The sequence below is a fragment of the Dipteris shenzhenensis genome, chromosome 31 (genome assembly GCF_047967505.1).
Source record: "Dipteris shenzhenensis isolate YYH24624 ecotype China chromosome 31, Dip_SZ_1.0, whole genome shotgun sequence".
NCBI classification, from domain to species: Eukaryota; Viridiplantae; Streptophyta; class Polypodiopsida; order Gleicheniales; family Dipteridaceae; genus Dipteris; species Dipteris shenzhenensis.
Window position 1 is genome coordinate 45,041,651 of NC_141626.1, and position 106,249 is coordinate 45,147,899.

At 42.7% G+C, this 106,249-nt stretch overlaps 2 protein-coding genes and 1 long non-coding RNA gene across 4 annotated transcripts; all 3 read right to left on the bottom strand.

Annotated features, from left to right (window-relative positions):
* Window positions 1–21,686: 21,686 nt before the first annotated feature.
* LOC147881512 (uncharacterized) lies at window positions 21,687–22,881 on the bottom strand. Its single transcript, XM_087402406.1, has 2 exons — window positions 22,605–22,881; window positions 21,687–22,465 (listed from the first exon to the last, which is right to left on the bottom strand). Exons 1-2 carry the CDS (start codon window positions 22,879–22,881, stop codon window positions 21,687–21,689), a joined length of 1,056 nt encoding a protein of 351 aa, XP_087258532.1.
* Window positions 22,882–35,812: 12,931 nt separating this feature from the next.
* On the bottom strand, window positions 35,813–81,047 carry FIP2 (potassium channel tetramerization domain-containing protein / pentapeptide repeat-containing protein). 2 transcript variants are annotated; one of them, XM_087370219.1, is made up of 11 exons: window positions 80,903–81,047; window positions 77,606–77,712; window positions 66,087–66,221; window positions 65,434–65,586; window positions 64,240–64,323; window positions 63,992–64,038; window positions 53,701–53,774; window positions 46,097–46,155; window positions 37,678–37,737; window positions 36,611–36,691; window positions 35,818–36,392 (listed from the first exon to the last, which is right to left on the bottom strand). In XM_087370219.1, the coding sequence occupies exons 1-11, from the start codon at window positions 80,949–80,951 to the stop codon at window positions 36,339–36,341; spliced, it is 903 nt and encodes a 300-aa protein (XP_087226345.1). In that variant the 5' UTR covers window positions 80,952–81,047; the 3' UTR covers window positions 35,818–36,338. The 2 variants fall into 2 exon arrangements, with proteins under 2 accessions (XP_087226346.1, XP_087226345.1); XM_087370220.1 differs by lacking the exon at window positions 66,087–66,221 and having other exon boundaries at window positions 35,813–36,392.
* A 128-nt stretch (window positions 81,048–81,175) lies between these two features.
* On the bottom strand, window positions 81,176–81,681 carry LOC147881514 (uncharacterized). The gene is made up of 2 exons (XR_015540494.1): window positions 81,513–81,681; window positions 81,176–81,362 (listed from the first exon to the last, which is right to left on the bottom strand). It is a non-coding gene; the product is annotated as an uncharacterized LOC147881514 (long non-coding RNA).
* Window positions 81,682–106,249: the final 24,568 nt, after the last annotated feature.

Genomic DNA, 106,249 nt, shown 5'->3' on the forward strand with positions numbered 1-106,249 from the left:
GGCATTTATATATTCCTTATAGAGATGTTCCTACTCACGTATCATTACATGATGTACAAAGGAAAAATTGTGACACTGAGATAGTATTATGCATACCGTCTTTAGGTAAGGCCTGATACAAGTGCATGCCTTCTACAAGGGGGGAGATTATTGCAACAATATATTGTTGATGCATATAGTCGTATGGAAGAGTCCAGATTGGTGTGGATATGCATCAATCTTCTTTACATGCAGAAGTTTATCAAGGATTGATGGACATGCTAAAGGCAGCTGATGCGGTGCATAATGTACTGGGCAACACTGTCGGGTGTAGAGTTGTGTTGCCATCCTCTTTTACAGGAGGACCGTGATATATGTGCCAGTTATACCACAACCCAAAATGGTCAGAAAGATCTAAAGGATTGTTGCCAAGTCAAAGAGCATAAGATCGCCCGTATTTGACAACCCGTGTATTTTATCAAAAACACAAGGATCTGATGCAGTCGATTATAAAGCATGATTTGTTTGGAAAAGTTGTTGGGTATGTATGTGTGATTGAGTTTCAAAAGAGAGGTCTTCCGCACTCACACATACTATTGATTTTGGAAGGTGCATTCAAACCTACTCAAGTTGGTCACTATGAACAATTGGTATGTGCAAAATTTCCAGATAAAACCCTTTTCCTTGAGTTGCATGAGATTATTGCACAATGCAATGTTCATGGCCCATGTGGTGCACTTAATGTCTCTATTGCTTGCATGTTTGATGGCAAATGTAGTCGTCACTATCCGCATCCCTACTCTCAGTCTACTATGGCGGGTGACCATGGTTACCCTATCTACATGCGTCGAAGTGATGGTAGAAAGATACGGGTGAAAGAGGGTATAGTGGATAATCGTTGGATTGTGCCATTAAATCCTTTCCTCTCTATGAAGTACAAGGCACATGTCAATGTTGAAATTTGTTCCACAATTATTGCAGTCAAGTATTTATATAAATATATATATAAGGGACATGACAGAGCAACCGTTAGGATGCAGATAAATCGTGTGGAAGGACAAGGACAACTACACAACCTAGTCGATTGTGGAATTGATGAGATAAACTAACTATTACCTAGATTCATGTTATGTATCAGCATCAGAAGCATGCTGGCGCATTTATGAGTATGATATGCATGATGAAAATCCAAATGCCAAGAAGATGTGTATTTGCTTTCGCAGAGGAGAGATGCGTGTACTTGGGTTGGTATACAGAGTCAGACTATGTACAAAGGTTGCAGGTCCATCTTCCGATGTTGAATAATGTGATATTCAGAGATGATGATGATTTTAACAATGTCATGGTGGATAGGGAACATAACAGAAAGACCAGCCTCATTGAATGGTTCACTTACAACCGATTGCAACATGATGCAGATAATTTGCTTTACAGTGACTTTCCATGTGAGATGGTTTGGAACGAATCCAATAAAAAGTGGTCTAGAAGAAGGTAGGGCAATAGCATTGGTTGGATGTATAGCATTTCTCCATCTGCTGGTGAATTATATTTCATGCATATGCTACTTAACGTTTGCAAGGGTTGTAAGTGTTTTGATGACTTGCGCACTTTTGATGGGCAAGTTTACCCTACTTTCAAGGCAGCATGTATATCTAGAGGGTTATTGGAAAGTGACGAGGAATGGTTTATCTACATGCAAGAGGCCGTTTTACATCAAAATAGCACACAGTTGAGGCACCTTTTTGTTGCAATTTTGATTTTTTTTGTGCCAACATCTCTAGGAATTTTGTGGGAAAGATTCTCAGATGATCTATCGGATGATTTCTTCCATGCATTCGAATCAAGTATGGTTGACTGTCGTGGATTAGCACGGAAGGAGGCTCTATGGCATGCAAATGTTGGTGCAATGTTTTTTCTTGATGATCCAGGAGGATCTAGAAAGACTTTACTATACAATTGTTTGCTTTCTCAGTTGCGTGGGGAGGGGCATGTCGCTTTGGCATGCACTTCTTTTGGGATTGTAGCGTTGTTACTAAGCAATGGATGCACAACACACTCGCGATTCAAGATACCACTGGGGATTTGGATGCCACCAGCAGTTGCAATATAAAGGTTAACAATCATCTTGCAGATGTTTTGAAGATAGCAAAGTTGATAATATGGGATGAGGCACCTATGACTCATCGATTTGCATTTGAGGCACTCGACAGGACGCTGCATGATATCATGTCAAATGACCAACTGTTTGGTGGAAAGGTGGTGTTGTTAGGGGGGATTTTAGGCAGGTCTTGCTAGTTATTCCCAAGGCAAGACGAGAAGATATTGTCAATTCTACGTTGTGCCACTCAAGGATTTGGAGATGCATCAAGGTATTAAAGCTGGTATAGAATATGCAAGTTATTCAAGAAGGTGATAATTCAATAGAGCAGGAATTCATACAATGGGTGTTAGATATTGGAAATGGAACTAGCAGGTGTATAAGAGAAGACACTATTGCAATCCCATCAAAGATGCTTTTAAGGACAAATTCTATGGAAGGTCTAATTGAGTGGGTGTCTACAAGACTTGCAAGGGTTGTGGATTATGCATAGTATTTTCGAGACCGCGCTATTCTCGCACCTCGAAACCTTGAATTTGATGCAGTCGATGCTACTACACTAAAGGCAATGCCCGACAAGGAAAAGGAGTATCTAAGTGCAGACTCAGTAGAGAGCTCATGTGGAGATTCTTTTTTGTATGCAGTAGAGTATCTTAACATGCTCAATCTTGGTGGTGGATACCCACCTCATCGGCTGGTTTTGAAACAAAATGCTCCCCTCATTTTGTTGCGCAATGTGAATCCTCGACAGGGATTATGCAATGGGACTTGGCTAATATGCAAAGAGTTCCACACGAAGGTATTGGAAGTTGAGATTATCATTGGTACCAATGCTGGAGATAGGATGTTCATTCCAAGAGTAACTTTCATTCCCAATAACTTGAAACTTCCATTCGATATGAGAAGAAGGCAATTTCCTGTTTGGCTAGCATTTGGCATGACGATAAACAAGGCACAAGGCCAAACAATGTCTATCATAGGCTTATACTTAGCGCCACTAGTGTTTAGTCACGATCAATTATATGTGGCTTTCTCGCGTGTCCGATCATCAAATGCAATCAAAGTATTCCTTCCAGAGAGTGTGGACTGGGTTAGTGAGATGAGGATGCTGAAATGAGTTGTACCACAAATGTTGTATACAAAGAGGTTTTACAATTGGCATCAAGAAGAACCTAGCAGTATGCCAATGCTCTTTGAAAGCCTCTTTAGACTTTGTTGGGTGACAAATTTTCACAGTCTTTTTTGTATCATTGTGTTCTTTTAGGCGATCAAAGGTCTATCAATTGTAAGCCTTTAAAGTGTGGATTAAAAATTGGTGATTACTATTTTTGTATAATTTTCATGAGCTCATTCCATATTCCATTCAAACACTGTCGTCTCTGGAATTTTGACAATGTATAATTTTTGTGAGTTTTATGGGTTCACGCATTGTTATTTTTTCTTCAAATTATGGATTATCAAATGTACTATAACTAATGTTCTTTTTAATTTGTCACTTGGTGAAGCCTTTTAATTTCTTCTCTATATATACATTGACACATCTATTGTTACTGTAATATGATATGATAGGATGGCAACGTCATTTACATTCACCATCGAGACAATTGCACGGGTAGCAGGTACATAATTGTGTAATAGTTAGCTGTTAAGTTGACTTATTTAATAGTATAGTCATTTACCTTTAGGAATATACAAATCCCAATGGTTGGAGAGCTGGGGTGCGTGCCCAGCTATTGGTTGACATCTTGGAGTTGGAGAGCTTTATTGGGTATATAACCTATATATTTTTTTGTTTTGTTTTTTTCATATAGGTGAAAGCTACTTAGGTTACATATATAAGTGAATAAACATGATATTATTTTCCTTTAGGGCAGGTCCCGACTCAAGTTTTGCAATGAATCTCCTCGGTCCAACATATGATGGGGTGGAATGTCTCAATCTTGGCTATTTTGCCGTGGGTTCTTAGCGTGTTGCTGGGAATAATAGTCCCCAGACCATCTATGTGCGCTTCATTGGGTACTTGGAGCTGATGGGAACAGATTTATTTTATCAAGGGACGAATGGAGACTTTGTATATGCATTTATGTACCACATACACACTCCTGTGCGGCAGCATAAGCATTCTAATTAATGTGTTGAGTATTATTAAGACATAATTCTAAAATTTCCTTGATTTATTGATTATAATTCTTAAATGATCTTTTTGCCTTGCATAGGTCGATGCCACACGCGTGTGGTGGTGCATGGGGTGGGACATAGACGTAGTCTGTTTTCTTAGGGGAGCTGATATAGACACTCTGTATGTAGATATATGAATTTGTAAGATTTTGTAGTACTCTTTTATAGAGCATATATTTTGGTAGGTATGCTATTTTTAAGTAAATCTTCTTTTGTTGTGTTTATTGAAGCATGCACATATATGTTTATACTCAAACAAATTCATAAATTCTATTTATTTATACTCAAACACATTTAATTCAAAAAAATTAATGAATTCTATTTATTTATACTCAAACTAATATATCCCATAGACCAAGATTAATTGTGTTGCAATCTACCACTACATTGGCATACAATGCATTACGAATGTAATCTTGCAAATTTTCATATATGAAAGCAGAGAGGGGATATGCATACAAACATGTTTAATTCAAACAAATTCATGAATTTTATTTATTTATCTCAAACTAATGTATCCCATAAACCAAGAGTGATTGTGTTGCAATCTAGCACTACATTGGCATACAATGCATTATGCACGTAATCTTGCAAAGTTCCATGTATGAAAGCAGAGAGGGGATATGCATACAAACATGTTTAATTCAAATAAATTCATGAATTTTATTTATTTACACTCAAACTAATGTATCCCATAAACCAAAATTGATTGTGTTACAATCTAGCACTACATTGGCATACAATGCATTATGCATGTAATCTTGCAAAATTCCATGTATGAAAGCAAAGAGGGGATATGCATACAAACATGTTTAAGTCAAACAAATTCATGAATTTTATTTATTTACACTCAAACTAATGTATCCCATAAACTAAGATTGATTGTGTTGCAATCTAGCTTGGCATACAATGCATTATGCACGTAATCTTGCAAAATTTTATGTATGAAAGCAGAGAGGGGTTTTTAGGAAATCTGTTGGACAAAACTACACTAAGTAAGCCAAGCCAAGTGGTTCCAGTGTTGTAAGGGGTCATCAAACTTCAAAATTCCTCTTTTGAAATTAAAGATCCCACCTTGAGACCCAGCAGAGCGGGTCTCCAACCTGTCATAGACGGGTTAAGCTACTCGTCATCACAATTACTCTCTTACAAGAGAGCTATTTCCATCGCTATCACCATAGCCATAGCTTGTCCCATAGCTTTGCCTCCCCCTAAAAGGTGAAGGTCAAGTCATATATCAAATGGGAAATATATTATGGAATGTTTCATATAAGGTTATATTTGGTTATATTAACGTTAACTAAACATAAGGTACAATTTGCCCATTATTCCCCTCTTCCATACAAAAATAAAAAATAGATTAGCAATAGGTTACCATCCAAAAAGTTAATGCAACTGAAGTGAGGTAAAAGGGTCCCCCTCCATAAAAAACTTCTCCCTCTTGCCGCTGTCACCTCCTACTTACCTCTGTCTTGCCCTCCCTCATCATCTCTCACTTAGCCTTGGCTACCACTCCCTCGCTTTCCAACACCCTCCTCACCTTTTTCTCTTAGCCACTCAGCTCCCCCCCTCTCTTCTCTCTCTCTCTCTCTCTCTCTCTCTCTCTCTCTCTCTCTCTCTCTCAATTGCTCGACCACCTCTCCTGACAATAGTCCTTGCTTCCTCTCTTTCCTTCCCTCACTCTTTTCTCCTCTCCCTCCCTACGCCTCGTGCCCTATTCCTTCCTTGCTCTTTCCCTCTCTTTCTCTCCCTCTCCCTCTCTCCCTCCCTACTCCTCCCTCCCTCTCTCCCTCTCTGGTTCTAGCTCCCTTTGCCTCAAGACACACAACACTTGACTAGCATATGCAGACTAGTGTATTGCATTGCACATACTGGGAGCGGTAGCACAAGTAATGCAAGACGCAAAGATAAGGTAAGAACCAAGGACAATATTGGAACATAAGCAGCAATGATAGGGAGGCAAAAGTGGCCATGAAAGTAGGCAATTCGGAGCAATTGATTAGCCTTGGAAAGTGGGCCCTGTTTCTTGATCGTGCAAATTGTGATGATTGGAGGATTTGGAAAGCCCACCTGTTGTTGTTGTTGGGTGACTCCTGTGCAGCTCCCCCTCCCTCTTCTCTTGGCAGCAGGCCTCATTACCCTAGTTTACCTCAGTTTACGTTAGGTAATGTTAATTTAAGTTAGTTGAGTGTATTAAGCTAAATGCCAAGTGCACTAAGCTTAGCATGAATATATGAGACTTAACGTGTAATTTCAAGTTGAGTTAATTGAGCTAAATGCCAAGTGCACTAAGTTTCACATGAATATATGAGAATTAAAGTGTAATTTCAAGTGTAATTGTATTGTTTTTGTGGCATGGGATGATTATATGCTAAAATAAAAAATTGTTGACTTTGACAGTATCATCATCCAAGTTATAGATTGTAAGTTACGAATTTTAGAAGAAATGCTACCCATTATTACGTTATGTAACCTCATTAGTGGGCCAAGTTTTTTTTTATTTAAGTGTTGTATCTTACTATTCTTTAAGGAGAGGTTTCAAATCGAAGAAGCTCAGCTATGCCATGTGGAGGGAATTTGAGGTTCGGGAGCATTGGGGGAGCTTCAGGGGAGGTTCAAGGAAGGTTGTAAGAGGTTTTGGAGCTACGAATTGGCATGAGCATGTGGCTAGCACTGGACAACAGCTCGAGCGGCATGTGGAGAGCACTGGACAGCAACAGGACTGTTCTTCTCCAGTGGTTAGAGACTGGCACGAGGCACAAAGTGCCACATAGGGATGGCGGATGCAAGGCCCCCATGCCATCAGTCTGCAGAGGCACTAGCAGTCTGATGGGATGGGTAGATCATGCCACATCAAGCGCAGCATGGGAGGCTAGACTCTAGAGCAATGGTTGTAGATCAGAGGGGGCCAGGGGGGAGAGCCACTGCACAGTGACACGTGCAACCAGAGGGGCGTTATAAATGTGATGAGGGAAGGTAGTGAGAACTGAGCACTGAGTCGATGGGATGCGGGGCAATAGGACAACGACATCGCAGCTACGTGGCAAAGGGGCAACGCATTGTCATGCCATGTAATCGGTGTTCCACATCAAGCCACAATTCTACCATCCAATCAAATCGAGAGAGAGAGAGAGAGAGAGAGAGAGAGAGAGAGAGAGAGAGAGAGGAGGGGAGGAGAGAGAGGAGAGACAAAGAAATAGAGAGGAGCAAGGGAAAGAGAAAAAGAGAAACATATAATATTATCTAATATAATGTATAATAAATATTAATATATATAGTATTCTAATATATATTATAGATAATATATGATTACACTATAATACACACACACACTTACACTTTAAGGAAGGTTTGCAAACTCCAAAATATTGGATGGAGGGAGAGGAGGGAGAAGGCTGAAGAGTGCCATGTGGCACATCTCCTAGCTGCAAAAATTGCCTTGCCAAAGACACTAAGCTAGGATGGCAACAAGGGACGCTCAAAAGCCACATGGCATAGCGTGGAGGAGCAGATCACTATGAGTCATGACAGATGGAACACGTGGTGCAACTGTGAGTTATCGCAAACTACACTACTGGTAAGAGAGTGCCATGCCACATCATGCCACATGAGGGAGGTGCGGCTTTTCCCACCATTGCATCACATTTCATGCTCACTGTCATGATAAAAAGTAGTTTCACAGTAGGCGCGATATGGGAGATGGGATCGTCCTTATATTAGCTTGAAACACAGTTCACCATAGTCTGCTGACATGCAAAGATAGAAAGAGAGAGAGAGAGAGAGAGTCTCATCCCGTTGTGTGGACTTTGAAATGTAGTGGGTTTGTAAATATAATATGTGGGTCCACCCTAGGTGCTTCAAGCTTCACATTGTGCATGAATGCATTGTTGGGCTTGTCCTCTCGATACGATTTTGGATTCATTGTTATATGCTGGAGTGTGTCACTCCTCGCATGAAAATACAAAGGTCTTGCTTCGGTGTTCAATACCTCGATCAAGGTATTGTGTCCAATGAAATTGGCACACGTGGACAACTGATGCGAGCCTATACCTCGATCGAGGTCTTCCCAGCACAGCTCCATGTATCACGATCATGGTGTCGTGGCACCACCACAATACCTCAATCGAGGTATCATGGCAAGATACCTCGATCGAGGTATGTGGACCTGCCACGATACCATGATGGTGGTACGTCAGCTGCCAGCACACTATGCTCAATACCATGTTGGATGCCACATACCTCGATCGTGGTATTTGCCACGCCTCCATGTCATCATTCTTGCATAGCTCGATCGATGTATCATGGCCACGGGCATGGCAAATACCACGATCGAGGTATGTGGCATCCAACATGGTATTCAACGTAGTGTGCTAGCAGCTGACGTATCACAATCATGGTATCGTGGTAGGTCCACATACCTCGATCGAGGTATGTGGAAGTACTGACATGGTGGCATGGCCAATACCACAATCGTGGTTTTTGGCATGCTATGTGGCCAGCAGCTTGACTTGACGTGGAAGGATTTCCTTACATGGAGAAACATTAAGGACTATACGTGGCACAAATACCACGATCATGGTATTACATGTGGACAGCCACGTATGCATGTTTAGACTTAGTATGCATGGCATGGTATGTTTGTGTGAAATACCACGATCGTGGTATTGTGAAACCCTAAAATTTTCTATATAAGGAGAAGGACCTCAATCAAGCTCCTCATTGTTGAAACCACGATCGAGCTCCTCCTCAATCGAAATCGACGAAATTGCTGCAGCGACGGAGATTGATGGACAGAGATGGACAAAGCGGGAGATTCCATGTAAGGTTTTTTTTTTTTAAGTCTAGCATTTTTTTTGGGAAAATTAAGTTAAATTTTAGTTTAGAGGGAAATATAATTTAATTATAAAATATTTGAAATTTTAAGTTGCATTTTAAAGTTTTTTAATATTATTTTTTTAATTATTGAAGTTCCCACATGTGCACCACCTCCCACATCTACACCGCCTCAACATGAGTTGGATACTCAAGATGCACGGATTACAAACTTGGAGGCATTGTTGGCTAAGTCTACCAGCCAGCGAGGTTAGTTATTCTGATTATTTTTTGGTTGCATGTTTTGAACCGAAGTTTTTTGGTTCATTCTCACCTAGGGTGACATGTTTGCTTGGTAGGCACATCTATTGCAATAGGATATGGAGTCTTGTGTATGATAGTTGGAGGAAGATTTGGAGGACCAGAGGATTCGGACATACATAGCCTACCATTAAGTAGAGCACTATATTTTACGGTTGAGACATATTAGTCATGATCCATCTCGCCATAGGATCCACCCTAGTGTGGCCCTGTACCCTGCCCCTCCTGTAGATGTGGTGACAAGGACACCCATAGATGCATCAGTCATAGCCAGGCTTCCTACAACCACTTGCGTCCTTTGCCCCACAAGGATTTTAACACCGTAGGGTGGTTTGGACTAGGGTGCGACCACATCGCACATCTCCATTGCATGACCCACCACATGGTGGCAAGATCAGTTTGCCTTGTATGCTTTGCTGACATTGATGTGGCCACTTACAGAGGACTAGGCATGGATGATCTGTATCTTGGTCATCGTCAGGCGGACGGTTGTGTAGCGGGTCATGTAGGAGCCACGTTAGAGGACGACTAGAGGATAATGTGTGGAGATATCAGATTTTGATTTAGGATGATTGTTCATGCTTCATGCCATATCTTGTTTAGGGATGCACTTCTGCATGATGATGATGATGATGTACATATTCATTTTGATACTTTCATGATGTTGTTCTTACTTTTATGATGTATGAACATTTTGGTACTTTCATGATGTTCTTCTTACTTGTAGAGGATCATATTTACTCTCTCTCTCTCTCTCTCTCTCTCTCTCTCTCTCTCTCTCTCTCTCTCTCTATGGAGCTCTCTCTCATGCTATGAAATTTGTAATATAGTCAATACTTTGTTTATCTCAATTTATAGTTTGTTCAAATCTCACATAAACATTTAAAATTAGGAGTATCATTTTGAATTTCAAATATCTCAATTCTTAAATCTAATATATAAGGTATTTTAAAAATAATTCCATGTGAAGTAATTCTAAAAATTAAGCATTGAAAAGGTGTTCAAGTATAAGGTCTCTCTCTCTCTCTCTCTCTCTCTCGTGCTATGAACTTTATCATTTTGAATATCATATTGAATTTCGTATATATCAATGCTTGCAATTATTACACTAATATTGTCATAAATTTTTGTAACTTGTAGATTAAGAAAAAAATGTCAATGTTTAGCATGGAATGGTGCTCAATGGTAGTAACATGTGTCTAACATTAATACATGATTATGTACAATTGGTCCAAAATCATATAATACGTAAATAATACTTCTCTCTTGGGGCAACCAAATCTTGCATGGATGTATATCTAGGGTAGCCTAAGAGCCTTGCAAAGTTTCATCCCCAATAGATAAGTCCACATGCGTATTTGGCTAGTACGTGCGCCATTTTTCATACATAGTCACTAGTAGGGATTGCATGCAAAAATGTATGCATTATACCTTTCACACGGCACATACGAAATCAATTGGCAACCAAATCTTGCATGGATGTATATCTAGGGTAGACTAAGAGTCGTGCAAACTTTCATCCCCAACAGATAAGTCCACATGTGTATTTGGTTAGTACGTGCACCATTTTTCATACGTAGTCACTAGTAGTGAGTGCATGCAAAAATGTACACATTATACCTTTCACGTGGAAATATGAAATTGATTGGCAACCAAATCTTGCATGGATGTAGATCTATGGTATATTAAGCGCCATGTAAAGATTCATCCCTAACAGATAAGTCCACACACGTATTTGGTTCGTACGTGCGTCATTTTTTTTCGTACGTAGTCACTAGTAGTGAGTGCTTGCAAAAATGTATGCATTATACCTTCCATGTGACACATACAAAATCTTTAGGCAACCAAATCTTGCATGGATGTAAGTCTAGGGTAGATTAAGGGCCCTGCAAAGTTTCATCCGGAACAGATAAGTCCACATGCATATTTGGTTAGTACATGTACCATTTTTCTCTAGTAGTGAGTGCTTGCAAAAATGTACGCATTATACCTTCCACACGGCACATATGAAATAATCAGGCAACCAAATCTTTCATGAATGTAGGTCTATGGTAGCCTAAGGGCCGTGTAAAGTTTCATCCCCAATAGATAAGTCCACATAAGTGTTTGGTTAGAACGTGCACCATTTTTCACACGTAGTCACTAGTAGTGGGTACATGCAAAAATGTATGCATTATACCTTCCACGTGACACATACCAAATCAGTTGGCAACCAAATATTCAATGGATTTAGGTCTAAGGTAGATTAAGGACCATGCAAAGTGAGAGTGCTCTCAACAGAAGCAGAACGGAAGAGGGAGAGAGAGAAATAGAGAGCCACACAAGTTTTTGATGGGTGTAGAACACCCTAATCTTCTTTTTTTGAAGTGAAATGGACACCAAAGCAGGCAATATTTGCCTTTACAAGTCAATACGGAGTCTCTGTTGTCGAACGAAATAGGGAAAAGCTTTAAAAATGACTTTTTCTTTGAAAACACTTAACAAGCTCTCAAAACCACTTCGCAAAACCAAAGTGACTTTTCCAAAGATTCCTTCAAGGTCTCTACACACTGAATGCAAGTAAAGTCACCCACAAAGCTTCTCCTTTCTCCCACAGAGCTCTTGAGCTTCCAGGCATTCATGCACACTCAGCTAGATCACCCGGGCTCTGATACCAGTTGAGAGTGCTCTCAACGGAAGCAGAACGGAAGAGGGAGAGAGAGAAACAGAGAACCACACAAGATTTTGGTGGGTGTAGAACACCCTAATCTTCTTTTTCATTCATTTATATATGTGTTTGAGTATTATACATGACTGAGGTAAAGGCACAGTGACCTTTAACCCCCACACAAAGTTCCATCCCCAATAGATAAGTCCACATGGGTATTTGGTTAGTACGTGCACCATTTTTCATACGTAGTCACTAGTAGTGAGTGCTTGCAAAAATGTATGCATTATACCTACCACGCAGCACATGTGAAATCATTAGGTAACAAAATCTTGCATGGATGTAGATCTAGGGTAGCCTAAGGTTTGTGCAAAGTTTCAATTTCCAACTAATAAGTCCACATAAGTATTTGGTTAGTATGTGCGCCATTTTTCATACGTAGTCACTAGTAGTGAGTGCATGCAAAAATGTACGCATTACACATTCCATGCGGCACATACGAAATACATTAGCAACCAAATTTTGCATGGATGTAGGTCTAGGGTAGATTAAGCACCATGCAAAGATTCATCCCCAACAAATAAGTCCACATGCGTATTTGGTTCATATGTGCACCATTTTTCATACGTAGTCACTAGTTGTGAGTGCTTGCAAAAATGTATGCATTATACCTTCCCACGAGGCACATACAAAATCATTAAGTAACTAAATATTAGGAATTGAATCCCACATCCTGATCATCATGTACCTCCTCCCAAGGTTGGAAGGGAGAAAGCACTCGCTGTGCCCATGGATCGGCCCATGGTATCATGGAGCACCCTCCCCAATCATCATCAATGCATGCAGAGCAAAAACATGCAAACCGTCGAGAGAAAAGATCACGGGGTCAGACTTACCTATGCTCTTGATGGAATGGAAATCAAGAGTGCTAGACACTGAATGACAATCAAATGGTCTAGATCATCGATCAATACTCCCAATGTCCATGCACCAAAAATACTGGCTCACCACCCTATTATCATGCGACTGAAACGGGGAGATAGCACCAGTGGATAAGTGCTGGCTACACCACCGCACCACATCATGTGCATCCTTGAAGCAATCAGCACTATGATGCAATTGGTATCGATGCAAAGGACGCTTCATGCAAGCACCTGCACCATCGTGCTCTCCCTTACCATGCCCTGTCTCAAACTAGCTCCATGTGATCAGAATGCTTGTCTCACAGTGCCATCTATAGAACTAAGAAAACTGTCTAGCAGATTTGAACTGACCACCACAATCGTCTAACCAGATCCAGTGCCACTACCATGTGACACCATGATCCCTCGAGAAACTATCATGCAAAGTAAGGCAGTGATGCACAAAATGGGCATCATGCGATCGATCATCGTCATCGTGCTGATGTAGAAGTGATACTCTCGCACAATGATGCATGAGTCCATGGTGCTATCAATGCCAACCACATGAGCTTGTGCATGACGATAGCTAATGTGCACAAATATAGCAACCTGCAAAATGGCACAAAAAAAAATGACTATTAAAATAATTCAATATAATGAGGCCATAAAAAAACCAGTAACTCAATCACACATCACCTGTTCGGAGAAATAATACTCCGATTGGATCTCATGCTATGGTGCAAAGGTATAATTCTCCACAAAGTCCACCACTGAGACAACCACCCCTATAGGAAATGCGCTCAAACATGCACAGAACTGACGATCCTCCCACTTTGCAATGTGCGAGTGGCGTATGTAGCGGTACAGCTTCCCTCAAAAATTGTCAATGAATACAACACGTGGAGTCTCCTTCCCCACAAGCTGCAACCTCGTCGACTGTGCACCACCATCTAATGTCAAGGTACTATACTCATACTGCTACCAACAAACCATCTGCACATCACAAGTATCTAGTGTAACTCGTGGCAGTCTAGCAAAGTCACCACACAAAGTACACTGCCTTCCACACAATCAAGGGAGTGGAATAAAGCATTGCCATCTCATGTACACAATATGGAATGAATGAAGTCACAAGGGCTAGTACTAACCACTCCCCTATGACCATCAAGGAAATGGAATACAACATACATCAATCCAAAATCCACATGGTAGTGACAATAGCATGTGTCATGCTCCTGAGAGCATCGCACAAACCATGGCTTGCATCGCTCAAATGACCTTTGCCCAATCCTGAAATCTGGGTGCACCTCTACAAACTGAGTGTACAATTCAGTCTGGGTACACTCCAAAAAACATGCAATGTACACATCGCGTGACACCCTCTTCCACAATGCCTTCTTGAACACTGAGGATGCTCTACAATGCTCCTCCCAAAATTGCTATATGAAGTACCTAGTGGAATCATCCAACAATCGATCGCTGCTGCAAGGTGCACGACCACTCGAAGCCCAAAGAGCATCAGTCTCACTATCCTCTAGACTCTGCCTCCTAATCATGCCTGCTCGCAATGTGCACAGTGCAATCTGAAGAAGACGACGTGAAGTGGCACGCACATGGCCTATCATCTGAGGATAGTAATGGCAGCCACAATACCATGATGTGCTACAAAGGCATCACTGGAGTTCCTATGCTTAATAGAAGCATAAGAATGTCGAACACTACTAAGGACCTCGCTACATACAACCCTATCTCTACATGCAACAAGACCAGCAAGCCTCCTACACTCTACCAAATCAGGGTGATCAACCAGGGATGTGAGAAGAGCAAATTGTGAAGTTGGCATAGGTCACTAAAAAAAGACTGCACAATCTTGCTAGTACGACGATGGATAGTGGACTTCAGCAAGTCGCATCGTGAAGCAACACTACTACTGCAAGGTTCGGCAAGGGGATCAATGGGAGATGGTAGGGTGGAGGGGGGAAGGGAGGCGCCAAGGGGAAGGGGGGGGGAGGGGGAAGAGGTAGAGGTGGAGGGCAAAATGTCAGTGGCTAGGGGAAGGGGGGAGGCTGGAGGCAGGGGAGCAGATGAGGATGTGGAGGGGGGCACAATGGAGGTGGGGATGGGGGTGGGGGTGGGGGTGGAGGTGGAGGTGGGATGTAGAGGTGGAGGTGGTTCAATGGTGGCAGCGCGAGCTCTAACTCTAGAGGCTCTCTTGCACTCGCGAGCCTTTTGCTTACGCCCCTCATCAACGAGATTTGGGAGGGTTTCCTACATCTTTCACATCTACTAGCTCTATGGCTTTGAGAACCCATTCTCAATGAAAGTAGGATGGAAGGTGTGACAAAGTGATAGGGAGGCAAGAATGGCTAAGAATGGGTGAAATGGAACCAAAATGTGGTGTCTTATAGAAAGCATGCACTCATCCACTAGATTGCTCTTGATTATTATTGGTGGAGAAGGTGCTAAGATTGAAAATAAGTGGCTACTAAAATTTAGTTTGACTTTGTTTTGAAACTAATTTTTGTGGTCTACTGAAATAAGTAGATTTTAATCATATTATATATATACATGGAATCCAATGTTAATTTTGAATATTTTCATTGTTTGATTTTATTTCAGTTTAATATTCACATAACATATGTGCCTATCTATCAACTCATTGCAGGACAACTGTACAAGATGGGCAAGGACCAGGGGTGTGTATGTGTGTGTGTGTGATGGGTGACGGAGGATGCATCCCCCCCAAAAAAAACCAAAAAAATCCCTCGAGGGACCCTGGTGCGTGCAAGTGCGAATTTGGGCCAGACCTGGGATTTTTTTTGTTTTTTTTTTCAAGGGCTCACCCTCCTCATGCAAGTCTCTAGTAGAGTGTGACGTAGTGTGTGAGGTCTCTAGAGGAAAATAACATACTACAATAAAGAGTCCCCTTGGGAAGGGAGTTGTATCCAATTCCACAAAAATGTAGTGTATATCTTGCCTCTCGACAAAAGTTGTCTCGATGAGGGATGATTTGTATAGTACTATGACTCCTCTAATCCCCTTATCCTAATATGCTATGTAAGAAGCTATCAAAGATTATTAGCTATGAATTGTTGCTAACATGAAATATTTTTTTTGCTCAAATATGCATTCACATTGCCATTTATGCCTACGGTCTTTTTGAATTTCTTGTGTATGTTTGTTGTTGTGTGATGGGGGATGCATCTGCCCAAAAAAAACAAAAAAAAGGCCCCCGAGGGGCCTTGGTGCATGCTGGCACGACTTTGGGCCAGACGGGGTTCTTGTGTATGTTTGTTGTGTGTGTGATGGGTGTGTGTGTGTGTGTGTGTGTGTGTGTGTGTGTGTGTGTGATGGGCGATGCATCCCTCAAATGGGTATGCATCACTTTAGCACAACATTGGAGGTCCGTTAACCCATGCCTAATGTTCTCATTTAGGTGTGTCCTTGGGTTGAGGAGAAGCTCATGTAGTGTTATTTTGAATGATTACTTGGTTGCATGTATGTATAGAATAAAATTTTAATGATTTTGAATACATTGTTGTATCCTGTAGTCTTCAGGATGGATGCTTCACATGCAACATAGCACTTGTAATGATTTAACGATCTCATTCCAAATCCTTATTCCATTATTTTTTGCTCTTCTGTTCAAGTTTGGAATGTGTATTAAAACTTGAAGACAAAGTTTTTCGAATTCCGTTAAGCAATGCATATCGGTCATGCAAGATAGCTATATATAGAAAAGTCCCCGAACCGTGGGCAAAAATGGCTACACCCAAGCGAACAATGACCCTCCTATTAAAATTTTCCCAAAAGTGGGATTAAAATACCCATCCTTTTAAATGCACGTGGTACACTAAATTTTTTGGAGGCGAGCCCCTCAAGAGTGGATGAGCAGTTGAGCAGATGAGTGATGAGAGTTGGAGGAGGGAGCGTGGAGCAAAGTAGAGCAAGGGTGGAAGAGAGCTAGAGGAGAGTGTGTGGAGCAAAGTAGAAGAGCACGGGCAGAAGAGAGCTAGAGCAAACTAGAAGAGCAGGGTCGGATGAGAGAAACGTAGCAAAATGCCAAATGCCAACTGTAGCAAAATGCCAAATGCCATGAATCTTATATATTATAAAGTTCGAGCCACCATGGTGGTTGGAGACCCAGAGGTCGGTGCTCCATCCATATTAATTGCAGGCCACTGTGGTGGCTGGTAATTAACTGTCAAGTCATTGGAGTCTTAGGCACCACCCCAGACGTGCAATGACAATTAATTACAATGTGGTTGGTAATCATGAAGCAGATGCCCGATGGTGGTAACTAGCAGGTGAGTGATTGTAGGCCACTGCAATGGCTAGTAATTAATTGCCAGTCCAGTGAAACTTATCCAAACAAATGTGGCTAATGAGAGTCACCACCATAGGGCAGTAATTACCACAAACATAAATCATGAAGCCTAATCACTTCTAATCACTCATTACCATGCACTCTCGTACTCTATTGAGCATGCAAGCCTGGTGACAATTCCTTGTAGTCAAGCCAACCACTGTGGTGGCTCTCACCTTGACAGTTCCTTGTAGTCGGGCTACAAACTTAAGCTTCTGCTATTCCATTCCCTTTACTATTTTTTCTTCTATCCCTCTCGACCGTTTCTTTCTCCCTTGCACTCGGGCTGCAAACTTAAGCCTAGACACTATTCCATTTCCTTCACTGTTTTGTCTTCTATCGCTCTCGACCATTTCTTTCCCCCTTACACTCTTCCTACAACTTATATCCCCTCTTGTGATGAATCCCCTTGGACACAACGAGCTCCAAAACGTATCTTCACAGTTTTGAAGCTCCTCATGTGATCTTTCCTCCCCCCCCCTACACAGTCTAGGATCTCCTCACACAATCTTTCCTCCTCCTCTGCAGCACAATGCGAGAGCCTCTCCTCCCCTAATCTTGAAATTGTGACATCTGGGAGCTCCTTACTTTCTCTTCAAAAGCCCAATTTGGATGCTCTCAGCAACTTCACCAGGTTGGTATAGTAGGTTAACATGACGGAGGGACAAATAGTCTGTCAAGGTAAGAAGATTTTCATGATTGAAAATGTGCTAGGCATTCCTAGAGGCAATTTGCAAGCACACTTCTCTGAGAAGCAGTGGAAGAGACAGGATACTCTAGATGTATACCCCAATGCTCAGATTAGTAGAGATGGTGGAGTCAAGCTTTCTAGCTTACCAACAAACCTCCAGGATGTGCTAAAGAAGACAATGCACTTCTTTCCTAATACAAGAGGAACCGTGAAGTTCTGACAAGTAGTAGATCAACTGAAAGGAGATGATATCTCTTTCTCAAGGGCGATCTCCAAGAGCGTGATAACCAACCTGAAGAAAATTGCATCGATGGAAAATCCAAATTATTATCTCAATCCATTAGAGTTGCAATGCATCTGATGACATCTACCCTCAAAGGGATTTTTGAGCAATACGATAAGAAGATGTCTCAAAAGGTGACTTTTCTACAAGAGGAAAGCACTAGTGTAGCAAAGGTAGCACAACTTGAGTAAATTCTTAGGGAGGGTGCAGAAGTCAAGGTATAGGAGGCAAAAGTGAGGGCCTTGCAGGCATGAGCGCTCCATGAGAGCAAGCTGAGACCACTAAAAAAATATTTAACATGGAAAGGCATAGAAGAGAAGAAGTAGAGAAGCACATCAAGGAGCTTCAAGATAGGCTTGAAGAAGTCAAAACTGATGGGGACATCGTGGACAAGGGTCTAGCAATGATGCGAAAGGATCTTGAAGATTAGAGAACAAAAAAGGAAGCTCTTTACAAATGGCTCTGCAACATGCAAAATGCGTTGAACATTGAAAAAGACCAGATAATGGAGGAACTAAAGGGAGAATGCAAAAACCAGAGCGGGGATGCAAAATCTACTAGAGAGCTTCAAGGCTAGGAAGGATGGGATAGAGAGAAGCCAAGGCGGAGAAGACAATAAGGTAGCTCTCTAGGCTAGGAAGGATGCAGAGAGTAGCCACAGTGGAGCAAGTTGCAACAGCCACAGTGGAGGTTGTTATCTAGAAACACTGGTAGAAGTTCGAAGAGTAAGCTACAAGGCTTTGCAGAGAGTAAGCTATAAGGCTCTGCAAAGAGTAAACTACACTGGTAGAAGTTCAAAGAGTAAGCTACAAGGCCCTGCAACAAGATTATGATAGGGTTGTGCACGAAAGCTTGAGTGGCTTTCAAAAGGTTTGAAAAGTAGTCAGTCGTCATGAGAGATTTCCAAACTAGAGTGGGAGTCTTGGAAATGGCTCGTGTTGATGTTTACGAGCAATTTAAGGAGCTTCAAGAGATGCTGAGGGAATCAGATGAAGCTATTACATGGTGAGCAAAGAGTGGAGGAGATGAAGGAGAACATCTGCAGCCTTAGGATAAGGGAGAAATCAATCAAGAAGCAACTCCATCATATACAAAGTAAGACTATTGTATTGAAGATTGCAATAGTTAAATTGGATGCCTATCCTATTATGCAGCAGGGTCCGAAATAAATAGTCTACCATACCCCCATCATAGATGGCTGCATGATCCAATGGCCTACGTGCTACCACCCTATGCATGCTTTTTGCTTTGGGATGTTTGTGGATGCAAGATCGGTATGTAGAGAATGTCATTTACCATTGCCCAGCATGGACAGATCAAATGTGCATGCCTGCTACAGCTATCTACGAAAAGAAAGTAGATGCTATAGCTCAATTTGCCATTTGGGCAAATTTTGCAAAATACAAGGAGCTTGAATTGAAGAAGGCCAATTTGACTATGTGGAAAAGGAGCCTAAAGGGAGGAATCGGACCCCTTCAGAAAAGGAGCAAGAAGGGTTGAGCTTGCAACGAGGAAGCTCAAAGCAAGGAAAGAGGAAGCGACATGAAGGGAGGGGCCGAGCCCCTAAAGGAAGGAACCATCTCCCTTTTGGCTGGGGGGGGTCAATATGTATAAACCCTATATATCACATGCATGCAAGGCTTGTTTTGTAAAACCCCTTATCTAAAATTTATATTAAACAAAACACATGCTTTTTCTATTCAATCTTTGAATACCCCCTTATATGAAACCCTTTTGTATGTGAAAAATGTGTAAAAAGGGGATTTTAAAAATCCCTTTGGTTGAGCCCACGTGCTATGCTTACATATTTATGAATGAACCCCCTAAGCCTTCAGGAAAGGAGTAAGGAGGGCCAAGCTTGCAATCAAGGAGCTCAAAAAGACGACCTGCTTTTGTGGAACCAGCCCCCTGAAGGAAAGGAGTCTTTGAGATGTAATCTATGTAATCTGTATGTAATCTATTAAATTATTAATATTCTCCAAATTCTACTTGGGCAATGTATCTGTTTTAGGATAACACTTTGTAGTAGCAATGTGATTCATTCTAGTATAATAGCTTCTAGTATAATAGCATTGGTTGGTTGCACACTAGGAATATAACTGCCACTAATTATTATTATTACAAGACAAGATGAATGGTATACAATTCATTCGTTTAGGAATTGTGGATTTGTGGATTAGTTATGGGATTTCATATTTCTCAGTGTAAGTGCAGTTGTTAAGATATATATATATATATACATATGATAATATATGTATACATGTATATGTATATATATGCAGTATTATAATATTTCCAAAATGAGTGAAGTGATGTTTTCTCATCTATGTGACTAGATAGTGTCCTCAAATAGGCCAAGGATCATAATGTGAGGCAAAAGATTTAGATTGAATGGAGTTGAAGATTTGAAATAAAGTGGTTAGATAATGCTAATGAGAGAGGAAGAGATGTCGCTATGATGACAATAGCACTTAGTGCGGCACAAGAATGCTCTGAGTCTAGAAAGTGTCAAGACAAGCCAAGGATCGTAATGTCAGACCAAATATCTACATATATCTATATGTCTATATATATCCAATTCTATAGATGAAGTGATGTTGTACAAAGCTCCAACATGATTGAAGTGATCCTTTGACAAGACAAGGACCATAATATCAGATGAAATATTTTTAATATCTATATGTCTATATATTGTAGAAAAATCATTGAAATTTGCATACAAAGTGATAACTAAATGGAAACTAAATGCATCCTTATTTAGTATGCTCTCTATAGCTAAGAACTAAGTTTAGATAGGATAATGAAACAAAATGAAAGAAAGGCCATCAAAGTTCTCTAATTAATGAAAGGTGATAAAAAGCAAGAAATTAAGAACCATGGAAGTCAATAACTAATCATATCCATCCTTTAGGACCCCCCCTCTGCAGCTCCAATTAATGGCATTTATATTTTTAAAGATGGGGAAGGAACTAAAAAGCATTTTAGTCTAAATATATATTTAATGAATGCTCTCTCCTTAAATTTTTTGTGAGGACTATGATAAATGTTAATGTTGATAATATTGATATTTAATGTTAAGGCACACATTGAATGAATTATCTCTCTTAAATCTTTTGTAAGGACTACTATAACCATAAGTTAACACCACTTTGAGTTCATAGAGGACTATACTAAAATCCATAACAGAATTAAAAAATATATGTTATATATAATATAATGGAAACAACACGCAACAAAGAGTTGCGTTTAAGTAATTGCGTTTTAGGAAGGCAAGAGGACCGGTTGGTTGCTTGGGACGAGTACTTATTGAAGTCGTGGCAACCCCGTCATGCGCTCCTTCAACAAAAGCTGTTAAGCTAGCTGCCTCTGCTAGATACACTTGCTTTACGAAAGAATTCTCAACGTGTCCTCAACGACGGCATACAATGCCTCCAGCAATCGACGTGCTTGTACACTTTGCATTGAACGCACCCAGTAAAGAAGGAGAGCTGAGCTTGTCGGTTGCGAACTTGTTAGCCTTGCAGTCCGTCGCAAAGAGAGAGGAGACACGGAAGTTTTTCTCTCCTCCCATAATTGGCATTGGGACTCCTACCTTCACTGGGTTCTGGAAGTCAGGGCGGTAGGTCTGTCCAAGTACCCCATCAACTGCAGAGGATAGCTCGTAGAACTTGAACTGAACGTTCAGGTGAGCGAATGCATCATCGGCTGGAAGCTGGTAGTTGTGTACCTTGTCCTCCTTCTCGGTCATGGGAACTACCTCAGCTGTGAAAGACATAAGTCCGTCGATCACAACCTCCACGCTGTTGGTCTCAGAGAGACGCTCCACTCTAATGTCTTCGTCAGGGGACGTCCAAGTGGAGACTGCTCCTGCTGGTAGAGTGAAGTCCTGGCCGTCGTAAGAGAAGATAAGCTGGTCCACCGAGTCGTCCCAAGTGGCCACTTTCTTTGCAGCGACGCTGAACTTGTGTTCGCCATACAGGATACCAAGACCCTGCACCCATGTGTAGTCCCTCTTCCTGCCGTCGGGCCTCAATCCAATGAAGTGGGCATTGATATGAAGGTTGCGGTCGGAAACCAGGCAGAAGTCCTCGCCAGCCTTTCCGTGGAAGTAAAACATGATGCCATCACCACCAACAAAGCGGGGATCGTAGCAGACAGAGTTGTAACCATAGCAATTTGGCTTACGATCTGCACCACCGTACAACGCAAGTTAGTTGTGTCATTTCATGGATCGTGAATCCAATCATTCTAGGGATTGACCGCCATACTGGAAACGGCCGGCTTAATACACAAATGCAGAACGAAATGAGCAGAGAAGGATTCTTACGCTTGCAAATGCACTCGCACTTGGTCGAGCAATCAATGAAGCAAGCGGACTTTCCGGGGTCTGTGTTGCTCCGCTTGGGGCACTCATGGGGGCATCTGAGAATGTGCTTAAAGCAATTGTTTCTGGCGAGGCAAAGGGCGACTTCAGGCGTTTTGGGACCGGAAGCGCCAGTGGGGATGATTTGGTAATTGGTGGTGGCGGGATCGTCAGCGAAAGAGAAGGAGGGGGAAGCGAGGAGGAGGAGGAGGGGGGCGACGAGGAGGAGGAGGCGAGCCATGGTGTTAGAGGAGGAGGATGGAGCTATGGAGCTTAAGCACTTGAGGATGGCGAAGGGAGTCGAAGGGCATTTTAAGGAGGCTAAAGCCATGCACGTCCAAAACATCGTGAAGAGTGGGCTTTGCTGTCCTTGCTCACGTAAGTAGTGCTCTCCTACTCCCTCGCACGTTTGCCCTTCTCTTTGAATGCTCAAGAACTCATATATACAATTGATCCGTATGCTCTACCAATGACACTATACAATAGCAAGTATGCTCTACCAATGATTAAGAGGGCACTCGAGTACTTTACGCGGAGTCAAGAATCTTTTAGAATTATGGGTCAACTTTAGGATTAGCTCCTCTTTCCTTTGTACATGAAGGCAATCAATTTATCTTTACTTTGTACTTTTTTTCCTTTTTTCCTCTGTAATATAATTTTTTATGACTTTTTAGGTGAGATATATATATATAGAGAGAGAGAGAGACACACACACACACACACAAAATAACGTGAATGCCCTTAGACCTTTTAAGGATATTGTGTTTTGACCACTTCAAGTTAATTCCCTCTCAGAATGTATATGCTCCCTATCCTTGGTCCAAAAAATAGGGACACCAAAAGAGGCATCAACACGAATCTAGCCAAGAGACATCTTCACGAATCTAGCCAAGAGACATCTTTGAATATTTTAGTGAATGGCAATGCAATATTTTAGTGAATAGAAAAAAAGTGCATTTGATAAACTACTCACCAATGCATCGACTGAAAGGTACATCAAAACAAGCATACACAAGATAAGAGATAAGAGAGGCAAGCCTTTGAATATTTCGTTCAGTAGCATATGCCCATATCACCAACAAGATAAGAGAGGCAAGCCTTTGAATAGCAAAGAGCAAAGAAAAAAAAACTACAACTCATACAATCAAAGAAATAAGATTATCAACACAAAAAATTAGAACAATGGATGATGCAATTGAACAAATAGAAGAGGCAATAAGCAAGATAGCGGGAAGATGTATGACAACAATAGATGTATGTTTAAGTCAACACTAACCTAAGATATTGGAGTCGTGTGAGGGAACATTAAGTTCTTGATCAACCTATATCAACCTCAAAATATCAACCCAGATGGGTTAAAGCAAAAGCACTTGTCAACTCCTTGTCAAGGACAACAAGCTAGGAGGTCAAAATTTAGGCTATCTCTTGTCAAATGTCAAAGAATCGGCATCTGTTAAAGAACCAACCAAGTGAGAATATTGGGTTCAAGAAATGGAGGAAAAATATGAGGCATGTTGAAGAGAGTCATGGAAACTTGTGGAACCATCTCAAAGTAAAAATATCATTGCACCATCCAGGATCATGAACTTGTCTGTGCAGTTGAGCAATCCTAGCATGTACTTCAAGCTACATCCAAGGACAACCTAGTTCTTTCCAAGCACCATGCTCCTCGGCAACCTGGTACCATCTATAATCAAATACTAAACATAAATAATGAGACCCTTATAACTAAACATAAATAATGAGACCCTTATAACTAATCCCCACCAGCAAGTAGCTCTCAAAAAATTATGGCCCTTGGACAACCTAGATAACCCACTAGTAGCAATTACTTCCTAGTCTGATCTATTGATGTCCTTGCTGTACCCTAAATCCTTCAACAAGTTCAAGTCCATCTTCTTGTATCCTATGATTAGGCTATGAAGATGCCTCCAAGAGTCTTGTCCATGTCAACAAGTCATGCTCCTTGCAGCAATTGTCATTAAGGATGGTGTAAATTACACCATACCTCTAGGGCATTAGGGGCAAACCCTAACCCTAATCCTAAGGGGTTCACATGTATATCTTCATGTTCATGCTCAATACAACTTAGTGTATAGGTATCTATATTGTGTGCACTCTCTCTCTCTCTCTCTCTCTCTCTCTCTCTCTCTCTCTCTCTCTCTCTCTCTCTCTCTTTCGCTATCATGATATTAAAGCCAATGGTGCTCTAACTCCCTTGAGTGTCAAGCCCGCTTTGTGAGGCATCTTCCATTGAGAGAGTCTTCATGAGAGAGAGCACAAGCTCTTGCTTCTATCAAGGCATCAAGACCTTGTTCCATTAAGGCGAAAGCCTTGCCTTTGGGTCATCTCCTTTCCATCTTCAGCTCATCTTGTAGAGCTCATTCCCCTCTCCGATTTGCATTAGAAAGCTCGTCATTCTGAGCTATGGAGAGTGAGATATGTTCATTTTCCTCTTGAGAGGAACTCCATTCATGTTTGAGAGGGTAATATTCCATGAGGAATTATGTTCTTCTTCAAGAGAAATAGAGAAGAATTATGCTCATTATCTTTGAGAGATTTCGGTTTGTTAGATTTCCATCTTCCCATTTAGAGAGAGAAATGTAGGCTTTGCATGACTTTTTATGCTTATGAGAGAGAGAGAGTGTGTGTGTGTCTTGTCTCTCCAAAGAGACATTTAATTTTCTAAGACCTTCTCCAAGTCCTATTTTTTGACAAGCCTTTCACCTTTCAGCACTATCTAAAAGCCTAGAGCAACGAAATCCACGTTATGTATAGGTGTCAGGATCATAAGTTGTACTCATTATACATGCTTCTACTACGTAGTCACTATGCTCACATATGCACATACTACTCTGATTTCTTTTCATTTTTCTTGGCATTCGGCAGTTCATCATGATCCATGACACTTGGCAAATAGTATCCCTCTCTTGGATTCAGGATTGTTACACATTTGCACACACAGTCACACATTGTTGACTATTTTCTAGCATTGGTTCCTACACGAATACACATCAACCTTATACAGCCTCTTAGCTATGCCCGACACTCAATTTTCATCATTATGTTATAGGCTTGATCATTGGCATACACATGTTCTCATATGACTTGGTTTTGGTATTTCAGCATAAGCCCCCTCATCGATAGCTCGAGCGTAAGCCCTTTAGTGGTAGCTTTCATACAGCATTCTCCTAGGTATACACTCTCACCGGTACATGGGTAAGCCTCTAGGATAGAGCACTAGACTGCCTCCAACATGTACTTATTCACATCACATAGTTGATGATACACCAATCATGACATGCAGCAAACAGACTATTACAACAATTGCAGATAGTTGCCAACTACAACCTGAGCAACTTGACTCTCTGCCGGCTCCAGCAATGAAGGCATCTTTGATAAACTAAACGAGCTCCCCTCAACACCGACGGAATGCTAATGGAATCTCTTTAGATTTCGATAAAATCTTCAAAGATTCCTATGAATATTATCATCTTGACACGTGGTGATGCTACCCACACAAGATTGTGCCACATCAGCAGCTTGGTATACATCCATGTCAGTAGCCTAGTTGCCCTACCACATCATCACGATGCCACATAACACCTTATCTACCACATGGTAGATCCCAGGCAACACATCAATAGACTATTCCTTATTGCCACATCATCATTGCACGTCCTTGTGCCACATCACTGGCACCACGTCAACTCTGCTCCGGGCTCTCCCACATCGACCCTTCACCACATCACTTCGCCACATTGGCAACCACCTCAGCATCCTACCAACTCAGTTACCTTATCATCTAGCACGTCACTTTGCCATGTTGGCAACCACCTCAACATCTTGCCAACTCAGTTGCCTTGTCATAAAGCACACCTCAACAATGCCAAGTGGCACACCCTCCTGCCAAGCACTCCTAGCCTCTCCATGTGAACACAAAGTCCATATTAGCAGTGCCTTCTAAGCACTAAGTGCCACATAGGCACACTCTTTGTATTTTGCATGTGACCTCCCACTGCCATGTCACCACATGTGCCACATCATCATTTTGGCACTTCTCTAGACAAAGATTTGGCACATATTTCAAATGGCCATAACTTTTGATCCAAATGGAATTTCATAGTGCTCCAAAAAGAAAAATTGCTTGCTAGCTCATGCTTTGCACATTGAGCACCTCAGATCTTCCATTTGACTTTTTCATAGGTCAGCATCATTGATTCTCATCATCAGAACCACCTCTTGATCCATTGCAGCACATCCAGTACATAAAATGAACGAACTAAAACTCAATTTGTTGCATTTGACGCTTCGATGTGTAGTCTAGTTGTAAACTAGCACCACCATAGAAGGGATCTAACTCCACCAAGCCAAGTTAGCCATTGCAACATTACTTGATTAGTTCCCAGTGGCATCAGTCCCTTCGATTTTATCATTGGTGTACATACTCACACATATGACACCAGTTCAATTCTCTAGGAATTCAGCAATTCATCACGATCAATGACACTTGGCAAACTTATCCCTCTCTTGGATTCAGGATTGTTACACATCTTGCACACACATGCCACCCATGTAAAGTCACACAATGTTGACTATTTTTTGGCATTGGTTCCTGCACACATACACATCAGCCTTGTATAGCCTCTTGTCCATACCCAACACTCAGTCATCATCATTATGTTATAGTCTTGAGCATACATGTTCTCACATGACTTGGTTTTGACAGCTCAGCATAAGCCCCACAAGTGGTAACTCGAGCGTAAGTCCCTAAGTGGCAACTTTCATACAGTGTTCTCATGGGGTCGACACTCTAGCCGCCAGTACATGAGTAAGCCTATAGAGGATAGAGCACCAAACCATCTCCAGCATGGAGTTATTCACATCACATAGCTTGATGATACATCAATCATGACTCCGGACGAGATCCGTGAGTGGAAAGAGGACCTACTTCAACCATTCATGGCCACAGGATATGTACAAGTTTACGATGATGACTCGAGCCTCATCGGCCTTGAGAGATCAGACACAGATGATTTAGATATTAGCATGGATTAGTCCACATTTTTTTATCGTGCACATTTGATGGTAAGCCCTTAGCATGAGGCACACTTCTCGGTAAGCCCTCAGCATGACGCACATTTGGCAGTAAGCCCTCAACATGAGGCATACTTAACGGTAACCTTAGCACGATGCAGCCCCATCCACATTAGCACAGTTTGATTCTAGTAATGTATAACAATCACATACATGCATGGATCTGACTCCATCTACTGTCACATTAGATGCAGATACTCAGCAAGAGTTCACCAGTGATCATGTAGTTATTCAGCACAGGTAAGTCCTCAGTACGAGGCACTCACATCTTCTATAGCATGCAGAGATATATGCCACATCACATTCAGCTCTTCAGCTGATTTCATTCCAGCATCGATACCTGATGATTTCACCTCTAACATAGAGCATACCTTGGACATATTTTCCACGAGCAGTTCAAACCACCAGATCGGTCTACAGGACATTTTCAACATTGGCTCAATTATGCCGCATTGCACCACCCTTGGATCCAGTTATCACCACCACCTTTTTAATCCGCATATCATTAATCAGCATGAGGATATTTATGCATCAGTGTAGTCCTGGGCCCCAGTGCAATGGGCATCATCAGGTTCAGCCATAGCACAACCTGGGGAGACTCAGTGTTTCATCATGTGCTTATGGCTGTCGTACACAGTCCTCACTTGATACAGATAAGTGGTTGGATCCAGGACTTTAGATCAATCCCTACATCAATATTCAGTAGCGCATATGCCTTATGGACATCTTATACATTCTCAATTGTATTTTCGGCTATAGGCCTTTATATTGTCAAATCCTTCTTAGTGAGCTATGACAGATGCCATAGCCCATGCCAATGGATGTTTAGCTACACACACATCAAATGAGCTTCAGCTCATGATAGTTGATCATACGGCAGGCTGCCATACCTTGTTAGCTTTACATTCCTCTTCATCAATAGAGCAGTGTATCACACTTGCACCTCTAGCCCCAAATTTTTAGCTCTTGGATCACTCTATCCACACTGATTATGTAGTCTTTTATGATCTCGTATCATTTGACAGAGATTACTCTACTGCAGCACACCTTACATATTGCTGTCAGTTCCTTTGGGTTGGTGACACCCTTGTTTGACACAACCTATTGGATCATATCTCCCTAGCTACATTGACTAGCTTCACATCTAGATGCCTCTTCTTCAAAGCAGATGCACAATCCATGGTGACTCATGACATGTTCAGCTTTGACATATTCAACACGTGGCCATTCACACCATTCTACATGCAGTCATCTTTTGATCAACCAGCCTTTGATCCAAGTGGATTATACAGATGTGGATTATCCACATCTCTATCTTCCAAAGATGATTTACTTTAGGTAGCCACTTGGACCACAAATAATAATCTTGGATCAAAATCAAATGGAGGAAAAACCACCTACATTCAACATTAAAATGCCATTATTAAGAAACAGACAATAAATTATTCAAAGCAAGATTATGATCAACTTAGTTCATTTTTATGTACCTACTTATATTGTTCTAGAAGATAAAAATTATCACTTTCATTTGTCTGAAGTAGGTAGTAGGCTTTTTTTTAGTTCGTATCTTATTCAAAAAAAACTTTTAAAATGTATTTAATTCCATAGGTCCAAATTAATTCTTTAAAAAGGTTATTTCTTAATAGGTGATAGAAAACTGGAAACCTACTAAATTCCACAAGGGACTTTACAAAATCCTTGTAGGACATGGGTCTAAATAATGCCATAATAGACCTTTGAAACTCCTATATGGGACTTAAAATCTTGTGGGACATCGATTGAATCTCATAAGAGACCCCTTATTTTTTACGTGGAACCAAGGTTATGATATTCATTACATCTTAAGCCATCTTGCACCAGGAGCGTTCACATTTGATGGGTCACCTGTTGAGATAGTTTCATCATACACGTATCTTGGGGTTGTCTTCTTCGGACCCATCTTCATTATGAGACCCGCAATGCAGGCCCGCCTAGACAAGAGATACGTTTCATTGGCCAGACTAGAGAGGTAGTGCTTCCGCTCACACTTTTAGGATCCATGGACCAAGGGGCTACTTTTTAACTCCTTGGTTTGCCCACCGAGAATGTATGGCAACCCTTGCTGTGGGCCAGACTTTTCGGATATAGAGTGGGCTCGCCCTCTCTGTTCAGAGCCAAAGCCAGGCTGACAGGGGTTACTGGGGTTATTGTGGCCCTTGTTAGGCATAGAGCTATGACCAAGAGACGTCACAGGGCTACACCCGTGAGTAGGCGATAGCACTCTATTATCGATTTAATGCCTCCATTGCCTCATCCACCCTGATGTCCTGATGATGATGATGATGATGTCCTGATGATGATGATAATGATGATGATGATAATGATGAGATTGATATCATTGGCATGCCTATGTTGTGCTTAGTACTATCATTTTGCATTTTTGCATTTTGCATTGGTGTGGATGCTCGTTTACTAGCTCTACCCTCACAGCTCATTTGTACTAGGTTTTTCATTGTCTCATAGACCCATCAGTCTTCCGAAGAATGTAATAAACTCTATCTCTCTCTCTCTCTCTCTCTCTCTCTCTCTCTCTCTCTCTCTCTCTCTCTCTCTCTCTCTCTCTCTCTCTCTCCCCCCTTGCAAACTACTATGTCTCTCTCAACCCTTCTTTTCCATCTATTCTTGCTTCTTAGATTTAGTCCTCCCTCTACTCTCTCCAAAAATTTTGAGCCTATAACTACTCACTCCTACTGCAAATTTTATCTCTCAACTTCTAGGCTCATAGTTTATAGGACTTCACAATTCTCAAATCCTAACTTAGCATAGGGAACTTGTCCTCCAATCTCTACCCAATTTCTCCCTCTCTTACCAAACCTTAAAACCAAAAAACTAGTCGCTAAACCTAACTCCTTTCTAAAAACTTTGCCTCTTCCCCATATAAAATCTCATATGCGACCCTACTTCTTTACATATGCATGCATGATGCTTTAGCCTAGGCTCTCAACAAAATGTTTCTCAAGGCCCTATGCTACATTTGTAACCACCTTACACTATAGGTTACAAAGTCCTTGGCTTAACGATGACGTGAAAGTGGCAACAAATGCCATCCCATAGATTTCATAGGTAGACTTATAATGCACATATTGAAATCGATTGTTGTGAATGTCATTCATTGTCTACAAATGCGCATCTTGAAAAGTGCCAAAACTGAGTCTACTAATCTTGAGTCTACATACATATCAATCCCTAATGAGGAGCTAATAAGTGTGAGGGAGAAGCCATGCTATGCCTTCAAACATAACCTACAGCATTAGCCTCCTCCTATATGGCAATAACACATGATCTAGAGCCTTATTCCCCTCCTATATGGCAATAACACAATGTGCCCAATTAGAATTCATTAACTAACATGCACAAAAATACTAAGAATTGGTTTTTTGCCCTAGAGTGTGTGACATGAGACAAAGCTGACTAATAGAGTGGTGCCTTGTCACACCCATGCCCTTCCTCCATGGTGGATGCATGTGGGGGTATATATCTCATGTGGCGCCTTAAAAAACTTAAGTCACCAAGGACCAAATGTCGCAAAATAGTCTGTTGTCTAGGCCCTTAGCTCTAACTACAAATTTAAGAGACTATCAATAGTCATAATTATTAAAACTCCTCAATTATGAGCCAATGTACATCATTTTCAAAAATCTTTGAAAAATGATGGATTTTGGTTTAGCACCCACGATGCTGAATAACTTTTGCTTAATCGTTCCAAGAGAGAGGGTATGATATTTTCAGTGCTATAGTAAACAAATCTATTTCGCTATTTAAAAATTCACACGTACAAAGTGATGTTGAAATCATGTGTGTGCAATATATGCATGAAATGCTAGGTCTTTGGCTAAATTAGTAGAGCTCTGGTTGTCAATCAATGATGGTTTTAATTCTTTTTGTTCAAGCCCATTTTCTTTCAAGCATCTCCTTTTGATATTTTACATTTGGGTTTGCTCTATATTTATATTGTGTAGATGATAGAATAATCATGCTTAAAGTTGTCTTACCGCTCCTTCATGGCTCATGTTACTAGGGATTGTCTTTGGCTACTTCCTATTTCTCGGGCTTGCATATATCTTTAATGGATTTGTTAATGCATAAATCACATTGAGCCTTCTTACCCTGATAGACCCTTCCAAGTTCATCCTCAATCATCTATAACTTAAGTTTCTTTAAGAGTTTCATAATATCATCTAAGCAGGTTATCTTGCCTCAGGTTTTTCTTTGCCAAGTACTCTCATGTCTTCCTTGAATAGTAATTTGTGAATGTGTAAAAATATATTTTAGTACGTATAGATCTAACATTGATTTGACCACAAATGACAAAGTATCAATTTAGGGATATAACACGTCCTTGAAGATGAAGCCATGTTTTCCCATGATCCATGCTAGGCATATCATAAACTCATGTGTCAAACATGTGGTAGACCACTTTAAAAAATGTCAAGGATTAGGTTTGTGCAAATGTGTATAAACAATGATTTATATTAGCCTCCTTCCTCAACTTGTTAAGCTATCACTTTGTGAATGACTAAGACCTAGAATATACAAGACATGGTATATGCCCTAGACATCTCTATTTGGCATAAGGACTTGATTTTAGCCAACACTTAGTTTGGATTCCATGCTCCTTAGCATTCCTCTTCTCATAATGGGAGAAGCAATCTTTATTAGGTGTGAAATGGCTAGAAGCTTCAAACTTAACTCATCAACACATATTGGGATTTAATATTAGTAAAGCTTTTTCAAGATTAGACATCTAAGTGTTGCTATGTTTCTAGAGTATTTGCCTTTTGGTTTAGACTATTAACCTTTTTGTTTACAAATTCAAAAGCAGAATGGCTAAACATCCTATGATACTAAGAATGTAGCTTTTTTATATCCTTTGTTCATGATGATTTATCATGTTAGGATTTGAAATTATTATTATACATAACTTTAGGGATGAATTGGGGTTTTTTACTATTATTTATATCATCCCACTTATGTAGTCCCTACTTTGCCACTTGGTTTTTTCAATGATGTGGCAAACATGGAGTTGAGTGAGAGTAAGAGTTTTCTCTATACAAGTCTTTCAAAGCTATCCCATGATTCAAGGAAATTGTTAAGATGTAAGTTCATAACTTGTTAATCTAGCATCTTCCTAGCATTGGTGGACAAGTCTTTGTTAAATGTTGATTTACATTCTAACTCTCTCTCATTTTAATCCTGCTAAGCTTCCTTTTTATTACTAATTCCTTTTGCCTAGTGGCATCCTCACATGTGGTTTGTAGAGCATGCTGCGATTTTTGGCTAATCCCCATTCAATACTCAAGATTATGAGATCATTTGCCTAGGGGATCTTCTCTATACAAGTTGCAATTCTATCTCTTTTCCTTCCCTTCAACTATTTTCCACAATTTTCTAGGTTGAGAATATTCTCAAGCTTAAATTTCCAAACACCATATGTGAATTTGTAAAGTTCAATGCTTTTTAGAAGAGGTCATCATCACTATCTAAGTTATTGCGACTATCAGACATGCCGCACAAACTAGTAGTATGTATTCCTTATTACTAGGGCGGTCCAATCACATGAAATAATGCAACTATGCAAATGACTGAATGCCTTTGCTATTGAAAACACAATTGAATCAAAGACCGAGTATGATAGATCTTTGCAAAGTCCATGATTATACTCATAGAAAAAGTTGCTACAAGATCTCTTGCATGTGTGATATATGATTATACTCATATATCACACATGTACTCTTTACAACTACTCAACAATGGTGATGGGATTAGAAAATCATTGCAAAAGTATTATGACGTGTATGCACACTTTGATGTAAATTTTCATCCCTTCTGTAACCAACCTCGGAATCTCTCACAAATTGTTTGAATTTGTTGAGATTATCTCTACTGTACTAGTCATACTATTTGTTGCTTGTTAGTTGTTTCTTCTTCGAATTCTACCATTGTTTCATATTTTGTAGATTTATTTTCTAAATATCGTATCTGTTCTTGCAACAAATCACCTCACACTTCTTGTCGTTCCAATTTATAAGCTTGCTATAAAAATCACAAATTTGCTTGCTCATAGAGGACATTTACAAACAAGGTTATGTGTGCACAATTGCTTTCAAACAAAGCACTACTCATGGTCCAAGGGCATTTGCAAGCAACACAAATCAAGGATCCTATAATATGAAATGTCAACATGTGTAATCACTTGTGCATAAACTCTTGTATGTCACAAGTGTTGTATTTCAAAAGCATACCTTGTGATGATTATAAGCATCAATATCTTGAGATCTTCCTTCAATTATTGATTATTTTGCATCAATTCTAGATATTTTATAAATGTGATCAAGTGCAAACCAACTCTATGATAAGCTCTCTAGATGACTAAGTGTAAGCCTACTTGCCGTTGATTATGGTGCTACACCTTGTGTGATAAACTTATGCTTTGCCACTTCACAAGTCCAATGAGAATGCCCTCTTGATCAATGTGTCTGTAAGATCTTCTTAACCTCTTGTATTTCTATTGAAATGTTAAGTTTTTCCTTTGTTATGCCTATAGGTCTTCTTCACCTCACCTCAACATTGATTAGTGTCTTTCTTTTGATTTGCCTTATTAAAAGATTTACAGATAATCACTCCGTTGTTGGAGAAGTTGTTCATACCTTGTTTCAAAGCTTTTTAATTGTACCACCACTTGAAATTTTTGCCACCTATCCATTGCTTATCTAGGTAGATTGCCTTTCGATCATGTCATCACTATTGCTAAAATTTGTGTAGCTTGATTATATTAATAAAGACGTCTTCAATGCTTAGGATCTTCTTTAGGGTTTTCTATCCTCCAAGAGACCTACAAAATCTACATTGCATGTACCACGCTCTTTATAGTGACTTTCATGAAGCTGATATAAGTCATCCTCAAGTGCCTGCGCAAGGTGTATGCACTCTTTTGCTAAAAGAAGTGCCCTTTGCAAGAGCTAGATGGCTCTAATACCATATAAAGAGGCTTACTAGACTATGATCCTCTCCCATAGATTGAACGAATAGGCCCCCACGATCACTTTTATTCATGTATTAGTATTAGCAAGGGAGGCGGCGTCCCAAAATCAGCCAAAATTAAGGTAAGACAGCTGGAAATATTAAACCTTCGAGTCGAGAAGGTTCAGAGCCGGCTATATATGAGAAAGGAGGGAGAGGGAGGGAGAGCCAAGGTAGAGGGGGGAAAAGGGGGAGGGGGGGGGGGGGCGGGGGGGAAGAGAGCGAAAGCGAGCAGGGAAGGGGGGGAGCTGAGAGGAGGGAGGAGAAAGGAGGGGGACAGAAGGGGTGCAGCGTAGGGAGAGGAGAGGCACAGGGAGAGCTCACTATTAGCATAGCTTAATCGAGTAGCAAATAGGAGAGTAGAATGTAGTTTAGATAGATTGAGTTAATAGGAGAGTAGAATGGGGTAATAGGGATAATAGAATCACAAGACACCTTTAAATGAGTTTTGTTGTAATGGAATGTCAATTATTTGCTACAAATGCACAAACTGAATAATGCATCATTGGGACTGCCAGCACTATGAATTCACAATGCATACTAAAGTCTAACTGAGGAGATGAGGAGGTATGAGGCAGGAAGATGGCTTCACATACAAGCTGAGGTATCATCGCCCTCCTACATGGCCTTGACAAAGTGTGACCGATCACATACGAAAAATAGCAACCCCTCATTGTGTGGAGTGGTAAATGCATGCTTATGTGAGTGGCAAAGCCACCTAGACTAACTAATATAGTTGTGCCGTGTGCATTATCCACGGTGGATGCATGTGAAGTACCCACGTATGGTGCATCCAGGCCCCAAGATCTAACCACCATTCTAAGAACCTATTAATTATCCTAAACACTAAATCACCCAAAGGTTAAGCCAATGAGTATTCCATACTTCATCACTCACTTTCCCAACAGACAAAAACTATACCATTGTCACCGATATCATAGTTTTAACAATAATAAATAGAAACATTTGTACAAATCATCAAGTAACATCATGTCTCAACGATGAACAGATACACAACCCAAGACTCTAGGCATTTTACTTGATGACGTAATAGTCTTGAAGACAATGGAATTTTCAAAATCACATGAAAACATCTCATGGCAAAAGAAAAGAGGATAAATATCATCTATATTTATTCTGTCTAGCCAAGTATATCTCGAATTGTCGTATTTTCCACACAACCTTATTTCCAAAATCTGCCAACTGGATCTCAGCTGCTTCATGACACACTTGAGTGATTCAAGCTGTGGCTCTGCACATTCTAGATAATATTGCTCCAGTTAAAGAGCGCCTCTAACACCCTATTTGAGCCCCCATGTTTCTAAATCGGTTGTAGAAAATCCCTCAGTAGAGGGCATCTTCTCACTAGAATACTCTACCAAGAGTAAAGCCACCTAGAGCCTTTCAACTGCTCTAAATCATAGAGACCAGGCAAGGAAGATCTGACAACAATACTTAATATGTACAGTAAACTTGTCATTCTGATAATGATCTGATGCCTGAAGTACAGATACTACTGTTTTCCCTGAGAGATACAAGGTGTCACCTGCTTGCATTTGCTAGATTGGCCCCTTCTAGATTCGCACCTTCCAGAACCTGGGACAAAAAAAATGTGAACCAAATTGTCTCTCCCATAGCACAACCACAAAAGCTACTTCGCTCTAAACTATGACTGCTTGTGTCCGTTCCCTAGCTTGTGTCTAAAGTTCTTTATAAATAAAGAGGCAAGCCACAATTTGTTCCGCCAGTGCAGGATTCCAGAGTCTGAAAAAAGTTAACAATTCGTAACTTGCAAAGTTGCAAGAGAATCTTACCGTATCTCGCAAATTGGCATCTCGTAGATAGACACGTTGAAGGTTTGCTCTTCGGAGATTCGCTCCTATCAACGTCGCACCCTTGTCACAATGAAGAAGCAAATAAACAAATTTGGGCACACAGAGAGTATTACAGCTGTGCCAATGTGTCACCCAAAGACGATAATTTACTATGCAGATCAAGAGCAAAATGCCAGGAGAAAGTCCATAAACAAAGATGTTGTTTCCAAGGCCTAGTGAAGTTGTTCTCCAAAGAGCACCAAGACACCATTCGTGAAAAATTAAAGCAAGCAGTTAGCCTCTGTTCCATTCAGATCATTACTTTAGAAGGCCCTAACTTGTGAAAAAGTAAAACTTATTCCACATGCAAAGGAGTTTGCACCCAAAGAAGATGTGAACATATCAGATTAGTATACACATCTTCATATGCACATAAAGAAAAAGGCATCACAGTGATTTCTTAAATCTAGGTGCAGTTAATTTTCAAGTGTAGTTCTGCACAGCAAACAATCCGCCTGAGCTCGAGGATATATTTGTATTCAAAAAAAGCATTTAGCTTCTCAGTTCCATTCAGGTATATTTGTATTCAAAAAAAGCATTTAGCTTCTCAGTTCCATTCAGAGGTTTGCTAGGAAAGGACCGATTGAAAAGAAGAAAACTCCAAGACTGAGCACATTCTTACTCAGTGCTTGGTATCAGGAAAAGTATGGAGAAACAATACACTTCATTCATTTTTTCAAGGATTTATCCGTGAAAAAATCAGGTTTGTCCTTGAGCTGGTGCAAGAACATAAGAGAAATATACTATCCATCTCTTTATCAGGAGATGCTCTTCGCAAGGAGGCCATTTAGTCTTCCTTCAGGCAAATATCAATAAAAAACCCTTGTGTTCCAGAGCCGAAAGAATTAAGGCACGTACAGTATAATTTCCACTTTAAAACAGAATGTGTATCAATATGCACACCCAGCAGAGAAAGGGATGCATTCCATTCCAATTTTCTTTCCGAAAAGGCATTTTAAAGAAATCACATATATCACAGAGGCATAAATTTTTAAATTACTAGTCACCTTCAAATTCGCCCCTTCCAAATTTGCTCCAGAGAGATTAGCATTTGTAAGGTCAGCACCCTGCCATGTCTCATGCCACAAAGGAGGTCAGCACACGATCATACATCATATTTATAAGGAGTGTATTAAGAATTAAACCAAAATTCCTCTTGTAAAAGGTGGAGATCAATCTGTTATGAGAACGAAAGACATACAATCTGACTCGAATTGACCCTCGTAAAAAGCTATAAAATTTAAGTGTGAGATCTGTAATCTCTAGTACCAATGATATGGTTCTCCCTAAAGTTATAAAATGCTCAACAAGACTTAACATTACTTACACTTGTATGTAGCTTGCAAACCCTCCCATTTGTCTCCACAACTTTGGCAACCATGTTACAGTATGTCCTTTATGTACCATGTTACAGTATGTCCTTTATGTTGGATGCCAATGCTCCACCCTCAGTCACCCTTCACTGAGGACAACACGTGGCTGTCCAGAACATCTCCAAGCATGCATGAGAATGCTAAAAACCATTAAGGATGATGACATGCCATACTGTCCATGCCAACAACACCAAGAGGAGTTAACATGACGGGGCCATATGGAACTATACGAAACATAACAGATGCTGACATGGCATCACGATGATCTGCTAACATGGCGTGTCAAGCACTGTGCATGATGTGCAAGTTGGCTCATGACATGGACAATCAATTGATGGCATGGCACAAATGCCCCGTGGCAGGTCAGCCAGCTCTCGGTTGGCCTGCTGGTCAATTATAGTAAAGGGCTGGTCAACCAGCCTTGCCCATCGTATACACTCTTTATATAGTGGGGGTTGCACATCCACTCTCCGTCACTCTATCAGGTCTCTTCACCTCCCGTCCCAAGAGTCATGCAAGAGTGTTCAGGAATTTGTGCAAGTGTGGCACAATGTTCCTTAATTTCCCATGTTAGAAGTTGTGCCAAGAAGGCTATTGACAGCTAGTAGAGGAGAATACGGTTTCGGGAAATAGTCTCTTTGTGGAGCTTCAGCCTTCAGCTTGATTGGCATGTGTTTCATATCTACATTGTCTCTTGAATGCAACTATTCTTGGTTGAAGATTTTTCTACTGATGGACATTACATGGATGGGAAATTTTCACACTTTATGACCGTCTATCTAAAGGATACAATTACAATTTTATCATAATGTAGGATAATCAAGTAGGTCTTAACTTTGCAAGTTTAGGATTTCTTGCATCACCTAAGTCTCTTTGTATTTCCACTTGTAGATTCATTGTACAATGCACTTATGTCTTGCAATCTCCACTCTCTTGCTCTCATACCCAGATCAGAGATGCTTGGCCGCTTTCATTCACGAGGCAGTCCGACACAAAGATCTTCTCATCAGAACACGGAGGTGGGAGCAAGGGGCCTTACCTAGTCCATCCCAGAGTATGATCAAATAGTTATTCCAATCGGAGCATGTTGCTCCCCTGGCCACGGATAGCAGGAGAGGCAAAGACCCTGAGATCGAGATGCGGCACACTCGACAAAGTACAGACGCACAGATCACACTCACCAACATCTCTTCCATTTCCAGACCTGGGGTACCGCCGACTGGGGTTATTGTGGCGCTCATTGGGCGTCGAATAGCTGCTAGGAGGGCACGACGGACCACTCATCCAAATAGCAGACAACGATCTATCACAGGCTTCTTGCCTACAATGCCTAGTCTGTCATTGGGTGTATCTTGACGTTTGATCAGACTGCATCTTCCATGGGGATGTTGATGCCAGACATGTTTTATGACTAGGGTGACATGTATGATGATATCATTGACTATGTCTACACAGTTTTCTCTAGCATGGGTTAGGATGCTCACTTAGTAGCTCCACCCTTTTGCTCATTGTATCAAGTTTTCTATCAGTCTCATAGACCCATCAATCTTTAGCAGACTTTAATAGACTTTCTTTCTTTCTATCTCTAACCACATATACTGTTTATGTGGATCTTCATGTATGATCTTGATGTTTCCAAAAAAGCCTATATTTCTGGAACTTCATTCCCTTCAAGCTCCCATGTCTCCAAAGCTATAAATATATATGTTTACAATATTTCCTTCCCACTGTGACGGCCTTGTCCAAGAACCATTCTAGTTCCATATTTTGATCTTGACTTTCCCCTTCCCCTTTGCCTCTTTCTATGATGGAAATAAACAATTTCAAAATGCTGCGAGGGTCTATAAATTGGTTCGCCAAGACCAATGCTTCGATGATGCAAAGGAAGCCTACCTTGTCAATTGACAACTAGAATGGGTTAGAAGCTTCTATCACTCAAAGGAAGCCTACCATGCATTTGAATAATAGCAAGAACAGGAGTCATGGTTACAACTTTACAATGAGGCACTTGTCATCTTCTTGAAATGATGGCAACTTTGTAATCATAAGCTGAGCTATGATGGGAGCTTAGGAGTTAAAAAATTTAACCACAAAGGATCTTAAGAGAGATAAATAGAAGAATTCACTAGATAGTGGCGCTTTTCAGCACACATGTAAAGAAATTTAAGGTAGCCTTGAGAAACTCTAACCCCAACCACCGATCAATATAAGTGGCATCATCCCTCATTCCCAAGATCATCCAGGTTCACTCCTCCATGCATTCATCCATCTGCTCCACACACTAGAATTTTATCAAGCAACAGCACAAGGATTATCTTACAAGTTCTTAGCCAATGAAAACAATTCTTTTTTAGGGATAATCTCGGGGGAGTTAAAAAATCCCTTCTAGTGGAGTGTTCTCTCGTCGACTGGGTGGATGAGATTTGAGAAGCTACAAGTGATTATGGAATCTGGGATGATTCCGAGTCAGCCCTCATCACATAAGATAGGTAGAATTTGTCATGACACCACTCTCAAATTGATGCCGTTCTCAGACAGTAACATATCTCATCGGATTAGGGCCTCGCCTAGTTGGAGACTATCGAGATTGGCACTATAGTCATCCATCCAACTAGCGGATAGAGGCGTTAGCATGGCATGTATGCACATATATCCAAATGGCTTGCCAATTAAGGCATTCAAATGAATCAACTCTTGCCTTTTTGCTCTCTCAGATTCCACAAGATGAGATCAACAGTATCATCCGATTGGATCTACTCATCTTTATACATCCGAACTTTGGGGGGGACCATGACTTCCCCACCGAGATCCAATTCTACCATGATCACTTCTCGAGAGTACCTGAGGATGGAGTGAGTATCAAACCCCGATACCTGGAGAATAGATGAGTCTCACATGCATTGCAAATTGCCATTGGGCAGCTTTGTGTCTCGTCCCACCAACTGTGGATCGAGACAGGGAGTACATCTAAAAAGCAAAAAAGGACAGTAAGCACACATACAAGAAAGATGCAAAGGCTGTCATTACAGAAAAAAGCAAGAGGGGAGGGAAACAAGCATAGGGACTTGAGACCCTGAGGATCAAAGTGTGGAACTTATGAGGTTGGACCGTGGACAAGGTCATCGCATTGGAAGAGGAAATAGCTGAGACAGACATACTTATAAATTTGGAGATATGGGAGCATGAGGGGAACACAACCCCAGAAATCAAGAAATCACAAAACACATCGGGGGAGGGATAGCATGCTACATAAGAATGGTGTGGGAAAAACAGCAAAAGTTGTAAAAGAGGATCCACACAAACAAGACATGTGGCTGGATATCATGGCAAAGGAGGGAAATATCAAAATGGCAGCATGCTATTTTACACCCCCACAATCACCCATCTACAAAAACAACAGCAACATATCCTGAGAAGAACCCCTGGTGCATTTAGGGGAGGAAATAGCTAGGTTCTCTGAAAGAGAGTACAATGATTCTAGCAGGGGATTTCAGTGCATGAACAAGATCAATGCAAGCATCATAACAACGGAGGGAGAGACCCATATGGATGCATGACGAGGAGGAAGATAATGAAGAAAGAAGAGGATAGAAAAGGACATCAAATGATGTCGGGGGGAAATCACTCATATGGGAAGGCAACTCCTCTCTGGATGCTTTGAGCTACAAATATGCAATGGCACAACAAATTTTCACAACACAAGAGGGTACACATGCAAGCCAGCTCAAGGGTCAAGTGTAGTTGATTATGTGATCACAAACTCACATGCAAAGCATATGATTGAATACATCAAGATTGAGGATGAGTCTCTTGAGCCAGACCATAAAGCAATGTCCATAGGCATAACGGGGACAAGAAATGCTGTGAAAAAAAGGAAATTACTGCACACCCCAGGCTAAGAATGGACTACAAAAAAGCACATATTTATATAAGGAGACAGAGCACAAGGGCAAATGCCTTCAACATGTCAAGAAATAAGCAAATACACAACATATCTGCTGCTGTCAACAGCCCACAAATGTTACACTAAAAGTAAGGGGAGAAGTGTGGATGCCATGTAATCATTGGTACAACAAGGATCCTGGAAAACAGAAAATCCAACAAAGAAGGACAAAGCTCGAACAAATAGACGAGATCTTTGAGAAACTGAAACAAAATTCAAGAAAGCTTTTCCAGAAACTACACGGCAACAAGAGAGGAAGGCACAATGGGAAGACATGATAGGATTTGTCAAAGGCCTCTATGAAAGAGATGGGGAAGAAAATATCAACCACAACTATACTATCAAAGCAACAAATGGAGTCATAATAAAGGGCTAGTAGCAGAGATGTTAACATGGGGCGGTGAGAAAACAAAGATATGCTTACCAGGCTTATGAATATGGCTTTAGAGGAAGGGTTTCCATTAGATTGGCAGATAAGCACGCTTGTACCAATTCATAAGGGGGGAGATAGCAAGATGGCAAAGAATTATCGGACAATCATGGTAAGCAGCTTAATGGCAAAGTTATATGACGCTATCCTTGAGCAGAAAATCGCCAAATGGGCGGAGGAACAAGGAGTGAGGGCAATATCCCACGCAGGGTTTCGTCCCAAGCACGCAACAGATGATCATCTAGTTGCCATAAAGGCTGCAACTAAAGCGGTCAAAGGTAAGAAAGACATTGTCTAAGACTGTTTCATAGATTTCAAGAAAGCCTTCGTGTAAGAGGTTTTGGAAAAGACTGGAAAATCTCAAAGTTCATCAAGAACTCAAAGAAGCCACGTACCGACTCTATGAGAAGGTACTAGCTGAGTTAGCACAGCCGCTAGTGGATGGGTCATGCTCCAAGGGGAAAGCTGTAATACGGAGTGACAGGGGGGTTGAACAAGGCTGCCTCCTCTCACCAACACTCTTTGGTCTGTTTATTGATGAGTTGGAAGAATGGATGAGAATGCACAACAAAGATGAGCACAGATGTGACAAAATAACCTGCAAATCTGAAAATATCTTGCAATCAGCCGGCAATAGATCCAAAATCCCCAATTTCGGAGGTGAAATGGAGTCAAAAGAGGGCAAATACTACAAAAGCCCCAAAATGTGACCAAAAGGAGCAAATGTCACTGCAAAATCTGCAAATATGACACAAAAGCCCCAATTTCTAGAGCAAAATCACCTCAATGTCACTGCAATGTGTGCAAATGTGACATAAAAGAGGGTGAAAAGATTCAAATCCAACTTATCAGGCAGATCTGAGTCAAGGAGGAGGAAATCCCAGCCAAATGCTGCTAGAGCGAGCAGCTAGAGGACGGCCCGAATGACTGAAAAGAGTCCAGATCTAGCAAAAAACCCCAAATGACTGCAAAAAAAATGTTCAAAACTCAGTGCAGAGAGTACATACAAACTTCTAACAGTGTCGCATACCTGGCTGTACAGGTCTGTACGACGATATGGACATCTGTACAGTTGCACAGACAGGTCGTACGATGGTTTTGGCAAGTCGTTTTGGAGCGTACAGCTCTTGTGTCTGTCCTAGAGCTGATTTGGAGAAGAATTGAGGCTCACCAAAAAGACTGCTAGAAGGTCACTGGACTGAGCTAGAGCAAATGGTAGCAAATGGCACATAAGAGAATACACAGGGGGAGGCACCAAGTGCAATGAAAGGCTCTAATACCACTGTTGGGTGCGGGGAGCAATGGAGTGGAATGGAGTGCGAGGAGGCAGACAACAAGCTCAAGCAAAACGAAGTACTTGCAAATGGATAATGAGAAAGTACAAGTGTGGCTACTACATGGCCCCGAAGTCAATTGGTTGACCAAGACTAGGACAAAATGTCCTAACTAGCATACAAGGCCATACTAGGGCTAACAAGGCCATACTAGTAGCTAACAAGGCCATACTAGGGCTAAGTGCTAACACGGAAGGCCTTTCACACAATCCCTCGATCTCGCATGATTAGGCGACTTTAGGAAATGCAGATCCTAGGAATCATGATCCTAGGGGGTGATGATGCTATACGAGTCAGTCAGAGGAAGAGTATGCACCCCTGCATGCCTATCAGATTAGATCAAGAGCACAATAGGAGTGAGCCAAGATGCCCACTCTCACCAACACTATTTGGGCTCTATATTGATGAGATCATGGCTTTCATTATACGCCTGAGAGGTAAGGGATTGCTCTGGCCGATTTGATGATTCAAATACTATTGTATGTAGATGATATAGTCCTTCTATCCTCTTCAGCAACAAGCTTATAGAACACCTAGAGGCCCTAGAGGTGTTTTGGAGAGAGAGAGAGAGAGACTTGACAGTCAACCTTGGCAAACCAAGGTTATGATTTTCAACACCTCACGAGCAGTACTTCACCGACACAACTTCACTTACCGAGGGGAGCCAGTGGAGATGTACAGTCATACACCTATCTAGAGTTGACAATGACCCATGCAACCAAAGCACGATGTACACGAGGATAGGGAGCTCTAGATCAACTAGAGCGGCAATGCTTTCAGGTACCTTTCCAGGACCCCTCGACGAAGGGATGGCTATCTGACACACTGGTGAGACTTACAACCATGTACGTAGCACCCCTCTAGGGGAGTGACCTATCAGCGACTGAGTGGTGGTGTTTCGAGAGGTTGCAAGTGATTATGGAATCCAAGATGATTCGTAGTAAGCCCAGTTATGAAACATAGAAAGGTACCAGCCAGCTGCTCCCACCACCTTGACTCCAACAAATAAACTAGCTTATTATGCCATCACCTCTGCCCCGAAACCCACTTGTAGAGTGTTAAAGAAGAGAGAAGGGAGCATCACAAGAAGGAAGTGTGCTAACTTAATGGACATCCCTCTGCAATGACCTACCAGAGACAATGGAGCAAACTCACAACTGCCTTAGAACAAGAATACATTTACTTTTTACAGTAGGAAGGTATGGATTTCAACTTGCCTCTTTGGAGAGGAAAGTCTTTGACGTGAAAATAATGGAAGACAGGGAGTAATCTAGGAGATAATGCATAAATGCAATGCAGCAGCACTTGCACTACAGCTTGTGACCATAGTCCAGGATATGGTTACCACCCAAGTCAAGTCCATGAGGCATGAAATTGCTGCAGCACTAGACAATAAAAGCAATACATAGGACGTGTATGGGGAGGTAAAAGAACAGGAAACTTGGGCTTCCAATGCCCGGATTCTACACATACGGGGGCTGCCTAAGGGCTGGTATGCCGGAGCTAGATGCTTGGAAGAAAATATTGATCTCGTCAAGGAAAAAATCCCTCAGATGGAATGGGATTCAAAAGACTTACCTTGTGTCATCCAAAAGGCGGCACAATGACAAAATGGCAAGGTCCTCAAGCAAACTAACAAGCTGACAGGCACCAAGACCTGGACCTCGAAGGAGGTCACGCCAACTCAAATCAAGCAAAAAGCTATAGTGTAAAGTAAAGGATGCTTGGAAGGAAGGCAAATGGGCTGTCTACAGAGATGGGAAGGCGTTAATAAGAGACTTCAAGCCTGGACTTAAAGACTCTCAGTCTTGAATTGATGTAAATGAAAACCGTCCATCTTCACATTAGATCATGGCTAACTTATAATAATTTTGGAGATGCTTTATGCACTTCCAAGAGAAGCCTTGTGCACTCCCTCGACTTTGTAGTACTTCAAAGTAGTAGCTACTCGTTTTTGGGTTGTACTTTGTCTCATAGGCCCGTGAGGCCTCCGGAAGACGCTAATTTATCTTCCTTTCTTTCTTTCCTTTTCCTTTTTCATTCTTTTGTTTTGGGGGGGGGGGGTCAGGGGGGTCTGTTTCTAGTAATTTTGAGTATCTGAGTACGTGAAGAAGCCTTTCAATTCTTGAACAAATGAATCTATGTTGTTAAGTAGATGGTGGCACTAGCCTTACCTTTGCATTTGTTTTTGCCTCCCAATAGAGAGAGATTTAGCCCAAGCCCCAATCTATAAAAAAACTAGGAGAGTTTTCTTTTTCTTTTCTTTTCTTTTTTTTTTTTGGGGGGAAGGGGGGGGGGGGGGGGCAATGCAACCTTTTTTTAATTCCATGGCAAAATAAATGTTACCTGAAGATGAGCTGACCGTAAATTAGCTTCACAAAAGCTGCACGAAACCAAACAAGCATCTGGAATTGCCAAATGAAATGCAAACATCAGTAGGAACAAAAACTACCATAATTGCACATAAGACCATGTCCTAACTTGTCACTGTCTACAATAAACCTCAATAAAACTTTCTTATGCACAAATTTTGATCTATAGTTTCATTGGCCAAGTTCTAAAAATCTCTTAAATCGTGCACAAAAATAGCATGAAAAGCGTCATTGTAAGCACTCAAGCTCATCAAACAAAGTTAATGTTTAAACTTATTCCATCTCATTAACACTTATCCTTTAAGATCAAGATAACAAAATAATGATCAATATTGACTTTTACACAACAATACTCTTCAACCTTAGTTTCCACCACTTCCTTGGAAGTTAAGAGCAACATGACATGACATAACTTTAGCATCATAAACACAACAAAACATACGTGGTCGTCACTTCAAGAACGTTCACTTTAGATCGTCAACCTTTGAGCTTGTATGGACTACGTGCCATGACATCCTATTACGTAATTAGCATATATGTAGCTGCATGTGAAATGTGTCAAAATATGTCCACTCTAGCATTAATAATTTTTAAATTGCTGTCCCAAGAAACTTTTAAAACCTTAAAACGTGAAAGTTTCAAATCATTCCAAAAGAAAACAAGAAAAAGCTTTGAAGCATCACTTTGTACTTTTAGGTCCTTAGAAAATATAAATATATATCCCCACACACACACATCACTTGAAAAGTATACAAAAGGGTTGAGGCTCAATTGTTGTTTAAGTCATTATAAAGACTTGCACAATGGACTTGAGTAAGATTTGTAAGGTAGAGATAAAAGAATCTCCCCCTGGAAAAAAGACAAGGTGCTTATAAGACTCTGAAAATCAACTTTCATAGAAGATAAATACATTGCAACTTTATGCACCTCAATCGTTTTATCTTGCATAAATGGCTTTTCTTATACTCTTAAAAAACACATTATTCCTTTTTCAAGAGGGAAGTTCATTATGCCTTACAATTTTTTTCTCAAGTCCATTGTTAAAATAGGTAAGCCTCAACCCTCATGTACACTTCAAGTATACACACGCATGTGTGTGTGTATGTGTGTGTGTGCGCACGTGCATGTGTCTCAAACTGCATTGTGGCAATGTGCTCCTCCATACTTGTACTACTTCCTATAGTCATCACTACATGTCATCAAAGGTTAGCTACCTGCTTCCAAAGATCGGTAGCCTTAACTTTGATCACAAACAAGTCACGTCAAAGGGTGCCTTTCTATTGCTACTGCCTAGCCTCGTGAGCTTGCATGCGACGCATCTCTGTGAGAAACTGCTATAAGAGATCTGGGGGTGCCGTGGTGGGTATGCATAAAGCAGGGGAGGAGTGAAGGGCGGAGGCTGAGTTGGAGAAATCATCATGGACCAAGGGAGTCTGGTATGGCATAGATATTGGAGGGATGTGAGACCTAGTAGGGGAGAGAATACACTGTGTGAGAGATAAAGGGGACATATAAGGAGACTAAGGTGATGCGGAGCAGATCATTGGAGGGGTCCTAGGGCTAGAGCATTGTCTAAGTGTCTCAGGGTATGAGGTAGTGTCTTGGGAGGGGTGAGGTAGTGTCATCCATATAATTGGCGCATAGAGGCAAAGACTGAGGTGATATGGGGGGGAACATTGGAGGGACCCCACGGCTAGAGCATCATGTAATGGTCTCAAGGCGTGAGGTATTGTCCCGAGAGGGGTTGAGGTAGTGCCGTCCATGTAATTGGCGGTGCCGTTAGCATGATTCCTACTATCGGTCACTATTCTTTAGTATTTTCCATACCTTTCAACTTTTCCTTGGTCCTTCTTTGCCTTTCTTTCTTTCCCTTATCTGTCTCCATCTCTCAAGCTCTCCAAGAGGTCCAGATCAAAGGGGTAAGGTGGAGGGGAGAAATTCCACCTATCCAATGCTCTAATTCCTCATCCTATCATTTCTCACACCATTTCTCAAGCCATGGCACCCATGAGTAGGAGACAAAAGTGTCCCAAAGGACTGCAGAAGGAGCAGGAAGAAAACATGCGTATTGCAGAATGAATGAAAAGTGAAGTATAAAGCATAACAACTAACCCTAATACTAGGATTTGGACTAGGAGTCCTAAGAGTCATAAGTTGACTGTCCCAAATGAACTGAAATCTAACTACAACTAACAGTCCTAGGCCTACAAGGCTATACCAAAGCTAGGTCTAATAAACCGCTTCATGATATGACTTAAGTACTCTGGAAACATCTCAGAGACACCTTGAATTTATGCTATGGTTGTTGTGTTCATCCACTTATGGAAGTACAGGGATGACAATATCATGCAACAAATGGAATCAAGTGTGAAGCTTGTGGTGGAAAAGCTTCACATTTGGGTCATGGAAGCGCTTTTGTGAAGATATATACCAGATTGGCTTGCGTCGGAACATAAGACAAGTGAATATCCCCTGCTAACAATCTTTCTCTGACATAATAATAATGAACCTCAATGTGCTTAGTGTGTACAAGAACCATGGATTGCACGCAAGCGCTAAAGTACTCTGACTGTGAGTGTACATAGTGGTGGGAGATGTCTGACCAACATCAAGACACGCAAGTAGTTTCTCCGGCCAAATACATTCCATCATAGTTGTAAAAGCTGCTTTGTACTCCGCTTTGCAGCTAGAGGTAGTAAATGTAGCTGAACCAAGAAATACATGACGCTCCAAGCATGCAACATTGCCACTATGTGACACTCTAGTTTCATAATATCATGCCCGATCACTGTCTGTAAATGCATGCAGAGTAAGTGAAGAGTTGAGACCATAAAGAAGGCCCAAGCCTGCCTATCAATAGTGCGTGAGAGGGAAAGAATGAGGGAGAAGTACAACGGGGAGAGAGTGAGAGAGAGGAGTGACACAATAGATGTGGGTGTGAAGTGATGAGCCACACCACAAACTCATAGGTTTTATTAGGATTAGGTTTTTCACCCTATGACTGTCTTTGAAGTAGAGAGTCCATTTCAGATTGCATGGCTTTCTCCCACTTCCTTTTCTCTGTTCTTCCCATAGCTTCCTTGAAGCTGGAAGGCTCACCACAATCTGTCAGCATAATAAAATCAGCCACATTATTGGCTCCTGGAACAAACCTGTCAGGAGGCCGTTGTACACGGGTGCTCCTCCTAACAAAATGTTCCGGATTAGGCTGCTGTCTAGCCTGTTCGTCATGCATGACGGGTGGCTGTACCACCATATTTGGCTGTTCTACAGCCCCATTTGCTGGCATATCCAGTGGTGCATCATTGGCAAAATTATCTGGCTGATTTTCAGCCTGTATACCCTCTTGAACAGGGTTATCTGCAGCAGCTTGCTGCTGCATATAAATGGGCATTCTTTGCTGTCCGACATCATATAAGAGTGACATTTGAATTTGACAGGGTGGTCTTGAAAGTGTCCCAACTCTCAGGGAGGGTACACAACAAGAAAGTAGCCTTAAACTCCTCATCAAGGTTCAACCCCTGTGCAATCAGCTGTGTAGAGATGGCATTGAACTCACTCAAGTGTGAGGTCATAGCTGTACCTTCCTTCATGCGAAGATCAACCAGCTTCTTCAACCAATAAACCTTACTGGCTGAACTCTTTTGGGCATACAACTCTGCTAGCCTCTGCCATAGGCCATAAGAGGTCTTTTCAGCCTGAACATTGAACACAAGAGAATCACTGAGAGTAAGCATGATAGCAGCCCTAGCGGACAAATCTAGCACTCATCATCTGACATCCCAGATGGCTTGACACCCTTCGCCCTTATGGGCTTAGAAATCTTCTTCAGCAGAAGTACATTCAAACACTGTTCTGCCCATAATGCATAATTGTGTGCCCCTTCCAATTTCTTTATGTTCAGAATTGATGATTCACTTCCCCCTGATGCCATATCAGATAAGGAAAGTACCCGACTCCCTGTAAGTCAAAAATGACTGAATAAAGTTCTGATTTCTCAGAAAAACCTGCTGTATCAAGAGCCAGGAGCACTCACAATAGTGCTGTTTTTACTGTCAAAAAATCTGCAGCAAAACAGAAAATTTCCCTCCAGTTACTGTACCTTCTGACACACTGTACCGTGCTCAAATAGGCATAAAACAGTAATTTCAGAATGCTGCAGCTGTTCCACAAGTGCTTTAACAGTGCATCATCAGCTGACGAAGCACAAAACACTGCTGTCCTGGACACTTCTCCCACCTCAGATGAGGTATTGCACTGATTTTATATGCATAAACCACTTGTCATACACTGTTTTGTTCACTGAAAAGAGGCTCCAGACACTTCAGCCTGTCACAAACCTGCAACAGAAAATGGGACAAATCCCAAGCAATCACCCTTCTGCCAAGGGGATAAAAGGCATCTGAAGGTCTCAAACAGTAACCCAAGTGCTTTCAAGCAAAATCTGGGCAAAAGTCCCTTGATTTGACACCTGTATTAAGTGAAAAACACCTCAACACTGAGGTAGCATACAAAATACAGCGCTCTCCTGGCACTTTCACCTGACAATGCAATGCATAAACAGCCCTGTGTACACAATAACAACACAGATCCCAACGTACAAACACTGAAGAGAAAATCTTTTGAGCACTGTCAACGATGGACAGTTAGGGACCGAGTAAACTCGATGCGCCCTGGCCAAGCGTGGCTCAACTGAGATTTTTCAAGGTGTCGTACACAAAATGTGACCTGCAGAAATGTCACTGAATACACTGCGGAAACAAGACCAATGTGAGCTCCCTGGCTCCTCACTGCCTCAAGGCATACACTGCATAAGCTTCCAGGCAAAAGCCCTTTGAAAATGTCACCCAAAAGCTGAGATTTGCACTAAAAGCATAAAAACCCTGTGCAAAATCAAGGCATTACCTTCTCGAAACAAGATAACTGTGCAACCACCACACACTGTGGTACTAGTCACCTCAAGCACGAGGGACACGAGGGTACTTGCTGTACCTTCAACACACAGTTTTAAGAACTGAACAGCCGGGAATGCTCTCTCTTTCTTCTTTCCCCAAAGAAAAACTGCTGTACTTTCTGTACCTGTGTACTTGTGCAGGGTACCACTGTACCTGTTGTACCTGTGCAGGGTACAGATCCAAAAAAAAATTTTTTTCGAAATGCACTTCCCTGACGCAGCTCCCTAACGCAACTTCCTGACGCAGTTCATACGGCGGCGTCCGTACAGTACGGACGCCTGTACGGTGTCCGTACGGCGGTACGGATGGCCGTACGTCCGTACACGACTATACGGTGCGCAACCTGGTTGCGCACACGCAGCTAGCTGCTGCTGCGGCTAATGCTGCCCCGCGCTGCCTGCGTGCACACCTGCGCGCCGCCTCTCTGCCCGCGCTGCCTGCGCGTACATGCGCGCCGCCTCTCTGCCCGCGCTGCCTGCGTTGCCTGCGCAATGCCCAGCTCCACCCGCTGTGAGCTCGCTGCTGAGGGCACGAGGCCCGAGGGGATAAGGAGGGGTAGAGAAAGAGGTAGGCAGGAGTGGAGAGGGAGAGGGAGAGATGAAGGCTCTGATACCAGTTGAGAGGGAAAGAATGAGGGAGAAGTACAACGGGGAGAGAGTGAGAGAGAGGAGTGACACAATAGATGTGGGTGTGAAGTGATGAGCCACACCACAAACTCATAGGTTTTATTAGGATTAGGTTTTTCACCCTATGACTGTCTTATCTTTAATAAAGGGGTGGCAATGTGCCTTTACCCCAACAGTGCGAACTGGGACTATTCATGAATTTGCTAAATGGAAAACAACATACTGAAGATCAGGCCGTGTGTGACACAAATATATCAAGCATCCAGCCGCCTACTGATGAAGAGTGGTGTCAAAAGGCTCAGTAGCATCATCCAAGCAGAAACGGAAATTTGATTCCAAAGGTGTAGAAATCTAGTTTACAATCCTCACATTGAAATCTGTGTAAGATCTGTCCAATGTATTTGTACTGACTCATCATACTACTACCCTCAACATGAACAAACTGAATTCCAAGATAGTAGTGGACCTTGCCCAAATCTGTCATAGCAAATAGCTGCTGCAAATCAGCCTTGAAGGCTGCAATATGCTGTGTAGAAGGGTCAGTCAAAAGCATCTCATCAAGATATATCATTAACATCAGAAGCACACATAACACTTGTGGACATAAAGAGTGCTCTCTATAGGACTGTTCTGAAAACCAAGTTTTAGAAGATGAGCATGTATCTCGGCATACCAAGCTCGGGATGACTGCTTCAAACCATAAAGGGCTTAGCGCAAGCACATTTTCAGATCCTTTGATCTCAAAAGCAGGAGGCTGAGTGGTATACACTTCTGCATGCAAGTCTCGATGAAGGAAAGCGGTTTTGATATCCAGTTGATGCACTTTCCAATGATGATGGGCTGAAAAATACCAGTGTCGCGCCTCCACTCTCATCCCCAGCCACCTCGACCATCCCACTGGCTTCACTTGGCCCCATTGTGCCCATTCCACCTCTCCCACCCAATGGCTAGGAGATGCCCATCCTTCACCTTTGTCAGGGGGAGACTCCTCCAAACATATAACCAACTGCTGCCCACGGAATCCAATAGGAAGAACCCTTGTTTCCACCCCCAGCTGCTCCAAAATGGCAAGGGGTAAATGAGCTTTTCTTTCTTGATAAATCTAATGTGATTGCGGACCACTATTCAAAAATTTGATGATAGCTCAATGTAGATGGGAGCAATGCAAAAAGGACCCTATACCGATACTGCTATCACTGCTATATCCATCACGGATGAACATGTGCAACCATGATTTATTTTCCAGGTATTCTCGTGACGTTTCCAGAATACTTCAGCCATACCATCCTACGCAAGTCCACAACTAGGAGACCATGGACAACCACACACCCCCACCGTCGCCAATGCTCTATTATAGGTTTTTGTGCCACTACAGCCTCGTATACCACTGGGCTGACCCCTCCGCCAACGTACCACATGCAACGACCATGGCCAACGCTCTATTACAAGTTTTATGCCACCGCATCCTCGTACACATCTGCGCTTCACCCGTCCGCCAACTCCCAAAGGATCATCGTAGTGATGCCACACCACAGCTTCCATCCTCTCCAGAGGCTCAACTATTCTATCCAATAGTGTTTTCCATGATTGTTTTGTATTTGTCTCAGATGTAGATACCCACTTAGAGGCTCCGCCCATTCAGCTCATTGTATCTAGGCCTTTTAGTCTTATAGACCCTTCGGTCTTTCGAAGATCTTATAGACCCTTCGGTCTTTCGAAGATCTTTTACTAAATTTTCTTTCTTTCTTTCTCTCCCCTCTTCCCTCCCTCCATAACACTTCCCCCCTCTTTCTCCCCCCCCCCCCCCCTCCCTCCATACCACTCATGATTTCTCCCCCTTCTCAATTTCCAAGCCTTACCTCTCCCCTCCCCATTGCTTCCATCTTTCCGCTCCTCTCTTCGTCCACCAAAACAATGCTAGCATACTTAATTTCATATAGTTTCAAACAGACATACTAAAAAACATACTCAAAATCAAAATTGTTTGTGTGTCATACCTTGCATACTTGCACTTTGCAAATTGGCTCCCGCAAGCAAAGACCCTCGAAGGCTAGCTTTTGTAAAGACACATCTACCAAGACCAATTTCCATCCATATTAGCGGAGACCAAAAAAAAACTACACCGAAAGAATTGAATCTCACCATCTTACATATCAAAGCAAATACTGTCAAAATAAGCCCAAAATAATTATCACTGGACTTCCATAAACATTACCATTTCCAAAAAGAGCATGTAAAATGTTACTAAGAAGACATTAGATTGAAGCATTTGACATCTTTCACAGAGAGAGCTGATAATAGATAGAGCAGTCTCAATGTGGGCAGCCTCAAGGTTGGAGCCTTGAATTTTCATGTACTAGCTTGTAGATGACAAAGAGGTACATTCTATCGATAGCTAAGTCATGAATTGTTGGAGGTGATAATAGATAGAGCAGTCTCAATGCGAGCAACCTCAAGGTTGGAGCCTTGAATTTTCATGTATGAGCTTCTACATGATAAAGACGTACATTCTATCGATAGCTGACTGATGAATTGTTGGAGGTGATATCAAAGGTTTAGAGTTTGCAGCAAAGAGGTACATTATGTCGATAGTTGCCAGTCTAGTACCAAGTGTGGACTCATGTTTGTTGGAGTGATTTAAGCATTTTAGAGTTTGTGGCTAGAGAGGGCACATTCAATCAATTCATCTTTTCGATCACGGGCCCCAAACCCTTGGAGAGAGTTAACCTTACTAAGGTCAAGGGGAACGTCCCCAAACGCCCTCTTCTCTTTAAGCAAATGCAAGAGAGACAGTATCCTAAACATGGCAACATCCATTCCACCTCCAATGCTTAGTCTTACTCATAACTCGTTTACTCCAAGCATTTGACATTACTTCCTTTCCTCCTAGCACGCTAGTGTGCAACTACTTCAAGATGACAAACACTCAACCAACACACTCATTTGTATGTGAAGATATTATAACTAGAGCTACCAAAAACAGTAAGAAGAGAAACCCCTAGTACTCAAGGCAAGATCTTCATTCGAACCACCCAGAGGTGGTTCATTCTTTGCTAGTTCTCTAGTGCCTATGCACCGGTGTCACTGGCAGCACACATCTTCTCTTCAGCTGAGCATCTATGTCAGAGCCGTGCTTATGCGAAAGCGCGTTTCCGAGGATTTACTTAATTAGAACAAGAAATTTTCATTAGCTGAAAACTAAACACTCACATAGTCATAAAGCTGAAAATAACTGAAAGAATGGAGCACACAAACGCGAGGCCGTGCGGGGTTCGAACGAGAATTACCCCCTGTCAGACCTCAAGCACCTAGTAATGATGAAATCTTAATACAATAGTATTCCAAAATTTAGGACAGAACCTCTAAAACCCTAGGAAAACATAGATCTAAAAAACACTCCTTTATGAATGTAGGAGGGAGTTACAATGCTTCCATATGTAGAATAACTACCAAAGATGTAGCACGTGTAGCCGAACTTGGTGATATCCTTGGAATCTCTATCAGATACCACAAAGTCAGCCAACAGAACAAGCTGAAATCAAATTCTTGGTGCTTTCTGCATCATCCTAACGAAGATAATGTCACAATCACTTCCCGTGATAGAAGAGTTAGGAAACTTAAACCCACAATCAAAAACGATTGAAAACACTACTTTTTCCTTTACTCTGATAGAAATTGTTCCAACACCCTCAATCAATAGCCAACAATGAATCCATCACCTAGGAAGATGCCAAATAGTGTCAAAACCCAAAATTCTTGATAGAACAGTGATCATACGGTGTTCAAACATAAAATCAAAACCAAGAAAAACACTATTTTCAGCTGGGGGGAACATCAAAGAACAGCCTTCAACATTCTTTGAGAGGTGTGAGATAGGAAAGCAATGGAAGGGTGTTGAGAGGTGGTTGAGAGTCACTAGTTATAAATTGTCATGACTAGCTTTGGGCAAAACTTGGCATTTCTAGCCTTAGCCTCCCCTCGGACTTGTTTCATCTCCACTACCCTCTCCCCTCCCTCTTCTTCTCCTTATGGATTCGCGATCACAACAAGCCATCACCATCCCCATCCTTTCTTCCAGCCTTCCCTGCCTCTCAATTCTAAATATGTATCTCACAATGGAAGACCAAAGGACAACCAAGTTTTTTTGAGGCCTTCCTATATAGTTCGTGCTTCTTTCCACATAAGCAAGGAAACTGCTGACTTGTAATGTCTTCGAGCTCACAGTGCTTCAAAGTTCTTACTATCAGGGAGTCAAAGACATTCCTAATGGAGCCATAAAATTGTGTCCACATATGGACAGCAAGCAGTAAAACGAAAAACAGTAGAAGAAACCTTAATCCCTCATTTAAGCACATGTCTAAACAGCTTATGAAACTTGGCAGCATGCTGATGTGGGAGCTCAATGACAAGTGGCAAACATATTGATGTGGAAGCCTCATGACATGTGGCAAACATGCCGATGTGGCAGCCCAATGACACGTGGCAACATGCTGATGTAGCATCCCTATGACACGTAGCAACCTACAACTGGAAAGCTGCACACGGCAACATGTGAACACATGCACCATCCTTTGGACATCATGGCAGGGCCACTCATGACACATGTCACCTCATGTACCAAGTGTCCATCCAGCCCACCAACATTCAAGGAACCATCCACCACGACTGCAAATGAAACTTGCCTTGGGTCATAGCCCACCAAGGCCAATTCTAGCTGCATAACTCAACAATCTAGACACAAACACGCCTACTTGGCAAACTCTCCTAAACATATAACGGTAGGGGGGAGACCCAACCCACTCTGGGAGCTCTGAAGGAGCGAGAGGATGTCTCGTCCCTTTGCAGTTCTCCGTTCCCACTTCATGAAACTGTCCTCCTCCCCCTTGGAGCTCCTTGCTTCAACCTTCTTCCTCTCCCATGGAGCAATCTCTCACCCCCTCGTTCTACAACAAAGTGCAGACTTCTCCTCCCTCATGAGCAAACTCAGCCAGCAATAGCCATGCATCCTTTTTTCTCTACTCTACAGCTAGTTATAGCCTAAAGCAAATAGTTCATTTGCTAGCCCCTAAGCTCGGATTTGCAGCCAACCATAACCTACAGACAGTCAGTGTCACAAGGACCTAATTTCTAGTGCATGCATGTTGGCCTGCATGTGGACAGGACCATGGGAAAACAAGGGGCGACGTCAAGGGTTGCTTTATGTGCTAGAACCCCTAGCATTTGTGCCTTGGGGAGAAATGTAAGGTCTAGGGCCAATAGGGGCCCAAAGAACCTTAGAAATTGAAGTTTGTCATTGGTTTGGTCCCACTAGAGGGGGCAAGGGGCAAATGAGCTCTAAGATTTGGTGGTGACCAACTAGGGCTTAGGGGCAAACTAAAACATGGGTGCCAAGTGGGAAGCCCATGCAATTAATTTTTGGAAAGGAATTCCATGGAAGGCTCTTGGCAAGCCGACGTGAGTAAGGAGGAGTCGTGAGATTGTAGAGGGGTGGCATCACATACGAGAGCAAAGGTCCATGCTTGGCTATGTGTACAAACAGGAGCGAAGCTGTCTATGGGACTAGGTAAGACAGAATGCCGTACACGATGAAGTATGTGTGCTAAAGACTGTGAGTACGGGCTGCAAAGGTGATGTGGAACAGAACTGCCATACGGAATGCAGTATGGGCTGTTAGTTGAACGGATGGGCTGAACAGAATTGCAGGCAGAGGCTGAGTACCACTTGTGGTCGTACATGTTGTACAGATTATCTTTCCTAGAACAGGCCATACAATTTACACATTTCACGTACCGGAGCTGTCCGTAGGGCTGGAGCTATACAGAAAGATTCTGTTGTGCAGTACGGACTGCACCGTGGGTGTTGAACGCAGAACCTATGAGGCTGAACGTTGTTGTACGAGTGCAAATGAATAGGCTGGTCATCACTTTTCACCAGTGGGATCTGGACGTCATCACCAGTTGAGAGCTTGGGCTGACTGCTTGCATAGTGCTTTGTCAGTTGGTTGTGAGCTGTCCAGAAGGGGCTGGCTGGTCACATAGAGTATGCTCTCTATGCAGCCTATTTTTGGAAGACCTATGTCGTGCAGGGGATTCCACAGAGCATAATTTCATGCTTTGTTCAGGCTTCCACTAATGCTGGCTGTATTTGTATGCTATACAAATGGCTAGGTGGGCCTTGGTAATGGTTATTGTGGGTTGTGTGGCCTGGTAAGGCTACCAGAAACAGTGTTGGGCTGAGTGCCTTTTGCGGGATTAGAATTAAATGCTTACTGTTAAGCTTGGTGAGAGCAATGCATAACTAAGTGTAAGCATGGGGCATTGATGCCTACCAGAGTATGAAGCATTGCCAATGGATGCTAGCTGTGTATCCTTGCTTTATCCTTGTCCTGAGCAGGTGAATGGCTAAGAGGGCACTCAAGGCAGCTAAGGGAGTCTGTGTGACCAAGTATTGGTTGCTAGGAACAGGCCTAAGCTGCATGCAAGTGTTTTGGACCTGACATGGTTGCTCTTTAGCTATGCTTGATGGAGGTCAGTTTCAGTAGATATTATGCTTTGGCTTCTTTAAGAGATGGGTCACATGCAGGAAGTGGTTGCTAGGCAGATGGCACATCTTGAGTACAGCCTCGCTGATGAGTAGGCTGGGGTCTGGAATCCATGCTTGGAATGGGAAGTATCCCTGGAACCCCAAGAGGGATGGTACAGGTGTGACTGCCTTAGTGTTTGCTATGTTGTGATGCCAGTTCTCTTATGGAAATCAAGTTGATGTCTCAAGATGTATATTGTCAATAGGGCGAGAGACTATTGGTCATGGCAGTCTTGGACAGTGGAGAAAGCTCTTGTATGCTTTCTTTCTCTGCTTTGTGACTAATTGGGACCGGTAACAGCTATGGGGAACTGTATGGCCAAGTGTGGTTACTAGTGACTGTTAGAATTATTATTATATTCTAGGCAGTGGCCAATGTAATGTAATAAGTGGGTTAGGGGCACTTTTCCCTCTTAGAGGTTTTTCCCCGTAACCACAGTCTAATCTCTAACTAAGGTTAGTGATTAGATAGGGTTTTGTCACTTAGACAAAACCCTCATCTCTCGTTTTGTACTTCACTTCATTCAGTACACTTTGGGTTTTGTACTTCACTTCATTCAGTACACTTTGGGAGTGACCTACGTTTAGCTCACTCTCCATTTTGCTCCCTCTTGCTCTTTGCCTGTTTTTCTCACATTTGGTATCAGAGCAGCTCTCCTTCCCGAACCTTCTCCCTACTCCCAGCTCCCGCATTTCAGCTCCAACACTTCCGCCCGTATAGTCCGTACGACTGTACGGATTCTGTACATGCATCCGTACTTCCATCGCCATCAGCTTGCCGTACATCTGTGCCGCCATCCGTACTTTATACGGATCCCGTACTGCACATCTGCACCACCATTCCGTACTGCATCGCCAAATCGTCCATACTCCGTACACCTGCATTCCGTCCATACAACAGTACGACTGACGCACAGTCAGTTCCGCTGTACTTTTGTACAGCTATACAGCAGGCGTTGTTCAGTCCGTACTACTACTGACTGTCCGTACAGTCCCGCGGTCAACATCCGTACTGCACGTGGGAGTACGTACCATTGTACCTGCATCAAGCGTCCATACAGTTGTCCCTACACAGTACGAATTTCCGTACATTTTGCAAGCCTTCGTACCTTTCATTGGCGTCAGTACTTTGTGCAAGTTTTCCTTGCAGGATCTTCTTGCAGTTTTTCCTTTGCAGGTTCTTCTCTTTACAGAGAAATTTGGGCTTTTGAGCTATTTGCAGGCACATTGCATTCTTTGGAGTGCTCTTGTGCAATTTTTGGGCAAACATTGCAGTTGGTTTGCAGGTGTTGAAGAAATTTGAGGCTTTTGCAATTACACTGCAATTTTGCAATGAAATTTGAGGCTTTTGTAGACAGAGTGCAAATTGTGCAACATTTGGAGCTAAATCAAACTTGAGATGTTGTGGATTTGCCATCGGGTAAACATGCCATTGGTACCAAGTCATACGGTCAGTTATTGCAATGGCTGCAAATTTTGTTTGGAATGTCCATCAGTTGGACATATAAACAACCTTAATGGGGACTTGCAGGAAGAGGTTTATGTCAAACAATCTCCTGGATTTGAACTTTCTCGCAATGCACTTCAGGTTTGCAAGCTTAACAAAGCTTTATATGGACTAAAACAAGCCCCATGTGCATGGTATGCCAAGATAGATGCATTCCTAGGGGTTACACAACAGTCCCACGAAAAGCACCCTCTACATCAAGAAGGATGGGGGGGATATTTTGGTCATCATTATTTATGTAGATGACATGCTGCTCACAGGGTCAAATGAGGATATAATTGCAGATTTTAAGGCTGAGTTGAAAGCTGATTTTGACATAACAGATTTGGGCATGTTAAATTTTTATTTGGAAATCCAGTTTATACAAGACAAGCATGGCATTGTTATGTCTCAATCCGAGTATGTGCAGAAGCTCTTGGATCGGTTCACCATGCATGATTGTAAGCCTATAGCCACTCCCATGGAGCCGGGGCTGAAGCTTACTATGTATGATGCAGGTGAATCAGTGGATGTCACACTTTACAGCCAGGTTGTTGGATGCCTCATCTACTTATGCAATACACGGCCCAATATTCAGTATGCAGTATCTCAGGTGAGCAGATATATGCACAGCCCAAAGACAACACATTGGCAAGCTGTAAAACGCATCTTTCGTTATTTGCAAGGCACAAAGTCTTACGGCTTGATGTTTCCCAGGGAGGGTGACTTGCAAAGCCATGGTTACAGTGATTCAAATTGGGCTGGAGACTATGACATCAGGTAGTCCACTAGTGGTAATTGTTTCTTTTTTGGCAAAGCTTGCATTTCTTGGTTGAGCAAGAAGCAATCTATTGTAGTTACTTCTGTAGGATCGTTAAACGATAGAGAGAGTGCAAGGTACAAAGAGTCGATAGATGAACAACCGTCACGTCAACTAGTGCTATGAAAAAGTACATAGTACTTGTACCTAGACCCTAGGACTAAGTGTCCTAGGTGTCACATAGGACTAAGTGTCCTATGTGGCATAAAAGGCACAAAATAAACTAAGTGCCTATACCTATGCCTACAGCACATACAAGGGCCCATAGGGCATCACTAGAACTGGGAGAAGATGGCCTACAAACCCCCCTCCATGGTATGGGCTGAAGTATTCTGGAAACGTCTCAGAATACCTGGTATTTTCTGATCATGGTGGCACATGTTCATCCAAAAGGATATAGCCACTTATGAATGTACAAGGTATGTCAGATCACGTAACCAAGGGAATCAAGTGTAAAGCCTGGCGGAAAACTTCGAACTTGGGACGAGGAAGTGCCTTTGTAAACAGATCTGCTATGTTGTCCTCTATGGAAAGATAGGACAACTCTATGTCTCCTGCTGACAACCGCTCTCGAACATAATGATAATGAACTTCAATGTGCATGGTACGCGCATGAAACACTGGTTTACGCGCAATTGCCAAGGCACTCTGGCTGTCAATGTAGACCATAGTGGAGGATGTCTGGCGAATACCAAGATCTGTAAGTAACTGTCGAAGCCAAACACACTCTACTGTAGCGGTGAAAGCTGCCCTGTACTCAGCCTCACAGCTAGATGTGGCAACTGTTGGTTGCTTCTTGCTAAGCCAAGAGATACATGAATTGCCAAGCAAAAAAAAATTGCCAATATATGACACTCTGGTGTCGGAACATCCTGCCCAGTCACTATCCATGTAAGCATGCATGGTAAGTGAGCCCTGATCACCATAGAAGAGGGCTAAATTCTGAGTGCCTTTGAGATATCTGAAAACTCTCTTCATTGCCTGCCAATGCTGTGAACTGGGCATGTGCATGAATATGCTAAGCTGAGATACTGCATACTGTAAGTCAGGTCTGGTGTGACATAACTGTTGATAAAGCCGTACATGTTATACCAATTATCTTTCCTAGAACAGGCTGTACAATTTACACATTTCACGTACGGGAGCTGTCCGTAGGGCTGGAGCCAGTACGGACTGCACCATGGGTGTTGAACGCAGAACCTATGAGGCTGGACGTTGTCGTTCCAGTGCAAATACACAGGCTGATCGTCGCTTTTCACCAGTGGGCTCTAGACGTCATCACCAGTTGAGAGCTTGGGCTAACTGCTTACAAAATGCTGTCAGTTGGTTGTGAGCTGTCCAGAAGGGGCTGGCTGGTCACATAGAGTATGCTCTCTTTGCAGTCTATTTTTGGAAGACCTATGTCATGCAGGGGATTCCACAAAGCATAATTTCATGCTTTGTTCAGGCTTCGTATGCTTTATTCTCTGCTCGGAGCATACAAATGGCTAGGTGGGCCCTAGTAATGGTTATTTTGGGCTGTGTGGCCTGGTAAGGCTACCAGAAACAGTGTTGGGCTGAGTGCCTTTTGCGGGATTAAAATTAAATGCTTACTGTTAAGCTTGGTGAGAGCAATGCATAACAAAGAGTAAGCATGGGACATTGATGCCTACCAGAGTATGAAGCATTGCCAATGGATGCTAGTTGTGTATCCTTGCTTTATCCTTGTCCTGAGCAGGTGAATGGCTAAGAGGGCTCAAGGCAGCTAAGGGAGTTGTGTGATCAAGTATTGGTTGCTAGGAACAGGCCTAAGCTGAGTGCAAGTGTTTTGGACTAAATGGTTGCTCTTTAGCTATGCTTGATGGAGGTCACTTTCAGTAGATATTATGCTTTGGTTTCTTTAAGAGATGGGTCACATGCAGGCAGTGGTTGCTACGCAGATGGCACATCTTGAGTACAGCCTCGTTGCTGAGTAGGCAGGCGTCCAGAATCCATGCTTGGAATAGGAAGTATCCTTGGAACCCCGAAGGGATGGTACAAGTGTGACTGCCTTAGTGTTTGCTGTGTTGTGATGCTAGATCTCTTATGGAAATCAAGTTGATGTCTCAGGATGTATGCTGTCAATAGGGTGAGAGACTATTGGTCATGGCAGTCTTGGACAGTGGAGAAAGCTCCTGTATGCTTTCTTTCTCTCTTTTGTGACTAATTGGGCATCGGTAACAGCTATGGAAAACTGTGTGGTTACTAGTGACAGTTCCAGCAGCTTAGGGATGGAGAACTACTGCCAGGAGTACTGAGAGCGGTGAACAGTAAGGGCTATGCAGGGTATGTGGTTGCTCACTGGGATGTGGAGGGCCCCAGTTGTAAGGAGTGTATCCTTTATGTAGCCTGGGTTTCAGGGCCTCTCACTTAATTAAAGAAATACCGGAAGGGGCGCCAAGGTTTGGGGCCAATCTGTGTCTTTGTCTTGGTGCAAGGGCACTCTAGCTCCCAATCTGCTGGTAATACTTTTGCTGAATTGTTAATGTAACAGTGTTGACTGGTTACTTGTTAGTTTACTGCCCTCCAATGTATTGGAGGCCGGTTTCCAGCCTTTTTCGTAGCCTTGCACTGAGCAAACAATACAATCTAAAGATTTATACAGTCAACTTATTCCGGACACTTTTGCTTAGCCAGAAGAACAGCCCTCTGCCAACCACAGCAAGCTATTTCTAGCCAAGGTTCATGCTGAGCCTATTGTGGCAGCCCCTCTACTCGTCATCCAGGTAACTACAGCCAGAACATCAATGGGGATTTTGACCACCTCGTTTGGCGTTGCAATAGTGTTGTATGCTTACTGATCAGCTCAGTCAACCCTACATATTCTTGCGGACTTACTGAAAAAATCTCTTTTTGTTGAAGTATTAAAGGATGTTGAAAAGATCATGGATTTTTATGTTTACTAACATCTGAAAAAATAGTGACAATGCACAGGCATATTCCCTCAGGATAGAGGTGCCGTTGCCTTATTCATCTCATTAAAGATCTGCAGCCCAGAGAGGAATGCCAACCACATGGTACCAGGCACATGCACTCTCACAAGCTTGACAGGACCAAAAACCACATAGAGGCTTTCTTTTCAAATGTACTCCACACGCGCACGTGCGTGCACGCGCACCATTTTTTTGTAAGCAGCAGTATTTCATTTAGAAGAATGTACAATCATAGCTCTTTCAGAGTGGAACAGCTACTATACACAAGCGCGCACACACAATGTACACATGCATGTGCGTGTGCATGATATACAAAATCAATGCTACCTTCTAGAGGTCTATCACATATAAGCAAATCAAGCATGAAGAAAAATATCAGAAGCAAGCACCTCAGTAATACAGGCATACAAGCAGAATGAATTTCATGTCAGCAATGGCGGTGGTCTTACTCACGAAGGACTGCATTATGGAAGTTAGAACCATCTGCTTCTGCATCCTGTAGTAAGAAGACAATCCTCATGAGGATGCAAAACCTTAACCTGGAATATAATATCTAGTCAATGCTTTTGTTATTTGCATCCTTAATATACATATGGCTTCTTTGTAAAAGAAGCTCCAAAGAGGGAGTAATGCAAACATTTGCACACAAACCATAACACTCAAGCGATTCATTTCTCTCACAATGTAGTCAACTTACAGTGAAGTTTGCAGATTGAAGGTTTGCACGAGAAAAAAATGTGTTAATAAGCCGGGCACAGCTGAAGTCTGCGTGAGACAAATCCTGCAAGCATCAATTACAATCATTAATTGAGAAAGCATTCTTGAACCACTACCCAGAGTTTTGAATTATAACTCGCCCTTAGACCTAGATCACATCTCCATTATTTATATTACATGACACTCTGATTTATTCTCTCACCGCACTTTTTTCATTCATACCACGCTTCAAATATATCCATATCTGAGCTGTATGTGCATGCCAGGCGAGTGACGGTTTCTCTAATCTGGTTGAATGCATTGATTGGCCAGGCTAATGTCCTAAGACTCCTAGTTCTGCATTTAGAGCATCCACATTTTTAGCACATAATAAAGCTTTTAAATGTCATCCCATTAACTGTATAAAGTTCAAGTATCTCTATTGAGCTTGAAAGTTGTTTGCTTAGCTGAAACAATACCCCTGACAAAGGCAACAATAATGTCATAACAGAAAAGAAGAAATTGGAAAACCTTTGACCTGCAGCTAAAACTCCAAGATGATTTTCAAATTTCTATAAACCAAAGCACCCGTCCTAAATTGACCCCTAGTTCTAATATTATATAATTCAACCCTTAATTATGCTTACAATTAGCACTCCACTTATCTTCTATCATAAATCCCCCCCCCCCCAAAAAAGGCTCTGAATCACTTGCCATTTTTTGTCAAGCTTGCACAGTTGACCAGTGAACCTTGGGAACTACGTTTCTCTTTCAAGCACCCTCCTTTTATCAACTTCAAAACACCCTTTTCTGGCAACAATCTAGTAAGTTGCAAACTCAATAATAATGTATTTAAAGGAAAGCATGTGTAAACCTTTTCATACTATCACCTAGCAGGATGGCTACTGCACCTCATGCAGGCAATTAGGCACAAATTTGGTAGGGGAGCAGCTGGTGCTTAAAGATACACCTGAGATCTGCTGAGAAGAGAAGACAGCTACCTCTCTAAAGACAGATTGTCTGAGCTGTTCCCTAGGCAACTGACCTAGCCATTCCTCAGTGAAACTTGTACATATGGTTGTACTGCGTTACAAAGAGTAAACTCATGCTTCTGCATATTCATGGGAACACTTTGGCTCCATTCATGACTTTTTGAAAGGCAGAAAAAAGAAAAAAAACAAGAAGAAGAGCTTACTAATTTTGAAAGGTCCTGGCCAGATAGATTTATCCCACGAAAGCGGACACGGTCCGACTGTAGGTACTTTATTATCTCTTTTCTGGTCAACTCAGGCTTATCCTCATCATCTTCCTTCTTGGTTAGCAGACCATTGATAATTTCAATCAGATCCTGCTCATAATTACAAATCAGAATTTATTAGAAAGATAAGAACAAGGCAGGCTAATCAGGAGACACACCAAAAGCTTTCTATGTACAGTCCATAGTCCAAAGATTTCTCAAAACTCGTATGTCACATTGTCAGAAATGCAAATGTAAATGAAATGTTCTATTGATGCACTCCAGGCCCAACAGGGTCAAGTTGAAGCAAATACATATCTCAATGCATCCCTGTGTTAGCTGCTCTCACAAAAGCAACTCCTTTCGAAGAGATAACAGGACAGAATGAGAACCAACATCATCTACAAACTACAAAAATTAAAAGCACGGAATTGCTACAGATTTCAGACATCCTGTAAAAATGTTACAGAGAGAGAGCGTGAGAATCCACCAAGCAGGACTAGCAGAACAAAAGACAAGAGAACAGGAAATTCTCATCTGTGAGGAAAACCCAATCAAATGCAGATTTACACAATTTTTACAGAAAGCACAAAAGAGTTCTCAAGATATACAACTAATTGGTAGTACTCTGCTTCTCTTAGCAATTCCTGGTAAGATGGGCAATCCAAAGTAGGAACAACACCATCCCGCATCCAATTCAAAATGTGGCGAAAATGGGTTCCATCCCTGTCAATAAAAATGATTCCCTGGTGACAAAAACAAAGATATTGGTAACATATCATTAAGAACTCTCACTCACCATAAAAATGAAATCTGGGTAAACAATGTACCTTCATAAAGACCAGAATATATCCAACCTTACAAATTGTAATTTTTTATAGAATAAGCAAAAGAACAAAGGAAAGAAGGGAGTTTGTATGCAACTTTAGACAAAATTTACAAATTATGAGAAAATTTTAAGAATCAACTTTTAAAGTAAGAATTTTAAAATATTTTGGGTGAATAAATTGAGAACAGAACAGAAATTGCATCTCAGGAAAACATCCTTTCCTTTATCAGCCTTTCATAATCCACAATGAGAAAAAAATAAAGCTTAAGATGTTCCGAAATTTCACTCACATAATCAGTTTTTTCGATTTCCATGTCATAGAGTGTGTTTTGAAACTCCAATTATCATATATTTCAAATCTTTGTGGAATTTTATACTATCTGGAATTGGAAAATTCAAACATGAAAGCTTACTGGACCAGGAAAGTATCTAACATTTGAAAACGTTCCAAACTTCAAATGTACGCTCAAAGCCAACATATGTTTCGTTTGAAAACGTCCTATACTTCCAATGTATGCTTTATGTTTGAAACTATATCTATGACATACAACTCAAGCACAAACCTTTGCCTCATAAGAGCGCACTCTCTCTGAGTTAAGAGTACCCAGATGATGCTTCATGCTCATCGTAAGACTAAGCCATTTATCCAAGGACCTTTCACCTCATTAGGAGCGCTCTCTCTTTAAGGTGCCAAACGTTTGAAAACATTCCATACTTCCAACATATGCTTGAAACAAACATATCACATATGCTTGAAACTATGTCTATGAAATATGACTCCAAGCACAAACCTTCACATCATCAGGATCGCGCTCTCTTTGATTAAGAGAAAGAAAAGGATGCTTCATGCTCATTGTAAGACTAAGCCATTTATCCAAGGACCCTTGAGTTAGAGTAAGAAAAGGATGCTTCATTCTCATTTATCCAAGGACCTTTCTGTAGGCCTTATAGGCCCTGGTATGTGCCTTGTAGGCATTGGTATAGGCACTTAGTTTATTGTGTGCCTTTTATGCCACCTAGGACACTTAGTCCTATGTGACACCTAGGACACTTAGTCCTAGGTCTAGGTACTTGTACCTTGTACTCCTTTGTTTTTTATTATCCAAGTTTGACGTGACGGCTAAGACTTGTGCAACGCTTTTCTACCTGCACTCTCTCTCTCTCAATCGATCCTACAATGGTATCAGAGCCCGGATCTGCCTCCTTCATACAACTGCCCCATACACTTCTGTGCCAGTTGCCCGTACATCTGCCGTACTTGCTCAACGTTGTACCTGCGATCCATACACTCGCTGTACATTGATGTACATGCACCATCGTACAACGTACCCGCGTCGTACGTCCATTACTACATACAGTACTGCGCCGTACTGTGCTCCCTTGCGCTGCACCTTCCGTACGTCCATACCTGCTACAGTACTGCGTCGTACAATTTCCGTACAACGTACCAGCACTGTACATGTTCAGTACACCGTACTTACCTCGTAACTGCATCCGTACTTCCGTACGTTGGATTCAGTTGTCTGCTTCGTACTGCATTCAGTACATCGTCTGTACAAGCATCCTACAGCCTCCGTACAGGCATCGTACAGCCTCCGTATAGGCATAGTTCATGTTACCGTACTGACATCCGTACAGTTGTGTTTACTCTGGGATTTGGTACAGCATTTGGCACGTGTTAAATTTCTTGCAGTCTTTTACTGTTTTTTGACAGTTTTTTACTGTCAAACCCTAATTTCCAACATAAAATTTAGGGCTTTTGACATTTAAACCTTCAACTTGTCAATACAATACTTTGGACAAGGTTGACAACTGAAATCCTTCCAAAATTTGAAATTTTCAGTTAATTTCAGGTTCAGGACTGTCACATTGTGCCACGTCATCACTCAGGTCAACAAAATTTGCGGCTTTTCTGTTGGGAGCTCAATTTCAACTGGTGTTTGGGACAGTAAATCATACTTTTGTAGTTTAAAGCCTTGAGGCTATACATTGGGTCAAATTCGCATACATTGGGTCACATTTGCAAAAATTTCAGTAAAATTTGGGGCTTTTCTACATTTGCCCTCTTTTTGGCCTATTTGCCCTCAATAAATTTGGGGCTTTTGCCAGATTTGCTGTTTTTGCAGTGAACATTGCCTACCACAGTCACATTTGGGTTAGATCTGCATTTGCCCTTTGATTTGGGTCGGAAATTTGCAGATATTTGCTGTCATTTTGGACACCAGCTTTTTGCAGTGATAGCCTTGAGGCTTTTGGGTTTTCAGTCTCTTTCAGGGTATCACATTTGCTATGGCTGGAAACAATCAAGATTTATTTGGTGTTCTTCGTGAAGATGATAAGTTGGATGGCACCAACTATCCGATGTGGTCTTATCTCATGAAACATATTCTTGTTGCAAAGCATTTGTGGAATATTGTTTCTGGGGTTGATCTGAGGCCAGCCAATGCCACACTGGCTGCCTCTACTGCTGGTCCCTCTGCAGGGGGTACTACTCCTGATGCCTCATCCTCTAGCACTCCTGCTACTGCTCTTCCAACTCAAGAACAGTTAAGATGGGATGCAAGAGATGCAAATGCACATTCATGTATTGCTTTATCATGAGAATCATTATTCCACACATCCGGTCTTGCAGGACAGCAACGGATGCTTGGGATAAATTGGCTTCTCTCTATCAAATTCGCAATGAGGCACGTGTTGCATATTTGAGAAGGCAATTACAGGAAGTCAGCATGAATGAAGGTGACTCTATGGATGCATACCTGACAAAGGTCAAGGACCTCATGGAACAACTTGCCAACATTGATGAGGTGGTGCCAAATTCACAGCTTGTCAGTACCACATTGAATGGACTGCCACATACATATCAAGGGTTTGCTACAACCCTTCGATTAGTAGCCATGGGTAATCCAGACCACTATTCTTTTGATCAGCTACTTACTTTGCTTTTGCAGGAAGAGCAAAGTAGAGCTAATAGACAAGCCATTATTCCTGATCATGCATTTGCTTCACAGCAGCCAAGAAGAGGCAAGGCTTCCAAGCCTATGGGCAAGCCAAAATCTGCGCATAGCAGCTGCAATTCCTCCCATGAGATAAGTCAAAGAAGAAAAGATGCAACTATTGTCGCAAGCCTGGACATGACATTTCAGAATCCAGGAAGCGCATTGCTTTGGAGAAAAAGAAAGCAGGATTGACACTTAATGCCTCTCTTGCTATTGAATTCCATGAGCCAGAAGATGCTTCACATGCACATGCTCTTCAGGATGATTGGGCATGGGCTGTCCATTGCTCATTTGATCCCTCCAAAGCTGATGCACTCTTTACTGCTAATGATGCACAGTCCTGGTACTTTGATAGTGGTGCTTCCAAGCATGTCACATCTTGCAGACAGTTGTTTCACTCTTTAGCTAATGCACCTCGAGGGGGGACTGTCACATGTGCTAATAATGCTTCATATGCTGTAAAGGAATTAGAGATGTGCAGCTCACATCCATTTCAAGCCATCCTGTCACTCTGACAAATGTTCATTTTGTGCCTAGAATTGAAGTCAACTTGATTTCAATTTCAGCCATTGCCACTTCAGGTTTCAAAGTGATTTTTGATGGCTACAGATGCCTAGTATATGATCTTCGTGATGACAATGCCATCGTTCTCCCTAACACTCTGCAAAAGGGGCTTTATCACCTTGATCATCACTCAGCTGCACTTTCTATTGAAGCATTTGCAATTTCAGATTCACAGCTTGCTAAAACTCATCTTTGGCATGAGAGAATGGGTCATCTCAATATAGAGCTCTTGCAAAGCTACATTCACAACAAATGGCAAATGATGTACCTCAAACTCACACAGTTTCCAAACATGTGTGTGAGGGTTGTTCTTTCGGGTAAGATGCATCGGCTTCCTTTTCAAAAGAATTGCCCAAAACTCTCACAAAGGAAATTGCAGCTAGTACAGAGTGATGTCTGTGGCCCAATGAGGACAAATGCCATTGGGGGGTATAAGTATTTCATGACTCTCATTGATGATTTCACAAGATACTGCTAGATATATCCTTTAAAAGCCAAATCTGAAGTTTTCTTATGCTTTCAGAGGTGGCTGAATATAATTGACAATGAATCAAGATGCAAGCTTATCGCCCTCAACACAGATAGGGGGGGAGAGTATATGTCAAAGGAGTTTGATGCATTTCTGTCTTCACGGGGCATTATTCACTCATGCACTACTCCTTACACTCCTCAGCAGAATCCTGTTTCTGAAAGGAAAAAATGGTCCACAATGGAGATGGCCAGATGCATGCTTAAGGCCAAGTCTTTGCCCAATAAATTTTGGCTTGATGTAGTGATGTGTGCCAACTATGTGTTGAATAGATCACCTACACGTGCATTGAAGACTGTTACACCTTATGAAGCATGGAAAGGTAGGAAGCCTTCACTTTCACACATGAGAGTTTTTGGGTCTCTTGCATATGTTCATGTACCATCTCAGCTGAGACATAAGCTTGATGATAAGGCAATCAAATGCATATTTATTGGTTACAGCCAGAGGGTATCGGTTATATCAACCAAATACTGGGAAGATTATTGTCAGTAGAGATGTAATCTTTGCTAACATTCAACTTCTCCTCTTGTGGACTGCAAAGCTAAGCCAGATGTTGACATGTTTGATGCCTTTCAATCTTGGTTACCTCTGCCATCCTCAAAAGAGGACTTTGACCAGCAACATGAGCCTCCTGCAGGCCCTCCACCAAGCAATAATCAACCACTACCCCATGCTGATTTGCAGGTTTCTCTTCCAGCCCAAAATGATCCCACTATTCATGACGCAGTCATTGAAGAAAGAGCTGTCAATAGACAGCAAAGGCAAGTTCCCAGATGGCTTCTTGATACATTGAGTGACAGCAAACAAGATCAGCCTTTTGCTACCCGGACAAGATCAGGGAATAGACAAATGCATGGTCACTTTCTTGAATTTGCACTCCTTGCTACAGCTTGCAATAAAGAGCCCTTGTGCCATAAAGATGCTTTTGACAGCAAAGAGTGGATGGATGCAATGAGAGCTGAGTTACAATCCATTGCCAAAAATGACACATGGGAATTAGTAGATGTTCCTCCCGCCAAGCATGCCGTTGGTAACCGGTGGGTCTACAAATTAAAAAGGAAATTTGATGGTAGCATAGATCGATACAAAGCCCGTCTTGTTGCAAAAGGGTATGCCCAACAACAAGGCATTGACTTTGAGGAGACCTTTGCTCCCACATCCAGGATTACTACCATTAGATGTGTCATTGCCATTGCAGCCCATCATCATTGGCAAGTGCACCAACTTGACATCAAGACTGCTTTTCTTCATGGGGATCTGCAGGAAGAAGTATATGTCACCCAACCTCCTGGCTTTGAGGTTGTTAATTCTGAAAATAAGGTATGCCGGCTTAGCCCTTTATGGTTTGAAGCAGGCACCCAGGGCATGGTATGCCAAAATTCATGCACACTTACTATCCCTTGGTTTTCAGAATAGCCCCATAGAACCCACTGTTTATGTCCGTGGGAGTGGATCTGATTTTTTAGTGCTGATTTTATATGTGGATGATATGCTCATCATGGGCCCAGATACTCAGCAAATTGCAGCTTTCAAGGCTGATTTGCAGCAGATTTTTGACATGTCAGACATGGGACAGCTCCATTGTTATTTGGGCATTCAGTTTGCTCATGTTGAGGGGGGTATCATGATGTCTCAATCCAAGTATATTGGACAACTCCTTGATCGTTTTCAGTTCGAGGATTGCAAGCCAATCTCCACTCCAGTGGACCCTGGCTTCAAATTCTCAGCTCATGATGGGAGCCCACCGTGTGATATCACTCTTTATCAGCAGGCTGTTGGATGCCTTATGTATTTATGTCACACTAAACCTGACTTACAGTATGCAGTATCTCAGCTCAACAGATTCATGCACATGCCCAAATCACGGCATTGGTAGGCAGTGAAGAGAGTCTTCAGATATCTCAGAGGCACTCAGGATTTAGCCCTCTTCTATGGTGATCAGGGTTCACTTACCATGCATGCTTACACGGATAGTGCTACAATAGAGTGTGTCTGGCTTCGACAATTACTTACAGATCTTGGTATTCGCCAAATATCCTCCACTATGGTCTACACTGACAGCCAGAGTGCTTTGGCCATTGCACGTAACCCAGTGTTTCATGCGCGTACCAAGCATATTGAAGTTCACTATCATTATGTTCGGGAGCGGTAATCAGCAAGAGACATAGAGTTGTCCTATCTTCCCACAGAGGACAACATAGCAGATTTGTTTACAAAGGCACTTCCTTGTCCCAGGTTCGAAGTCTTCCACCAGGCTTTACACATTCCCTTTGTTACATGATCTAACATACCTTGTACATTCATAGGTGGCTATATCCTTTTGGATGAACATGTGCCACCATGATCAGAAAATACCAGGTATTCTGAGACGTTTCCTGAATACTTCAGCCCATACCATGGAGGGGGGTTTGTAGGCCATCTTGTCCTAGTTCTAGTGATGCCCTATAGGCCCTAGTATGTGCCTTGTAGGCATTGGTATAGGCACTTAGTTTATTGTGTGCCTTTTATGCCACATAGGACACTTAGTCCTATGTGACACCTAGGACACTTCGTCCTAGGTCTAGGTACTTGTACCTTGTCCTCCTTTGTTTTTGATTATCCAAGTTTGACGTGACGGCAAAGACTTGTGCAACGGTTTTCTACCTGCACTCTCTCTCTCTCAATTGATCCTACACTTTCCATATGATGAGACAAGTACCATTCTCATTTATCCAAGGACGTTTCAGTATCACGAGAGAAGTACTACAAATCTCCTCCCACACCTCCTATATGTCTAGCTGTACTAGAAGAGAAATTCATTTGCAAAGTATATCTTGCCAAAAGAGGTCCATAAACTTTGCAAGTTGGATTGCTTGCAATCACCTTGATCTTCTTGGAGCATGCGGACTGGATTCGCGGTTGCACAAAGTAGGACAGGATACAATACCAAAAGGTTCTCCTACTAGATGTCAAGCACTTCTAGATCTCTAAGCCCGCGTGCTCCACCTCAAGCGTATGTAGACTCTCTATCCAGAGTGTTCTTCTCCACCTTACTGCCTGTGAATCAGCCTACGTGGGCAGCACCTTGCTGAGCTAGGTCTGCAGCCTTCCAACTCCCTTGGTCCTGCAAGATAGGCTCCAAGTGTGCTGGTGTCTGCTGCTCCTACTTGCTCCTGCTTTTGCTACTCCAGAAGATTGTTAATAAGGCCAAGGGGCCTCTCCTTTTATAGGGCACAAGGCCCTTTCAAATGGACCCTTTCAAATGGACCGACCAGCCAGCCCTAACTGGGCCGACTGGTCCGACAATAATTCAATGGGATGAGGGGGGACGAGCGGTGGCACATACACCCAGCTTTGCCGGTCGCCCAACCAACCTGGTTGGCTCAGCCCAACCCGCCCCATTAGGGCCCTTTGCTGGCCCCTTCCAATGCGGTGTCCCAGCCCATAGGTCCCGCCCTCTTCCAGGCCTGCTACAGGTCGCAATCCTGCCCACAAGGCACGCCTCTGCTCCTGCTATGCTGTGCCATGTGCCAGCTCTGCTTGCAGGTGGAGTCCCTGCCGGTAGACACCCACCATGCTGCCGCATAGGGACCATACCTGTCCGTACAGGTCCTTGCCTGTCCCACCATCTTCTGTGCCTCTGCCAGGCTCTTGTGCTGCCCCGCCACCTGCTGTACACTGCCCTGCAGCAGCCTGTACTGATCCGTACAGTGGCTGATGTCATCCGCCATGTGGTGCCATGTCCAGGTATGTATTGAGCAGTGCTGCCCACATGACAGCCTTGCTGCTGTCCATGTGGCAGCCATCTCTTCTCTCTTGGCTGTGAGGTGCTGCCCATGTGGCGGCCCCCTCCCTCTCTTTTCTTTTGGGCACATGCCCTAGGTCTCCCTCCCCCATGCTCTCCTCATATGGGGGCTTACAGATGGGGAGGTGACCTTTCAAAGGCTGAACTCCTAGCACGAGCTAAGATAACGACATAGACATGGTCATATATTGCACAGTTTTCCAATTCTCTTGCATGTAGTCGCTCTCTGACATAGTGCTAGCGTATCTAAATGTGTTTCGTTCAAGAATGCAACACAAGATTCCTTGATACTGCAATAGCACTCTCACTGTCAGTGAGGATAGGAGTGGGTGACTGCAAACTTCCCCACCAATCTCTCATACACACTCAACTGCTTTTGTGAAGGCTGCCCTGTACTCAGCTTCACAAGAGGCACTCTTTGTGTCCAGAAAGACAAAGGGGATTTGTTCATATTCATCCTTTCTGTGGATGATATGCTACCAATGAGGACAGAATTGCAGAATTCAAGGCTGATCTTGAAGCCTCATTTGAGATGACTGTTGCATTATTACTTCGGAATTCAGTTTATGCAGTCAAAAGAGGGTGAAATAGTCCAAGGATATACCAGGCTGCTACACAGGTTCAGAATGCAGAATTGTAAGCCCATTTCAACTGTATTTGAACCTGGGCTTAAGCTGTCAATGTATGATGGCTGTGAATCTTGCAATGTCTGTCTATACAGCGAAGCTGCATATGCAACACACATCTTGACATTCAGTTAGGGGTGTTGCAGGTGAGCATATATACAATGCCCTAAGACCACACTCTGGTATGCAGTTAGGCACATTTTCAGTAGGACACCCAACATCTTGGATTCTTCTATGCTAGGGGTTGACTTTCAGTTTCATGGATTCCACCATTCAGACTGGGCTGGTCACTATGATGATAGGCAGGCCACAAGTGGAAGCTGTTTCTTTCTTGGCAGCTCATGCACATCTTGGTTGAGCATGAAGCAACCCGTTGTGGCCTCTCTGGCAGCCCGTACTAGAGCAGCTGTCCGGAAAGAACATGCCAATTTGGTTGCTTCTGCATTGGTTGCTACAGCATGCAATGAAGAGCCATTATGCCATAAGGATGCCTTTGAACATGAATGTTGGTTGTAGGCTATTCAAGCTGAATTGGATTCTACCAATCAGAATAACACTTGGGAGTTGTGTGACCTGCCTTCTAGCAAGAATGCCATTAAGGCTAAGTGGGATACAAGATTAAACGAAAAGCTGATGATTCAGTGGATTGCAAGCCAATATCCACACCATTAGAGCCTGGTTTTTACTTCTCATCTGAGGATGGAGTGATGTCACTCTCTATCAGCAGGCAGTTGGTTGTTTGATTTATTTATGCCATACCAGACCCAATCTTCAGTATGCTGTCTCAGAGTTGAGAAGATATATGCACAGCCCCTCTATACACCATTGGCAGGCTGTGAAGCGTGTCTTCAGGTACCTCAAAGGCACTTAGCATTTGAGCCTTCTCTATGAGGCCAATTCTTCACTTGTTATGCATGGATTCACTGATAGTGATTGGGCCAGCTGTTCTGACACACGTGTCACATAGTGCTTGGTACTTCATGCATCTCTTGGTTCAGCAAGAAGCAGACTACAATTGCTACTTCTAGCTGTGAGGCTAAGTACATAGCAGCTTTTACAGCTATAGTGAAGTGTGTTTGGCTGCGGAAGTTGCTTGGAGATCTTCATGTATATCAGACTATCTACCGTCATCTTCACTGATAGTCAGAGTGCTTTGGCTATTGCATGGAATCCAATGTTCCATGCCCGCACAAAGTATATTGAGGTTCACTATCACGATGTCAGAAAAAGATTATCAACAGGTGATATTCAGTTGTCTTATGTTCCCACTAAAGACAACTTGGCAAATCTTTTTACGAAGGCTCTTCCTCGACCTAGTTTGAAGCTTTCTAGCAAGCTTTGAGCTTAGTACCTTTTGTGACTTGATCTGTTATGCTCTCTAAAGTTATAGGTTGCTATATCCCTTCAAGATGAACATGTGCAACCATGACATTAGTTCTTCAGGTATTCTGAGATGTGTCCAGGAGCATGGAGGGGGATTTGTAGGCCACTCTATATTATATCTATGGGCTATCCATCCATTCCTTGGTATGTGCCTTGTAGGCCTAGTTACAAGCAGTTAGGACACTTGCTACAGTTAGTAGATGTACCAGTTAGGACACTCAGTCCAACTAGGACACCTTGTCCTAGGGTTTCATCATATAGAGTGTACTTTGTACTCTTTTGGCTATTGCAGCAATTCATTACAGCAGCTCGTTTTTGCTTCCATTGCCTCATTTCTTCAGCTTCAATTGCTTGCCCTGGCCTACAGAGACTACAATGTAGTATAGCTAGGGAGATGGATCCGAATATAGCTAGGGGGATTAGTAAATTCCTCCTCTAAGATCCACAAACAATGCTCTCTCTAGAAGCTGAGTTTTACCAAAAGCTCATGGGATGCTAGTCAGATGTACATGTGGAGCTATACAAAGTCCTCTTTGATGACCCGCTTTACCTCGTGATAGGTGACTGAATTGGATGGGATTTCAAGGTTATAATGAAACAGTGGTAGTCTACCCATCCGAAGTCCCAAGACTGCAAACTATCTCGGTATCTAAGCGTACCAACTCCTTTGATCTCCCTCTACCTCTAGTGCCATAGACGAGATCAAGACCCAACCACGGTAGCTTGCGTTATCCGGTATATAGTGCTGCCGAAGTCCCTCACTCTATGAAGGTATGTGACCACCTAGAAGGATGCATCAAGCTGTAGAGGGGGCACAAGATGAGATCAAGGCCAGCCACGGTAGCCTGCGTTATCCAGTATACAGTGCTGCCGAAGTCCCTCACTCTATGAAGGTATGTGACTACCTAGAAGGATGCATCAAGCTGTAGAGGGGTAGCCCCAAACTTTGTTTGCAAAATATGATGCGTGACCAATGCCTTGCTACGGATCATCCAAGCGAGAATTGGAACCTATAGTCTCAAGACATGGGACCACTCTGTCTTAGTTAGAGAGAGAGAGAGAGAGAGAGAGAGAGAAAGAGAGAGAATAAGCTTTAGTAACGTCTACAGAACGCAATGACCTACGAGACCAAAATCTGAATACATCATGAAATGCACCCCACTATAAAGAAAGAAAAACACATTGTGCATGCGTCCATGCTTTTTCAAAACACAAAAACCATTGATGAGGCTCTTCTAAATTTTGCATTATAAACAAGAGGCTATAAATTTTAATATAATATACCCTCTGTGATGAAACTAGAGCTAACCGACCATAATATTGCTTGAACTCGTTGGACATGGGATATGGAATTACGAAAAATATACATTATGTTCACAATGCAAATTAATAATGGGAACATGAGTGTAAGACCTTTGAGTCCTTATGAAGGCGATGCCGACCACTAAACATTGCGGCCAGCATTGAGCTCGTATCTCGTTGCGTTAATGTATCAACAGTTGTTGCAAAGAACATACCTCCTGTACTAGCAGTAACAAAGGATCACTCCTTCAACCAAATCACAATTCTAAGTACCACTACATTATAAACCAAGCAATAAGAAATTCAGAGATGAACACCAAGAATCAGCTATAACAATTTAAAAATAAACACCAACATTACTCACTAGAGTTTGGTCAAATCGAAAAATTATAAGAACTCGTTGCATAATAGTACATTACATAATCCAGCTAGATTGATAAATTATTTATAATGGTACAGTTATAGTATAATAGGTCATTCAACATATAAAAGCATGCCAAAAGCATAAGTCTCCTCCATTTTCACTAGGTATTTTAAAGCATTTCATGAAATTTACAAGTTTTGAAACAAGAGCATTTAAAGAGATGTGAGATGTGCATGCGTGTACCTCTACAAGATACAGCATCTCTTGTATGTTACAATGTTTTACTCCAACACAAAACAAAATTGAAATCAGAAATGTTCATTATGTCCATGGCAGACCAGTAAGATTTATGTGTTTAGCGATACCTTAAAGCCAACATCCTCAACATCTTCAACTCAATTATCAGAATGTTTGGTGCCGCCAACTGGGCACCATGTAGGCACCACCTAGGTGCCTTGCTTGGGGGCCAATCATGTTCGAAGTGAATGTCCCCGCCTGTGAGCCTGTGAGCCCCCTTATGAGGAGGGCATGGGGGAGCATCTGACTGTGAGGGGGAGGGATATTGGAGGGAGCTATGTGGGCTGAAGGAGGGCAGTATGGGCTGTGTACCAGGGCCACCTGGGCCTGGGCCGGCTGTAGGCGCAGCAGCAACAAGGGGCAGAACCCGGCAACCCCTATTTATAGGCTGCCCAAAGGGGTCCGTCAGACCTGGCTGGTCGGCCAGCCAAGGCCCTAGAGAACCGACCAGGGGGTCAGCCAGTTCAGGGGGCTGCCTGCCCCCTATATATAACCCCCCTTCCCCCCTCACTCTCCTCAAGTACTGCCTCTCCAGCAGGCAGTGCACCATATAGGAGTGGTGATCAAGAATTTCTCAGCCCCTTTGCTGGATGATTGTGCTCACCTTGGGCTTGTTTTGCCCACATCCTGTGGATGAATAAAGTCTGAGTTTTTGCTCTCTATTCTATTTGCTGCTTAGTGAGGTTATATCAGTGAGATCATTGTGTTGAGCAGAGTTGAACGTTATCCACTGCGTGTGTGGGGATTGAGTGATTCTTACTTCCATCTCCAACAGACCAGGCCCCCTGCCAGGTCGGTGACCCAACCAGCAGGTTGGGTTACAACCGACCTTGGGTTGGCCCTGGGTTGTCCAGGTTGGCTCCTATAAATAAGGCTCCTCCCCTCTTGTTGTACCATCATTTAGTTGAGGCATTTCCCCAGATCTCTTGTGCAGACTCTCTCTCTTTTTCTTGGATTTCAGTTTGCAGTGTTTGTGCTCTGTCTAGATTCCGCTGCACTCTCACAAAGCTGCCATGTAGGTTTCGGGTATCAAATCCCGACCCAAACAACAAAAACTTTGATAGCAAAAAGGAAGAAATGCAGCAGAAAATAAGGGAAACAAAGGGGAGAGAAAGAGAGAGAAGTTAAATATCAAAAACACAAGAAATGCTAATGCTGACACAAGCAAATTTTTATTATCATTATTTCGAGCACGTACCTAAAAGCAGGTGAGCCATCCTGGATAGTTCTAATCATTTTCCATGTTATCAACATGAAATATCCAACCACTTGTTAACGTCCACATTCCCAATATGGAATGTACTCAATCATTATGTTAAGAACAACCATCAACATAAGTGATATCCAAAATTCATACATACTTACCAACTCCTATTATGGGTAATCTTCGGTCGGTGGAGAGATTCCCTAGTCGTCAGATACTACTTTAGGAATCAATTCCGTTGGAGAGAATCTTTAGAGGCTGAATATTACATCTCTTAAGTGTGGTTTCCCACCTTGATTTATGAGAACATAAATCTAATTTAAGGGGGGAGAATGCTTCATCCTATCATTGGGATCAGCCCTCGCCAAGCCAGCCCAGCCCACAGCACCTCGGCTGGTTGGACCCCTCAGCCTCCATGAGCCCAACCATTAGATTGTTACATCAGTTCTCACTGGGCCCAACGGCTACCAGGTTACCTCTGGGACTGCTGATTTGTATGGTTGGTTTTTCCAGCATTAATAGAAAGTTCTTTTCTCTTTCTTTCTTTTTTTAACCTAGCAGGTTACACAGCACCTCTGGCAATTAAATTGGCCCCAAGCTGGACTTAGACACACTAGTACGAATGAGGTGGGCCTTCAAGAACCCAAAACTATGCCCTTATGAAGGCAAAAAATTGTCCTATAATAATGACAAATCCTCTTTAAACAGATCCCCCTGGCACTCCTCATATGAGGGACCATACGCCTACTGAACTGATCTACGCAAACCCAGACACTGACAAGGTGTATCATCTACAACACTCTGCCACCAGCCGTTGCTAGATCTTATTGGAGTACTCTGACGATTTCCTCCCCCCCCGGCCCTTTTCACACTCCAAGGCTGGCCAAAGCTAACCCAGATGACCCTGGCAGGTTTGCTGCCTGTACCAAGTTCCTAACTAAGCTATAACAGTTTTGGAGCGTGCAGCTGAGCATATAAAATATTGTGATTTGTTCAGCTTTCAAGGTATCAAGGTTTGACAAATGAGTCTTGATGTGAGAAATTCCATCATTTGCAAGTTCTTTACTGAAAATCAACTTTTGAAACAAACCAGGGAGCACAAGTACTCATGAGTACTCCCTTAATAGTTATAGAAAGTTGATAACCAAGCTCCAATCAGAAGGCTGAGCGGCTTAGAGGCTAAAGCTAGAGTCAATAGTCACAGTTTTGCTATGCTACGATAACGTCTCATAAGAAACTCCCTTCCAAATTTACATCTCATTTGATATTGAAGAAGTCTCAGTAAGAACAAAGCTAGATGACAACGCCCCAGCGTCACTCGTCATACATACTGTCGGCTTTGTGCGCTTCTGCAGAATTCCCACCAAAAAAAGTTATCAGCTAGTCGACTAGCAGAGAAAAAAGGAGAGATATTGGTGTCTACGCGCGCGGGACGTGTATGTTCATCGGTCCAACTAACGTCCATCAACATGTTAAAAAGGAGCAAACAATCTAGCTATGTCAAGTAATTCGACTCAAACTGTCGGCACACCCCACAACTTACCAACGTTTAGCTCGACAATGGATGTGGATTCATTCTCCACGCTGCCCATTTCCGCACGCAAGGCACAACTTCCGCAACACCTCACAAGGGATCAGGCACATGGGGCTTGTCCCAAGCATCATCCAACAGAGAGAGATTGCCCATAAGCGGATTGTTTAGCTATCGGCAGGGACGTAACACAGGCGATAGCAGCCACTCTTTGCTCTCGTTGGAGACCCTTCTTCCTGTCTCCAAAATTCGTCCTCTCAACTGACAACTGGGTCAACTGTTACTTTAGATGAACACGCCATCGTTCTCTATCTCAATCTCAAAATAAGCATTCTGCGTGACTCGCGATACACGCTTCGGGGGTCCTATATTCTCAATCCTTGCTCTGAATCGTCGAATCGGTTGCACTGCAACAAAAGCTGAGAGCTTTGTCCGAGAGCCCACGCTAACTGCCCCATCAGCCCATGGATACCTGCATACGCCACCAATTCCAGCCAGTTCACTTTACGTACACAGCCTCGTGTGTGTATATATAATATAAACTCTTCCACTTCTAAAAGGTTACCAAATTTGATAGATGCACATTTTATGCAAGACTTTCAAACACCCAAAACTCTCTCACACAAGAAAAGGGTTCAACACAGCCCTAAGCTCGAACATCCCCATGGGGACTCCAACCACTCGGACAGGGTGACCTCCTTGCCATCTAAGCTGCCTTACCACTTCTCTTCATCTTGATTCTCCCCCATACACATTGAGTCATTCCTTATGAAAATGACTCATGAAGGTGCTCTCATTCTATCTATTGACTTGAGTTTATCAATCTATCAACCTTGATTCTTGAGCCCTCAAAATCCTTTCCAAGCTTTTAACCCTAGCACTCAAGTGGGGGGTAAGATTGCATCCTTATAGCTTATCGATAGAAGAAGAAGTAAAGCTTGTGTTGTCTCTATGCCAACATGGACTTAGGTAGAGCAGAATGTGTGTGTAGAGTAGCAGCAAAACTCCACTTGTACTTGCATAAGGCTAGAAATAATCCCTCTTAGAAATCCAACTTGCATGTTCTACATGCGAGTTCCACATGCGAGTTCTACATGCGAGTTCTACATGCAACTCCTACATGCGAGTTCCACATGCGAGTTCTATATGCAACTCCTACATGCAACTCCTATATGCGAGTTCTACATGCGAGTTCTACATGCAACTCCTACATGCGAGTTCTACATGCAACTCCTACATGCAACTTCCATATGCAAGTTCTACATGTAGAGAGAGAATGTCTTACAATTCCTACATGCAGAGAGAAGCTCTCCAACTTGTATAAATACTCCATAATGGAATGAAGCCCACACTCTTTGGGGCATTGTGTTGAGTTCTACTTTGGTATTCCAAGCAATTGTCTCAAGTGTCCATGCTTCCTTACACTCCACGTCCAAAAGCATGTCCTAACCTTGTAACTCCTCCCCCCCTCTCCTCCAACCTTATAACCCATCCTCTCCCTCCTCCCTCTTCCTCCTCCTCCTCCCTCCTCCTCCTCCTCCTCTCTCCTCTCTCTTCTTTGCCCCATGCTCTTACACCTTCTTCCCCTCCTACTCCTATGCTCCCCCAAAATCCTTAGTTCCTCAACCCTTAACCTCCATGATCTATAAGGGAGACGAGTTCTTCACCATGTACTTTACATTAGACCTTGGAACCTCTTCTAAACCTTGGAACCTCTTCTAAACTCTGAAACCTCCTTCTAAACTCTGAAACCTCTCTCTAAACCTTGGAACCTCCTTCTAAACCTTAGAACTCCTTCTAAACCTGGAACCTCTTCTAAACCCTGGAACCTCCTCCTAAACCTTGCAATCCCCAATGAAGTCGAAAGCCTTCATTACCTCAATCATGACGATACATGTTCCTTTTACACATGCATGCACTATGTTTACTTACCACACTTAAGCCTACGTCTCTCACATGAACACAACTCAAGGTCCTAAGCTACACGTATACTACAAATGACAACCCTAATATATCTGTAGGTGACAAAAAGCCTCAGAACCCTGCATACTAAGAATACCCCGCTCTTCCTATGGAAGCTATAGGAAAGAACGAACATTTGGCATCGCTGCCAGGGAGACTAGGGTCTCAAGTAACGAGTAAACATACGCAAATATGTGTTAAAAACAAACTACTTCGAACTTTCATGAACATAACACTCAAGGGCAAGGATAGTAAAATTTTTTCCATTTCTAGCCAAACATATCAACCCCAAGCATCAACCTTGGGTTACTACCTTAAGAAATTTTCTTTATTTCTTAAAAAGAAGGCACTTGATAACCAATCAGGCTAGGTAGTGGACACGAATGCGTAGAGCTTGCAATTTTGGTCATTTCACCTTTTTACAGAAGAGCAAACCGAGCTAAGCATAAAAAGTTACGACTCAAGAAGAGTTTAGGGTTTAACCCTAAACCTAAACCCATTTCTTATAAAAACCCACTCCACCCCCTCATTCTTCATCTTTCACATCTTGCCTCCATCCTCTTCCTCGTTCCGAGCCCTATGCAAGACACTCCTCCCTCTCCATCAACCACCACCCTACTCCCATCCTCACATGGTAAGTTACTTCGAGCCCATCTCGCAGCAATAACCTAGCCATCCACCCACCGTCCATTAGTCCTTAACAATCCCGTTACATTGAGAAAGACTTGGAGATCGTTCAAGTGACCACCTCTTCCTCCCTTTGGATTTGCGTCAAAGTTTTTCGTCCATCAAGTTTTTTTTTTCTCTCCTTTTTCTTTTTCCCCTCCCCGTCCACCATTCCCCCCTCCACCACCATCCCCTCCATTTCCCCCCCCCCTTTTTTTCCCTTCCCTCCATTCTTCCCCCCCTCCTCCATCTCCACCACCCCCCCTCCTCCATCTCCACCACCCCCTCCCCCCCTCCATCTCCACCACCCCCTCCCCCCCTCCATCTCCATGACCTCTTTTCTCACCCCCTTTGCTCCACCCCTCCCCCTCCACCCCCTCCCCCCCCCTCCATCTCCACCACCCCCTTCCACCACCAGCACCCCCCCCCCTCCACCAGCACCCCCTCCCCCTTCCCCACCCCTCCATCTCCACCACCACCCCCTTCTCCCTCCACCACCACCCCCTTCCCCCCCCCCCCTTCTCCCTCCACCACCACCCTTTCTCCCCCCCCCCCCACCCCACCCCCTCCCTCCCTCCATTTCCCCTCCCCCCACCCCCCCTCCATCTCCACCACCCTTCCCCCCCCCCTCTCCCTCCGCCACCACCCCTCTCTCTCTCTCTCTCTCTCTCTCTCTCTCTCTCTCTCTCTCTCTTCCCCCTATACTCTCTCTCTCTAACCCCCCCTCGTCGGCCGCTCCTACCCTACCTACCTAATACTAACACTAAGGCAAGGGCCTAAGCCCTTGCTCTAACCGCGATGGGCCAAGCACCCGCGGTAGCGTGCCAGCGACGGCGCCCACCAGTCCGCGCCCGTGACATCTACCACCCACGCCCACCCTCTCCACTCTGCCCGCCCGACCCTCTGCCTCCACTCCCAATTTTCCCTCCGCAGAGCCTTCCTCCCTGCCCGCCTTGCGTCCCTCCACAACACTTGCTTGCCCTCTCCACTCTGCCCGCGCTCCCCCTTTCCCTCCCCTTGACCCTCTCCCTCCACCCCCCCTCCATCCTCCCCTCCCCTCCCCTCCCCCCTCCACCTCCCTCCCCTCCCCTCTATTCAATGCCCCCCCCCGCTACTCGTCGAAACCCCCCCTTCGATTGCTGCTACATCTTCCCCCCCCCCCCACAGACAACGTTTAAAAAAAAAAACTAACCTAACTCTAACCCTAGGTTAGGTTAGGTTAGGTTAGTTTAACCTAGGTTAGTTAACTGATAGTTAGGTTAGGCTAACTAACCTTCAGTTAGTAACTAACTATAGTTAATAAACGTAGTTAGGTTAACCTCCCAGTTACAATAACTGGAAGGATATAGGTTAGTTAATCTAACTTGATTTAACTTGGTTTAAACCCCTCAGTTGGACTTAAAGTCCATTCACACCACCCTTAAGACCCCCCCCCAAAAAGCAAAATTTACCCTTACTTTAACCCCTCGTAACTCATCCGTTTGGGACCCAAACTAGACCCCGTTTGAACCCAGATTTCACACACGAAAACACCACACTACGGGGTATTTTTTCAACCCATTGCACACCATTTTGGCATCCCTAGCACTCGCTCATTAGCGCCCCGTGTGAGCCTCATTTCACACAAATTCACTCGTATCTTCATGCCGTGACCTCCGATTAACGATCCGCCTGCACCGGCATAGTTCCCTACACATGTAGGACAATCTTAGGCACAATATTAACATGATGGTTAAACTAACACCACTCTAACCCTCCCAACAAAACTACATCCACACCCGCACTTGCGCTAGAGACACCCTTTGCAAATCTCGCCCAATCTGCATGCAGCTACGTTTCGGCCAACGCCTCTGACTCCAACGCTCGCCAAATCCACATACAACTCTGCTACAACCACCACCTCTGACAATCTTCTACCCCGAATCCCCCCCTGAAATTCAATCACTCCCTTTGACTCCTCCACGCCATAACATGGTTGGATGCCATCACGATAATGATGGGGATATCGACCTCGATGCAGAGGCTGACAATTTCTTTAATCGAAGAAATAATAACACTCAAGGCAAGCGCCCCTTGGGAAAACTGAAACTTCCCAAAGATAATGGTAGGGAAGATCCAGCTCGATTCCTCCAGCATTTTGATGCCGCATGCCGCCGCGCAGGTGGAGATCAATCCCATGAAACCAAGGTGGCTTGGTTTCCCATGGCCTTAACTGATGAAGCATCTGAATGGTACCTAGAGCTTCTAGTGGAAGAGCGTGCCACATGGGACCTACTTCAAATAGAATTTCACGATGCTTTCAAACGGAGAGGCTACAAGATGATCCCACCCTCCAACTGAGCAAGATCGAACAAGGCCGTCGAGAAGATGTACGCATGTACCTAGGTAAGATGAAAAGATTAATCACCAAATGTGACCCACGCCCCAATGCAAAGTACCTCACGGCATGGTTCATTGCAGGACTAAGAAAGAAAATCCGAAAGGATATGAAAAAGATAAGCAGCCATGAAACGTTCAGTGCTGCTCATGTGGCAGCCATTGACATCGAGGATGGCATGACCGACTCAGACACTAGCAGTGGATGATGGTAGATCTAGTGCACGCGATAAGTGCTCCAAAAAGGGCAAATCAAAATCCACTGCCGAAACATCAATTGAAGATCTCCTAGAGGCCATGACTATGTAGTTGAAAGAAGACATGATGCAAGCCATGGAACAAAAACTTCACTTGTCTTAGCTGCACCAACTCAAACATATCCACGGCGAGAAAATGTCTGGTGTCCACATTGCATGGCCAATCATACAGCAAATGAGTGCCCGGTCCTAAGAGCCAGGATCACTGCATAAGCAAATCCACCACCAAGGTTGTGGTGCCATATTTGCATCGTCAACGGCCATGATGAAAACAGTTGCATCTTCAACATGCGCAACAACCCGCCTCGACCTCAACAATACCAAGCGGCACCCATGCTAGTGTACAGGCAATCAGCATTGGCACAAGCGCCCCCAGCTCTGAGGCTAAATCATGTTCCCATTCGGATACAAGTCCCAGAACTACTCATGAATCCAGACCCACGTAGAATACATCAATTATAAGCCGAGGTGGTAGACTCGTCATTTGAGTATGAAACAGAGTACCTAGTGTACTATGTAGAAGGTGCAAAGGGTCTAATACCAGTTTATGCAAATCAAGTACGTCCCAACACATATCGAGTACCTATCAAGTTCTGATGCTTCCAGTGGAGGTTGTGATGCTGTAGGTGTACACTGAGTCTCTACTCCTTCTGTAGTGTGCAGTGCTTTCTTAGTAGACTCAGTCTCCTCTTCCTTAAATGCAAGCTCTAATATTGCTTCAATTGCACGTTGTATTCTAATGGCAGCAATTAGGTCTCGAATGATTTCAGCCCTAAACAATTGTATATCCTCCTCTGAATATTTGAGCTCCAAAGAGTCTTCCGATGAGATCTGTGTCTTAAGTGAGAAAATTTCTTTGAAAATCAACATGCAGTTGTAGGCAACTCTCCACCCACAACTATGCCCATCTTCCTGCTCTACTACTAAATAATTTGGGATACATTAAGTCCAATACAGGTCATACTCTCTGCTACAAAATTCAAGGGGAAACATTACTATTATCGTGGTAGCCCTGCTACATTCCAACCACTCTACAGAGATTGTGGCATAGGACATGCCTATATGGATTATCCCATGAAAAATAAAGTCCCACAACAAACAGAGGTTAAGCCTGACATCCCAATCGGCATCATTGGGGTGGACCATCAAAGTCTGTCCACAGCAAGTGTAATATCACAACCTATCAATGTAATTACATGCCAATAGAAAGAGGCCACCAAGGACCCTAACATTCCAATCCAACCAAAGCGACTTCTTAAAAAGAAAGCACAAGTGCCTCCACCTCTACCAAGCAATGAGTAGCCGACCTCATCCACATCAACTCCCGAGCCTCAAATAAAAGAAGCTCCATACCCAAATGCAGAGGTGGAGAAGGCTCATTTTCAGGCACTTCAACAATGGGTACAAAAGGAACAAGCTCAATTTGAGGCTGAGAAACAAGCTCAAGACCCAATCCATGACTTGGTCCCACAAAGTAATGTGTACTCGAGTCTCTGTTCCAACAACAGACTCCACAACATAATGTACCGCCACGTCAACTTGAAGGAGCCGCACTCTCTAGCATCCTGAGTTGCCCTATGTCAATTCCCATCAAAATCCTCCTACGAAATTGTCCCAATCTCTGGGAGAGAACCAAAGGATGGATTGAACTCGCAAATGTTCCTCACCTATGAACGAGATCGAAGATATCTTTGTGCAGATGGGTGAGAGAGATGACATATGCAACATTACTATGCCTTTGATCCACAAGGCATATAATGAAGTCCAAGCCATAGTGGATGGTGGAGTAGGTGTAAATGTCCTATCAAAGGAGCTCTACGAAGAATGGGGTCTCCCACCAATGCAAAAGGCTAATTTCAATATACGTCTTACCTATGATTCACAGGCTAAACCCTTGGGAATAGTAAATGGCATGTCCACAAAGATCGCAAGAGTCTGATTTTCCCTTCAATTCACAATCTTAGATCTCCACAGAAAATCCTATCAAATCTTACTAGGACGTCCTTGGTTACAGGAAGCATCAATCCTCTATGATTGGGGAACTCATAGAGTGACAATCCAAAATCGCAACACCACAGGGTGAATGTGGGGACAGGAGCTATAAAACCAATTGTGCCTAGAGCATTGGATGACACATCTTCAACAACAATCTCAAGAAAATCAGCTCCCTTGCAATAGCATGCCATAGCAGGTGATTCACAAAGCAATGTCAATAACTAGATACAAACATTGGCAACCATCGACAATTGCCATTCATTAGACCCCATCTTCTCACAAATAGATGCTAAGGTGCTACAAGTAGATCCTCCACTCACACATGAAGAACCAATCGATCTAGAGATGCCATTCTTTATGGCTAACCTCGAGTGGAATAATGAACTTGAAGAAAGGTACCCATACCAATGATGACTCAAATTTTCCTTGGGACCTTGAAACAAAGGCTGAGAATGCTAAAATTGAAGATCAAATCTTTGATAATGACTTAGCCATTCTGCATGCCATTAGATTCGTCTCTCTGTTATGCATTTTTCATTCTACGGTTTTGAAACCTTAGATTTATGCCACATGGCAGTGGATAAGTGTTGACTCCCATTTCTCACTCATCGGTTCGGATTTTGGAGTTCCGGTAGAAGAGAGATATTTGCAGATTTTCTTGCTGAGTCCGATTATGCAATGGCGCCCATGTTTTGAGGCATCTCAAGTTCTATTTTCAGTAGCGGTCATTACCGTGGGACTATGATTTCTTGAGTATACCTTATGCAGATCACTCTGGTTGCAGTTTGAGCAGTGTGTGCTCTGCCATTTGGATGCATTACGATCCTTATTGGATGCGCTAATAGGCCCAGATTGCCTTGTGGGATGCTATTTTTATGGATGCTTTGCACATGGATGCTATTTTATGCTGAGGGACAGCTTTGACACGTTGCAAGTGATGCACTAATAGTGCTATGCTCTCTTGGATAATATATTATTGATGCATATGCCAGTGGACGGTGTTTATGCTCGAGTCATTTGGCACTTATTGGCATTTTGGATTGCCATTGTACTTGGCATTTTCTTTTGGGCCAGATTTGCTCATATGGATACATAGTATATGCACATGAGTCAAATGCATCTTTTGATGCTTTGAGCTTTGAGTTTTGGTGATATTTCACTCTATTGTGGCATACACATTTGGATGCACCTGGTATTTGGTGTGATTCTCTCTTGCAGGCACTAGCATTTGGGATTTTGCTTTATTTGCATCATGGCATCCTCTTCCATGTCTGAAAAGGAGTTTTTCAACATTAAAAAGTTTGATGGGACAAACTTTTCTTTGTGGAAAGAATAAATAAGGGATGTGCTTATTCAAAAGAAGCAGATTAAACCCTTGGCAGGGATTGAAGCTAAGCCTGTAAATATGTCTGAGGATGATTGGAATGAGTTGGATGCATTAGCAAAGTCTACTATTAGACTTCATCTTGCAGAGTCAGTTTATTTCACAGTAGTAAATGAACAGACTATGGAAGATGTGTGGAAGAAACTATGTGCCACTTATGAGAAGGAAACTGCCTCTAATAAAGTTTACCTCATGAAGAGGTTATTTGAGCTATAGATGAAGGAAGGGGTCTCCATTGCTTCTCACTTAAATGAATTCAATATTATTTTCAGCCAGCGTCAGGCTCAGAAGATGAATTTTGATGCAGAGACTAAGGCAATATTTCTCTTATGTTCATTGCCATCCTCATGGGATACCTTCTGTACAGCTGTCAGTAACTCTGCACCTGGTGGAGTACTGAAATTTGATGATGTTGTGGATAGCTTGTTGGCCGAGGAGATTAGATGGAAGTCTATGTACGGCAACAACCAAGATGCAGCCTTAAATGTGCAAAGGGGCAGATCACAATTCAGGGGGAAGTCCCAAGAAAGAGGGAAGTCTCGTAGCAAATCCACCACTGTGGCAAGAAGGGCCATATGAAAAAGGATTGCTACAAGCTGAAAAGAGAGAAAAAGGATAAGAAAAAGAATGCAAATTGGGGTGCAAATCAAAAGGAAGAGAGTCCAAGGGAGGACAAAGGAAAAGTGAAGATCGAGGAGATCAATGCAGTCACACATGATAGTGACAATGACGTTCTCTTCATGTCTAGTTTATCTGCAGAGTTGCTTACCACTTCAGATGATGCATATTCCCAGGATTGGATTTTGGATTCTGGTGCTTCATTCCATGTTACTCCCCATAGGGAATGGTTCTCCACTTATGATAGTGGAAAGACACGTTGTGTGCATCTTGGAAATGACTATGCATGTGACATAGTGGGAGTAGGTGACATAAAGTTTTCTTTTGCAAATGGGTCTGCATTTATTTTGAAACATGTGAGACATGTGCCTAAGTTGACCAAGAGTCTTATTTCAGTGGGTCAGCTAGATGATGCTGGTTTTCACACCACTTTTGGCTTTCAGAGTTGGAAAATTCAGAAGGGCTCTATGCTTTTGGCCAAGAGTGCCAAGTGTGGGACTTTGTATCCCTTACATGTATCAGGGGTATTTGATCATGTTGTTGCAATAACCGACTAGCCAAGCACTTCTTTGTGGCATTGCAGGTTGGGGCACATGAGCCAGAATGGAATGAAACTCTTATGTCATTTGGGTTATGTACCGCATTTGAGTTTCTCTGATTTTGAATTTTGTGAGCACTATCTCTATGGGAAGCAGACTAGATAAGCCCATAAAAAAAGGGGAAAGAAAGAGTTTGAAAAGCTTGATTTGGTGCATTCAGACATATGTGGTCCCATGCCTACACGGCTGAATACTATGTGACATTCATTGATGATGCAACTAGGAAAGTGTGGGCTTATGCTATAGCTCGGAAGAGTGATGTGTTCCAGATATTTCAGAAATGGCTGGCCTTGGTTGAGACTCAGTCAGGTAGAACACTTAAATGCCTACGGACTGACAATGGAGAGTATCTCTCTCATGACTTTCAGCATTTCTATGATACATGTGGGATTAAGAGGGAGCTCACATCCCCTCATACTCTAGAGCAAAATCCAGTTGCAGAAAAGATGAACCATACCATTCAAGAAAGGTTGCAATGCATGCTTTCCAATGCAAGTCTTTCTGGTGGTTTTTGGGCTGAGGCAATGAAGACTGCAGTGCATGTGATCAATTGATCACCTAGTAAGAGTTTGGATGGTGGTATTCCTAAAGAGGCATTGAGTGGCAAGAGGCCCTCTTACTCTCATTTGCATATATTTGGGTGTGAGGCATATGCACATGTGCCAAAAGAGCTTCGGAAGAAGCTAGATCCTAAGTCTAGGAAATGCATCTTTCTGGGTTATGGTGAAAGTGGAGAGATGGGCTATCATCTCTGGGATCCAGAAGCAAAGAAGATCATATGCAGCCATGATGTAGTCTTCAATGAGAAGAAGATGCATAAGGCACCCATGAGGGATGTGGAAATGAGGAGAATCACTTTCCAAGATGTGAATCCACCTGCATATGTTGATAGATAGCAAGCTGTCCATGCACCAAATGTGCAAGAAATGGTACCAACAAGTACTCCCACAGGTATACAATCAAGGGTAGATGATGGATCATCTATTAGTGATAATGATGAGCCAAATGTGGCTGATATGCAGGTGGGACAGCAAGCTGAAATGCCCTTGAGAAGATCATCTAGAGTGTCTAGACCGCCTGATAGGTTTGTTCCAGGGGTAGACTATGTGATGCTTACTGATTGCGGGGAGCCTTCTTGCTACAGAGAGGCTATGATGCACGAGGATCAATGCAAGTGGGAGTATGCTATGCAATCAGAGATGAGTTCACTTATGAAGAATAAGACTTGGGACTTGGTTTCTTTGCCACATGGAAAGAAAGCATTGCCATGTAAATGGGTCTACAAAATGAAGGTCACAGGTGATGATGTGCCTAGGTACAAGGCCCGTTTGGTCGCTAAAGGGTTCAAGCAAGAGAAGGGTGTGGACTTTGATGAGATATTCTCTTCGGTTGTGAAGATGACCACACTTAGATGCATGCTTGGACTAGTGGCATTAGAGGATATGGAGCTTATGTAGATGGATGTCAAGACACTTTCTTGCATGGGGATTTGCATGAGGAAATTTACATGATGCAGCCAGAAAGCTTTGAAGAAAAGGACAAAGAGCATTTAATTTGCAAGCTGAAAAGAGTCTCTATGGTCCTAAGCAAGCGCCTAGAGAATGGTATCAGAAGTTTGATGCTTTCATTTGGTCCCAGTGTTTTAGAAGGAGTGATCACTGCCTCTACACTAAAAGGGCTAAGAATAATAGCATGATACTCTTGACAATATATGTGGATGATATGCTATTAGCTAGCAAGAATACTTATGAGCTAGATGCATTAAAGGCCAAGTTGCATGAGGCCTTTGATATGAAGGATTTGGGACTTGCAAGTCATATTCTTGGTATGTGCATCACGCATGATCGGAGTAGGAAACTCCTTTGGCTTTCACAAAAAGAGTATGTTACAAAAGTATTGCAGTGTTTCCATATGGAGGGAGGGAAGGCAGTGAGTACTCCATTGCCTCCATATGTGAAACTGAGTCATACAGATAGTCCCAAATCAGATGAGGAAAGGGCCATGATGGCCAAGGTACCTTATGCATCAGCGGTTGGGAGTCTTATGTATGCTATGATAGCTACTAGACCAGACATTGCATTTGCAGTGGGAGTTGTTAGCCGGTATATGGCTAATCTAGGAAAGAGGCATTGGGAAGAAGTTAAGTGCATCATGAGGTACATGAAGGGTACCAAGGAGATGTGCATCTGCTTTGGTAAAGGAGACATGCATGTACTTGGGTGAGACTTGGGTACACAGATTCAGACTATGCAGGGCATGTGGATAGTAGGAGACTTTTGGTTATGTGTTCACCTTTGCGGGTGGTGCAGTGTCGTGGATGTCTCGTGCATAGAAGTGCGTTGCTTTGTCTATCACAGAGGCTGAGTATGTAGGCTGAGTATGTTGTAGCCACAGAGGGTTGCAAGGAGGCTATATGGCTTGATCAGCTAGTGGGAGATTTGGGGATTCATATAGGTGTATCGACATTGCATAGTGATTCCATGAGTGCTATTCAGCTAGCACGGAATCCGGTCTTTCATGCAAAGACCAAACACATTGAGGTCAGGTACCATTTCATCAGGAAGTTACTTGAGAACAAGTGCATAGAGCTTGTCAAGGTTTATACAGATGATAACCCTGCAAATATGCTATCGAAGAGTCTACCTAGTCAGCAATTTGAGTATTGTCGTGTATTGATGGGCACTGGATAGTATGCTCACTAGTTGTTCTCCCTTAAAGGCACATTGTCCTTTAAGTGGGAGGTTATGGGGGTTAAAAGTCACTGTGCCTTTACCTCGCTTATGTACAATACTCAAACACATATATAAATGAAGGAAAAAGAAGATTAGGGTGGTTCTGCTCCCACCAAAACTTGTGTAGCTCTCTGTTTCTCTCTCTCCCTCTTCCATTCTTGCTTCTGTTGAGAGCACTCTCACCAACATGGACTTAGATAGAACAGAATGTGTGTGTAGAGTAGCAGCAAAGCTCCGCTTGTACTTGCATAAGGCTAGAAATAATCCCTTTTAGAAATCCAACTTGCATGTTCTACATGCAAGTTCTACATATGATTCCTACATGCAACTCCTACATGTGAGTTCTACATGCAACTCCTACATGTGAGTTCTACATGCGAGTTCTACGTGCAACTCCTACATGCAACTCCTACATGCGAGTTCTACATGCAACTCCTACATGCAACTCCTACATGTGAGTCCTACATGCGAGTTCTACATGCAATTCCTACATGCAACTCCTACATGCAACTTCTATATGCAAGTTCTACATGTAGAAAGAGAATGTCTTACAATTCCTACATGCAGAGAGAGAAGCTCTCCAACTTGTATAAATACCCCATAATGGAATAAAGCCCACACTCTTTGGGGCATTGTATTGAGCTTTACTTTGGTATTCCAAGCAATTGTCTCAAGTGTCCATGCTTCCTTGCACTCCACGTCCAAAAGCATGTCCTAACCTTGCAACTTCTCCTCCCCTCTCCTCCAACCTTGCAACCCATCCTCTCCCTCTCCTCCTCCCTTCTCCTCCTCCCTCTTCCTTCTCCTCCTCCCTCCTCCCTCTTCCTTCTCCTCCTCCTCCTCCTCCTCCCTCCTCTCTCTTCTTTCCCCCATGCTCTTACACCTTCTTCCTCTCCTACTATGTTCCCCCCAAACCCTTAGTTCCTCAACCCTTAACCTCCATGATCTACAAGGGAGACGAGTTCTCCACCATGTACTTTACACTAAACCTTGGAACCTCTTCTAAACCTTGGAACCTCTTCTAAACTCTGGAACCTCATTCTAAACTTTGGAACCTCTCTTTAAACCTTGGAACCTCCTTCTAAACCTTGGAACTCCTTCTAACCCTGGAACCTCTTCTAAACCCTAGAACCCTAAACCCTAGAACCTCCTCCTAACTCTTAAACTCCTCCTAAACCCTGAAACCCCCAATGAAGTCAAAAGCCTTCGTTACCTCAATCATGATGATACACATTCCTTTTACACATGCATGCACTATGTTTGCTTACCACACTTAAGCCTAAGTCTCTCACTGAGAACACGACTCGAGGTCCTAAGCTACATGTATACTACAAATGACAACCCCGATATATCTATAGGTGACAAAAAGCCTTGGAACCTTATATACTAAGAATACCCTACTCTTCCTACAGAAGCCATAAGAAAGAACGAATAGCTTGAGAGATAGAATACTTCCGCATGTGGTAATCTTTTTATATACAATGCCATGCTTCTAATATGAGCAATCATTGGTAGACCAAGGACTTAAACATTAACAAACAACATACTAGGGTAGTTATACTTATTGGTAAGGTGTTACATTCTTCCTAAGTGTTCGTTCCTAGAACACTTATTACACCATTTTTCATTACTCCCTAGTTTCCCTCAAATGCCCAATTTCTTCAAGGCCTTCTTTAGCTTGGTCTTGAGCTTAGGTCTTGAGCTTATCTTTCTTTGCCTATGTTTGTTTAGTATCACTATCGATATCTGTCTTCTTTGTCTTTCCTTTCAAGTCTTCACTTTTTTCTAGAACGATGGTTCGGTTAAGCAGCTCTTCATATGTCTTAGTCAGGTTGACTATTTCTAGCTTAGACAAGTCATCTGGGTGCATCCCATAATCAAGAAGGCTCTCATAGATTTGTCATCTAGCATAGTAATCAACTGATTGATAAGAGCTAAGTACGAAGTCAAGGATGGAATCCATCTTCCATTAGGCGAGTGACCAAGCTATTGTTAACAACTATATCTACACTAATCCATGGACAAGTTAATTTGCATCGTTCTTCAGTAATGGAAGAATAATGCAAAGATAAGAAAGTTAAATAGAAAAGGAATGCTTGAAAGTTTTTAAAGTTCCTATGAACTAATAATAATAATTGCATTAATACCTTTGATTATTTGCAATATCCATGATTAAGCCTCATGGATTTTGGGTGTAGCAAGCACAGAAAGCTTTGAGTTTTGTCTAAGCACCAATGCTAATTGCATAAGCATACTTGGATTGGCAAGCCCCATGCATAGGCCTCTTGTGTGTAAGAAGATGCCCACATTTAATGAAGAAGGCACTTCATCTAAGCTTAACAATTTCAATGTTAAACAACATTATATTGAGTATATAGATTGTATGTGTTAAGGTGCAAAATTTGATCATGGATCTAGAATTTTCCCCCACTAACATATCAAGTGAGTACCTATCTAGTTTTATACATAGCAAGCCCCATACACATGATAACATAGTCAATTTGATAATAGTCCATGAGGCCAAATGGCCTAAAGGTTTGAGGAACAATGTGTCATAACAAAGAGAATAGATGTTGTAGGTGGGCCAGTATGTAGTTATTGTCACAATAGAGATTACAAACTATGTCATGCAGACCAATATATATTCATTGTCACTTCAAAATAAGCAAGCTGAGAGAAGCTATTGTTTACTAATTGCATCATAGGATTGATCCTGATTGTAGACCAGTTGAGCATGTAGGAATATCATTGCATGTTCCCATGGGTCATTAACCACATAAGCAATACATGTAGTCTCATAGATTATGATGTGCATTTGTCCCACATTTGTATACTTGGTGTTTTATTATGATGCACCATAACATAATAGATTTGTGCACTGGTGGCTTTTATTTATACATTAATTCCTAAATGGTCGAATTTATTATCTTGATTAGAATTCATGATTTTATGATGTACAACCGGTGTGTACATTATTTATAAATTTTTATATAAAATATAATTTTTGATACATGATCGTATTTTTGGTGGATAGATGTTGTTTTCATGTATATAAATGGTGCGTTTAGTGAGATACTATAAGATAGCATAGTGAAGCAAGAGAGGATGAGAGAAAGACAATAAGAAATCTGCCTTGGAGCCATATTGGCCCAAGTGCCTTGTAAAAGTAAGTGTGTGTGTGTGTGTGTGAGAGAGAGAGAGAGAGAAAGAGAGAGAGAGAGAGAGAGAGAGAGAGAGAGAGAGAGAGAGAGAGAGAGAAAGAGAGAGAGGTAGAAAAGAATAGGGTTGGCCCTCCCTTCAAAAGGTGGAATGTATAAATAGTCAAAGGCTTGTCTTTGGTCTTCATTGTTGTATGCACAAGTTTGGAATACAAGCTCTCTTTCTCTCCAATAGTGCTTTGAGTGTTCTCTTGTTTCCTTTATAGTGCCCTATTGTTTGCCACTCCATCCCCCTTCATTCCCCTCTTCTCTTCCCTCCTCCCTTCTCATCTTCCATCTCCCCTTCCCCTTTCCTCTCTCATGGAAACACATTGCAACAATCTGGGAGTCTCGAGAGTGACACTTGAGGATGGTCCGTGCTTGCATTGCTCCCACAAGGAGTAGTTAAAGGGAGAGGCTCCCTTGGCATTCCTTCAAGATCCTCATTACACGTGTGTCTCTACTGGACTACACATATTTGGCACTGTGTCAGGGAGTTCAAGGTATGCTTTTGCAATGCATAATATTTCTCTCGTTATCTACCCCCCATTTCTCAAATTTTCTAGCTTAACTAGGAGTGCTATTTATGGCGTATAGGATGTTTGTTGTGAAAGGAAAAGGAGGAAGCAGTCTTTTCTTATTTTTTAAGCATTTTGAGTGATTGAAGCTTGATTTTTATGCATCATGAAGCATGCAAAGTACTATAATTCCCACATCATCGATGAATCCTATGGGGTTGCATGTGTAGTTCTATGAGGGAGAGTTATCCTTCATTGGAACCTTTGAGCTAAGGTTTACTAGATATCGACTGCCAAATGCTCGAATGCAAGGGAATGAAAAAATAGACTTCAGGGGGAACACACTACCACGAAGGATGGCTCCTAATCCCCCTCTATGCCCAACTTGGATAGGTTGTGGGAGAGGAGAGCACACACAAAGGGATAAGAGGAGACACCAAAAGTGGTGGAGCAAAAGCTACTCCAGCTTATTCATCTATCATATATATATGAGTATACATGGGCACTATACAAGTGGGTGGGCACACTGCCCTTTACCCCAACAACCTCCCACTTAAAGGCAGTGTGTCTTTAAGGGAGTATAGTACACATATAATACAATCAGCCATAGGCTGAAAAACAAGATGATTAGACTGTCATCCTATGCCCATCGACACTTTACAATGTGCAAAGTGCATAGAGGATAAGCTGCTAGCAGATATCAGGTTTGCAGGATACAAAATGACAAGCTATAGATGCATGTCAACCAAGATCTCATGCCAGATCTCACTGGGAGAGTGAACTCTCACCACCACGTGCTCCTATGCTAAGTCCATAGCACCCGAACAGTCACTGTGTAAAGAAAATGTCTCTATACCACCTGTGACCAGAAGCACATGGCCTACAATAGACCTCTGTTGGTCTACCCAACCTGCATCATGCTGCTCCTGGAAGCATAAGGACCTGATGTCCAAAATTGCTTTCCTACTTCCAAAATCTGTCATAATCATGCTACCAACTCCCACTACAATGGAAGCAAGAACAAGAAGTGTAGCCCCAATGGCAAACATGTGAGAACCAAGTCTCAACACAGTCATGGATGCATGAAATACTATGGCTGCCATATCAACCATAACTTGGTGCTCAACTGATCTGTGATCGTCAAACCTGCAGTGTTTCAAGTATGGAGCTAATACAGGCAATAGAGTACTCAGTAATTCCCCCTCTCCATACTGAAACAACCAAGTATCTGGCAAACATCATCAAGACCATGCAGCTCCCACTGCAAAGCATCCTTGTCCATAAGGAACCATATGGCAAGTCTTGAATACTGAGACCATAACCTATCTCATTGCGCATGACATCCTGAGCTCTCATAACGGTATCAAACCTATGAAGCCAAGCTCGAGGGGATTGCTTCTGGCCATGGAGGCACTTACAAAGCAAGCATATCAATAATTCCTGCCCATGCGCAATATGACCCGAGTCAATAACTACAGAAACCACATCTGTCCTAGCATAACCAGCCAATGGATCATACCGGGCATCATTAGCCAAGGTATCCTCCTCACCATGCATAGCCTCATCCTCATTTGCAAGAGGCACTCCGCATCGTGGGAGTAAACTGTAACTGTCCATAGAAGATGCATCAACAATCTCCATAGGAGTATAAACCTGTGGAATACTCGAGACATCTGACCGTCTCTAACCAAAATCAGGAAGTAATCATGGCTGTCCTAACTTTATAACCTACTCATTGTGGGAAAAACCTCCCACTTTAAGGATATGGGCTGCCCTTGCAAAGAATTCGGAGGTATCAGTGCACTTACACCATCCTGGAACACCACTCTCCTGCTATCCACAGTCCTGGGCTGTCTAAACATAGCATCCTCTCTGAAATAGACATTATGGCTGTGTATCAACTCTCTAGTTGAAGAATCCCATAATCTGTAGTCCATACTGGACTCACTGTATCCAAGGAAGATACACCTCCTTGATTGGGAACCATGAGCATAAGCCTCGTAGCCAAAAAGTCCTGGTATATGTCTAACCCTCTGTAGAATAAGAATAGAGCCACTAGGCATAACAAGGTGGATATCCCCATAACCATAGACATCCATAGAATGATCAATGACCATCAAACCACTCTCCACAATGCATTCCTGATATGCACTGAACCATGACCTATGAGGGGTCATATGACATGAAGCACATGGATCTAACATCCAATCACCAAGAATGGGTACATCAGTGGCCAAGAAGGAGGTGTCAGACATAGACAAAAGAATGCCTTCATCACTGCTACTGTCAGTGGAAACCCTGGCATCCACACCTTGAAGCTCAACATGCTTCTTCTCCTTCTTCCTATCATTCTTAACCTTGCTCTTCTTCTTGCATTTTCTCAGCCATTTATAGCAATACTTTTTCATGTGGCCATACTTTCCACAATAGAAACATCTAACACAAGTCCGAGAGCTAGACTTGCTCTTGGAATTCCCCCTTGAACATGACCTGTTTCTACCAATTGATTTGCCTCTGGAGTGCATATCAAGGCTGTATTTCAGCACATCCGGGCATTTCAACCCATCATGCTGTAACATAACACTATCATGGTCATACATCTGGCATATATGAGTATAGAACTCATATGCATGGCAGTCTACACCTTGTACACCATCCTGTACCTGCAAGTAGACTGACTTTGAGAGTGATGACTGAATGATAGAGCATGCTTGCTCATCCATGTCATCCCAATCACTCTGTTTAATGCCATTAGGCTTGACACCTTTGCATTGAATGGGCTTATGCTACCCCTTCTGCACTAACACATCATAAATCTGCTCTTTCCAATACTAAAAGTTTGATCCATCCAACCTCTCAATATCAAAGAGGGCACTACCAACTGTAGATGCCATATCTGTGGCACAATAGCTCACAACCAAAGAACAGCATAGTGCAATAGGCAACCCAAATGACCAAAAAATAGTGTTGTCCAGACCAATCAGGTCTCCAAATAAATTGGCTGATCCAATGCTCAAAAGCACTCAGCCATAAAGAGGCATAAACAAGAATATATGCAGCCCAGTAACCTGCCAATGCTTGGCAATCCAAGTAAGAAATGCACTAAACCAAATGAGCAATGCCTGCTCAACTAATGGCAATAGGAGCCCAGCTCAACTATCCATAAACATCAGTGCGGCATCCACCAATGCAAATCCATAATGCATCGAAATGGCATTTACTGCATCACCAATACATCACCTCAACTGCGCAATCCTTTGGCAACAAAATCAAGCATTCACCACTTGCCAAATGTGCCAAAGTGACTTGCCAAAATGCCAATAATGCCCTTGGACTGAAGTGAGATCCCAATCACTTTTTGTAATTTACTGTGAGTTCCCAATTCACTGTTGTGCAAGAGAAATTCCTACAACAATACCTCACAGCCACTTTGGGCAAGATAACACACTGTCCTTGTCTTTGAATAGTGATATCTTTTCACTGAAAGACCGGATGCCAAAGCTGTAAACAGCAAAGTTGTAGCTTGTAGAAAAATCTAGCAAAGTTGTAGCTTGTAGAAAAATCTACAACTTGTCAGTTGACTCAAGAGACAAATCCTTGTGGATTCTCAGATATTCTCACCTGAAAAACAGCTTCCTGCACATTGGTCACAAATAGACAGTAGACTACAACTTTTTGTTGTTTTGCAGAGGCTGTAACTCTTGCAGCTTATATTGGATCAACTTGCTCCCAAAAGCAAAGTTGTAGTATGTTCTGTGAACTACAACTTTCCAGTTCGGCACAAAGTGCAATTATGCACTAGGAAAGAGATATTCAATCCTAAAAATGACTGTTTTGTCATAAAAACAGCAACAGCAGCTTCCTTGAATGTTTGTTGCCCTTTATAGCACTCATCTACTCCGGCAAAAAACAGCCCCAAAAATGGTCAAAATACATCCAACAGATCACCCCGTATGACAATTGCAACACCAGCAAAATGGTAAGTACAATGCCCAACCAAATCAGCCCGGAGAATGCTCACAGATCAGCAATAAAATAGCCCAAAAGCACTGGCAAAACAGCCCCGAAATGTGCTCCAAACAACGGCAAGTCATTGACAATACATCCTCCTCGGTTGTTCAGTGAACTTACATAAACACCACCATACATGTAGGTGTAAAACTGTCAAAATGTCCATTGAATCACTATCAAAATGACCTCAAAGCATGTGTCCTCAGTCGACAAAAGTATCTGCAATGGACTCTGACAAGAGAACTCCTAACCTGAGTCTCTGTTAGCCTACTGTCACTCAAGGAGACCTACACCTGTCCCCGAGCCAAGCCAAGACCAACTGAAAGAAACTGACGCTGTCTAATGCCCAGCACAGACAAGATGCAGCAAATTATGTCCAACAGGACCCAAATGCATGGGAAAACACGAGCTAACAAAGCTCAACTACAACTGAAAGAAGCTGCATAGTGCACAAGCACATATCCCACACAATGTCCACAAGGCGTGCTTCTGCAAAATGTCTCGCAAAGAGACCAAAATCAGCCAATGCTCAGCTCCAAGACCTCAAGTGAAACACCGGCTATCTCCCAGGCATACAAGTGCATCAAACATGCAATCTAGAGGCTCTGCAATAGCTCCCAGATGAGCTAGAGACAATGGCAAAGAACTATGCCAATACTGGAACCTACAAGTGCCAAGAATGGCTATGGCGCCAAAATAAGACCCAAATCTATCGGGAGGAAACCTCGATGTGAGGTGATACGTAGCACAATTGTAATTTTTTGAGGAAGCTTGGCCTCGACGGAATCGCAATCGAAGGACTGTGCGAACTGCAACAAGCAAAACTGACACTCTTTTACCTAGCAAAGGCGCCTAGCACAGACGCTTGATTTCCTCCCTCTTGCTCAAGTTTGAGGCTTATGGCCTCAAAAGCCTTTGCCAAAGAGTAGATCCTGGTAACAAAAAAACTGTTGCTTGCAATCACGTATGAGCTCACAGTGAGCTCCCATTACCTCCATGACACAACGTAGAATTCTTACCACTAAACTATAGCCACCAACGACAACAGCTCCGAGCTCCTGCTAGTAGCAGCACATCAACAAAGATAGTGCTCATGAGCCAAGTTGCCTCTAAGCTCCGAAGCTCTATCATCCGGCCAACAATGCCCATGGATGGGTTTTGCAGGAGCACTGGAGCGTTGGAAGATAACCTAAAGTGATTCTTGCAGCTGCATTGTAGAGCAAAATCTCTCCGTGAATGAGAGAATAGAGCTCTCCAAAGCTCCCAGTAGATCTCTCGAAGCAGTGCCCGTTCTCCTCTCACCGAGCTCCTCGTAGATCGAACGCCATGGGCTCTGATACTAGTTGTGGGAGAGGAGAGCACACACAAAGGGATAAGAGGAGACACCAAAAGTGGTGGAGCAAAAGCTACTCCAGCTTATTCCTCTATCATGAATATATGAGTATACATGGGCACTGTACAAGTGGGTGGGCACACTGCCCTTTACCCCAACATAGGTATCCCTGAAGGCATTTTGTACCCCTCGGCTGCAACCCATAGACCAATCCCCAATGTGAGTGTGCCTATGCCCAGGCCATCATCGGTGCAGCCACCAAAAAGGCCAAGCCCACTGCCAATGCCAGCAGTTCTAGGCCCGAGTGGGCCAAGACCACCAATGCTACTTTTGTATGGGCAAATGACCTTTTATAATCCACCTCTAGTGCCATCTTATTGTGGTACCACACTAGCCCCATGTATAATTCCTCATGCATCGCAAACGATGCTCACTGATGAGGCTATGAGGATCCTAGTGCAAGCACTACAAAGGAGGGCCGTGCCACCAAGAAGGGATACCAGCTCTTCAAGGAGCAAACTAGTCACCATCTCCAAGCTTATTACTAAATTCCTAGGAGAGGGATATCCAGTGTCCCATGTGGAGATGTTCAAGCGAATTTGCAAGACCTTTGGGGACATTTGGATAAGGTCAATGCATTTGGGCTGAGCTTGAATGGTAAGGCATGCCAGTGGTATGAGGCTCTAAACCCAAAGAGAAAATTAATTGGCATACGGTCAGAAAGTCATTCATAGTGGGCTTTGCCCCAGTGCTTCTAGGTGGAGCCCCCTCAACCAACTATATGAGGTAAAGCAAAAAGACATCGAGTCCTTATGGGACTATATTGTGAGAATGAAACACTTAACTCATGGCATGAGCCTCATGAGAGGATGAACGATGCGTCATTATTGCCATGCTTCCTCATCGGACTATGAGATTCAAAGCTTCATGACCATCTTCTTACCATGAATCCCGTCATTTGAGTTGTGGAGCAAGGCTGTTGTGCTCTTAGATGACAACACGAAAAAAAAGTCCCAAGTGGAAAAGATGCAGGTGGCTTCATCTGATGTGTCCCACACTAGTAAAATTATCAGTGTAGGTGAAGCCAAGGAGGCAACTCCACTCACCAAGGGTGTATATATAGATGAGGTGGCCATGGATCTTTTGAATTGGAAACTTAATGGAGAATGGGTAAGCAAAAGCAATCCTCATCTATTTCCTAGATGAGCTAATGTGTGGTGTTGTATGGTGTGATATTTGCATGGGTAGCCATTCAACTAATGAGTAGTACCCCTGCCTTAGGGCTAGATCGATACTCTACTATGCCCATTGCACTCGATGGGGAAACCATGAGACATCTCAGTGTTGCTACCCTAAGGTCATCCCCCATCCCAATCTACCAATAGAGGCAGCCCCTGACGTTGCCCACACCACCCATATCCATTCAATCAAGGACAATTGACCATTCAAGGAGACTCTACTACCAACCAAGGGCAACCAACCAAGGGCAATATAGGGCTCAAAACCTCCCATTGCCTCCACCTATCTTAGTACGTCATCCCCCCACCACCTTGGATTACCCTTATGAACCACAGGAGCCACCTAGTGAGTGCGAGGAACTAAATCACGCCCCTCTGGCACGTGACTCCTTGCAATACTACGGGGTGGACCATCTTTACAAGGACTGTTCAATGGGGAGGACCCCTAGAATGGTCATGGATCCTAAGACCAGCATTAATTTACTCAGTATCGTGAGAAAGGCCAAGTTTATTGGTGCCCTTAATTGCTATCACTAGGGCCTAGGATAGAGCACTAAGCAAGGAATTTTGTAAGCAGGCCAAGAAGGATAAAAGTGCTACAACCCAACGTAGGGATACAAACCGCACTAGTGCTATTAAAATAGGAAGAGGATTGGACGGAGTGATTATTCAAAGTGGATCTTATGAGGACACAACAACCATGTCCACTTTCTTATCTTCAAGGCACCCCTTGTGTCAATTCAAAATCCTACCAACCCATCGCCTCAGGGCAACAACAATGCAAGAGGGTTGCCTACTTACAATAACAATCCAACTCCTAAGGGTCAAGGTGAATACCCCGACCCTGCTATCAAAAAACAATGCCTCGTTGAGGCATAATAGCTGGTGCGAGATTGTCAAGAGATATTTGAGAAATGGCTCAAGACCCAGCAAGGGCATGTATACAATTCATCCAAACTACAAAGCCCCTAATAGAGCATTAGGCTATAGAAGAGGACCATATGTCCTTCTTTGGCTTCAAAAAACCATAATCAATAGGCTGAGGGCTGCGATGTAGCCGTATTCCTATCCACAAAGGTGAAAATACCTATTGCAACCCTGCTAGTGGGGGGAACCCATTCTTTGGAGAGATCTCTCTAACTGAATGAATAGACAGATGGTCACCCTGAAGAGGTGCCCACCAAGGTAGTAGAAGCCCTTGCAAAGGAGCTGAATCTTCTCAAGATACCAGTCAATAAGCTAGCCTAGTACTTTGAAAGTGACAACACCAATGCTCTACTCTCGATCACTTACCAAAACAAGGGTTCCATGACGATCCTGGATGGATGTGCAAGGGTGAGCATAGTCACCAAACAATGCTGGGCCAAGTGGGAATAGCTCAAGATGGAGAGTACCAATCTGGTAGTCAAGCTGGCTAATGGAGCAACAACCCAACCAACAGGAGTCCTCAGGGACATTAAGATTAAGACCTTCTGACTCACCTGCCATGTATGGTCATAGTTATAGATTTCCATGAGCAACCAGATGGTTATGACATTATACTAGGAAGGCCCTATATCTGCACGACTAGACTGGTTCATGATGACTAGGCCCCTAACCAAATGTATCTACCAAAGATGAGAAAATCATGAGGGTCGACCTTCAAACTTAGAAGGCCCACCCCCATGATCGGTAACATGTTTGTCCAGCAACTGCGTCCAACACTACACATTGGACTACCTTTGTAAATGTGTTCCATGCCTACAACAAGAGGGATACAAGATAGGACAAGGATGAACATTAACATTAGTATGCTCCGCTGCCAGAGCCGAATTCTTCCAAATTGGATGCACGATTTTGCAACCATAGATGCAATGCAGAAGACCTGAATGCAAATTGCAGCCTATGACTCTAAGATGCTAGGGACTATCGCCCCATTGAATATGATTAATATCTTAAGGGCACTTGAAGAAACAAAGGTGATAAGCAAGGCCAAGAATGACCTCCATTGGCTAAGGTACATTGGTGTTGTCACGGCGCACCATCAATTCCCCTCTAATTAGGGAGCCAGGTTAGATAGCATAAAGGCCCCATTAGGGTCCCTAAAAGTAGAGGAACCCTCTCCACCAAGGGCTAAGGCCTCCTTTGAAGGTAAGCGCCCACTTTAGGATAAGGTCCCAAGGGCAAAAATGAGGAAGACTTCTACTAAGGAGAAGCAACCTCTAGAGAAAGAGATTGGTCGGATGAAGATGAAGCTAAATGCAAGGAGAGTATCAAGAGATGATAAGGTTGAGCTATTAACAAAGGATCTAGATGGGAAGCCAATAGTGTGAGTTTGGTGTCATGAATGTGGTATACCATATGGCTCTATTGAAGGAAAGCAAGCAACCTATAATTGTCTCCTCAAATTTCATGAGAACTCATATATTGGAAGGAAAGGGCCATGAGAGAAGATAGCTAATTAATTGAGGCTTAAAATTAGAAGCATCAGTAG

What these genes read in the sequence shown, in the direction of transcription:
- FIP2 (XM_087370219.1), bottom strand. Translation starts at nt 80,951, where the DNA reads ATGGGCAGCGTGGAGAATGAATCCACATCCATTGTCGAGCTAAACGTT. An exon ending in CATTGTCGAGCTAAACGTTG is followed by an intron (nt 77,713 to 80,902) that starts GTAAGTTGTGGG and finishes CTGCTAGTACAG; the next exon opens with GAGGTATGTTCTTTGCAACA. An exon ending in TTCAATCTGCAAACTTCACT is followed by an intron (nt 64,039 to 64,239) that starts GTAAGTTGACTA and finishes TTCTTACTACAG; the next exon opens with GATGCAGAAGCAGATGGTTC.
- LOC147881512 (XM_087402406.1), bottom strand. Translation starts at nt 22,881, where the DNA reads ATGGCTCGCCTCCTCCTCCTCGTCGCCCCCCTCCTCCTCCTCCTCGCT. An exon ending in GTGCGAGTGCATTTGCAAGC is followed by an intron (nt 22,466 to 22,604) that starts GTAAGAATCCTT and finishes ACGGTGGTGCAG; the next exon opens with ATCGTAAGCCAAATTGCTAT.